This window comes from Schistocerca piceifrons, chromosome 8 (assembly GCF_021461385.2).
Source record: "Schistocerca piceifrons isolate TAMUIC-IGC-003096 chromosome 8, iqSchPice1.1, whole genome shotgun sequence".
Classification (NCBI taxonomy): Eukaryota; Metazoa; Arthropoda; class Insecta; order Orthoptera; family Acrididae; genus Schistocerca; species Schistocerca piceifrons.
The window spans coordinates 132,000,149-132,122,044 of NC_060145.1; the positions used below are offsets into that span (position 1 = coordinate 132,000,149).

The 121,896-nt window shown below is 39.7% G+C and overlaps 2 protein-coding genes across 3 annotated transcripts; both read right to left on the minus strand.

The window, feature by feature from the left end:
* Positions 1 to 17,739: 17,739 nt before the first annotated feature.
* LOC124711421 lies at positions 17,740 to 27,373 on the minus strand. Of its 2 annotated transcripts, none has more exons than XM_047241486.1 (3): positions 25,208 to 27,373; positions 21,312 to 21,442; positions 17,740 to 18,296 (listed from the first exon to the last, which is right to left on the minus strand). In XM_047241486.1, exons 1-3 carry the CDS (start codon positions 26,907 to 26,909, stop codon positions 18,069 to 18,071), a joined length of 2,061 nt encoding a protein of 686 aa, XP_047097442.1. In that variant the 5' UTR covers positions 26,910 to 27,373; the 3' UTR covers positions 17,740 to 18,068. The 2 variants fall into 2 exon arrangements, with proteins under 2 accessions (XP_047097442.1, XP_047097441.1); XM_047241485.1 differs by having other exon boundaries at positions 21,312 to 21,440; positions 25,194 to 27,372.
* Positions 27,374 to 71,316: 43,943 nt separating this feature from the next.
* LOC124711423 (prenylated Rab acceptor protein 1) lies at positions 71,317 to 120,181 on the minus strand. The gene is made up of 4 exons (XM_047241489.1): positions 119,992 to 120,181; positions 119,530 to 119,751; positions 94,887 to 95,089; positions 71,317 to 74,201 (listed from the first exon to the last, which is right to left on the minus strand). The coding sequence occupies exons 1-4, from the start codon at positions 120,057 to 120,059 to the stop codon at positions 74,098 to 74,100; spliced, it is 597 nt and encodes a 198-aa protein (XP_047097445.1). The 5' UTR covers positions 120,060 to 120,181; the 3' UTR covers positions 71,317 to 74,097.
* Between the last annotated feature and the right edge of the window lie 1,715 nt (positions 120,182 to 121,896).

A 121,896-nucleotide genomic window follows, 5' to 3' on the forward strand; every position in this document is an offset into this window, starting at 1 on the left:
GTTATTTTCGACTGTTTAAGCGTTGTGAGCATGTTTGCAGAGGCTTTTCCATGTATTGTTGTTTGCGTGTCTGTACATCAGTGTACTGCATTATTTCGATGATTTACGGGTAGTTTGCAGGTATGTAGGCTGTGTACTGCATTATTTCGACAGTTTACAAGTAGCAAGTGTGTCTGCAGAGCGTTTTACATACATTATTTTGACAATTTCCCAGTTGTTTTCATGTCTGTAGACTGGTTAATGCATTATTTCCGCAGTGAGCATGTCTGCAGAGCGTTTTACACGCATTATTTCGGTGATCTACGAGTAGTTTGCAGCTCTGTAGGGTGTACAATGCATTATTTCGGTAATTTACGAGTAAAATGGCTCAAATGGCTCTGAGCACTATGGGACTTAACATCTATGGTCATCAGTCCCCTATAACTTAGAACTACTTAAACCTAACTAACCTAAGGACAGCACACAACACCCAGCCATCACGAGGCAGAGAAAATCCCTGACCCCGCCGGGATTCGAACCCGGGAGCCCGGGCGTGGGTAGCGAGAACTCTACCGCACGACCACGAGATGCGGGCAATTTACGACTAGTTTGCAGGTCTGTAGACTATGTAGCATGACCCCAAGCATGTCAGAGTGAGTGTTTTGTATCAGTGTAATAAATAAACTACATGAAATCCATCCCTAAATAAATTGTTCCAAAATATATAAGGTACACTCCCTTTGTCCAGCAGCCCAGAACAGGCTGAGTCCTTTTCCCGCCATTTTTCACACAGACGGCCATCTTGGATTACGTCACATAAGGGACGACAGCACTGTGCACTAGGTTTGTCGGACTCCAGACCTCATGGTGAACACACTGGATGGAGCTACTGTGTCAAATTGTTTAAATAAAGACTGCCTGCAAAATAAAGACTTATGTCCATCCTATCCAGCAGCCCAGCACAGGCTGAGTCCTTTTTCCGCCAATTCCTAGGAAGAGGTGGCAGTCAGATGACTTAGGTTAGTGGAGGTAGCCCAAGTGACTTGTTTTTCCCGCCATTTTCTTAGGTTAGTAGAGGTAGCCGAAGTAAACTTTTTTCCACCAAATTTTGAACTTCCTGGCATTTTCTGGGGGAGGGATGGGGGAGGAGAGGGGGTTTACCAGAGGGGAGAGGTTAATTATTTTATCAATTTAATTAAATAGTTAATCAATATCAAAAGTGTACCTTCAGCAGTGAGGGGGAGGAGGTGGGTTGGATTTTTCCTGGGGGAGGGGAGTGGCAGGGGGATGGGGGAACAATAGGTCAATCAAAAGGAAGGTTCCTTTCAGCAGAACAATATATTAAGCACCTCTCAATTAAAGGAGAGCAATAGGTTAAGTACCTGTCAATCAAAGAACAATAGGTTTGCCCCTGAATGCGTACCTGCCCCTGATGTAGGCAACCCACACTAACAAAACGTGCTGGTATGAAGTTTGCCCTGCTACTAAGGGGACCCAAAACCCAGGGGCAAGGTGATGCTGTGGATCCCCTAGCTCCCAGGGAAGGAAAAAAAAATAGTGTAATCAGGTATTTTTCTTTCAATAAAATGATTTAAAAGTCTGTATTATACACCTTTTTAGCAGATTCAGAACTGGAACTTTTTCACGGCTACTTACTAGCCGCCATTTGTCTTCCAAAATATTAAAATACACCATACTCCCAGGGTCTAAGCCCCATCTCCCCAACGTGCTGTCATATTGGCGCCCCTGCTGCCAGGCTTTCTATCTCCTGTTCCACTCACAAATGGAGCGAGGGAAATCCGACTGTCATGTATCTGTACGAGCACTGATTTCTCATATCTCACTTTCGCTGTCCTGGCGCGAGATGCGTGTTCGTGGCCATAGGATTGGTGAGCCGTCTGACGCAAATGCCAGTGCACTAAACTTTCTCAATAGTATTTTGTGACCAGGATGCCTTTTCCTCTACAGGAAATCCCATTTGAGGTCGCGGTGCATTTCCTTATTGATCGAGCCTGCAGCTAACAAATCTAGCAGCATGCCTCTGGAGGGCTTTGACGTCTTTCTTTAATCCGATCTGGTGGGGATTTCAAACATTCAAGTAGTATTTAAGACTGCGTCGCATGTAGTCTCCTTTAGGGCTGAGGTACACGTTCTTAGAATTCTTCCAATAAATCGAAGTTGACCATTCACTTTCTTTACAACTGAAGTGCTCGTTCCATTTCATGTTGCTTTGCATTGTGTTACGTCCAGATATTTTGACCAGCCTGACTGTGTTGGGTAGCGGATAGTTTCAGTGGCTTGACTAGTGTTTATTATATTGGTCAGATAGCAGTTCAACAATCGAAATACACAGCATTTGTTAGTCTTTCAATTAGTTAAATACAATTTTATTTAAAGGTTTTGATGGTGCTGAGCCACAGTCATACTGCCATTTGACTGTATATAAATATTTTTTTTCTGTACGATCTAGATTTTTAGTTTTTACGCCATTTTTAAGTACAATGCTAAAAAATTTTACACCATTAATATGTCATATTTGGTAGAGTCTGTCCAAAGTCTTGTTTATCTGCTTTGGGCTTGCCTTAACAGATGTGACGTGTTAATGGTTTAAGAACTTGTAGCATTGTACTCCATACCAGTATAAATGCCGAAATCCAGAAAAATGCAGTAACATACAGACCAATGGTGGTGTATTCTTACTCAAGTAAAATGATATATTAACTAAAGTATTAATACCTGGAGTACTCGCAGAATTTTAATTATCACTCTGCAAAATTAAGTTACATAATTAATTTCCTGTTTCTTTGTAGGTGTATGTCTGCAATCGAACAGATTGAAATCCCTGCACCACAGTACTGTAGCACGTCACAAGTTCCAAAGGAAAATGGCGCTGAACAGCGATGAAATGCATTATAATGCAATAATTCGTCTTCGGTAATGGTGGAACAGCTGCAGCTGGGTCAGGCCAATCTATAAAGCCAATTAAGTCATTTGAATTGGCGTGTCAGAGTTGCAACGTTCCTGCTGCTTGTGAAAACCAATTACTCCACAATACTCTGCCACATGTTAATTTGGCTCCTCTGGCGGCGTGCTGAGGTTCTGTGGTGGAAGGATTTAATTTCAGATGGAAGTAAATCATAATTCCATACAAGGCTCTCGTTAACTAGATTGATCAATATCATAGATATTCAATTAAATCGTGAGAATGCATGCTACAGCAGTGCTCTTTTATAGTGAAGTTTCTCAGAAAGTTGCCAGACCTAAGTGTGATCAAACTCTATCCTTCAAAATGTCATGAAATACTGTACTCTTCATTGTTTTCTATACATCTCCCATGTCTCTGGTAATATTCATGTTCATCAATTCTTCATTGTTTTCTATACATCTCCCATGTCTCTGATAATATTCATGTTCATCAATTTTTTATACGACAGAATGGCATCTTCCAGACAGGGAAATACTCTGCTCTACTCTAAACTACATGGAACAAGAAGAAATGAAATGATGCGAATGAATAAAGGAAGATTAGGGATAGAGCATAAGTTTGGATGGCACAAGAATGCAGAAGGAAATAGGCTGCAGCATTTCCAAAAGAACTACCGGGCCAGGCACTGTAATTTATTTAGGAAAATCACAGAAAATCTATATCTGGATGGCCAAATGGGAAGTCCAAGACTTGTCAAACAGATAAGCAGGATGCCCCCTTCCGAAGTCCATAGTAGCAGCAGCAGTTTTACATTAAGGCGTAATCCTCATGCACAAGAACAGCATAACTGACATTCTTTTGGTATCTTAATACAACTGAATGTTTGCTAAATTTTTGCAGTGGTCCCTTATCCAATGCTGAACGAGCATTCCCTCAGTTTCTATCTAAGGCATTAATGGAGCTGTCCACATTATTTTCTTTGCTGCATTACCCTTTGGCTAGTGTTGCATACAGCTTTTGTTTCAGCTTTGAATTGCATTGTGACCTGCTTAAATTCTTTAAACCAACTGAAATGTATAACACAATAAAGAATGAAATGTCAAACAGGCTTTACCAATTTTGCGATGTACAACTAACATTGTTTTTAAGCTGCAATAATACATGGCGTGAAATTCTTATTTATTCAGATCCATACTGCAGATAACACTGTTCGCACAACCATAACCAAAGACTGAACAACTTTCTTTGAGTAGAAACCATATGTTTTCATATAGAGTGTGGTCAGAAACAATCTGTAAAGTTTGTGAAGGTGGTGCAGTGTAGGTTGTGCTGAGAATTAATTGTTAAGAAAAAAAATTTGATACGTTGTGCCATTTCAGAGTTGATTAGCATTGATGTTGTTAGCCAATCAGGCTATTGCTCATGCAAAATCAAGCGGCCCGCCAGAGATGGGATTACCAAATGTGTTCTTTGTTTGGTTTCCTAAAACCAAATGAGACAGCGATACAAAAATTAGATATGGTATGGTAGTAAGGATCGAACCAGAGCCAAAGACTGAGCAGTCTCGTGCACTACGATATGTATCGAATTGTTTTCTTAACAATTATCCCTTAGTAGATCTATCATGCAACAACCTTACAAGCCTTTTAGACTGTTTCTGACAACGTGTACAAGATTGAATGTATAAATGGATCTCACAACCAAGACATCAACTTTTGTTTGAATGACACAGTACAGTATCAGGGACCCCAGTAAGCTGTGAAATATTTCACGGGCGTACTCACTGTCTGTTTCATAATGCAGATCTTGGTTCGGTAGGATAAATAATGGCAGACTGTTACTCAAAATACCCGCCTCATATTTGGATTGTATGTTCACATAATATGCGAAAATGAAACTATGTGCCAGCATAGAGAAGTTTACTAACCATCTACAATGGACCCTGTATGCACATTACTGTCTTCCATACACTGAAGACACTTTTTGTGTATTGCGTTGTGCCCTGATTGATTTTCACAAAGGATTTTTTCGAATCCAGTTGATTAGCCAATTGTAAAACAAAAATTATTTTCCTGTCTCAGGATATGCTGGAAGATGCAGTTTTCCCATTTAGATGTAGCCCATTTGTAAATCTGGAGAGAAATGGCTTATTTTACCAGTCACTATTTCTACATTCTTGTTGAAACTACCAGACAACTCATCACTGGAGGTTCCTCACTCAGTCTGTCTTGAGCAATACGTAATTAAAAGGTTATAATTTTTCTGTTATGCTAGTCTGGCATGTCCCATAATTAAACATTCACAAAGCCAACTTTCTTATATACATCAACACTATAGGTAATAATGATTGGAATACAATCTTGCACCAAGTGAACAAAAAGCAAAAATTAGAAACTGAAATAAAATTTTAGATATCTAACACATACATAACGAAAGGAAGGGATTTTTGGCTGTAATAACCCATCAGCTTAAAAGGCAGAGGACAAGCTACAATTTGATGAGACAAGAAAATGTCTGTAGTCATGATGGTATACACCTGTTGTGATTTAGGAGTACCATCAGAAATCTAAATACAACTAGTTAGACCCAAATTTCGCCTCTCAAAGGTGAGTATACCTTCTGAAGTACTACATTTGACACACATAATTCAGTAAATTTACAGTGAAATTCTTATTGCGTACAGATGTACTGGTAGTACACAGGATGGATAAAGAGCAGTGACAGATTTTATCAACAGACATTCACCGTATTACATACCGCCAATATAATCACCCCACATCTCAATCACCTTCCCCTTCACAGACGCAAAACATCACAAACCATTAGCACATCCATCTCTCTCTCTCTCGATGTCTCACAAGGACTGCCCTATGGCACAGATGATGTGTCTCTTGTGTTGTAGTACACGCCATGAAGAGTTTCCTTAATTTTGGCTAACAGGTCATAACCGCATGGACTTGTATCGGATGAATGCGGAGGATCTTCCAGTAGCTCTGACCCCCATGTACACCACATCTCCTGCATGGGGTTCACCATGTGGCATAGTGCATTATCACAAAGAATGATTGGGGGCAGTCCAACAGGGATCCCCATACAGCAGGGAGCTCTACTGTCATGTTGTCCATGGTGAGATGTCCCAAACAAGACAGATCTTGAATGACATCCTTGCCATCCCAAAACACTTTCACCCATATGTAATATGACAATGCTGCACCATCACACAGTCCCTGAAAACGTTGGGCTCTCTGATCCTGGCAGGTTGTCTGTGTTTTGTAAGTGTACTGTTAGGAGCGCTTCACCTGGTCTCCCGCACTTCCAGACAGTACACACTGCAACTGACTCGAACACAGCCATTGCTGCTCACTGCACTACAATTGACCTACTGTGAGCTACAGAAAGTGCGCATGCCATTTGATGCACATCCTTCATGTTATAATAGTGATCTCACTACTTTTTATCCAATCCTAGTATATTAATTCCAAAGCACAGGAAAGGAACTGAAACTGAACATCCAAAGCAATACAAAAACTTATCAATGAGTTGTGTTTAAAAATGTTGAAATATTGATCTAATACTGTATTAATACAGAGATAGCTTGTCAAAGTTTAACAGAAACCATGGACTAGAAAAAGTCTGCTTCTTGCAGCAACAAGGCTTAATTCACAGAGCACGGTAGTCATAGATTAAAATATAATTTCTAAAGAAAGTGAGACTGAGTTAAGCATTACAGGAGCTACATTAAACCTACACAGCACACACTTAAAGGCAATCTCCAGGTAGCATATCAATATACAGCAGCAGCAGGAGGAATAGTAGCATGAACAATAGGAGCAGGGGCAGCAGCATACTATTGCCCCCCCCCCCACACACACACACACACACACACACAAATTCAAGCTTTCGCAACCCACAGTTGCTTCATCAGGAAAGAGGGAAGGAGAGGGAAAGAAAAAAGGATGTGGGTTTTAAGGGAGAGGGTAAGGAGTCATTCCAATCCCGGGAGCGGAAAGACTTACCTTAGGGGGAAAAAAAGGACAGGTATACACTCGCGTGCGTGCGCGCACACACACACACACACACACACACACACACACACACACACACACACACACACACACACATCCAAATCGCACATATACAGACACAAGCAGACATATCAACAGCAAAAATAAAAAGTTACCACGCAGTATTCAAAAGTGTGTGCCAACCACTGAATTATAATTTAATTAAGAGGCAGGAGTTACAAGGGAAATTTCAGCTCCAACAGAATAAACCTGTAAACTAAAAAGCAATGAGGAAATATATTTAAAAAACAGAAAAAATAACAAACAATAAGGAAATTAAGACCGAAATTTTCTGGACATTTGTAACCAATGAAATTGATTTTCATGTATCTCTGGTACAAGTCATTAATAACAAATTGTTCGTAGCAACCACAGCTCACAGGTGACTTCACACCTATTTGTTGGAAATGTCAGGAATGACCAATGCTGGGAGACTGCACTTACCAGCAGTCAGTATGCCTCTACCTGTAGCAGCAGTGCATGCACATGCGTGTTTGGCACGCTGTACCAGAACCAATGTTTTTGTCATCGTCGTTTCAGTGACAGGACACGTAGGTGCAGATTACTGTATTCTCACGTCAGAAACGGGAACAGCAGCCTACAATGCCCAACGAGCAAGTCTACTGGGAGCGCCAGCCTAGGCAAATATTATGACATTTAGTTGAAATGGAGAGGGCCACAAGCCACATTTTCTTGTGGATACCTGCTCAGAGGTTTGTTTCCAAAGCAGCTGCAACTGGTTCACTCATAGGTACATATTGGTTTATGAAGATCATTTGAGTGATGTTTTATTATCGCAGACATAAATAGTGCTATAATCGGCTGTATTTCCCGTCCTATGATCTCTTTCTGGATGTAAGAAAAGCTTCCATTTTGGATTGGGTTATGTTACTGAACAATGCATGCCAGCCCACATAGTGCAGTAACCTCTCAGTACACTTCCTCTTGGCATGGTCGCCACTGGCACAACTGCTGAATGAGTTCTCCCCAGTCACACCATCCACCTGAGTGCCATCATCCTCTCACCACTCAACAGTGCATCACGTCAGGACCACAACCAGTCCTCCCATTTTCTAAAGGCCCAGATGGCTGGCCCCTGATAAACTGCATATCGCAAAAGCAGAATTCGATGTAATGGTCTGCGCAGGCACTGCGTGGTTGCCAGGAAGCAACTAGGCCTCTTCCCTTCACCAGGTACCAAAAAAACTAGACATCTAGCACCCCTGGGATGACTATAGAGGACTCAGTGCCCAGACAATAGTTGACCAGTAATCTGTGTGTTACACGAGAGATCTGGCTTGCCAACTGACGGGATGCACCATTTCCTCGACATTGGACTTGCTGAAAGCCTACCACCAAATATCCATGGCAACAGCGGACACTCATAAAACTGCAATAACTATGTCCTTTGGACTATTTGAATATATCTAAAAACAAAGATGATGTGACTTACCAAATGAAAGTGCTGGCAGGTCGACAGACACACAAACAAACACAAACATACACACAAAATTCAAGCTTTCGCAACAAACTGTTGCCTCATCAGGAAAGAGGGAAGGAGAGGGAAAGACGAAAGGAAGTGGGTTTTAAGGGAGAGGGTAAGGAGTCATTCCAATCCCGGGAGTGGAAAGACTTACCTTAGGGGGAAAAAAGGACGGGTATACACTCGCGCGCACACACACACACATCCATCCACACATATACAGACACAAGCAGACATATTTAAAGACAAAGAGTTTGGGCAGAGATGTCAGTCGAGGCAGAAGTGCAGAGGCAAAGATGTTGTTGAATGACAGGTGAGGTATGAGTGGCGGCAACTTGAAATTAGCGGAGATTGAGGCCTGGTGGATAACGGGAAGAGAGGATATATTGAAGAGCAAGTTCCCATCTCCAGAGTTCGGATAGGTTGGTGTTAGTGGGAAGTATCCAGATAACCCGGACGGTGTAACACTGTGCCAAGATGTGCTGGCCGTGCACCAAGGCATGTTTAGCCACAGGGTGATCCTCATTACCAACAAACACTGTCTGCCTGTGTCCATTCATGCGAATGGACAGTTTGTTGCTGGTCATTCCCACATAGAATGCGTCACAGTGTAGGCAGGTCAGTTGGTAGATCACGTGGGTGCTTTCACACGTGGCTCTGCCTTTGATCGTGTACACCTTCCGGGTTACAGGACTGGAGTAGGTGGTGGTGGGAGGATGCATGGGACAGGTTTTACACCGGGGGCGGTTACAAGGGTAGGAGCCAGAGGGTAGGGAAGGTGGTTTGGGGATTTCATAGGGATGAACTAAGAGGTTACGAAGGTTAGGTGGACGGCGGAAAGACACTCTTGGTGGAGTGGGGAGGATTTCATGAAGGATGGATCTCATTTCTGGGCAGGATTTTAGGAAGTCGTATCCCTGCTGGAAAGCCACATTCAGAATCTGATCCAGTCCCGGAAAGTATCCTGTCACAAGTGGGGCACTTTTGTGGTTCTTCTGTGGGAGGTTCTGGGTTTGAGAGGATGAGGAAGTTACTCTGGTTATTTGCTTCTGTACCAGGTCGGGAGGGTAGTTGCGGGATGCGAAAGCTGTTGTCAGGTTGTTGGTGTAATGATTCAGGGATTCCGGACTGGAGCAGATTCGTTTGCCACGAAGACCTAGGCTGTAGGGAAGGGACCGTTTGATGTGGAATGGGTGGCAGCTGTCGTAATGGAGGTACTGTTGCTTGTTGGTGGGTTTGATGTGGACGGATGTGTGAAGCTGGCCATTGGACAGGTGGAGGTCAACATCAAGGAAAGTGGCATGGGATTTGGAGTAGGACCAGGTGAATCTGATGGAACCAAAGGAGTTGAGGTTGGAGAGGAAATTCTGGAGTTCTTCTTCACTGTGAGTCCAGATCATGAAGATGTCATCAATAAATCTGTACCAAACTTTGGGTTGGCAGGCCTGGGTAACCAAGAAGGCTTCCTCTAAGCGACCCATGAATAGGTTGGCGTACGAAGGGGCCATCCTGGCAGAGCCACGTGTGAAAGCACCCACGTGATCTACCAACTGACCTGCCTACACTGTGACGCATTCTATGTGGGAATGACCAGCAACAAACTGTCCATTCGCATGAATGGACACAGGCAGACAGTGTTTGTTGGTAATGAGGATCACCCTGTGGCTAAACATGCCTTGGTGCACGGCCAGCACATCTTGGCACAGTGTTACACCGTCCGGGTTATCTGGATACTTCCCACTAACACCAACCTATCCGAACTCCGGAGATGGGAACTTGCTCTTCAATATATCCTCTCTTCCCGTTATCCACCAGGCCTCAATCTCCGCTAATTTCAAGTTGCCGCCACTCATACCTCACCTGTCATTCAACAACATCTTTGCCTCTGCACTTCTGCCTTGACTGACATCTCTGCCCAAACTCTGTCTTTAAATATGTCTGCTTGTGTCTGTATATGTGTGGATGGATATGTGTGTGTGTGCGCGCGCGCGAGTGTATACCCGTCCTTTTTTCCCCCCTAAGGTAAGTCTTTCCGCTCCCGGGATTGGAATGACTCCTTACCCTCTCCCTTAAAACCCACTTCCTTTCGTCTTTCCCTCTCCTTCCCTCTTTCCTGATGAGGCAACAGTTTGTTGCGAAAGCTTGAATTTTGTGTGTGTGTTTGTGTTTGTTTGTGTGTCTGTCGACCTGCCAGCACTTTCATTTGGTAAGTCACATCATCTTTGTTTTTAGATATATATTTCCTACGTGGAATGTTTCCCTCTATTAGGACTATTTGAATACCCATACATGTCCTACAGCTTGCAGACTGCAGCACAGACTTTTCAGCACTATCGAAGTTTTGCAGGGCTTGGACTTCTGTTTTGTATACATTGATGATGTTTCAGTGGCATCATCACCCTCGGGACAATGTGAAAAACATGTATGCATTTTTCCCCAAATGTTTGAGGACTGAAAAATCTCCACAAATCCAGCTAAATCAGTACTCAGGAAGTGATGTTCCTTGGATTTCGAGTTTCTGCTACTGCTTACCCAGCCCCCAAAACAATGCACAAAGTGCGTTGCAGGTGATAATCACCTTTTACCAAAATGTTTCACACCGAGCTGCTGAAGCCCAGGTGCCACCACTCCATGTCATCCTCACTGCCCCCCAAGTGTGTGGTTCCACACTGGTCACTTGGACTGACTAAATGCATGCGGTATTTGAAGCCTGCCAGATGAGCCACAAGTAAGCTATCCTTACGCATACAATCCCTGATGCCCCTTTAGCAGTCATCTCAGATGCCTCATCCTACCCTATTGGTGCTGCTCTACAACAGAATGTAAACAGGCAATGGTAGCCTTTGGGTTTCTCCTCCAGGATTACAAGAAGCAGTGCCCTTGGCCACCATTTTACTCAGAGCTGTTAGCAGCCTATGAAGCAGTTAGATCCTCCAGATTCATGGTGGAAGGGCACAACTTAGCTACATATCCAGGCCATCAGACACAGATTTCCACGTTTTTGCAGCTATAAAATAATTTACAACACAAATTCTGCATATAAGTGGTTTGCAGAATGTCACTGTTGACACCATGTCTAAAGCAGAAAGTATTTCACCTGTGAATTTCATCAGACTGGCAGCAGCAGGAAACGGCGATGAGGAGTTGAAAGACCTGTTGAAAGCAAGACAGCTCTGCACTTGTGTCACATGCCATTGCCAGATACTGAGGGACTGATATACTGTGATGAGTCAAGCAGGCCTACAGCTGCTGTATGTACCCACTCTTCTATGACAACGGGTTTTCAATTCTCTATACAGGTTCAGCCATCTAGGAATGTGGGTATTAGTAATGAGGGTATTAGTAACACAGTGTTTCATGTAGCCCAGTATACAGAAGGACTGCCGTACATAGATTCTGACCTGCATTGCCTGCCAAAAGTGCAAAGTAACACGTCACGTATGAGCTCCACTTGCAAGCCACTGATATACAGGACACCATAGGATGCAGAACAACCACTACGATGCAGCAACACAAGCTGACACACCATCCAGTCCCAACAGAATCGTGTTACGGAAGGAAAGTTCAGTTCCATTTCAACCCAGCAGAATTCATAGTTCAGATCAGTAAAAACATTTTTTTTTTTTTTTCTTCCTTTTCTTGGGAGGGGGTGTGGCAATACACCTCTACCTATCGCAGTGTGAACATTGGTATGTGTGCGGTTACCAAATGCACAATACATGGCAATAACAAGAGAGACTGCAATAATACATGTGACATCAGTTTTGTATCTCATTGTAGTGTTGATCAATAAAACGTTATCATCTTAAAGTGAAGTGTGTCGATCAGTAACTACCTACATGTTAAGTAAGTTAAAAAATTACAGATACACATTATAAGAGGAGAGGACGAGGAAGCAGCAGACAAAACATATTTAAGTTGTGAAGTATTAAAATTAGACGAATGACTACATAGAAATAGAACAAGAACAGATATTAAAGTGGTCTGAATAAAGAAAAAAATGACACAGTAAAACAGATGACACTACTGGAGGAAAAGAAAAACACCAAATAAGAAGGAAGTGAAATTGGCACACAATTCAGAAAAAAATATATGGGTCTGAGTACACACAACAAGGGCAAGCTATTCACTATGAGTGAATAGTTTAGTTGTATTCCTTGATGTTTCCGTGAGACTAAAATTGGCAATCTTCCCCTGTGATGTGGTGCAAGATACTTTAAGAGACCTTATTGCAGTTGAGATTTAAGTTTCCTTTGCCTGCTTCCACAATCACTCTATGGTGGTGGAATAGTGTATGCTGAACATCTAATCGCAACTGCAACTATAACTGGATACTTACAACCTCTCCCTAAAGTTTTCCTGATGGGTACATGAGCAGCAGTAGTTCTAATGGAAAACTGCAAGTTATGTAATTTTTTAAGTAACATCTTCTTGTTACTATTAATATATATTGACATTGTCTCATTCCTAATGCTTCCATACTTATAGTATGTACAAAAACACACTGCAGAATCCACAGAAGCTGTGTGTACATGCCAGCTGATAGAGGATGCCATACAAAATAACAGATGTGCTGTTTCCACAGAGACAATGGTAAAATAAGAGGACCTGTTTTACAGTGAGGAATAGTAAATAGTCTATGTTTTAACAGTTTTGCAAACAATTTTAATACTGGGAATCTTCTCATATGTTTATACATAATATTAAGGGTTACTTTCTTTCAAAATGTGTTGAATTAAATGCAATTTTTTTGCTTGTTCTGAGGCTGAGCCAAATTCTATTGTTTCATTAATCAATCCCAACCATAGCACTTCCAAATGAAATATAAGTCAGGAAATTGATTTAGTTACTTTTATCTGCTTATGGAAAAGATTCAGCTATCTATGTCCACTAGCTTCCTTGAGAACTTGGAAACCTTCACAGCAAGTATACAGGGCTATTACAAATGATTGAAGCGATTTCATAAATTCACTGTAGCTCCATTCATTGACATATGGTCACGACACACTACAGATACGTAGAAAAACTCATAAAGTTTTGTGCGGCTGAAGCCGCACTTCAGGTTTCTGCCGCCAGAGCGCTCGAGAGAGCAGTGAGACAACATGGCGACAGGAGCCGAGAAAGCGTATGTCGTTCTTGAAATGCACTCACATCAGTCAGTCATAACAGTGCAACGACACTTCAGGACGAAGTTCAACAAAGATCCACCAACTGCTAACTCCATTCGGCGATGGTATGCGCAGTTTAAAGCTTCTGGATGCCTCTGTAAGGGGAAATCAATGGGTCGGCCTGCAGTGAGCGAAGAAACGGTTGAACGCGTGCGGGCAAGTTTCACGCGTAGCCGCGGAAGTCGACGAATAAAGCAAGCAGGGAGCTAAACGTACCACAGCCGACGGTTTGGAAAATCTTACGGAAAAGGCTAAAGCAGAAGCATTTCTTAAACAGGAGATTGGGAAACCGATGGACCGGTCGTGGTGGAGATCATGATCAACAATTCGTGTCATGGCCTCCACGCTCTCCCGACTTAATCCCATGCGATTTCTTTCTGTGGGGTTACGTGAAAGATTCAGTGGTTAAACCTCCTCTACCAAGAAACGTGCCAGAACTGCGAGCTCGCATTAACGATGCTTTCGAACTCATTGATGGGGACATGCTGCGCCGCGCCGAGTGTGGGAGGAACTTGATTATCGGCTTGATGTCTGCCGAATCACTAAAGGGGCACATATCGAACATTTGTGAATGCCTAAAAAAGCTTTGAGTTTTTGTATGTGTGTGCAAAGCATTGTGAAAATATCTCAAATAATTAAGTTATTGTAGAGCTGTGAAATCGCTTCAATCATTTGTAATAACCCTGTACTTTTGCAATTGCACTTATACTACCACTACTAGTCACATCTGCTGAGCCGTCATCTTTCAGTTGTTTCTTAAAGAACTGAACCAAGTTATACCACAATTGGTGGATGTACAGCGTTGTCTAAAGGACATTCTTTTCTTCAGTATATGAAATCAACCATATAACTTTGACTCCATGAATCTTTCTTTCCCCAAGGCACTCCCCCAGATTAGGCAATTAAGAGAATAATAAAAGCAAATGTGTCACTGGCTGTGATCCTGACATTTAAAAAAAGCACGCACCACTCAACAGATCAGATGAATATGCTATAACGTATTCTGAGACCACTAGAGCATTAAATGTCCAAAGTAATCTATATGGTGTATTTGCAAAATATCATCTGTCAAGTAACATACAACTCTATGACAAATAAATATTCCTAAAGCAAATTCAATCTAAAGTCTGGTGGCTTATCTCTGTTTATAATAATTCCTTCTATAAGCTCTTGACAAGAGGAACATGGGGGAACATATCAATATTTCCTTATTTTCATTTTTCAATAAGAAACACATTCCAACAAGATATTCCAATAGGCTTGGATGTGTTGCAGATTTGATGGAGAGAGATAATACGACACTGTTAAAGGAGATAACATTCCCCACATATCATCTAACACTGAAGGAGAATGTGACACAGCCGCTTACTTGTATACACCATGAATAAAATATCATAAATAAAAATAACTAATCAAATTTCATAAACTACCATTTGGCAGTAAACACAGATGCAAAGCATAGGACCTTTTGTAGGAGAAAAAAGAACCAGTTGGAAAAAAGCATGACCATTCAGACATCGCTTCGAAGATCATTAAGTCTCTAAGAGCCAACAGAGAAACTGTGGAATACAAAAGGTTATCACAGTCAAAGGCTGGAAAAGATCAGGATAAAAAAATACGTAAATTTAGAAGTAGCAGAGGTCAGAGTTAGCTGAAAACAAAGCCGGGACTGATCAGAATGCACACAGATAATATACAGAGTACCCCAAAGGCAAGCAGAAAACGAGTAGAACTATATAAGCAACTCGTCATACAAAATACAAGAAATTCTACAGCACACAAAACTATACCAAATGAAGAGGATAGGCTGTTATAAAACAAGGAGTTATTAGTGTAATTAGATGTCACACAAGTGGCATGGAGTAGATGCAAGAGGATGTTTACAACTGCAAAGTTGTGAGATAGGGCTACTAGTATTGGTGGGAAAATTCACCTTCCAAATGTGGTCAGCAGATACTACACTGAAACCTACGGCATGTGCCCTATAACAGGATATTTTGTGTAACAACAGACATTCTATCCTTTCATTCTTACTGACATCTAAGTAGCTATACACATTGCAAAGTATTCAGTTTAGGATACTCTACTCAGCTACATAATTTTGATCTTCCAGGTTTCAGTGGTGGTGGTGGTGGTGGTGGTGGTGGTGGTGGTGGTGGTTTGTCTTCAGTCCAAGCCTGGTTTGATGCAACTCTCCTCGCCAGTCTATTCTGTGCAGCCCTCTTTATCTCTGCATACCTACATCTACTTGAATTTAGTTGCCATAGCCAAATCTTGTTCTTTCTCTTCAATTTTTAACCCACGTTTCCCTCCATTACCAAACTGATTATTCCTTGATGCCTCAGGTTGTGTCTTATTAACTGACCATCACATCTTTCAGTCAAGTTGTGCCATACATTTATTTTCTTTGTGATCTGGTTCAGCAACTTTTCATTAGCTACCTGAATTATCCATCTTATGATCAACACTTTGTAAGTCACCCCAGCCTTTTCATTCACCTACTTATTCTTTCCTTTGCTTTTCCCTTAAAGATTTCTACATAAATAATTTCTACCCAATATCACTGTAAAATATATGTGGATGATTAACTACTATTGGGCAGTTGAAATAGTCAATTATGTGTAAGCGAAACAGTTGGACCAAGAGTATCAATGTGCAACTAAAGTATTCGTGTGTGCAAAATAAATCATTTTACTGTGAACAATATTTGACAACAAAATCACTACATATCATGTTTTTGGTGAAACAAATTGTACTGCATCTACTCTGACAAAAATCTGTCCTTTAAATTAATCTGTTTGAAGCAGAAACTCTAACCATCCAATGGACAACACAGAAAATTTCTTGTATCTATATTGCTTCTCACTGTAGAATAGAACACACTGGCAAGCAGCAGAATCAAATAATTAACAGCACACAGTTAACTGTAACCAATGCTGTATCAGTCCTTAGTGTAAGCTTCAGTGCACAGCCCACTTGTGCACACACATGTAACACTGTAGACACTATAACAGTGATTTCAGAATTAGGTACAGTATACACAGCACTGCCACCAGTCTAATTAGGATTAAGGTAGACTTAAAATTAGCTGCCATATTATATTCACTGCAGAATTATGCACTCAGAAAGACCTCAACAAACAATTACAAATGAGGTTTTCAACATTAACTTTCAGTGGAATTTAAAGCTTGTTTCAATTTTGTTTTAAATAGTTCCATCTTTAATATTTCTTTCAGAAAATAAAACATTTAACAGCACCATTTAGTAACTACAGAATGATTTAAATTACATTTACTTGCCTAAAAATGGATGCTTCTCACATTCTTCTAAGAACTTAAATGACTAGCAGTAATATTCAGCTCTCAAAGTATTTGTATGATCAAATATACATAGATACAAATACCCCAACATTTTTCGTGTAGTTAAACCTATCACCACTGTCCACATAAAAAGTCTTGTGGTTCCTTGTTTAATAAAGTAAACCACCCCCTCTGACTGCCTCTACACCCTCCTCCCCCAACACTACAAAAGAAACTGAACACAATACCACCACTTGTGCATTCAATTTCCCTATCATTTCAGTCATGCTTACAATTTTCATAATCATTTTGGTCTCAATACTAAAGCTACAGGTGATACACACAAACAAGCAAATAGCTTTGTACAGTAGCAAATTTCTCAAGACACAAACTTCACAAAGCAAGTAGCACAATCAAAGGGTGAGAAATGGCAAATCTTTACTAAAATATTATTTAACAGTTTTACAGAAATTGCCTGCTGTCTTTATGCATTAATCATGTGCTCCTCTGACAAAGAAAACAAAAAAGAAGCAAAAGAACAAACAGCAAACTTTTGGAAACATGTTTGTTTGTCTGTCTGTATGCATGAAAACCTTTTTCCATTTCTTACCCAGAATGCCAGAGAGTGTGTGTGTGTGTGTGTGTGTGTGTGTGTGTGTGTGTGTGTGTGTGTTTTAAATTTTTTGGGGAAACAGTCTCAGATAATGTATTCTTATTCATAATATTAACTTACACTTATAATATCACTTCTTACACCGTCCACAAGTCTGCCTACGATAATTTAAATTTGGGTTACATCAATAGAGAACAGCAATAAATGTAAGAGATTGAAGTATTTAATGTAAATAGGTGTTACGGAACCCAACACATCTCACAGAACAAATAAGTATTATATGCACTTGCATTTGCCCACCTTGGTGTTCACTCTAAATAAGAAAACAAAAAAATGCTAAATATAATAACTTGTATTTATGTAACCCAATTTCTTGCTTTTTGGTCACAATAAGCTACAGCCATTGGCTTCATGTCATTACACAACAGATTCAACAGTTACAGTTTCAAGGGCATGAGTATGCTTTCTGGTATAAAAGTCAAATCCGTTAATGTGAGTGTCTCCTCATTAAATCACAAAACAGCTGTGTGAATGCTTCACGGGACATCTAATGTGTCTTTATGAAACTTCTCCCATATGTTCCTTCTGTGCTGATTTTGCAGTACAGGGCTCAGAATTCTGCTCATGTGTTCAATCCGTCTATGGAAACGAATACGGTCACGCGCTATTAGTTCCCATGGTCCAACGCGCGCTGCACGGTAGGCAAAATCCCATGCAATTATTTTGTGAACTGTCTTCAATTCTGGTGTTTTTGCAAATTGGACCTGTACAAAAATAAAATAATCCATACAGTAAAGAGTAATACAAATACAAAACTCACTGCAGAGAGAGAACAGTCAACTATTCAACTTTCAAAAAACCATAGGAGGAAAAAAAAGGTGTTTTCAGAAATATAAGTTCCTCCATTCTGAAAATGAAACAAAATCGGACTCTTCAAAGTTTAAGACAGAAAATCACTAATAAATATCAAGTGGAGATCACAAGTATAGACAGACATAAAACCCCAAAGAATCAAACTACAATGTATAAAACAGCGTCAAACTTCTGATTACTTTACAAATGAGTTAACGTGTTAAATATTTGGCATTGAGCAAATAACCCAAAAGTTTAAAAAAGGTTTGAAATTATGTTTAAAGTTTGTTGGAAGTTGCCAAGCACTCTCATTATGAAACACTGGATGATAGTCTAGTAAATTTGTGCTATGTTTTAAGCAAAACCTAGTTTTTCATGCATCTCAATGTTTATGGCATCATATCTCCTGAACTACGAGTCATACTATGATATAATTTTGCGAGTATATTCAATAGTGTATGTGTATACTGTCTGCAAAATGTGTGGCAAATAGAGTTAGTTGTAAAGAAGTAATGAATTAAAATGTCATGCTTGATGTTGAAGTTGTGCTACATGAATAGTGGTATGTATAAGCAATAAACTTCCTCCCTTCCATATTGTTTTGTGGTTGGCATCAGCGGCAAAAAGTTTTGTAAAGGTTTGAAATTATGTATAAAGTTTGTTCCAAGTTTCTAAGTACTCTCATTCTCAAAGACAGGATGAATACAGTCCGCATAATTTGCATGTCATAAGCTATACCACCTCAAGACATATACATAGTTCATAGCTGTGATACCTGTCTTACTGTGTTAAATCGTTGAAGTGGGATAAGATCTCTTAATGACTACATTATGAGAGCATTTCAAATGTTTAAATTTAGTCAACAATTACAGGAAATATTGAAAATCAAACTTTTTGCCCATGGAAGCCGTTGGAAACTACTAACTCCAAAGGCTAAGAATGTTCTTTTGATGTAAGTTACAAGTGAGACAAACATAGTAGTCAATACAGAGAACATGCAGAGACTGGGATGAGCATGAGCAAAGAAAAAAAGTTTACCACTTCTTTTTTTCCATCACTTTATCGCTATGTTCCTTGTCTCCCACTTTTCTTTCAAATTTATCATTACGTCTCCATTTTGTTGCACTTTTATAATATGGTAACTCTTAATTACTCCCTTTTTTATATTCAATGTTTTACTTGTTTTCTGGTTTTCTCATTTGTTTCCTGTTGGTATTTTCTAAAATTCCTTTTCCGGTTTTTCTCAGGGAGCCATTAACATTACGGCACTGGCCAAAACTGCAACTCATATTGAACATTCCTCTTGACCAAACTATTGTCAGTGTTCTGATTTCTTTCTGTTTGCACATGTACAAAGTCACATGCCACAATACAATTACATCACAAGACAAAACCAAGATCAAATATCAGTGGATGCAGAGCCCGGTAAGACGAAAAATTGTCACATTATTAACTATATTAATTCACAGCACACCATTAAAACATTTTTCAATCTTTTCGTAGATACATACTCCTGTGTAACTCCATACATATGAAAGACATTATTCTCTGCATCAACTAATGCAAGAGGTACTTGAGTCTAAGCAGCTGGGCTTGCTGCCATAAAGCGGATCACTTGCAGCAGCATGCTGACCCAGCATTGTGCCACTGCGTTCAACGTGCATTAATGTCCACCCACTGGTCAGTGCCCAAACAATGCAGCATACATAACTTCAACAGCCCAAAACCCCAACAAACTAGTTTTGATGTAGATAAATGTATGCTGTCCAGCCAGGAAAGTCGTCAGGCCCATAACCCACTGAAGCAGCAAATCACTGCATCATTAACAGCCATGGTGTTGGCCTCCACCAAGGGGTCAACATCAATCTACAATCATCCCGATGGAACAACCTCACAGGGGTGTCCAGCCACTAACAGACGGGCTAAAGGTCCAAATGAGAACCACCTAGTCACCCCCCTCGGATGGGCAGTTCTCAGCTGCCTCGTTACCCATACAAAGCACCAGTTGGCCACACCAGGATTTGATACAGCATTGTTGCCGAATATTTGCTATGCCAGGTCACTATGCACTCAGGCTTTGCTGAGCGTAGCAGCTACTGCCATTTACACATCAACACTTCTCCACTGAAGGCTGCAAGATTGACACCTGGCCACACCATGTAATATGGATGCTGTGGACTGACACCCAGCTGTGTCACATGATAAGCGTTCCTACCCGTAGCTGTTCTCAGCTTGTTGGGACAACAGAGAATTTACAAGCACGCCATCTGTCTTGTTGCAAGCACCTTACACCTCTGACAGTCTGCTGCAGCCCTCGGCAACCCAGTGGAGTCACAATGCGCAGCTAAACACCATCTTGGTAACGGAAAAAATGACCCTTCCACCCCTCAATAGTGCTCACAGCTCACAAGGCCACTACAATAAAAACATCCCACATCTGTTTTAACAAATTTAATATAATGCTTTGCAAGAAACTCTAGCCTACCATCTCTCAAATATCTCAACTACTGACTGACAAATGGTCTCTGCACATGCTACCTAAATACACAACCTAATGTTAAATCTATAATTACTACCAAATTTATGTAAAAAAAAAATCAATTAATAAACAGTTTTTGGTGTTGCTGAGAAACAGCCATACAATAATTTTTAAATGAACACACACCATTTGGCTGTTGTTTGTTTCATTATGACCTAGGTTTTGGCCTTTATGCGATTTTCAAGTGATTGGGTTTGTGTCCTGCAATATATGTTAATGACAAACACAATCACTTGAAAATGACACAAATGGCTGAAACTTGGGTCATAATTACACAAACAACAATACAGTCAAATGGCAGAGTGTTCATTTAAAAACTATAAATTAGTTTTAATAACAGCCAGTGAACAAATAAATACATATCCATGTATATGGAAACCAGAAATACCTTTTCAGATTCCTTTTCTGCAGATGGTATATCTTCATATGCGCTCTTCCACCGTTCATTTGCCTCTTTCAGTTCAGTTTTTGATACACAAATTAGACCTTCAATTTCTGCATCATCATTAAAATCAATCTATATGAAACAGAAAACAAACAAGAAAAGTGAATCAGTTGTTTCTGCACATTTTAACTCACTTAAGAGCTACAGCCTCATTTATTGCAGACACTCAAGATTTCAGGATAAAGCTGAATTTTATATGGATTGTTTGGTGGTAGTCATAGAATGTCACTTTAAATAGGTCAATATTTATTTTGAAACTGGCCAGTTAGTACAGATTTCAGGAAGGAAAAAACTAGTAATGCACAAAACATTAACGAACTGAGGGTTGTTCAGCAAGCAATGGAGAGTGGGCAAGACAGAATTTACTAAGAGTGTAATTAGGCCATGCTAATGAACTGGAGAACACGGAGTGATACGAAATTGTGAATAAAATGAAAACTAAATGGAAAGTATCCAGGCAAATGGATGGTAGAAGCATCAAGAAAATTTGTTGGATTCCAAGAGATGAGAAAGACAAATGAAAACCACACAGAATGACATTAGCAAACAATTCAAAGCTATAAGAATTTGTAATGCACGGGAAAGTTCAGAGCACATCTTCATCCAACAATGGGTGTCAAATGACTGGTGAATATCCTGAGCTAATGATTGTACACCTTTAATATCTTTCCAGTACACTTTTTAGTCATGCTTTTAAATATTTTTGAAAATATAGCACAAAGTGCAAAATGTGCTTATAGCACTATAATTGAAAAATAATTTCTACAAAGCTTTCAGGGTTTTGATATTAGGTCAGCAAGGAGTCTATGAGTATGTTTTCAATGACTTGCTAAAGCATATTAAATATAGTGTAGTAAATATAGGGGACTTCAAGAATTAACTAAAGAACTTTCTGCTAACAAACACCTCTATAACAGAGTGCCTTTACAGCAATTATCAAATCTGATATGATATTAATGAACTTTTCCATCTAGATTGTTTTCATTATAACTACAATAATTTCTTAACCATAAGTAATTTGTAATACACTTTCTTGAAGAGTAGCAAACGTCTGACATCTTTCCACAATCTGTATAATGTATGCCGTGGTAACGGCAAAAGAAGGGGACCATCAGAAGAGGACAGTTAAGACGAAAGTGCACAGTGTGCATGCGCAGGACAAATAGTTACAACCCAATAGTAAATGTCAACCATCTCATTGTTAGTGTCTGGTTCTATCCACTGCGGTACAAATCTTCGCTTAACCCATGAACAAGCTCACAATTTTTCGTAACAAGCAGGTGAGCGGCACATTTGGCACACATGTAAAGAATAACTGTCTTTATGTTAGGCTACCAAGGCAAATATGTATGAGCAAAATCAAAGTTTTATCTTAGTTTAATTACAATGTGATATAATAACCTTACATTAAATGACCTAAATCACTGTTTACTTAAACAATAATAAAATAAATATTTATTAGATAACTCCATTTCCATGCACAAGTGTTAACGCACAATAATAACCCAGTCAAAGCATTAAACAGGTGCTGTGGCAAGAGATCCAAGCCAACCGCTTTTTCGTTTGCTAATTATCTCGTAGACAACTGCCTCATTGGGCGATTATGCCGTTAGCTCAGAACCTGGGTAATTTTCTTGTACAGATTTTAAATTTTTTTCGCTGTTCATTTCATATTACTGCTGATCGCTTGGACATATAGCACAACTTATCATTGTGTTACCTGAAGCAATAATTAAGGAACAGGTACTGGCTTACAACTGTGAAACAACAATGGAATGGTAAAAGGCAATGTTATTGGTCGTTAGCTCACTTTATATATACGCATGCCAACTCAAGGATTTAGTATTTCAATGGCAGGAAGTGGAACTACATTGATATGTGCTTCTGTTTTAGCGCTTCTCCTTTTTGGAAACAATCAACATGAAGGTTAATATCAACTAGTGTTAAAAAGAGCCTTCTCTAGCAGCTCCATATGTAACATAACAATTTTGTTTTCCTAGATCTGAATTAACACTACAATTCCATGCTAAAAGAATGCAGTTTGTTGATATCTAAAGGTGTCAAATACTAATTTCATCTGGTTCTACAGGGACGAGCAAAGTGTAACTGTTTTACTGGCATCAAAGAGTTTTACTTCACCCTGTAAAAATATTTCCCCATTCAAAAGCCTTGATGACAGATGGGGAGAAAACTGTAGGAATTTATTGCTGGAGGTGGTAAAATAAGGACGGAACAGCTCCACAAGAGATAATGAAACTGAAGTGCAATAATGTAATATGAACACGTCTGTAGAATAAAATCCATGATATAAACAAGCAAACACTAACTAGAAAGGTATACTCATTATGTTGTACTAATCAATCATACACAGATTAGCAGTATAAAATGAAAATATTTACCGATATGATTCAGCGGACTACTAGAATTTGTAGAAACCAAAACAACATGGGCACACACATAACCGAAACAGTGATATTATGCATAGTAAGAAGTGGAACGGTGTACAAGTATTATTGAACATTTTTATTCAAGAACAGCTTCCTACATTTCATGGTACTGGAACTGACATTTTTGGCTTTTAAAGCACACCTGGGAATTTCTACTAGTTATCAAATGAAGGCAATCTACCGACTGTACAACAACACATGGTTGTATTACACACTTCACCACATGTAGAAGAATAACACATCCATGTTTTGATAAATGTGAATATATCTTACATGATGAGTGCATGGAAAGGTTATTCTATTACTGGTTCTTTCAGATAAACACATGTACAAAAACAGTCTGTGAAATGTATCCATGACTAAAAACCTTAAAAGAAAAAAATTAGATCACCAAAGGAATGATTTTCCAACTTATTCTTATCCATTCACTTTACAACACTAAGCACTTTTTATAGGCTACAGTAATTCTAATACTATTAAGTAAAAATATCAATTCCATAAACTATGATGTACAACACAGATCCAAAAGCACTCTCCAGCCTTGTTGAGCACTACTTATTCTAGCTGTTTTTCAACTAATTGGAACTAATTTCTAAAGCATTTTTGTAAGCAGTTATTAGCCAAACAAGGCCAGTTTCCTTGATTGTCATCACAATGAAAATGTTTCAATACAAGTAACATTTCAGCTCCAATTTGGTGGCTGTCAATTTCCATTTCAGTGAAAAACATCTAGATATGAGTTTTTGAGCACTTGACAGCCATAAGAAATAACCAATACAATATGAAAAAATAAAGGAACAAAAAGGAGCACGACAACCACTAATTTCTTTTTATTGTTTTTTAACTGTTTCTACAACTTCACATTTATGATCTGCAGAACAGAGAAGGCCTAGTGGGATGAACACTAGGCATGCACAAGAAATATAAACAATTATATACACAAGCACTTCTACAGGCAGTCTCATTCACCGTGCTCATCCGTCAATTTTGTTCTCAATTAATAATGCCATATTTAATACAGAATAAAAACAGAAAAGTAAACACTGAAATAGTAAACATGTGCACTGTAAATTCATCTTCATTAAAGAAGCAATAGCTCTTAAAAAGCATAGATTCTGGCAAAAAACACTGGTTATTCAGTGTTAATAAACCATTAAAAAAATATAAAACCACTGAGTCACAAAGTTCATAAAATTATCCATGTAATACAAGAGAGATATACTTAGCAAATTTGCATTTATACTGCATGTTGAATGAAAAGCTCTGGTGGTGTCACTAGATAGCACAGAGACATATTATTGGCATTAACATGAAAATCTGTGTGTACATAAATTTTAACTTTTACAAAAACAAAAGTATCAAATAAAAGCCTACATACCTCGTCATCATCATCATCATCATCATCATAGCAGTAATCGTCATTGTCGTCATTAGGATCAATGTGTTCTTCAGAGGTTAAGCACTGACTGTTTATGCTTGAAACTTCATCATCCTCACTCTCACTGCTGTCACTATCACTGCATACAGAAGCTGTTTCAGAAGAAGTCTCTTCACATGAATCATCACCACCTGCATCAAACATAATGACGAAACTATCCTCACTATCGATTGAACATTCTGAAGAAATTCTCGTCCTTAGCATTGGGCACCTTGTGGATACAAATATTTCATATTCAGTTAGAGAAGAATCAGAACAAGCAACAGGCTTTGCTGAAGCGTTATCAGACTTCCCTTCTGTGAGGGATGTTACTGGTCTTTCAGGAACACTGTTTTCTTTGTCATTTTCCTTCTGTTCAGTTTCAAAAGTAACAGTCTCTCGTTGAGTATGTGACCCATAGCAGTCAGGGACATCATTACCATAAGAATCTTTCATCTTGCAAGGATCACATAAACTGTAAGGACGGCAACGCCAATTTGCACACTGATCTGAAGGAGATCCCTGATAAGTAGGTGGTGTCATTTTTTTATTTGGAGAACATCTCAATTTGTGGTTAAATGATCCTTTCTTTTCACAAGCCATCAAGTCGCTGTCAAGATCAAGGCAATCTTCTTTTATATCATTTAATAAATCTGAATTTAGTCTTCTTTTACCTGAGAATTTACTATTACTTGCTGTATGCTGTGCACGCCTTGTTTTCAAGTGATTCATTTTCTGATTTTGTGGTGTATGGGGAGTACCTGTACCGTTGGTTGAGTCTGTTACAGTGATGGACTTATGCTGATTGTCACGAGAGAGTATGCAGTGCTTTCTGTGATGTTCTCTGCTATAATCTGCCCTGTCCCTGTATTTATCAAAATCATTATGGTGATCTCTGTACCTCCAATTATTATTTGGCAAGATGCTTAAGCTCTGTTTCTTCTGACGAAGTTTCACTGGGTCCCTCCGAGCAGACCGCAATATTTTACTACCTGTGCTGCATCTGGCCAGGTCTCCAGTTCCTGGTATCTTGCTTGCTACTTGTGATTTCGTGACTTCTGCATAAGACTGCTTTGGCTCAGCAGTTACTTTTTCTTGTATCTGTTTTTCTACAGGTGATGTTGGGGAATCTTCAGGTGACATATTTTTTGTAGTATCCATTGTCTGCTCTTGATAAATTAAATTATTTGTATTCATCAGATGAAAGCTTTGCGAAAGCAAGAAAGCAGCATCAACTGCTCCTGCTTTGATATATTCCTTTGTACTTTCCTTGGAATTCATTGCAGACATTGATATATATAGGTTATTGTTAGTCCCAATTATGTTGTTGTACTGCTCCAAAACTCTTCCCCAGAAATTGTTCTCCCTATCTGTAGATGAACCTATCAAACATTTACTGCCTATAAAACCACCAATCAGTTTAGAAAAGCTGTTACCTACTGGTAAACGACATCCAAATGGGTTAATGAAGTTATTCTTCATGTTTACAACTTCAGAACCTGGGTCCTTACATTTGAAAAGCGAGAAATTATTATCCACTGTATGAGTATTAACACTGACATCTACAAAACCTTGCTGCATTGATTTTGGGTGTATAGCAGACAACCCAAGCATATGCAATGGGCTAAATCCAATCTGTCCATTGTTTGGCATAAAATAATTTCCCCCACGCTCCATTTTTACAGACTCTTCCCTGCCAGATAGCTGATTAAATGAACCTATTTAAAATTTACACCAACAAGGGCAAGTGCAGTCATGACCAAATAAATAACATTTTTAACTCCTCAATTGCCACTTTTTAAGTATGTCATCGTCACTGTTCCTCTTCAAATTAGAGTTTAAATTCTGATGCACACAACTGTCACTGACTCTGCGACACCAAACAAGCCAACGAGATGTGTGCCTCTTCCTTAATCGTCCAGGTTGCTTGATACCGTAACAAATCGTCTTACAACAGCAAAATTTACACCTGTAAGTTTGATTCTTCTGTAAAACAACCGTTGTGATACTTGATATAACACTTGAATTCGATTTATTAGCACTTATCTGCGCCATTGTGGCAAATATTAGAACACTGCTACATCACACAAGTTAATACCGCCATCTTGGTAGAGAACTGAATGAATCGGACGTCAGCAAAGTCTATTGCGTTATACCAGGAAACCAATGGTAGCCCGTTGCTAGGTTTTCCCCTTTGGTTGGTAGCCCTGTATGTGGAGACAAATGAAACTTGTTGCAGTCGCAATGTATGACTATGAAATCACGGAGAAAATGTGAAGGTGCTGTAATTCTCCGCTACGTGACAGTTAATTCACATCTTTGAAAAAATAAAAAAATGGAGATTGGCAAGAAGTATACTAATGAAATCACAGCATGGACTCCTTAGATGGGAAAGGATATAAGGATTATTATGGAAAAATGATAGCAGTTTCAATATTTACCTCAAAAGGTAATGAATTCACAATGCTCCCATTGAATGACTCAATAGGATGTTGAAGGAGGGCTGTGAGGGAGTTGTGAAGGGAAAAATAAACATTAAAATGTTGCAGAATGTGTTTCTGCTGAGTCGTTTACAAGTTATACGGAAATACTATATACTCCATTTGGCGACATAGGGGGTTTGGTATGTAACGGTAGATCTGTGAAATACTGCTGCTGTGAATGCCACAGTTATTGCCAAATTAGGCAGTTTAAAAACAAAAAAATGCAGATAAGAAATGTGCTGTGATGCAATTATATATTGTACAAACATGCAAAGCAGGACGTAATGTGACAGCCTTTGTAGGCCCCGTGGAAGATACACAAGACTTGAAGATGTTCGTTTTTTGAGGGAACAACACTTGCCTGTGTGAAAATGTACCAATTCTATGAATTATAGCGCAATTAAATGAAAACGCACAAAACATTTCTTTACTCAAAACTTAGCAATTATTTTTTAAAGATAACCACAGTTTACATTTTCATATCAGAAACGCAAGAATATACTATCTTGTTTTTGCTGCAGGTATTTTCCCAAGTATTTTCCCAAAATATCTGTGTCTTTCCAATTTCTTACCAAGCCCACAAGAACGAAACCAGTTCCAGTAGCTAACACAAAGTTAACACCAATTTGTATTCCCATATTTACTCTTTCAGACACAAATTAATAATACCTCTTGCTCTGGATAGAATCTGTGGAAATAACAGAGCCTATGCAGTCAAGCCATTTGGAAGGCTCGTCTTGTAATATCTAATCATAGTGAGTTGAAATGGCTTTCCTCTTATCTTAATCCAACAAGAAATTAAATTTAATCATTTTCATCCCTAGTATTGCGTATTACCAGAAAAGCACCACACACTTCGACTACCCGAGCGAAATAAGGTCACAAGACCTCTCTCAAATCCCCAGCACATTTTCTATGTAAAGATTATCAGTGACACAGAAATTAATCTCCACACAACAGTTGGTAACATGGTAGACAATAGCAAAACAAAAGTCAAAATATTGAATACTGTACTGTCTTCTTCAAATTTTCCCTAATTTATTTATTTATTTATTTGTCCACATTAGTTACAGACACGAGATATTAAGACTAAAAACTTTACACCTGTTGGTTTTACAACTTGCAGATATATGTCATTTTAATTTTTATAACAGATTTGATCCATATAATGAATAGTTATAAAATTTGACTATATGCAGTACATTTACAACTTATTTCTACAATTAAAAATATGAATTATGGTAAATGTATTCATCCATGAGATGCTGAGGCATTGAATAAAAGCAGTTTTGTAGTTGGTAGGATGTTCCAGAGTTTTTGAATTACGTAGTTTAGAAAAAGATTTTATATGTCTGGGTAATCTTTTGTACAGCATGCATTACATAGCTACACCATTTTGGCACAATCTGCTGTTGCAACAACTAACAATTATGTCACCGTTTGACCTCTTACTGTAATCATGGACAATTTTGTTCTGAGTGAAAAAGTTTCTTACCTTGGTATATATACATTTTTAACATGTATAACCCCCTAAAGTATATAAGTATAGTGGAAAGATAAGATTTTTAGCTCTTACAGTGCTTGCTTTATTTATTATTCTTAGGACTACCTTTTGCTTCCTGAAAACTAGTTTACTCTGTGTACTTCTCCTCAGAACATGACATCATTCTTCTGTAGTGAATGTACACAAGCAAAGTACACATTTCATCATTAGTGTTGTTGCTTAGAATTCTGATAATAAAACCCATTTTTGCTAATTTTGAATTTAGGGATGTGATATGATGAGCACCCTACTAAAGATTTCACTGAATATGAATCCCAAGAAAATTAGTTTCAGCAACAGCCCTAATGTTTTGTCATCCATACATATTACAGGTTGTGCTGCATTTTTATTTTGATCTGTACTGGTATGGAAATTTACGTATACTGTTTTCTGGTATTTTCCATTAGTCTTTACTGATAAACCACTCAAACCTTCTTTTGTTGCCGTAGCACTATCACTGTAAACATGAATCACATTGTTATCTGTACTAGAGATGTTGAAAAGAAGAAATACAATGTCCAGTTGCAGAGTCAAGTGGTGGGTGGTGTGGAGCATAGGGGTAGTGACACACACTTTCCCCTTATATTTTTTGTACCCATTAATTTCCAAAATTTTCAGCTAACTTTTAGAGAACATAATTGTGTTAAGAAAGTTCTGGTAGAATGAAAATACTTCAGAGAAAAGGAGACCACTCACAGAAACGCAAAGCATTGAGTCATCGACAGGGACATACAAAAAAGAGAGAAAGCTTGCCAACTCACAGAGTAAATCCTTTCTCATGCTAGAGTACAAATACAAATACACCCCTCTCCCTACTGATACACTTGCCTGTGCCCCTACATAGTACTTGCACAAAGCCAGGATTGCCATTTGGCAGGTGTAATAGGCTGGGGTGGGGGTTGTGATGTTGTGATGGGTGAGATTGTTAGAGTTTGAGGGAGGCAGCAAATTTGTTTACTAGGAATGCAGGAAAGGGAGGGGGGGGGGGGGTCGCAGATGCATGGTCTGGGCCTGGGCATATGATTCCATGTGTTAGAGCTGAGGGAAGTGGCACACAATTAATGTGACATGGAGACATGAATTTGGAGGCAGAGGAAAGGGATGGGCCAGGATATGCCTGTGACAGGCCTGGTGTAGGAAATGCTGGCTGAATGAGTTTGGTCTTGCACAGGGATATGAACGCTGTGGCAAGGGGTTTGGAGTGGGAGTGGCATAGGAATGGGTTAGAATTTTGTGTAGGTTGATGGGCAATGGAACATCATTTTATGAGTGGTGGGAAAGATTTTGGGTAGCATGTCCCTCATTCCATGGCACTATTATAGAGAAGCAAAACCCGGGTGAACGACGATATGGTTCAGTTGTTCCAGTCCAGTCCACATTTGATGATTTCGGGGGAGGGAGCAGGGAACTCCTTTGTATCTGATTCTTGGGAAGGGGGAGGGGGTGAAGCATAGGGGTGTTTGAAGATATGACACAGGAAATTTGTTTGTTGACTAGGTTTGGATGGAGGGGGGGAGGAAGGGAGGGAGTAATGTCTGTCTGTGTAGGTCCTCATGAGATCAGCATACTGGGCAAGCGGGTTCTCATCACTGCAGATGTGCCGTCCATGGGTGACTAGTCTGTATGGGAGGGATTTCTTGCCATAGAAGGGATGACAGCTGTTGAAATGAGGGTAATGTAATGGTTAGTCGGTCTGATATGGACAGAGCAGTGGATGGAACCATCAGAGAGGCAAAGGTCAACATCCAGGAGGGTGACACATTGGGCTGAGGAGGACGAGGTGAAGTAAATGGGAGGGAAGAAGTTCAGGTTATGAAGGAATGATGATAGGGTGTCCTGGCTCTGAGTCCAGATCATGAAGATTACATTAACAAGCCTGAACCATACTAGGAGGTTTGGGACCCTGGGAGTCTAGGAAGATTTTCTTTATAAGGCCCATAAAAATGTTGGTATAAGAGGGTGCCACGCAGGTGCCCATGGTTGCGCTGCAGATTTTTTTATACATCTTCCCCTCAAAGCAGAAGTAGTTGTGTGTCAGGATATAGTCAGCAAGGTATGTGAGGAGTGAATTAGCAGATTTGGAGTCCTAATGATGTCGGGAGAGATAGTGTTCAATAGCAGCAAGGCCATAGGCATGAGTGATGTTAGTGTACAGGGAGTTGGTATCAGCAGTGTAGAGTAGGGATCTAGGAGGTAAAGGATTGGGGAAGGTGGATAGTTGGTGAAGGAAGTGATGAGAATTTTTGATCTTACAGGCTAGATTTTGGGCAATGTGTTGGAGATGTCAACGAGTGTTGAAATTCCTTCAGTGGCATCACAATAACAAGTTAAAATGGGATATCCATAACTGTTGGGTTTATAGATTTCAGTGGGGATTCCTTCAATAACAGCACAGTAACAAGCTGAAATATGGTGTCTAGAATTGTTGGGTTAATGAATTTTGGAGAGCATGTAGAAGGTGGGCGTGGAGGGTGTCATTGGAGGGGAGGAGGGAGATAGAGTGGAGTGGGCTTAAGGATTTCAGTAGGAGTTGGAATTATGTCGAACTTCTGGGATGGCATCACTATGGCAGAGTTTATAGGTAGAGGACTCGGACAACAGATGGTACAAGAGTGCTGGTATCAATGGCGGTTTACTGATTGGGCCACCAGATGCACATGATGTGCATAATCAAATGACATCAGCAACTTATACTAGGCATAGCAGGTCGGAAAATTGTGCAAAAACAACAAGTAACAAGTGACAGCACAGTGTTCAAGATTGACCCAGTAATTAATGACAGCTCGATCAACAGCCAGAGAACTGATCATGCTTGCTCACATTATCACACCAATTATTTGTAAGAGACAAAAAGCAAGACATTGCTACCTGATCATCTCAGGTTCTCATGCTAGTCAACCAGAATGAGAATGCAGTGGTAGCTATTCCTGTCCACCTTACAGCAGCCAACAATTTGCCCATAGCAACATACAACACTGTTGATGTGGAAGTGGACCTGAGTTTCAGCAGGAACTTCAAATAGAAGTTCATGCTAGCAAATGTGATAGAACTGATATTAGGAGTGGACTTAATTGGTCAACAAAGGCTGGAGATTAACCTCAGTGCACCACAGATGATGATGGATGGTGAAGTCATTACAGGTACTATAGGCAAAGGGGCTACAAATACCATTCCCTCACCATGTTGCTCGATTTTTCAGGAGGCTAGACAAGAAGCTGATGACCAAACAGATGAAGTGTGGCATACCACTTCACACCATAGCAAAATGACACCTCTCAACAACCGAGAAGATTAGCACCTGATCATTCTGCTTTGCTGCAGCAAGGGCAGAATTTGAAGATATGCTGGAAGCTGGCATTATACACAGATCAGATAGTCTGTTGGCATCACCACTGCATTTGATAAGAAAGAAGACCCATGGAGATTACCACTGATTAACAACACATAACATTCCCGACCACTATCCAGTCCCTGATGTAACAGATTTTCCCCCTTGCAGGTCCGGATGTTAGAATGGGCCCGCAGTATTCCTGCCTGTCATAAGAGGTGACTAAAAGGAGTCTCACATGTCTCAGCCCTTATGTAATGGTCCCCTCTCAGATTTGACCTACATATATCAAAATTATTCCGAAGAGCGAGCCAATTGGGGAAGGGTGCCTTACTTGGTGCATTGTCCATCATGCATTGAGATCTTTATCCCCTTTCTTGTTGTCACATTGCAGCCCATTCTCCATCTCTTGGGTGAGGATAAGCTGTTCACTATGCAGTGTCACTTTCTGCGCCGACAATGACCATGGACTCCTTTGTGCCTGATATCCAGCACGGTAGCCAGTCCATTGTGGTGGGGGCCACCATGTACCCTGTTGGTTGTAGCCTCCCTGACAACACAGGGATCTCTCTGCTGATGCCTGTGCTGTTAACTCCCACATGTATGCCAAGGTGTAGATGCCTATCTCCCTGGGGCATTGAGACTCCTGGAAATTTCCATCCTGCCACGTTGCCCTTGCTGCAGCTGGGTGGCGCCCGTGGTCGGAGTGGGTGCCATCAGGGCGGATGACGCACAATGAAGCGTGGTACATCATCTCTTGCTGGTGGCCAGCCACCAGCAGTCTCTTAAGTGTTTGAGGGCTCAATTTAATGCAAATACGCATGACCTCAAATTGTTCCCCTCGCTGGCCACACCATGGGAGGAACAAAAGGCTAAGGTTGGCAGTGAAGCTTATTCGCCCTGGTACCTAGTATGGACGAGAGCTGACTGGGAGTCTTTCATGACGATGGAGTCTCAGTTCTTTGTCGAGCATTTAGAGGACAAGTTCGGGGAGGTGGAGGGCTTGCCCAAAATGCCCTCTGGGTCAGTCTTAATAAAAACAGCATCCTCTGCCCACTCACAGGCATTACTCACCTGTGACAAGTTGGGGGATTTTTCTGTTACCATCACGCCCCATAAGAGTTTAAATATGGTCCAGGGTATTATATTCCACAGGTACCTTCTTTTGCAGTCTGATGACGAGCTGCGCACCAATTTGGAGTGGCAAAGCATTCATTTCGTCCGGCGCATTCATCGGGGTCCGAGGAATAGTCAGGTTGCCACCGGTGCCTTTATCTTGGTCTTCAAGGGTGATACATAGCCAGCTAGCTTGTTAAAGCTAGAGGAGGTTCTTGGTTCACTTTATAGGAAATACAAAAAGTTAGTTATATGTGGTGACTTCAATATTAATTGTATAAGTGATTGTGCAAGGAAGAGGATGCTGGTAGACCTCTTTAATTCATATAATCTTACGCAAACCGTATTCTTTCCAACGAGAGTGCAAGGGAACAGTAGAACAACCATAGACAACATTTTTGTTCATTCCTCATTACTAGAAGGGCATTCTGTTAGCAAAAAGGTGAATGGCCTTTGAGATCATGATGCACAAATTTTAACTTTAAAAGATTTTTGTGCTGCAACACGTGTTAAATATAGTCATCAGCTGTTCAGGAAAGCTGATTCAGTTGCTGTAGAGACCTTTGTAAACCTTATAAAGGAACAAGAGTGGCAAGATGTTTATAGCGCTGATACAGTAGAAGATAAATATAATGCTTTTCTCAAGACTTTTCTCATGCTCTTTGAAAGTTGCTTTCCGTTAGAATGTTTAAAACAGGGTACTAACACAAACAGGCAGCCTGGGTGGCTGACTAGAGGGATAAGAATATCTTGTAGAACAAAGTGGCACTTGTATCAAAACGTTAGGAACAGTCAAAATCTAAATGCAGCAGCCCATTACAAACAGTATTGTAAGGTGCTTAAAAATGTTATTAGGAAGGCAAAAAGTATGTGGTATGCAGATAGAATAGCTAAGTCTCAGGATAAAATTAAAACCATATGGTCAGTCGTAAAGGAAGTTGCTAGTCTGCAGAGACAGGTCGAGGATATAGAATCAGTGCGTAGTGGGAATGTCCGTGTTACTGATAAGTCGCATATATGTACTGTATTTAATAACCACTTTCTGAATATAGCAGGTGAACTAAATAGAAACCTAGTCCAAACAGGGAATCATATAGCGCTCTTAGAAAAAAGTGTTCCGAGACTGTTACCTTTAATGCTCCTCCATGATACTGACAAGAGGGAGATTGAGTTAATAATTAAATCACTAAAGACCAAGAACTCTCATGGATATGACGGGGTATCTAGCAGAATACTGAAGTATTGTTCTATGTATGTTAGCCCAGTTCTCAGCCATATCTGTAACTTTTCCTTTAGGAGTGGTCGGTTTCCTGACCGATTAAAGTACTCGGTAGTGAAGCCACTTTATAAAAAGGGAGACATTGATAATGTTGACAATTTTAGACCTATTTCTATGCCATCGGTGTTTGCTAAAGTTATCGAGAAGGTTGTATATACAAGGTTACTGGAGCATTTAAATTCACATAATTTGCTGTCAAATGTTCAGTTTGGTTTTAGAAATGGCTTAACAACTGAAAATGCTATATTCTCTTTTCTCTGTGAGGTTTTGGACGGATTAAATAAAAGGTTGCGAACGCTAGGTGTTTTCTTTGGTTTAACGAAGGCTTTTGACTGTGTTGACCACAAAATATTACTGCAGAAGTTGGACCATTATGGAGTAAGGGGTGTAGCTTACAATTGGTTCGCCTCTTACTTTAAGAACAGAAAGCAGAGGGTAATTCTCCGCAATATTTAGAGTGGTAGTGGTGTTCAGTCCCAATGGGGCACTGTTAAGTGGGGCGTTCCCCAAGGGTCGGTGCTGGGGCCACTGCTGTTTCTTATTTATATAAATGATATGCCTTCTAGTATTACAGGTGATTCAAAAATATTTCTGTTTGCTGATGACACCAGCTTGATAGTGAAGGATCTTGTGTGTAATATTGAAACAGTAACAAATAATGTAGTTCATGAAATAAGTTCGTGGCTTGTGGAAAATAATTTGATGCTAAATCACAGTAAGACTCAGTTTTTACAGTTTCTAACTCACAATTCAACAAGAACCGATATTTTGATCAGACAGAATAGGCATATTATAAGCGAGACGGAACAGTTCAAGTTCCTAGGCGTTCGGATAGATAGTAAGCTGTTGTGGAAAGCCCATGTCCAGGATCTTGTTCAGAAGCTAAATGCTGCTTTATTTACCATTAGAACAGTATCTGAAATAAGTGACACTTCAACACGAAAAGTAGTCTACTTCCATTTTTTCATACGCTTATGTCATATGGTATTATTTTTTGGGGTAATTCTTCTGATTCAAAAAGGGTATTTTTGGCTCAAAAACGGGCTGTTTGAGCTATATGTGGTGTAAGTTCGAGAACGTCTTGTCGACCCCTATTCAAAAATCTGGGAATTCTGACATTGCCCTCACAGTATATATTTTCTTTAATGTCGTTTGTTGTTAGCGATATTAGCCTATTCCCAAGAGTTAGCAGCTTTCATTCAGCTAATACTAGGCAGAAATCAAATCTGCATGTAGAATGCACTCCCTTGACTCTTGTGCAGAAAGGAGTGCAGTATTCTGCTGCATCCATTTTCAATAAGCTACCACAAGAACTCAAAAATCTTAGCTGTAGCCCAAACTAAACTGAAGAGTTTCCTCAAGGCTCACTCCTTCTATTCTGTCGAGGAGCTCCTGGAAGAGCTAAAAAATTAAGCAAATTCCAGTGTTACATTGTTGATTTTCTTCATTTAAACTTACGACTTGTCACCTGAATATGTTTTTTTATATTTCATTTTATCTGTTTCTAATATCGTGTTATAATTTCATGTATTGACTCATTCCATGACCATGGAGACTTCTCCTTAATTTGGTCCCACGGAACAATAAATAAATAAAATAAATAAATAAGAATTCAAGGTGATGGTGTACCGCTTTGACGTTAAGCCCTATATCCCTCCCCCAATGCAGTGCTATAAGTGCTGGAAGTTTGTCCATATGTCTTCCTGCTGTACTTCCATCCCCACATGTCGAGATTTCAGATGCCCATCACATCCCAATACTCCATGTGCCCTGCCTCCCATCTGTGTCAACTGCGGAGAACATCATTCACCTTGCTCGCCAGACTGCAGGATTTTACAGAAAGAGTGGAAAATCATGGAATATAAGAACCTGGACCGACTGACCTACACTGAGGCTAAGCAGAAGTTTTCACGCCTCCATCCTGTTCATATGACCTCCTCTTACGCTGCCGTTACCACTGTTCTAGCCCCATCAGCTCCACCTACAACAGTTACCTCTCAGAGCCGGAAGACTACACCTGCCCCCTTGCTCGTGGGGGGCACTACCCTTCCTGTTGCTCCTGCACCACCTACTTCAGGAGCAACACCCCCCCCCCCCCCCCCCCCCCCCGCCCATAATTGGGGACATCCGTCACCACTTCTAAGCCAGAGAAGTGTCCAACTTCTTCAGCTCCTCTCACTCGTAAGGTGTCCCTTGGATCACTCCCTTCCCAGGTCTCCACCAGTGGGAAAGGTGGCGCCCACCAGTGGCTGAAGTGCCCACAAGCAGCTGGTCATAGGGCTTCACGATTTTCCTCCATCCTGGAGACTGAATCAATGAAGCCCTCCCAGCCAGTGAAACCCAAGGAGCAGCGAGAAAAGTTCAAGAAGGAGACCTCTAAGACCAAGGAACTTGCGGTGGCACCCACCCAGCCGCTCCCTACAGGCTCTGCGTCTGAGGATGAGATGAAGATTCTTGCGTCTGCTGAGGGCCTAGATTTCGCCGGACTCAAAGACACAATGGATGTTGATCGTACATCTCCTCAATCAGTGGCAGCAGGTGATCCAGTGGTGTAATCTGCCTCCTTGGTCCCTTCAAACCTTTTTTGGCCCTGGACAATGTCATTTTCCAGTGGAATTGCAGCAGATTTTTCCGCCACGTTGCTGAGCTCCGACTACTTCTTCGCCTTCACCCTTCCTACTGCATTTCTCTCCAGGAAACTTGGTTACCAGCGATGCGAAGCCCCACCCTCTGTGGCTATCAGGGTTATTATAAGAATCAGGCAGCTTATGAGAGGGTATCTGGTGGTGTCTGCATCTTTTATGCCCTTAACACTCTTTACAGTGAGTGTGTACCTCTTCAAACACCTTTAGAGGCTGTCGCTGTTCAGGTGTGGATGCCTCAGGCTACTGTCTGTAGTATCTATCTTCCACCGGATGGTGATGTCACACAGCATATATTGGCTGCACTGATAGCCCAACTGCCACCACCTTTTCTGTTACTCGGCGAGTTTAATGCCCATAACCCTTTGTGGGGTGGTTTGGTGGAACAGGCTGAGGCACTGTCATTGAGCAGGTGTTGGCACAGCTTGACATTTCTCTCTTAAACAATGGTGCTCCCACACATTTCAGTGTGGCACAAGGCACATACTCAGACATCGACCTTTCGGTCTGCAGCCCTGGCCTTCTGCCATTTGTCCAATTGTGTATGCACGATGACTTGTGCGGTAATGACCACTTCCTGATCTGCCACTGCCACAGTGTCAATGTTCTGGGCGCCCCTCCAGATGGGCTATGAATAAGGCTGACTGGGACTTGTTTGCCTCCATTGCCACTATTAAGCCTCTTTCTAATGACGCCATTGATGTGGTGGTTCACACGATCACCACCGGCATCATTTCTGCCACGGAATCTGCAATTCCCTGTTCTTCCGGGTCCCCTCAACAGAGGACTGTGCCTTGGTGGTCACATGTGATCACTGAAGCGATTAGAGATCACAAGCAGGCCCTCTTACATCCTAAGTGGCACCCATCATTGGAACACCTCATCGCCTTTAAACGGCTCCATGCCTGAGCCCGTTGCCTTATTCACCGATGCAAGCAGGAGTACTGGGAAAGGTATGTCTCCACCATCGGCCTCTGTACCTCTCCATCGCAGGTTTGGACCAAGATTAGGCGACTCTATGGCTATTGGACCCCCATCAGCGTACCTGGGCTTTCCCTGAATGGAGCAGTCTGTTCCGACTCTGACACAATTGCAAAATTCTTAGCTTCTACAAATTACCCACTCGCCTTCCACTCCCTGAAAGAGCAGTTGGAACGTCAAAGCCTATCATTCCATACGCACCACCCTGAATCGTACAGTGCTCGGTTCAGTGAGTGGGAATTCCAAAGTCCCCTAGCCGCTTGTCCTGATATGGCTCCCGGGCTGGATTGCATCCACTATCAGATGCTCAAACAGATCTCGGTGAACTGCCAGCGAAGCCTCCAAGACATCTTCAACTGTATCTGGGTTGAGTATGAGTTCCAATCTCAGTTGCGGGAAAGCATAATCATACAGTGCTGAAGCCTGGCAAGAACCCACTGGAGGTGGACGGCTACCACCGCATTAGCCTCACCAGCGTTCTGTGCAAGTTGCTCGAATGCGTGGTGAGCTGGAGGTTGAGCTGGCTACTTGAGTCTCGGGGCCTTCTGGCTCCATCTCAGGGTGGATTCCGTAAGGGCCGCTCTGCCACTGATAATGTGGTCTGCCTGGAGTCTGCCATCCGTATGGCATTTTCCCACCGTCAACATCTGGTTGCCGTCTTTTTTAGCATGTGGAAGGCATACGACACCACATGGCGACATCACATCCTCACCATGCTTCATGGGTGGGGTCTTAGGGGCCTGCTCCCCATTTTTATTCAAAATTTTCTGTCGCTTCTTTCCTTCCGCGTCCGAGTTGGTTCCTCCCACAGTTCCTTCCAAGTCCAGGAGAATAGGGTCCCACAAGGCTCTGTCTTGAGTGTCTGCCTCTTTTTAGTTGCTGTCAATGGACTAGCTGCAGCCGTGGGAATGTCCGTATCGGCTTCTTTGTATGCTGACGACTTTTGCCTGTACTATAGCTCCACTAGCATTGCAGTTGCTGAATGGCAGCTACAGGGTGCTATCCACAGGGTGCAGTCTTGGGCTGTCATGCGCGGCTTCCAGTTCTTGGCCGTCAAGGTCTGCATCATGCATTTCTGCTGGCATTGCACTGTTCACCCTGAGCCACAGCTTTATCTTGACAGCGAACCTCTTGCTGTGGTGGAGATGCACCATTTTTTGATACCGGTTGACGTGGCTCCCTCATATTCGGCAGCTTAAACAAATGTGCTGGCGCCATCTTAACACTCTTTGTTGCTTGACTCACAGCAGCTGGGGTGCCAATCAGTCTACCCTTCTACGACTGTATCAGATGTGGATTCAGTCCAGTTTTGATTATGGGAACCTGGCTTATGGTTCAGCATCGCATTCTGCATTGCGTTTGCTTGACCCCATACTTCACTGCGGGATACGACTCGCAACTGGAACTTTCTGCACAAGCCCTGTAAACAGCATACTTGTGGAGGCTGGTGTCCCTCCACTGCGGATCTGGCACCTACGTCTCCTGGCCGCTTATGCTGCACATGTTTGTAGCTTGTGCAGGCAACCATCTTACCATCTCCTGTTCCCCAACTTGGTCATCCATCTTGCAGAATGGCAGCTCCGGTCAGGGTGTATGATCGTGCTACGCATCTGGGCTCTTCTCTCTGGGTTTGAGTTTTTCCCTCTCCCACCTCTTTTTCTGCCCATGCCTTCACATGGATTTGGCACAGAGCCCGAAGGACTCAGTCCCTCCTGAGGCCCTCTGCCACTGCTTTCTTTCCATCCTTGCCGCGTTTCACGGCTCTGACGTGGCCTATACCAATGGTTTGATGGTTGCTGGTTGAGTTGGTTATGCTATTACTCTTGGGGATCATTGCTGACTGGCTGCAGTGTTTTCACTGCAGAGCTTGTCACCATTTTTCGCACCCTAGAGTAGATCCGCTTCTGCTCAGGTGAGTCCTTCATTATCTGTAGTGACTCCCTGAGTGGTTTACGAGCTATCAACCAATGTTTCCCTTGCTCTCGTCTGGCGATGGCTATCCAGGAGTCCTTCCATACTCTTTCCCGCTGTGGCTGCTCCGTGGTCTTTGTGTGGACCCCGGGTCATGTCGACACGCTGGCCAAACAGGCTGTCAGTGCACTGGCACCTGGGGTGATAAATGGCGCACCCTGCCTTCACCAAACAAACTTTGGGTCGTCAAGGAGACTACAGGTGTGTGGCATTGGCCATACCTGGTTGGCGCACAGTCATCTCTTGCGCCATGAGGACCCACCTCTCTGTCACTGTGGATCAGTGTTGACAGCGGTCTGCATCTTGTTGACCTGTCCGCTTTTAACTGCGCTCAGGCAGACATTTGTGCTGCCTGATACGCTCCCTGCACTTTTAACGGACGATGCTGCAATGGCAGACGTACTTTTGAGTTTTATTCATGCAGGGGGCTTTTATCGCTCGATCTAAGGGTTTGTCTTTTTTTGGGTTGAATCTGGCCTTTGGCCTACGGTTTTAGATTGGGGTTTTTAGTGTGTCTCTTGGTGGTTGGCTTTTCCTTTTTTGTTTTCATGGTCAGCCAACCACTGTCACACTCTGTGTGCTTTTAATTCCTTTTATCTGGTCTTTGTCTGTGTCTTTCTTGTTCTGTGTTCTCTCTTGTCATCTCTGTTGCATGTTTTTTTTTAATCCCTTATCGACACTTCATGGTTGTGGAAATAGGGACTGATGACCTTTGCAGTCTGGTCCCTTCAACACCCACAAACCAACCAACCTATAACAGTTTTTACAAATATGCTAGCCAAAGCTACAGTCTTCAGTGAGGTTGATTGTAAGTAGGGTTACAATCAGGTACTGGTGGCAGAAGAGGACATACCCAAGACAGCAGCAATAATATTGTTGGTATTTTTGATGATCTGCTTATGCCATTTGGTTTAAAAAATGCTGCTCTAATATGCCAGCTCTTCATAGGTGAGGTGTTAAGGGGTTTGGATTTCTGTTTTGTTTATCTTGATGATATCCTAATATTTTCTCAAAGGACAGCATCACACAAGGAACACATCAGAGCAGTGTTCAGATTGATAAGCAGATATGGGCTAGTAATAAATGAAGCAACATGTGTTCTACACCAGAAGCAGGTAACATTCTTCATACAGTTTTGGCAGCAGCATATATTGCCCCGGAATATTTTGCTGACATTGGTAGTGGATGGGCTCTTAGAATCGCAACAGTCACTCCATCGGGTTGTGTATTACATTAACACTGCATTCCCTTGCAGGGCAGTTCTCTTTCTCCACACATGACGAGAACGTCACATGTTAGTGGTCAATTCACCATTGACTCAAAATATCTTTGGGCTCAATGGTTTTTTTTGTTTTTGGCTTCCAGGTCAATATTGAAGTGCATATGGTGCCCCAGTCTATTTCTGAATATCTAGGGCTAGGCAGAAAATTTCGAGGCATATGTTTCTCTTAAGCCATCAGTGGTACCTAAATCTTGTTGCTTGCGCCCCATTCCTTTAGCCACACATGGCAAGGTAAAGGCAGAGTTGCAGTGTTGGCCGGATCAAAGCATCATTTCTCCATTTCGTCAAGTCATTGGGACATATGTTTGGTGGTGATTCAGAAGCCCAGTGGTGCTGTACGCCTTGGCAGCAAGTTTAAACTGATGGACAACAAGCAATATGTCATGGAATCATATCATGTTCCATGGGAGGCAGAGTTGTTAGAAAAGTTCTACATATGGATCTACAGAAATACTCCACAAGCCACCATATGGTGTGTGGCAGAGGATATCCTGTACCTCTGGTAGTCATTTCCTTTTCTGTTCTACTCACAAATAGAGCAAGGGAAAAATGACTGTCTGTATGCCTCCATGTGAGACCTAATTTCTCTTATCTTATCTTTGTAGACATTACACAAGATGTATGATGGCGCAGTAGCATTGTTTTGAAATCAGCTTCTTTCTCTACCTTTCCTCTATAGTGTTCCTCGAAAACAACACCACCTTCCATTCATGGATTCTCATTTGAATTCCTGAAGCATGTCCATAATACCTGTGTGTTGTTTGAAGCTGTCAGTAACAAATCTAGCAGCCTGCCTCTGAATTTCTTCAATGTCCTCCTTTAATCTGACGTAGTGTGGATCCCAAACACTCGAGCAGTACTCAAGAATTGCTTGCACTAGTGTCCTATGTGTGGTCTCCTTTACAGATGAACCACACTTTCCTAAAATTTTCACAATAAACTGTAGTCAACCATCCACTGTATTACAATACTTACGTGCTTGTTCCATTTCAAATTGCTTTGCAATGTTATGCCTCGATATTTAATCAATATGACAGTGTCAAGCAGTACACCACTAATGCTGTATTTGAACGTTATGGGTTTGCTTTTCCTACTCATCTGAATTAACTTACACATTTCTACATTTAGAGCTAGATGCCATTCATCACATCAGCTACAAATTTTGACTAAGTTGTTAGGGGCAAGTATGATTTACACATTAGTTTGCGCGATGATTACCTGTAGCTACCACTGCAAGTGGTTTCTCAGACTTTCCTGGTCTTCATTATCCCCTTTAGTCTTTACCAGTTTAATTGCTTGCCTTTTGGAATCTTATCTGCGGCAGATTTTACCAACAGTGTTTGGAGCAGTTGATTTGGGACATCCCCATTGTGTCAAATACCTTAACGACTTCTGATTGTGGGCCTTACTTGGAAAGAGCAATTACAAAACCTTCAGTTGTTTTACAACCCCTCCTGGAGAGCTGCCTTCATTGCAAGCTGTAAAGGTGCACTTTTTTCGTCCCAGAGGTGCATTTCTTGGGTCATGTGCTTAGTAAGGATCATCCCATCACTACGGATGATCACATCAAAGCCATCGACATCTGCACCTACATCTATACTCTGCAAATCACTGTGAAGTGCATGGCAGGGGGTTGTCCCACTGTACCAGTTATTAGGGCTGCTTCCTGTTCCATTCACAGACGGAGTGCAGCATAAATGTATGTTTAAAAATGCCTCTGTGCATGCTGTAATTAATCTGACTGTTTGCTCATGATCCCTATGTGGTTGATATGTAGGGGGTTGTAGTTTATTTGTTGATTCATCATTTAAAGCTGATCCTGAAACTTTGTAAGTAGGCTTTCTTGGGACACTTTTTGTCTACCTTCAGGAGTCTGCCAGTTCAGTTTCTTCAGTATCTTTGTGACACTCTCCCATGGGCCAAGCAAACTTGTGGCCACTCTTAGTGCCATTCTCTGTATATGTCCAGTATCCCTTGTTAATCCTATTTGGTATAGGTCCCACATATTTGAGGAGTATTCCAGAATTGGTTGCACGAGTGATTTGTAAACAATCTCCTTTGTAGACTGATTCCATTTTTCCCAGTATTCTACCAATTAACTGAAGTCTGCAATCTGCTTTACTCATGACTGAGCCTGTGTGATCATTTCATTTAATATGCCTGCAAAGTGTTACACTCAGTTGGCTGATTCTAGCTGTGACTAATTGATATTATGCTATATTTTACAGACTATAAAATGCTGTGGATTATAGGTGCACCTTAATTTTTACGCAATTTTAAAAAAATGACATTTTTACCATTTTTATTATTAAATTGCAAAAGCCACACTAGAAAAAATTGTAGTTATTGAAAAACCAAACTGACCTTTAAAATCTCTAAAAATTGTCATCTGAACTTTCTTCATCTTTTTCTTCCTCTTCATCATCATTGTGGTCCTTTTCAAATATAAGATTGTCTTGCCATCAAAATAGTTACTTATGCCACACTTCTTGAAAGATTTAACAATAACGCCTTCTCTCACTCTACAATGACTGTTATATCCACTGACGCACTTGTTTGATTGTAGGTTGTTTTAAAGCTTCCTTCAGCATCAATTCATGTTGGGTTTCATCCATCATCCACTTATTCCACCCCAATATGTCATCTTCTAGTTTTGGCCATCTTGCATTCAGTCCTATTTTTGACATTCAGTCCTCCTCTTTTTTTTTCAGTTCTCCTTTGCTAGCCTGCCAATCGCAAATGGTTTTCTCTGTTGCTGAAAGGCTGAAATGCCGCTCAGCTGCTCAGTTTCCATGTTCTTCTGCTTAAGCTATTACATTCAATTTATAGCTCGGATCATATGAATACCTTTTATTTTTTACCGTTACGAACCTAACTAATAACAAAAATATTGTACTGTTACTGATAACACAAATCACTTTCAGTTCAAGTTCACTTGCTTTGTAGACAGCAATGATGCATCATAGGCTAGATAGTGTTACTGGTTTGTGATGGCAGAGTGACAGGGAGACAGCATTAGCAAGCTTGTGAATCCCCACAACTCATATTTCTCACATCAGTGCACCGACCTGTGAGTTGAATCCAATGTTTCCAGGTAGAGATCGATTTCCCATGGCATTGAATGTATAGCCATGTTTAAGACTGGCAGGAATTTTAAATCAAACTCTGGACATTTTTATGTTAATTTCAAGTATAAGATGCACATGAATTTTGGAGGCAATTTTTTGAAGGAAAAAGTGCATCTTATAGTCTGTCACAGAATACTACATTTTTCATTTTATGAAATGCACTGTTTTACATTTCTGTACAGGTAAAGCAAGTTTCCAATCTTTGCATCACCTTGAAATCTTACCAAGATCTGATTGAATATTTCTGCAGCTTCTTTCAGACAGTACTTCATTATAGATAAATGCATCACATGCAAAAAGTTTGAGGTTACTATTATATCATCATAATGATCCAACACACTTCCATGGGGCACATCCAATGTTACTTCAACATTAGATGATGGATCTCCATACAAGATGACATGGTGCATCCTCCCTATCAAAAAATCATCAATGCAGTCATAAATTTCACTTGATACCCCATATGGTTATACTTTTGAGGATAAGCATAGATATGGTATTGAGTGAAATGCTTTTTGGATTCAAGAAATATTGCATCTACCTGACTACTTTGATCCAAAGCTTTTAATATGTCATGTGAGAAAAGTGTAAGTAGGGTTTTGCATTAGTGATGTTTTTGGAATCCATGCCAGCTGGCATGGAGGAGGTCACTCTCTTCAAGTTATGTCATTATGTTTGAGCTCAGAATATGTTCTAAGATTCTACAACATATTGATGTCAATAATATTGAATGGTAGTTTTGTGGATCACTCCCACTATTCTTTTTGTGGATGCGAGTGACATTTGCTTTCTTCCAACTACTGGGCATGATTTGTGTTAAGAGGGATCTATGATAGATTACAGTTAACAGAGAGGCTTACTCAGCTGTAAATTGAGTACAGAATCTGATAAGGATCGCGTCAGGCCCTGAAGCTGTGTTCATTTTTTAATGCTTTGAGCTGTTTCTCAACACTGCTGACACTAACACTTATTTCACTCATCTTTTCAATTGTATGAGGATTAAATAGGAGCTTTTCTCCTGGGTTTTCCTTTGTAAAGGAACATTTGAAAACAGACTTCAGCATTTCAGCTTTTGCTTTGCTGCCCTTAGGTTCAGTCCCTATGTCATTCATGAGTGTCTGGACATTAACTTTGAAGCCACTATCAGCTTATACATACGACTGGAATTTCTTTGGAGTTTATGGAAGATAATTTGACAATGTTCTGCTATGGTAGTCAGTGAAGAGTTCACGCATTGTACTCTTGAGACTCAAATATGTTTCCTTAGTATCTCTCTATCTGTAGTCTGTGCTTTGTTTTACTCCTATTATGCAGTAGTCTCTGTTCCTTTAGAAGTTTCTTTACAATGTGTATATGCCACAGAGCGTGACTCCCATTATGAACTGTTCTGCTGAGTATGTATCTATGCAAAGGATGGTCAACTATTTTTTTAAACTTGAGCCATACTTCCTCTACATGCTCCTGCCCTATGCTGATAGTTTCAAGCTCTTCATGGAGGTATGATACTACTGATATTTTATCTAGTTTACTGAACATATATAACTTTCTACTTGTTTTAGTTGTCCTTAGGTAATGAGTGTTGCCACAACTGTAGTGTGGCAGATCTATTTAGTGTGGCAAATCTATTTAACAAGTACTTTATATCCGTTACTGATAGAATGGGATTGTCAGGATCAGTAAATAATGCCCTCGAATATCTGAAACTAGCCTTTACAAATAGCTTCAGCTACATGAATATGTCACTCACTCCACCAAAAGAAATAACTTCCATAGTAAAATCTTTGAAAACAAAGCATTCTAGTGGTTACGATGAAATATCAACAAAGTTAATTAAGGCATGTTCTTGTGAGTTTAGTACAATTCTAAGTTACTTGTGTAACCAGTCAATTATAACTGGGACATTTCCTGACTGGCTAAAATATGCAGATGTTAAGCCTCTATTCAAGAAAGGGGATAAAGAGATACCATCAAACTACAAACCGATTTCACTTTTGCCAGCATTCTCAAAAATTTTAGAAAAAGTAATGTACAGGCAGCTTCTCAACCATCTGACCACAAATAACATATTATCAAGAACACAGTTTGGATTTCTGAAGGGTTCTGATATCGAGAAGGCTATTTACACCTACAGTGAAAATGTACTTAATTCATTAAATAACAAATTACAAGCAGCAGGTATTTTCTGTGATTTGTCAAAGGCATTTGATTGTGTGAACCACAACATCCTTTTAAATAAATTAGAATTCTATGGTGTCACGGGCAGTGCTGCAAAATGGTTCAAGTCATACCTAGCTAACAGGAAACAAAGGGTGTCAGTACAAGGGACTAGTGAATTAAGTCATCAGACATCATCAGAATGGGAAGAAATTACATGTGGTGTCCCACAAGGATCCATCTTAGGGCCATTGCTTTTTCTTGTGTACATTAATGATCTCTCATCAGTTACACTGCCAGAAGCAGAGTTCGTTTTGTTTGCAGATGACACAAGTATTGCAATAAATAGTATGTTGAGTGTAGTTCTAGAAATATCTGCTAATGATATTTTCATGGATATTAATAAATGGTTTAAAGCCAACTCATTAACATTAAACTTTGAAAAGACTCACTACATGCAATTCAGAACCTGCAAGAGGTTTCCACTCAGCATATGCATAAAGTATGAAGAAGAGCAGATAGAAGAGGTTGACAGTCTTAAATTCCTGGGGTTACAACTTGATAATAAATTCAGTTGGGAGGTGCACACCACAGAACTGCAGAAACGCCTTAACAAATCTGTATTTGCAATTCGAGTGTTAGCAGACATAGGCGACATAAAAATGAAAAAGCTTGCATACTTTGCCTACTTTCATTCCATAATGTCATATGGTATAATATTTTGGGGTAACTGTTCAAGTCAAACAAAAGTTTTCAGAGTCCAAAAGCGTGTAATATGTATTATTTGTGGAGTAAATTCACAGACATCATGTAGAAACCTCTTCAAAGAACTGGGTATACTAACCACTGCCTCTCAGTATATTTACTCCTTAATGAAATTTGTCCTAAATAATATATCTCTTTTTCCAACAAACAGCTCAGTTCATACATACAATACCAGGAACAAAAATGATCTGCACAAAGATTAAAAGCACTTACTTTAGTTCAAAAAGGGGTCCACTACTCAGGAACACTCATCTTCAATAATTTGCCAGCAAACATAAAAAAATTTAGTTACAAATAAAGATCAATTTAAAAGGAGCCTGAAAGACTTACTAGTGGCCAACTCCTTATACTCGATTGACGAATTTTTTAATAGAAACAAAACTGTATAACAAACTACCTAAAGAAATTAAGGCAATAACTGGCATGCATAAATTCAAAACTGCAGTGAGTGGCTACTTGCTACAGAATTGTTACTATAGTGCTAATGAATTTTTATCCACAATGTAAATATGTGAAAAATTTAAATAGTTTATACAATTAAGGCCAAAATAAGAAATGTGTACATTAGATTTATCTGTGTATTATATGTGGTCTATTACGTATGTGTGTGTGTCTGTATAATCAAGGCCAAAAGTATGAAATGTGTGCGTGTAAAATTTACTTGTGAAATGTCATTCCCATGTGTTAAGAGTTATATTGCTATATACTGAAAACCATACAACAGCTTTTTTCTGTTAAACTTTATTGCAAATTATTTGACTCGTCCTATATCATTATGTACCCCTGTACAGTGTATGATTCACAGGACCAATAAATATACAATACAATACAATATATTCATACTATTAGTATAGCTAAAAAAAAGTTGACATGTTCCACATCCACGAGGATCTCCTCAGCTTGGATCTATGGAACGAAAAACTAATCTAATCTAATCCCTGATACCAGTTTCAATGTGGACACCCTCAAAGAGGTCAGGTTTATTCATTGCCATTAGATCCAATATATTTCCATCATGTGGGGTTCTGAGCTATCTATTCTAAGTAGTTTTCAGAGAAGGCCTTTAGTAATCCTTCACAAGATGTTTTACCATGCCCACCATTAACAAAACTGTAATTTTCCAATTGATTGTTGGATGTATAAAGTCTCCACTGAAAATTACCTTATGTTAGGTGAATTTATGTACCAATTAACTATGGTTTTCTTTGCAGTTTTCAGTTACATCATTATCAAACTGCCAGCACCCAAGAACCTGAAGGAGCTCCAGTCTTCTTTTGTATTCTGCTATGCAAATGTGCCAACCTCTCAATTGGCTTGACCAGAAGGGCACAAAGTTTGCCCGGCAGGCTTTTCAGTCTCTCAAGCAGTGCTCGTGCTCAGCTCCCTGTCTGGCTTCCTTTACACTGGATAAACTTTTAACACTGTCTTGTGGTGTGGAAGAGAACAAGCTGGCCGCATTCCTTCCATACTGTGGAACAACAATTAGCAAGACAGGATTTGTGCTGAAGAGACATAGACTGAGACTGGTGTTCTGGCCTGCCTCCAAGAGATTTGTTACACACTATTAAAGACAACATAAGTCTTTGAGTTCCTGGCACGTAGGGTGCCCCTGTAAATGGAGGAATGTTTACATACGACAGACTATTTGCACTTTTGTTGAGTGTTATGCAGAGCACTCATGACATTATTAAATAAAAGGAATTTGATAAGTCAGTTTTGGCTGAATGCTGGCTATAAAATGGAGATAAAATACAATTTGAAAAGATGAAAGTTTTTACTCAGATATCTATGGAGATTCTGATATTAAAGAAGTGGTCAAAATTAGAATAAACAGCAACAGTTTCGACAGAGACCAGGATTAAACACGTAGTAGGGCATGGGGGCAGGCACGGGACATCAACTGAAAGCAAAGATAGAGGATTGATGCTTGTAGGGAAGTAGGAGCAACAGTTTCAAACATAATGCTTGCCTCTCATGCCACCTGATGGCACTTGGGCATCTTTATAAGCAGAACAACTTGCCAATCAGTGATTTTTAACTCATGATGACAATTGGCAGAGACAGCTGTCAAAAGTGTAAGTATTTTATTCATATTGATATGGATTGTAAATGAAGAAGATTTTATTGAAGCATGTCACTGAAAGACTTCAAGGACAAATAGGTTAGCTTTGATTGGGGGATTGGTGACAAAGAAGTAGGCATCAGGAGAAGGAGAATAGGTTTTTGGCAAGTCCAAGATGGTTAAACATGGTTGTGGGGCTGAAGGTGAGGCCTTTGGATAAATCTGAAACTTCTGTGGGATTCAGGTTGTTGGTGGAAAGGTTAAAACATTGTTTTCATTTTGTCTGGGTTCTGGATTTCGTGGAGTGCTGGGAGGAAGTTTGGGAGGCTGTGGCAAATTGAAAAGTTCTGTTCATTGGGCAGGGACTGTGTGGTGGGTTGATAATGGGTTTCACTGGCGGCAGTGGGGGGGGGGGGGGGGGGGAGGTGGTTCAGTGGTGCTCCAAGTCAGGAATGAGATTTCAACATGTTGGTCACTTTATGGTGTGTGTGTGTGTGTGTGTGTGTGTGTGTGTGTGTGTGTGTGTGTCCTCCAGATCCAGAAAGGACTTACTCTGAAAGCTAGCAAGTTTTTTTTTCCTTTTTTGTATGTCCCTCAATGCTCCTGGTTTTCAATGAGTGGTCTCCTTTGCTCCTAAAGTATTTTCATAGACCATAGCATCTTGAAAACAAAGAATGTCAAAACTGCCTAGAAATTATAAGGAAATACAAGCTTCATTCTACAAAGGATACTTTTCAGTTGCTCTTCTGAGACCTACCACACATGGATTTTTTCGTGGCCTTGCTGGCTGTGAGAAACATTCGTCAGGTGGAGGTACACATTCACAGCTGATCCTACCTGCTACCAACAATAAGTGTGACATGGTTCTTGAGTTCACTTTTGGAACTAGCAAACCAAAGGAAGTTGAGAAAGGCAAAACCAGATGGAAAAGACACTCCATTAAGAACACAAAACAGAAAGTCTGACTTATTGCTAGTGCAATTCTTAAATTATCATACAACCAAGTACTTCATAAATTTTTGGACAAATGGTTTCTAAGGATGTATGTTCCTGAGTTCCATTTTCTTGGAAATCAAGCAGAAGCAATGTGTTATTCACTGACTTAAGCAATTTAATGTTATTATGTTGAAACATTTCCTATATTTTATTGTTTTTAAGAACTTTGGCATATGTAGCTCATTAAAAGTGAGGGGTGACAGGGAAGGTTTTATTTGGGGTAGGGGCGGGGGATAGTAACCAACTAAGATGCACCCCTGAACTGTACCCTGGATCTCTACCTAACAACAACTCAGGGACCAATAGAATATCTGTCAGTATTCCATACAGAAATTGGACTGAATTACTTCATCTGTTAATAATAATTTGCTGTAGACCATTGGATGAGGAAACAGATGACACTTATCTAGAACAGAGACCACAGCTAATCATAATCATAACAGGAACTGAAATTGAGGGTAGCAAAGCAAAAGCTGAAATGCTTAACTCTTGTTTCCATATGCTCCTTTACAAAGGGAATCCCAGGAGAACTGCCCCAGTTTAATCCTTGCACCACTGAAAAGATGAATGAAATAAGTATTAGTGTCAGCAGTGTTGAGAAACAACTAAAGTCATTCAAATTGAACAAATCTCCAGGCCCCAATGGAATCTCTGTCAGAGTCTATATTGAATTTGTGGCTGAGTTAGCCCCCCTTCTAGCTATAGTCTATCGTAGATCCCTCAGACGAAAAACCATGCTCAGTTGTTGGAAAACACACAGGTCACACCTGAATGAGATTTTCACTCTGCAGCGGAGTGTGCGCTGATATGAAACTTCCTGGCAGATTAAAACTGTGTGCCCGACCGAGACTCGAACTCGGGACCTTTGCCTTTCGCGGGCAAATGCTCTAACATCTGAGCTACCGAAGCACGACTCACGCCCAGTACTCACAGCTTTACTTCTGCCCGTATCTCGTCTCCTACCTTCCAAACTTTACAGAAGCTCTCCTGCGAACCTTGCAGAACTAGCACTCCTGAAAGAAAGGATATAGCAGAGACATGGCTTAGCCACAGCCTGGGGGATGTTTCCAGAATGAGATTTTCACTCTGCAGCGGAGTATGCGCTGATATGAAACTTCCTGGCAGATTAAAACTGTGTGCCCGACCGAGACTCGAACTCGGGACCTTTGCCTTTCGCGGGCAGTGGTAGAGCATTTGCCCGCGAAAGGCAAAGGTCTGCTTGTGTCTGTATATGTGTGGATGGATATGTGTGTGTGTGTGTGCGAGTGTATACCCGTCCCTTTTTCCCCCTAAGGTAAGTCTTTCCGCTCCCGGGATTGGAATGACTCCTTACCCTCTCCCTTAAAACCCACATCCTTTCGTCTTTCCCTCTCCTTCCCTCTTTCCTGATGAGGCAACAGTTTGTTGCGAAAGCTTGAATTTTGTGTGTATGTTTGTGTGTCTGTCGACCTGCCAGCACTTTCATTTGGTAAGTCACATCATCTTTGTTTTTATATATATATATATATATATATATATATATATATATATATATATATATATATAAAAAAATAGAGGGAAACATTCCACATAGGAAAAATATATCTAAAAACAAAGATGATGTGACTTACCAAATGAAAGTGCTGGCAGGTCGACAGATACACAAACAAACACAAACATACACACAAAATTCAAGCTTTCGCAACAAACTGTTGCCTCATCAGGAAAGAGGGAAGGAGAGGGAAAGACGAAAGGATGTGGGTTTTAAGGGAGAGGGTAAGGAGTCATTCCAATCCCGGGAGCGGAAAGACTTACCTTAGGGGGAAAAAAGGACGGGTACACACTCACACACACACACACACACACACACATATCCATCCACACATATACAGACACAAGCAGACATATTTAAAGACAAAGAGTTTGGGCAGAGATGTCAGTCGAGGCAGAAGTGCAGAGGCAAAGATGTTGTTGAAAGACAGGTGAGGTATGAGTGGCGGCAACTTGAAATTAGCGGAGATTGAGGCCTGGTGGATAACGGGAAGAGAGGATATATTGAAGAGCAAGTTCCCATCTCCGGAGTTCGGATAGGTTGGTGTTAGTGGGAATTATCCAGATAACCCGGACGGTGTAACACTGTGCCAAGATGTGCTGGCCATGCACCAAGGCATGTTTAGCCACAGGGTGATCCTCATTACCACGCCCCCACAGAACGTATCTCTGCCTACGTAGATCAACACCTTCAACCCATTACATGCAGTCTCCCATCCTTCATCAAAGACACCAACCACTTTCTCGAACGCCTGGAATCCTTACCCAATCTGTTACCCCCGGAAACCATCCTTGTAACCATTGATGCCACTTCCTTATACACAAATATTCCACACGTCCAGGGCCTCGCTGCGATGGAGCACTTCCTGTCACGCCGATCATCTGCCACCCTACCTAAAACCTCTTTCCTCATCACCTTAGCCAGCTTCATCCTGACCCACAACTTCTTCACTTTTGAAGGCCAGACATACCAACAATTAAAGGGAACAGCCATGGGTACCAGGATGGCCCCCTCGTACGCCAACCTATTCATGGGTCGCTTAGAGGAAGCCTTCTTGGTTACCCAGGCCTGCCAACCCAAAGTTTGGTATAGATTTATTGATGACATCTTCATGATCTGGACTCACAGTGAAGAAGAACTTCAGAATTTCCTCTCCAACCTCAACTCCTTTGGTTCCATCAGATTCACCTGGTCCTACTCCAAATCCCATGCCACTTTCCTTGACGTTGACCTCCACCTGTCCAATGGCCAGCTTCACACGTCCGTCCACATCAAACCCACCAACAAGCAACAGTACCTCCATTACGACAGCTGCCACCCATTCCACATCAAACGGTCCCTTCCCTACAGCCTAGGTCTTCGTGGCAAACGAATCTGCTCCAGTCCGGAATCCCTGAATCATTACACCAACAACCTGACAACAGCTTTCGCATCCCGCAACTACCCTCCCGACCTGGTACAGAAGCAAATAACCAGAGCCACTTCCTCATCCCCTCAAACCCAGAATCCCCCACAGAAGAACCACAAAAGTGCCCCACTTGTGACAGGATACTTTCCGGGACTGGACCAGACTCTGAATGTGGCTCTCCAGCAGGGATACGATTTCCTCAAATCCTGCCCGGAAATGAGATCCATCCTTCATGAAATCCTCCCCACTCCGCGAAGAGTGTCTTTCCGCCGTCCACCTAACCTTTGTAACCTGTTAGTTCATCCCTATGAAATCCCCAAACCACCTTCCCTACCCTCTGGCTCCTATCCTTGTAACCGCCCCCGATGCAAAACCTGTCCCATGCACCCTCCCACCACCACCTACTCCAGTCCTGTAACCCGGAAGGTGTACACGATCAAAGGCAGAGCCACGTGTGAAAGCACCCATGTGATTTACCAACTGACCTGCCTACACTGTGATGCATTCTATGTGGGAATGACCAGCAACAAACTGTCCATTCGCATGAATGGACACAGGCAGACAGTGTTTGTTGGTAATGGGATCACCCTGTGGCTAAACATGCCTTGGTGCACAGCCAGCACATCTTGGCACAGTGTTACACCGTCCGGGTTATCTGGATACTTCCCACTAACACCAACCTATCCGAACTCCGGAGATGGGAACTTGCCCTTCAGTATATCCTCTCTTCTCGTTATCCTCCAGGCCTCAATCTCCGCTAATTTCAAGTTGCCGCCACTCATACCTCACCTGTCTTTCAACAACTTCTTTGCCTCTACACTTCTGCCTCGACTGACATCTCTACCCAAACTCTTTGTCTTTAAATATGTCTGCTTGTGTCTGTATGTGTGGATGGATATGTGTGTGTGTGCGAGTGTATACCTGTCCTTTTTTCCCCCTAAGGTAAGTCTTTCCGCTCCCGGGATTGGAATGACTCCTTACCCTCACCCTTAAAACCCACTTCCTTCCGTCTTTCCCTCTCCTTCCCTCTTTCCTGATGAGGCAACAGATTGTTGCGAAAGCTTGAATTTTGCGTGTATGTTTGTGTTTGTTTGTGTGTCTATCGACCTGCCAGCACTTTCGTTCGTTAAGTCACATCATCTGTGTTTTTAGATATATTTTTCCCACGTGGAATTTTTCCCTCTATTACCACCAATAGCTTTATTATGTTTCATGTGAGTTTACAAGGGTTGAAAAGAACACTTTTATTTGCCCAGAATTCCTCCAGGCTACAAACTACTATAAATAATGATACTAGTGTGTACTAAGGAAAAAATAGTACAAGGAATTAGAATAAAGTACTCTAGTGTCATGAACACCTGGAATTTACAATTGGATAAAGAGCAGAAAAAAGAAAAAAAATGGTCCTCACAATTTTTTAGACATTGAAAGTGCTAACTCCAACATTGATTGAAATATTCACGTTTTATTTAAAAAAGGGGGAATAGCTAAATAATAAGAAAAAGGGTAGTAAAAAAAAAAAAAAAAGGAATAGCTAAATAATAAGAAAAAGGGTATTCCCAGTTATTAAAAGAACAAGGTATACTGCTGAAACATGAATTGTTATCATATATGATATAAATGTACATAATGATGGTATATAAAATATTGGATGTTCAAACTGAGGGGGGTGGGGGGGGGTGGGGGGGGGGATATGTAGTGCTTCAAGAATTTCTGTGTAAATTCTAGAACCACTTGGCCTTCCTCCATCACGGATCCACGATATTTTAAATAGAAGTGTGAGAGAGATGAGTCCAGCCTACTGCACAGTGCATGTTTGTGTGTGCAGGTCTAAAAACAGTCACGAGCAAAAATGTGGACATGGCGGCCGACAAGTACCTGCTGTATGATCCATAGAGTTTCAGTGTATGTTTAGAGAAGAGCCTGTGCTATTCTATGCTGGTTTAGTGACTGTGATGATCGTTAAGAACAAATGAAGAAATGGGATTAGACTTTTAAGTATTTCATGTGTTGGAATTGCTAGAAGCAAGACATGTTCATATTTTCTGGTGGTTATTAAACCAACCCTGTTGTAAATGTATCATAATAGAGTCTAATGTTTGACAACTTGGTTAACTTGCACGAGTTTGAATATTTATATGAGAAGTGGTGAATTTGTTTTTTGTGGAAGTTGAAATATACCATGACTGAACTAAAAGTATTCTTTGAGTACCAAATTATTTTAAGAGTAGAGAGAGAGTCTGATAAATTCCCTTAACCAGCATTATTCTTCAGAGAAGAAGTTTTTGAGATCGATGTGGCCAGCTATCCAGAGAGGAAGATTGACTGTGTGTACCAATTAAGTCAACCTATGGGAGAGAGGTGGGAAGTTTGAAAATCAGCTCTAAGGCTGTAGACAACTACCTCAGTCCTCATTTCCCCTCTCTTACCAAAAATTTTGGCTTGTGAACATACGCACATCAAAAAAAGTTTTGCATCACCCCTGTTCCCAGAACTCCTGAAGATAGATGTTGACTGTGGATATTGTATCACAGATACAGTACCTTTGACTGTTCAGAGATGTCACTAAACCCACCCAAAGATGTAAACAACCATGCATGAGCAGTGCCTATTAGACGGAAGGGGTCTGGCAGCCGATTTCCAGTCATTCCACCAGCAAGTAGGTACATGGATCATGTTGTCTGTAGTTCAACCATGCCTAGACAGTCAACACTGCGGTTCGATGATGTCCACATTGTGCCAGGAAGGGCTCTCAACAAGGGAGGTGTCCAGGCGTCTCGGAGTGAACCAAAGCAATGTTGTTTGAACGTGGAGGAGATACAAAGAGACAGGAACTGTCGATGACGTGCCTCTCTCAGGTCACCCAAAGGCGACTACTGCAGTGGATGACCGCTACCTATGGCTTATGGCTCGTAGGAACCCTGACAGTAACACCACCATGCTGAATAATGCTTTTCTTGCAGCCACAGGGCATCCTGTTATGATCCAAACTGTGCACAATAAGCTACATGATGCGCAACTTCACTCCTGACGTCCATGGCGCAGTCCATCTGTGCAACAACACCAAACAGCACAGTACAGATGGCCCGAACGACATGCCAAATTGACCACTCAGGGGCATCATGTTCTTTTCACCAATGAGTGCTGCATATGCCTTCAACCAGACAATTGTCAGAGACGTGTTTGGAGGCAACCCTGTCAGGCTGAATGCTTTATACACACTGTCCAGTGACTGCAGCAAGATGGGTTTTTTTGAGGTGGCATTATGTGGGGCCGACGTACACTACTGGTGGTCATCGAAGGCGCCATAATGGCTGTATGATACGTAAATGCCCTCCTCCGACTGATAGTGCAACCATATTGGCGAGGTATTTGTCTTCAGAGATGACAATTTGCACCCCCATCATGCACATCTTGTGAATGACTTCCTTCAGGATAATGACATCACTCGATTAGAGTGGCCAGCGTGTTCTCCAGGGTTGAACCCTATTGAACATGCTTAGGATAGACTGAAAAGGGCTGTTTAACGGACGACATGACCCACCAACCACTCTGAGGGATCTACACTGAATCGCCATTGAGAAGTGAGACAATCTGGACCAACAATGCCTTGATGAACTTGTGAATAGTATGCCATGATGAATACAGGCATGCATCAATGCAAGAGGACATGATACTGGTTATTAGAAATACCAGTGTGTACAGCAATCTGGACCACCAGCTCTGAAGGTCTCACTGTATGATGGTAGAACATGCAATGTGTGGTTTTCACGAGCAATGAAAAGGGCAGAAATGATGTTTATGTTGATCTCTACTTGAATTTTCTATACAGGTCCTGGAACTCTCAGAACCCAGGTGATGCAAAACTTTTTTTGCTGTGAGTATTTGCATTCTTTTAACACAGAAGATTCTAAATCTTTATACCAAATCCTGCTTTCTAATGAAGCCTTTGTACTCAGCATCTTCCTCTCAATGCCACTGTCTATATATGTCTCTCTTCCACTGTCTCTTTTTTTGCTGGCACTTTCCCCTGTCTGTCTCTCCTCCAGTCACTGTCTTCATCCCTTTCTCTTGTCATTCCTTACTACTGTCTCCTCTGCCACTTTCATTCTCTCTCTGTCCCACTGCCATTGCCTTTGTGCCATTCTTTTTCTCCCCCATTGGCACTGTCTCTTTCTTTCTTGCTTGCAGTCCACTGTCTTTCTCTTCAACTACCATTGTGTCTCCACCACACATGTTCTTGTCCTTGAGGATGGTTTGCTTGGGGGGTTTTCCCCTAGACCAGGAAACTTTAACATATGAGTATAGGAAATGGGGAAAAGCTGGCAAATTTTTTTCATATTTAAGTTGACCAGACAGGGAAGGGGATGATTCCAGATGCCTGCCCCCCTTCCCCCCTCCCAACCATATGATGGTCTCCGTTCATCTCTCTCTTCCACTTCCACTGTCTCCTTTCTCTCTTTTGCTCCCACTGCTACTATGTCCAACCATTTTTCTTTCTATTTCCTTCTCCCACCATCACTATCTCCTCTCTCTTTTTCTCCCACTGGCAGTGTCTCTCTGCTACTCTCTTTCAGCACAAAAAAGCACAATACATTTACATGCCAAAATCTTTGATGAAGAAGGTGAAATATGGGTTGAGGCAGCTGATTCCCAATTTCTCTGTTAGAGTCTTTTAAGGAGGAGCATATTTGCCTGTTTTGTGCTCTGACAGGAGCATTTTTCAGCTGGTTCATTTATCTTCACTTTTAAAGAAGGATGTGTTGTTTATATAGATCGAATTCTTCAGGTCAGTAAAGTTTTGACAGTTTATTTATATATATAAGCCCATTTACAAACTTTGACACATCTAAACAATTAATAAGTATGCATAATATAAGGTTAACAAAAAAATTTGCCTCCTATCCAATGCAAGTTCACTTTACACTATCTTACGTAACACTGCACACCATTTTTAGGCTACACTTACAGTATAGCAAAAAAAATGCAGTGTTTGATTGGAAAGTACAAAGAATATCATAAAACAAAATAATTTTTGTAAGAATGCTTACACTGGCAGTTGGCACCATCTAACAATTTCAATGTCAGGACAGCCTGTACAGGCACAAAGTGCCCATTATGCAGAGACAACACTTTATTGCTGAAAAAATGGCGACTAAAAACATAGTTTGGTGACCTCAAAACCTTTGGGATGACCCAGAACCTTTGTCATGTGTTCATTCACTATATGTCAGTTAAAACTACATTTGTGCCTCAGACTAGCTATTAGATGCATAACTATAGTAACTTTGAACCTCTGGATCATGGTAACAGATAATGATATCGAAAAAGTTTCATGGTTCGCTGAGAACACCATCTTAAGAATACACAGTAAAAATTTTGACAGTTTGCTATTAACAGAAATTATAAAAGTGACCTTCCCCACAGTTGATACTTTTGATGCCCAAAAGTTTTTTTTTTCTTCCAGGAACCACCCATGAACAATTGGTGCTTCTATAAGCCATCTAAGGCCCACACTGAACCACACATAATGCAATTGAACCAACCAATTCGCTCAATTTGCCTGGGCTGGAGGAAGTGTGTAATGTTTAAATTTTGACCCTTCACTGCAGGATATGTCCATTCTACCAATAGGTATACAAATGGTTGCTAGGCTAAGTGCTATCCAAAACAGTTGACTACTTTTCTCTGCCATCAGTGGATGCCAAGTGATGACCGCCTGAAAAATCACAAGTTTGTGTGTGACTTTGGAAATTTTGTGGTGCACATATAGATATGCTCCTTCATGTCTTCTAATAATATGTCTGGTATTTGACTTTATCATTTGCAAGCATTCCTAGCTATTTGGTTGTTTTAACAGTTGGGAAATTGTTTTGAGCTAATTGCAGTGTTTGATTACTTGAAATTCTGTACCTAATGATTTATTTATTTTTATTTATTTATTTCTTGTTCCGTAGATCCAGTTAGTGAGTCAATCACAAGGATATGGAACGTGTCAAATTGTACAGGTTTCAATTTAAACTTACAATAAATACAAGGGCATTTCAATGGCAAATTGTACATAGTTTAAGTAAGACATACTATAAATACAGTAACAGATACAATGTCAGCTGGATAACATAACTACCATTTGACAGAAAAAGGAGTTTCAAATAAAGGTTAAAGATAAGAGCACAAAGTTAAATCAGATATTAGGCCTACAAGAGTAAATACATGTACAGCCAATCTGTTGTTACAAAAAGTGTGTTAATGCCCAAATGCACAATAAAATCAATTGAACCACTTCTAGACATAATACGTTTAGTGATGGTATACATTTTCTTTCAGGTATTCATCCACAGTATAATAAGATTTCTCTGTCAGGTAATCTTTGAGAACTTGTTTAAATTTTGGCAGTTCTGTATGAACACATTTGATATGTAGTGGTAGAGCATTGAACACCTTAATGCTGGAGTAGTAAACTCCTTTTTGTACCAGAGTGAGACGTTTCATTTCTAAATGTAGATTGTTTTTGTTTCTGGTGTTATAACCATGAAAATGATCACAGTGAATTTATTAGCAGATGTTTTGAGGCCACTGTCTATGAACCAGTCATAGAAACAACTAACAGCTACATCAATTTTTTGTTGGCAACAATTAAATTTTTTAGCTTCAGCATATATAGATATGAGTTTCAGTAACTGGATAGTGTTGTAAAAACATTCATGAAGAGTAGAAAACCAAGACCAATCCCTGTGGAAAAACTTTGCTAGTTTCTCTTGGTCATAGTGTATTTCCATTTTGTAAAATGATTACTTTCCTATTGCTCAGGACTGACAAATGGTTTTGGAGATTTAATTTTTTTCCATATTTTGCTCCAAGATCAATATGACAACATTACTGTATGCTAGCTTTAAGTCTATGTATGAGGGCAGGAACTTTAATTGTGACAACTATTTATTTACAGTTTGTACAAAATAGTTATTTGTTTCAAAGTTTTACTGACCTTCAAAATAGTCACCAATTGCCAGCGATGTGGAAGTATTAGGATACTCTTAGCAGTGCCAGTTGTGTTGACAGTTCGAGCAGCGTGGTCTATTGCCTGATGAATTTGTAGCAGTTCTGAAGCGAATGCCATGAAGTGTTTCACTCAGTTTAGAAACTGAGTTGAATTCATGAGGGCTTACGTCAGGGGAATGCAGTAGGTGGTATAGCACTTAGCAGCCCAATCAGTCAAGCAAATCACTAACAGCTTGCACTGTACGTGCTTGAGCATTGTCCTGCAAAATGACGGACAGATCCTGCAGAAAGTGTCATCACGTCTGTCTCTAAGCTGGTTGTAGATTGTGTTCCTATTTTGTTAAAAGGGATGGTACAGGTCAATTTTGAGTCTTTGTGTCCAGGTCTTATTATAGATTTTTAGCAACAACATTTTCCTGGTAGTACGGTATGTCTCTCCATTTGGTAGTCAATATAATTGGGGCCAGATGCAATATTTTACAATTGGGATAATGCAATCTGGAGTTCCTTCAGTGGCAAGGGTTATATAAGTTTGCTGTTGTCCTCTTCATATTCAGTTTCATCTTTATCTGGTACATCAAGTGGAGCAGTCATAAACAGGAATAATTCTGACAGTACATTAGATAGTGCATTTTTCTAGGTGTTTGCCATCATGCTATTTTATGTTATTTATTTCATTCAAAATCTGGGTTAATCGTGTTTCTTTGCTGACTTTAGCATAGATTTTTTAAATTAAATATCACTTCTTCTTTGGCTTATGTTATCTTATAGTTAACAAAATCAATGTCATTAGGGACTCATGTTTTCGTGAAATTTCCCTTCCCAGATGGGACGAGAGTCATCATTGACACACACAATTACAGTTACAGCAGTAAGTAAAAATCCATGTGAAAACTGGAAGAGTAAGGACCAATTGCAAATGCCCTTGTCCCATATTCTTCTTTAAACAAAGCAAATGTGGAGGCCTATGTCCTGAAGTTTTTTACTACAAAACAGGTTGTCATAAGCTTGTCAAGAGTAATACGGTTCAGCCTATCTAAGTTATTGTCTTTGCTGTCAAATAATAAAACAAAAGAACCTTTGTTATTAGTTGTATACAAGTTGGCACTGAGAACTGCTGTGGTATCTTCTTGGTTGGTGTCATTGCATAGGAGTTTCTCCATTTTACCTTGTTGGCTGCCGAGTCCTTCCTCTACCATGCTGTCTCATTAATTGCTTCTGGTAATTCATGGCTGGGGCTGTCATTGTCTCGAAATGCTGAATTTTTTGTGGTAGCACTCCCTCATTGACACAATGATTACATTACCAATCACTTCCATAACAGCCTGATGTGGCATTTCTGTCTCCATTTATGTGCTACATTGTTTCCTTCCAAAGTATGTGTAGCATTCCTGCTACAATCACCACCATACATAGTGGTGACTGCAGTGTAACAATATGAAAACCACTTCATGAGCAGTGACCAGGCAAATTTATCACTTTATTGCTTAAACTGAAGTCAAAGAAAAGCCTGAGAATACCATTGCTTTATGTGGGCATTTTCTGCATTATCATGAATAGACAGTAAGAAAAGGAGTAAGTACTTCTGTAGTAGTACATAAAATGCAAGTGGAAAAACTAGAGAACTTCAGATGGTCATTTACTGAATGCTCTATGTCTCCACGACTTGTGTCTATATTCAGTGGTTAAAGTGTTCTGACAGCCAGGAAGAATATTCAGTAGAAGACAAAAATATATACATATTATTCTGCATGTGGGTCTTTTTACAATTCTTCTTTGTACATAATGTCTCTTTACTGTTTTAAATATGCAACTTATTTTTATCTGTTTACTTTCTAGGTCTGAAGAGGAGTTGGAGCAAATGACCAGAGCACTAAAGGAGGCTGCCAGCAAATTTGGGCTAAACATAAACGAAGCCAAGACAGAGTACTTCGTTGTGACGCATGGTCAAAGTGAGACTGCAGAACCCTCATTAACAGTAAGTTCTCCAAGGCACAGTCTGTTGAATGGAATTTTCAATATATATTTCATATGCAGTATGATAGATACAGATTACAGGAAATTTATAGAGACTTTTGGGGAAAAAAAGCACCTGTGTGAATATTAAGAGGTCCCACGGCAAGCCCGTACTAAGAATGGAATTTTGAAAGCTAGAAGACATAGATAGAAAGTCTGTATAAAGGAAATGATCTTGAAGACAATATTACGGAAAGTGAAGAGGAAGAAAAGGAAGATGAGATGGAGATATGATAATAGGAGAAGAATTTGACAGAGCTCTGAAAGACCTAAGTTGAAACAAGTCAGCTAGAGTAGAGGAGATCCTCAGGAGAATCAGCGATGAAAAAACTATTACGAGATGATCCTCGGATGAATAAAGATAAAAACAATAACTGCTCTTGCAAGTTCTTTGCCATCTCTGGCAAGGACCGTGACAAAATATAAGAGGATCACAGTTGCAAAAATCACTACAGAACTGAATGTTGAACTTGTATCCAAGGATCATCTCACAATGAAATAGGAACTGTCAGTGTAATATAATACAAATCAATTCTTAGAATATACAACACACAGAATGCACACCATGCTTTATGAGAACAGAGCAGACAGTCTATCAGGACAGGACAGGTGGTCAGGCATGGCCTTGATTAAGGAACCATCCATGTATCTACCACAGTGATTTAGGAAAACCATGGAAAATCCAAATCAGGATGGCCAGAGAGAGCAACTCCATCCTCCAAAATATGAGCTCAGTCAGTGTCTTAACGGCTGCATTGCCACATTCTGTTGGTCCCTAGTGTACAATGATTCTACGTTTACACACAATCTGTTTGACACAAATCAATATTTAAAATATACAACACATAAAATACACAACATGCTATAGTTCTGTTCTTTATTGCAAAACAGACTGATGACACCTGCAAGAGACTCCTGAACTGTGAAGATACTGCTGCGCCCCTTGGACCAACTCCATTCTGTTCAAAAATCAGATTCCATGCCCACACACATTCAGCTACGCTCCTCAGTCCACCTGAAAAACTGAGTCAGCATCCCTCCATGATGAATGAGATGTTGAACTCAGGAGAAGACATTAGAATCATGCATTTTACACTTTGGCACACAATTTCCTTGTAAAAGCAATAAACCATGATTACATATTGAAATGTAACAGTTTGTTTTATTTATACCGTTTCATTACTACCCACTACTCTGCATATTCTAAGTAATCTTTAATAATTTCATATACTTTGCTTATGAAGAATGTTGTAACTGTCCTTTTTAACAGATACATTTTAGTAATCTTTTTCATTTGCTTTGGCAGTGTATTATACAATTTATTCCCTGTTAGAAAATGCTGTGTGGGTTTTTGTTTGTTTTTCTTTGGTAAATGTCAGTCCAAAATTCTCATGTTCCATGATTATGTATAGAACTATAAGTGGAATACTTGATAAAGTTTTATGCACCTCAGATTGGAGATTTACCAAACAAAAGTGCTGGCAGGTCGATAGACACACAAACAAACACAAACATACACACAAAATTCTAGCTTTCGCAACCAACGGCTGCTTCGTCAGAAAGAGGGAAGGAGAGGGAAAGACGAAAGGATGTGGGTTTTAAGGGAGAGGGTAAGGAGTCATTCCAATCCCGGGAGCGGAAAGACTTACCTTAGGGGGAAAAAAAGGACAGATATACACTCGCGCACACACACATATCCATCCACACATATACAGACACAAGCAGACATATTAAAAGGCCTACGTGGAATGTTTCCCTCTATTATATTCAGGTTGGAGATTGGTAGATGTACTCACTCTGTGCTGCAAGGATGCCCAATTTTTTAAATAGCTCTTTACAATGAACCTGATTAGTACTTCTAGCCATTATTCTTATGACACTTTTCTGCAGTTTAAAAACTGTGTCCATGTTTTGTTTCTTTGAACCTCAGAAAAGAATTCCATAGCTAAGAATTAAATGCATATAGGCATAGTACAGACCACAAACTGATACTAAAACCCTAAGGGCATCCTACGCCAATGATATTCTTTTTGCCAGTATCTTTATGTGCTCATTCTATGTTAGCTGACAATCAATGTTCATTCCTAAAAACTTTGTGTTTGGCATGCAATCTATAGATTAATAATCTATGCTTAATTTGATAGAATTGTCCTCCCTTCTTTATAATGAAATATCTTCTGTTCTTTTTTTTACGTTCAACATTAATTACGTACTGTCCATCATAAAGATTGTTGAGGTTTCATTTGCTTTCTGCAGTGGCCGCTCCGGTGTTTTATCCGTGACATAGATGTTGCTTTCACCTGAAACTAGAATTCTTTCTCCATCTCTTATACTGTCTGGAAAGTCATCAATATATATTGAGAACAGAATTTGACCCAGCAAACTATACCGAGGAACACCTATGTTTATATGTTTCTTGTCTGACAATTGTTTTAACACAAATTTGTCATCATCTGTGAATTAACTCTACCTTTTGCACTCTGTTTTCCAGTTAAGACTGTAACCACCAATTCACTATTCTTCTTATACCTACTGCTTCTAGCTTTCTTAGTAGTATTTTATGGGCAACAGTGTCAAAAGACTTGGACAAGTCTAAGAATAAGCTTGTAACACAGACACCCTTCTCGAAAGCTTCAGGTACCACTTTTCTGAACTCTAATGTCCAATATTGTACTTCTCCTACTTTGGAAACCAAACCGAGCCTCTCTAAAAAGGATGTATTTATTCATGTAACTCATTAGCCTCTCTTTCATGATCGATTCAATTATTTTTAAGAATGAAGACAGTAGTGAGACTGGTAGTTGAACTGAATTGATAGTGTCTTTAAAAGTTGTTAGAAGGTGAATATCAGTAAAAGTAAAGCAAGAGTAATGGAATGTAGGTGAATTAAATAACAGAAATGTGACACTAAAGGAAGGCAATGAGTTTTGCTGCTTGAGAGAAAGAATAACTGATGACGGCCAAATTAGAGAGGATATAAAATGCATATTGGTAACAGCAAGAAAAGAGTTTCTGAAAAAGAAAAAATTGTTAACAATAAATATGAATTCAGGCCTTAAGAAGTTTTTTTCTGTATGGAGTGTAACCTCTTACGGAAATGAAACATTGGTGATAAGCAGTTCAGACAAGGTGAGAACAGAAATTTCTTACCTATAGTGCTGCAGAGGAATGTTCAGAATTAGATGGATAGATAGAATAACTAACGAGGATATAAACTTTCACTCATTCCCCAAGATGATGTTACCAAGGTACACAGAAGGGTATAGTGCAACAGCGGACAAGTTGTGCTTAGATTCATCTGTCCTGGATTATGTATTGAGGATACCAGAACTCTTCTACAGTATTTGTAAAGACCCCGCCACACATCAGGACGGGCAAGAGAAATGGTGAAGAAGGGAACAGATTAGGCCAGGGTGAGCAGTTAGCCTTATACAACACAACAGTCTCAGGACGGCACTGTGTGCACGCATCACAGCCGATTCCTGAATACATTGAGTCCAGCATCCAAATGCTACAGTTTTGTGAGAGAAGTGATTACTGGGTAATTCTCCAGACCCAAATGTTGTGTTTTAGTGCCTAGTAGTAGGATTGCGTATTTTGGTCATTATGTATGGGCAATGATACTTGGCAAATCTTCAATTCAGCAGTATTGGCTCCGGCAAACAACGTGTGCAGTGTGTGTCACTGTTTATGTTTGATTCAATATTTCTTCTCAGTTGTTAAGAGTTAATTTGTATGTGCTGGATATATCGTGTTTAAAGTTACATTTGTGAAGCCACATGAACCCATGGGCCTACCACTGTTTAAGGGTGACAGTATATCTGATAATCTAGTACCAGTAAAGTGTTAGTTTTGCAGTCTTACAGGACACTGATTGCTGTGCGCTAGGACTGTAGCAGCCGCCGTTTTACACGGTGGAAGGGTTGATCATTTGTCTCACAATTGTTCAGTGTGTAGATGGGTGAGGACACAGCAGACAAATTAATTTATAAGTTTTTTATGAATACTGAGTGCACTAGTTAGTTATTTGTGTTTCTGGTATTGACAGAAAGTATGCAAAATGGTAGAAACACATACGTCTGCTGCTGCTACTAATGAAAATTCCCATGAGGAGCAGGAGCATTAGCATGAGGAACTCTTTCATACATTTGAGGCTTTGGAAGCCAGTTAGGTTCAACCAGAGTCAGGGAAAAATAAGGCAGAGTTGTGGATGGATTCTACTTCTTTTGTCCGCAGCTCGTGGTCATGCGGTAGCATTCTCGCTTCCCATGCCCGGGTTCCCAGGTTCGATTCTCGGCGGGGTCAGGGATTTTCTCTGCCTCGTGATGACTGGGTGTTGTGTGATGTCCTTGGGTTAGTTAGGTTTAAGTAGTTCTAAGTTCTAGGGGACTGATGACCATAGATGTTCAGTCCCATAATGCTCAGAGCCATTTGAACCATTTTTTCTACGTCTTTTGATCTGTCTGTATAACTGCACTTATTGGTCCTGTTTTGGGTAAAATAACAGAAGATGTGTCAATATTCATTAACGACATTACAGCTGTTCCTGCAATAAGCAGTTGGTCGCATGAAGTAACCCTTCGTGTGGCTACCTTGGGTTTAATAGGTAAAGCCAGGATATAAGTGCTGTATCATGATCCTCAGTAAAGCATATTCGTTTCAGCAGTTGGGTCGGTGGACTATGCCAGCATTACCAAAAACCAAATAGCCCCTGAATTTTTCATGAGAAGCTCAGTACTTTGTCTTTGAAATATAACAAGTCAACAGCAGTTTTTTTCAGACGGGCAATGCGCAGATGTATGTGCCTACCAAGAATGCAGAGGTCAATGAAGAAGTCCTGCAGGAAGCAGAAAATGGAGCAACAGATTTTTCTTGCACTGAATACACACAGAAAAATCTAATGCTCACAGAAATGTCACAAAGACTTTGCATTGAGAATCCTAAAGATTTAACAGTAGCTCTTAGAATTGCAGCACAATTGGAGGCGATACATTTTGCCCTAAAGCTTTGGATGTCAAAGGTTATAGGTGTGCTCATAAGGGCCCCATGCAGGAACTGTGGGCAACCAGTGTGTTACTCATGTGTGGATGTGGGCCACTGAGCAGGAAATTGTCAAAAGAGGGAATGTGGGAAGCACCGTTGGTTATGCATCCGTCAAATTCAAATCGGAATCTTTGACTATTGGAAAGCAACCCCAACAGATCATAACACTGCACAGGATAGAGCACACACAGAATGCTACTTAGTGAGTGGTGTACAAAGAGGTTTCTTGTAGACACCAGGGTGCAATGTCTGTTATGTGTCTGGACCTGCTGAGCAGAAGCATACTTAGGCCATCACATTAGAAGTTACATGGTGTTGGCAATAATGGTGTGGAGTTGTTTGGTATGATGATACTGGAGTTTACTCTTGGGACAACTAAGTTTATGGAACAAATGGAAGTTTTACCATATGTGGGTGAAGGATAGTCAGTGATTTTCAGGCTAGATTTTCTTTACAAACATCATGCTAGGATTTATCTTTGGTGACGTATGATTGAACTTAGTGAAACTTTGTTTCACTTCGTGATACAGATGCAAATGAGGCCATAGCGCAAGGCTCATCTGTCATGAAGGTGATGCCAACTAAACTGCAGACAAGTTTGTTAAAGGGTTGACCAAAAGAAATGGGGAAAATAGTGTGGATTTCAGTGGGTACTGATCTGCCTTGTGGGGCTTTGTATGTGGTTGAATCACTCTCAAGCAGTGAAGTATTAGATGGTTCACACAGTTCTGTGCATAGAAGCTTAGTGCACAAGAGTAATGTTGATGGGGAATATATGGTTCCAGTTAGTGTAGATAATTTTGGCAGAGGTGGCATTGGTCCATCAAAAGGTATAATTCCAGCCACTAAAGAAGTATTAAAGGAAGAAGAATTTGATAGGTTGAGTCTGGATGTAAACCATAAGCAAACCTTCGATGCAGCGAGAACGTGGAGTGATCACACAGCTATGGAAGAAATAGCAACTTGTTTTGTATAGATGCGTGGTTAGCAGCAACTCCAGTAACTCAGCACTTTATACCAACAGGGGATAGTACAATGATTTATAGAAAAATGTATCATGTACTGAGACATTTACAGCTGTTAATACAGGAGTTCACTGAACAACTACTATGAGATGGGATCACAGAACCTAGTGACAGTCCCTGGAGCACAAATAAAATTACAGGGTGATTCAAAAAGAATACCACAACTTTAGGAATTTAAAACTCTGCAACGACAAAAGGCAGAGCTAAGCACTACCTGTCGGCGAATTAAGGGAGCTATAAAGTTTCATTTAGTTGTACATTTTTTCGCCATTTCAGCCAATAAAGTTTTTGGTCACTTTTTCTTCGAAGGTGCTACTGTAACTGGACTACAGTATCTGGAGATGTTAGAGAATTGGCTGTTCCCTCAGCTCGAACAAGAAGCACAACAATTCATATTTCAGCAGGATGGAGCCCCACCACATTGGTACTTATCTGTCCGTAACTACCTGAACGTCAACTACCCGAGGTGATGGATCGGCCGCCAGACAGCCCGTGACAGAGCACTTCATCACTGGCCTTCAAGAAGCCCTGATCTTACCCCCTGCAATTTTTTCTTATGGGGGTATGTTAAGGATATGGTGTTTCGGCCACCTCTCCCAGCCACCATTGACGATTTGAAATGAGAAATAACAGCAGCTATGCAAACTGTTACGCCTGATATGCTACAGAGAGTGTGGAACGAGTTGGAGTATCAGGTTGATATTGCTCGTGTGTCTGGAGGGGGCCATATTGAACATCTCTGAACTTGTTTTTGAGTGAAAAAAAAACCTTTTTAAATACTCTTTGTAATGATGTATAACAGAAGGTTATATTATGTTTCTTTCATTAAATACACATTTTTAAAGTTGTGGTATTCTTTTTGAATCACCCTGTATTGTCCCTAAGAAATTATTGGATGGAATGAGAAAATATAGGTTTTACTGTGATTGTAGGTTTCTGACTGCACAGACTGTTACAGAAGCTAATCCAGTCCTTAATATTACAGAAACCTTTGGATAATTTGGGTCAGTGTCATTATTTTACTATAGTGGAATTCAAAAGTGACTATCGTCAGTTAGAAGTAGCATTTGAGGATAGACCAAAGACAGCATTTACAGCACCATGCAGACATTATCAGTATAAACAGATCCCATTTGATTTAAAAAAAATGCATCTGACACCTTTCAGCAGTTACTGGATGGAATTTTAAGAGGGTTAAAGCATAGAACTGTATCGTGCATTTGGATGACATAATAGATTACACAAAAGGATATATTGGAGTATGTGAGATAGTTGGAGGATGTATTTAACAGATTATGGTCAGAATGTTTGATGCTGAACACGGATAGGTGCCATTTTGCTCAAACTCAAGCTACCTATCTGGGACACTTTGGTAGTGAATATGATGCACAGACTGATATTTGTCTTACAGATATAATTTAAAATTTTCCAATACCACACACAACCCAGAGGATACAGTTGTTTGTTGATTTGTGTAACTATCACCATAAATTTGTAAAGGACCTTGTAAAAATAGCTGCCTGTCCAGAGTGTCTTGATGTAATCTCAACAAAACTGCCCAGTTACTTACTTGATTAGCACATCTGTGACAGTCGCTTCTACTGCTTGGTTGTGGCTGGAAAAAAACTTAAAAAATTTACAGTTTGCGCACCGAACTTTTTTGGGATGCAGCATATTTTTGGCGAATAGATCTTCGAACAGGTGGCCCCCAAACAAATGGAGGGCATCTGAAAATCCAGAAATTGAAAATAAACTGAAAATAAATTAAGAATAAAATAATTATTCTGAATTAGACTGTAAGGAAATTCTGAAGTAAGCCTTCATTCTTATGGCATGTACATATGTATGTATGTTGTGCAAGGTTCCAAGAGTATGTTAAACTGTAGGCTGCCCTGTAAATGGCTAGGTAAGTCATTTCAAAGGTCAGAGAAAAGCGAGGTCATGCCACCGCCAATAGGACTAGGTATAACAAAACAGCGCAATATTCAAGCCAACCTTCAGGTTGGTGACAACTTTATCTTATTATGTTATTCAAAAGCATACGCTGCAGAATAACACAAGTATAGTAGCATTGATAGTCATTAGTGTACATTTTACATCCTCATTCAATACTTATCATGAAAGTTAGCCTATAAAATGAGGCAACATGTACATCAGCATAAAAGAATCAATGCAAGGCATGAAGAAGAGTGAGAAAAACACAGTAGGAGAAGCAAGCACAACAGGAATAGTGTGCAAGAACCTGAAGTAATTTGGTAACACTCATTGAAAAGTAAAGAAAGATAAGGAAGTCCAGAGGCAACAACTGACACAGGAAGTTAGTATGGTACTTTATTTTAAAATATTTATATGAAAGAATACACAGCACACAAATAAAATTTATATACAAAATCTTCATAAATAGACATGGTTTGAATTGTATTTGGGCAACCTATTTACATTTTACGCACTCCGATTTATAAAATAAATTAGCACAGGTAAAAAAAAAAATGTATTTGTCTTTTCACATTGAGATTTTGTAAATAGCTTTAGGATTCTGAGGGAAATGACTGGCCACATGATATGTCATTGTATGTCTAATCTCATCTTCATTAACTAATATAAATTTATACAGAGAACTGCAGGAGGTATGACTGGGTCAGGATTTTATTAAACCAATTTCAACAATATCACAGGTATTGACTGTCTATCCAAGTTTTTAGTTGAGTGATTTTAGAAGTTTCACATAAACCAATGTTTCATCAATCATGATTATCAGAAACACACGTTAAAAAAGCTTGATAAACTTATTTTAATAATAGCATGGACTTCTTAAAAGGAAAATAGAATTCTGAAATAAAATTTCTGGACACATGACAATTTATATCACATCACAGAGAAAATGAATTTCCAAAAGTATTGACTTATGAAAATGTAAAATAGTAATGTATAGCTTTTTAAAGTTTATATATTTTATTCATCCACCTTCATAATATTTATCTGTTGATTTGATATGCAAGCCACTGTGCACATTTGAATTTTTTGCTATCTTTGTATGATATGGTGCAAGAATAGAAAACAGATTTTAATATTTCCATTTTGTGTTCCCCATTACTGCCATAAAATGGCATTGAAAATGATGTGAAAATAATGATATTTCACAAGAAGACTGACTACCACTTCCTACAAAATTGTATGTTTTAGTGTTGCTACAGCAAGCCCAGCCATATCAACCTCATACTATTGTTTTCTTAATGCCTTTAATGTTCAGTTCTAACACTGAAATGTGTACATCATTCACAATAATATACACATGTGTCTCTTCTGCATGATTATGTTTATTATTGTTAATAAAATACTGTGCAGTCCTCTATTCTTCCACTCTCACTGATTGATTGTTTTATTTTACTGCATTCATCATGACTTATCTTTGCTGATCTCATTACCATGAATTAATCTCCTCCACATTGCTATGTTTATCTTCCTTGCTCAATGCTCTAGTATAAGATTCACAATTACTGCGTGCCTCAGCTAGTCAACCTCGTATGTTCTTTATGCAGCCTGAATGTTCAATACAGTTTCTTCCATCTCCCCTTTTATTTCTTTTTACAAATTAAAATAATTTCTTCAGTATTCCACTGCAGCACAACATTTTGAATAACTTATATTTCAATATGTTTACCACACAAGGTGATCTTCTGGGACCACAATCAGTGGCCTCTATAGAAAATTTTCTTATTTGTGGAACTTCGATGTCTTGTAGTATAATACTGTTCATTTTAGTTGCATTCAGTAATTTCTTTTCTTTAATCAAACATTTTATCTGTCATCCATAAAATCTGAATACACAGTTCAACAATATGGAAAAAATATATTGTTACTCACACATAGCAGAAGCAGTGAGTCAATGAAAAAGAAAGCTAGAAATATTTCAGCTTTTGGCCAAAAACTCAACCCACTTATACAGCAAAAACACACACACACACACACACACACACACACAGAGCCACTACTTCTGAAGGAGGACGTTGTCCAAAAACTAAATATTTCTAGCGTTCATTTTCTTGTGCCTGTCTACAGTCTTTTTCTTTGTGTCTGTCTGCAACTCAACACATCTTCTATGTAGTGAGTATCACTCTATCCTTTCTAAACTGTTTTTATTTCTTCCTGGACTTTCCACTGTTTGAACACACAGTTCATTATTCTACGTTCCCTAAAATTCATATTTTGCATTTATTAACCAGATATAGTGGGAGATTATCTGTTCTGCTCATTCTGTGATCATATTTCTTTTGTTGTCACCCTACAAAAATCCATCTCATGTTTCAGAACAGGTATTATGACATTCATTGTAATAAACACAAATCAGGAGCTCTTCTCATGTTTTTCTAACTTTTTAAACCTTTGATAATCACAGTATGATAGTTATTTTATTATATTTTGTTATTCTGAGTGAAGTTTGTATGCACGAGAAATCAAGTTAAATGTACAACCTTTATATTTTTTTATCTATTGAATCAAATTTTCTAATTAGTTCCAATACTATTTTTTCTATTCTCAGGGCTTGTTTGAGAATAATATGTCACTATTGGTACAGATTTATTCCAACATAAAATCAGATTTCTATGGTAATGCAAAGATCTTTCTTTGAGCAGTGTGCAGCACTGGAAAATTAAGACTGACTCACTGTCACATTATCATTGTCACAAATTTGCAGTTCTGCAGAATTCCCTATACTACTTCTTCTCCCCCATCCCCAACCCTATTTTTGAGATGTGAGTGATATATCTATCTAGCTAGATCTAGATAGTCCATGAAGATGTGATGATCACTGTGCACTGCTTTGCATAAGCTATTCATCCACTGCTGTCAGAATTAGCATCTGCATAACATGTTTTTTTACAGTCCAGTTCTATATGAATACACATCCTCCTCCTATATCAATATAACTCTGGAAATCCTGTTACGATATTAGTAGAAAATTCTTTGTATTGACACTGAAATGTATATATAAAATAAAATCAGATGCTCAAAAAATATTACATTTTTCTGTAACCAGAAATAGTATCCATAAATTATATTATGTTCAATGTACATAAACAGTGTGTATGAACATACTGTGCTACATATTTGATCAGACCTCTTCCATTACAAGGTCAAATCTGCTCTCATCCTGACTCAACACAGCATCAATATTGTAACAAGCTGCATGTAGAGTAATTATTACCAAGGAAGCACCTGAAAAAGAAGAAACAAATGCAAATAAAATGTTGTGTTGAAAATAATTTAGCACTGAGAGATGAGGCTATTATAAAGTGGTATATGCAACACGTCACACTATATCAAAATCACAATTTGCGTATTCAGGGCAGGAAATGATTTTTAAACATTTTACACTGATGCATTATCTAATCTTCATTTTCTCATTGTGGGATGTCCTGTCTTCACAGTTCTGTATTCTCTTGATAAAAATCACATTTTAACTAACTGGAATACTTCAATCTGTAGCAGTCAATTTAGCACATTGCCTGAACTTGGAGATGAGTACCATAATTAATGAAAATTAATTATTTCTTGCGATTTCAGATATCACTGCATAATCAAATATTTGTTTGGCATCGTGTTTTCTTCAAGTAGAAAGAAGCCAACATGTAATCTGAAAGTAAACTTAATTTTAAATGGTGCACTAGGAGAGACGTACTGGACATGATCTAGGGGTTTGTGTCTTTTATTGCCAATCCAAAACTGCAATGTCCCAGGTCTGATTCCATACACTACTAAGATTATGAATAAAAATGTCAATTATGGTGACTGAAGGCTTCCGGTATATAGAGTCACTCATTCTACATATGACTTCCAAAAAGAGGGAAAAGGCTCAGGCCACTCTTTTGCCTTTGGGGTAGGAAACAATCCAAACAGGTGAAACAAGTCAATGGAAACTGCTGCATTAAAAACTAAAAAGTGTATCCACAGAACATGCAGTCTTGTACAATAATCTCTTAGTTATTATTCCTTTCACATTTTAAATTAAATATAAGCTCTGGAGGTATACTAGTCACATGTTTGGATCTTCAGGTGAGGCTGTGCAGAATGTTAGACACTTCAATGTCATAAGGAAAGTGGTTCTAGGGATCAGTGAGGTGCAATGGGAATCTGGTTGGATGAGTAAAAAGTAATAATAGCAGCATTAGTAAATAGTGTAATGGGTGTTGATATTCTTATGAATATAAGTGTAGCTATAAAGATGAGCAACCCAAAGTATGAATGATTTTTATGAGGGCTGAATCAAAGTTGACAGCAACCACATTTGTAGAGGTTTACGTGCCCACTTCACAGCTGACACTGAGGAAATAGAGAGAATATATTAGGAAATGTAGAAACTGATGAACAACATGATTGGCAATGAATATTTGATAATTCTATGTGACAGGACTGCTATAGAATGTGTAAGAATGGAAGGGACAATTACTGGAGAATATGAGTTGAAAATGAAAGAAGAGGAAGTGAGACTTATAGACCTCTGTAATAGGTTTCAGAACTGATTTCCCATGGTGTCTGTTCTTTGGGACATGTCTGAAAGAACAGACACCAAGCATTCATTCATACAATTGATTTGCCTTGGTGGACAATGAATCCACAACCTTCAGTGTGGCTGCATATTTATGTTCAACCTCCAGCGGGAATCTAAAATTTGCGAACATGGACGACATGCAATGAGACTTCGGACAGGTATTCCTATATGGGAATATGAGTTAAATGGGGAGTGTGCCAAAATTGTCTGTGCATTTGAGATGAACACTGTGTCTGGACGGCACAATGATTAACACAACTGCCTTGTAAGCGGTAGGTCCTGGGTTTGGGTCCCAGTCTGGCAGACATTTTCACTCGTTGCCGCCGATTCCATAAACTCCCAATGCAGCTGATATTAGTTCTTCCCTTTCCTTGCTTCCCTATTCACCTTCAATTTACATAATAGGTTTCAAAAGGTTGTAGCAAATAGTCTCTTCCAAAATCACGAGGGAAAGGGAAAATGTATACATGAGAAAGACAAGAAAGTGCAGGAAGATATCAACTAGACAATATCATGATTACAAAAAGATCTAGAAATCAAATTATGGGCTGAAAAGCATGCTCAAGAGTGGACATAAATTTAAATCACAAATCCACAGTGATGGTGAAGAGGCTGAATTTCAGGGGGATGATTAAAAAGGAGTACACAATGAAGTGGAGTACTGAAAATTTGATGCAGATTGAAGTACAGTGCAAATTCTCGAATGCAACGATGAATGGTCTAAGTAAATGACCCAGAATAAATCAGTATAAGCCAAGTGGAATATAATACAAAACAAAATAATTAAGGCAAGACAGGACACCATGGGCATAGCAAAAGAAGAGGGAAAAAATAAAGTGGGGGTGGGGGGCGATGCTGTGAATAACTCAGGAAAGACTTGAGCTTACAGATGAAAGAAGAAAAATCTAGAGTGCTCAGAATGACATAATAATCTGGCAGTAAAGGCTGCTTAAGAATGAAATGAACAGGAAGTATGAACTAGCTGAATCAAAATGGATGATAGAAACATGTAAAATACGTTGAGAAAGAAATGATGGTAGGAAAACTTAGCTTCACCTACAGGAAGCTTAAAGTCAAAGAAGTAAAATGTAAATGTGTTCATTATGAAGTGTAGATGGGAAACCTTTCTTAATTGCAGAAGAAAAAGCAGACACGTAGCAGGAGTAGACTGATGGTCTATATTATGGAGAAGCTGGCAACAGTCAATGTGTACCTTTGGTGTTATTGAAACCTTTGGAGAGTGGAGGAACTATCTGCTTAACAAGTTTGTTAGCATGGCCATCCTCCGCAGCAAGCACAGAAATACTCGTTTTTTAAATAAAACTGCTTTTTTGTCCTGCAACTTAATTCATTTTTCCCAGATGTGTTTCACCTTTTTCTTGCTCTAAGGCATATTCAGTGGGATTTATAACAATAAAGTTTGGTTATTTTTAGATTATCAAACAGTTCATGTCAGATTTTTTTATGTAAATAAGTAATTACTTACAGTTTTTTGTGATCTGTGTTTCCTCTCATCTGGTCTGAAGGTCGCATTACCATTTTATTTCCAAAACATAAGCACAATTCTGTATTCTGTACTTTTTCATACTGTTCATTATGTTTCTCCTTTTTTGTGGTGTACTATTATTCAGTCGTGTGCTGGCAGATATAGCTATTTGTTCAAACACTGTGCTTTTAACTACGTAAAGATTTTTAACTTTATTGTGTGTTTCCTTCTCTTTGGTTTGTTACCTACATGTTGCCAGCCTACCGATATGTATGTTCAAAACCAACTTCTATTCATGATATTTATCTCTCTCTCTCTCTCTCTCTCTCCCTCTGTGTGTGTGTGTGTGTGTGTGTGTGTGTGTGTGTGGAAAGGGGAGTGAAAGGGGGGGGGGGGGAGGGCGTTGGTGGTTTGAGTTGTAGAGTGTTGAATATGAATGTAATAACTGTTAGAGAGTGTTGAAAGCTTTGGTGACAGCTGATTTTACTTGTGGTTTCAGTGTTATGTGGAGGGGTTCATGGATAAGTGAGTGAAAAGGTGTTGGGTGTTGTTGTTGTTATACTGGATGGTATTATTATTATTACTATATCCATCCTCTTTGGGAGTGTTATTCCATTATTTTATCTATTAGTGTAAACAATGAATTGTTTGGCATGTGTACTTGATCATTCAACAGGGTTTTCCTTTCTGCTTTCCTTTACTGCGTGTGGTAATTTTCTTCCAGCACTAGTTGGTGCTCTGCAAATTTGAAGTGGTTTGTCCCATACTTCCAGGTTCTGATGTGTTCTTTGTATCGGACATCAAATGTTTTACCTATTTGTCTTATGTTTCTGCCTTCTCAAGTGTTACACTGTAGTTGATATATACCTGCTTTCTGGTATGTGTCTGTTTTTTGTCAGTTTTGGGGTGTATTTTTGGAAAGAACTGTCTGTTGTGTATGCCATCTTTATTCCCTGTCTTTTGAAAATGTTGGTGATTTTATATTTGTATTTGTATAGCATTGTGTACCATACTGTGTTTTCTTTAATCTTTTTCTGATTATTCTATGTAGTTGTTATGGTACTGCATGTTTCTGTCTGGCTCTGCTGCTTTTATTTTACTTTTAATTTTGTTGTTTAGCTTTGTGACAATGTTACTATCGTAACCATTGTTTTGTGCTATCTGCATTATTACGACCAGTTCTTTTTTGTGGTTTTCTTTAGTGAGTGGCCTGTGTTGGGTCTATGGAGCATGTGTTGAAGTGCTGCTTGCTTTTGTGAGTGTGGGTTGTTCTGGGATTGGGGAATGACTATGTTGCTGTTGGTTTACGGTAAATTTCAAACATATGCTTGTGGTATTGTTTTTTTATTTTTATATCCAGAAAGTTAATTTGGTTATTCTGTTCTCTTTCAATAATGAATTTTATATTTTTATGTACCTTGCTGATGTCAGTATGTAGTTTTTCAATTTTTGTTTGTGGTTCATCTATTAAGCAAAGGATGTCATCCATGTACCTGAACCAATATAATATGTTGTATTCTTTTGCTACTATTTTTGTGAAAATGGTCTGTTCAATGTAGTTTATAAAAATATTTGCTAAGACTCCTGAAATTGGGGACACCATTGGTAATCAATTTTCTTGTAAATAAAATTCGTTATTGAACTGGAAATAATTTTGTTCTCTTACGAGCTTTATTAATGCGTGTATTTCCTTAATCTGTTCATCATGGAGTTAACTATAAGTTTTCAGGTGCTTATCTATGATTTCTATCATTTCTGGTACTAGTATGTTGGAATACATGCTTTCTAAATCAAATGAGAGGAGTGTTATTGTGCCTGGGATATTTATATCTTTTATTTGTTATATTAGCTGTGTAGTGTTTTTAATGGTTCTGTCTACTTGTACTTTGAAATTTTCAGACAGTAATTTTAAGATGTCTCCTGAAAGCTTGTAGGTGGGGAATTTTCTGAAATCCAGTATTGGTCTCACAGGAAGATTCAGTTTGTGGATCTTTGGTTGACTTCAGAGGACAGGTGGGGTGGGATTAATTTGTGTCAACTCTCTTTTCTCTATGTTATCCAGTATGATCCTTTACAAATATCAAGAGCTCAGATGGATAACCAGTCCTAAGCAAAGAAGAGAGTATATAGAGGAGCTATACAAGGGTGATGTAGCTGAGGGCAATATTATGGAACTGGAAGAGGATGTAGATGAAGATGAAATGGGAGATATGATACTGTGTGAAGAATTTGACAGAGCACTGAAAAACCTAAGTCAAAAAAGGCCCTGGAAGTAGACAACATTCCATTAGAACTACTGATAGCCTTGGGAGAGTCAGCCATGAGAAAACTCTTCCATCTGGTGAGCAAGATGTACGAGACAGGCGAAATACCCTCCGACTTCAAGAAGAATATAATAATTCAAATCCCAAAGAAAAGGATGTTGAAAGGTGTGAAAATTATCGAACTATCAGTTTAATGTCACAGGTGCAAAATACTAACATGAATTCTTTACTGACAATTGGAAAAACTGCTAGAAGCCAACCTTGGGGAAGATCAGTTTGGATTCCATAGAAATGTTGGAACACGCAAGGCAATACTGACCCTACGACTTATCTTAGAAGACAGATTAAGGAAAGGCAAACCTAGTTTCTAGCATTTGTAGACTTAGAGAAAGCTTTTGACAATGTTGACTGGAATACTCTCTTTCAAATTCTGAAGGTGGCAGTGGTAAAATACAGGGAGCAAAAGGCTATTTACAATTTGTACAGAAACCAGATGGCAGTTGTAAGAGTCGAGGGACGTGAAAGGGAAGCAGTGGTTGAGAAGGGAGTGAGTTTTGCTATATGGGGAGCAAAATAACTAGTGATGGTTGTAATGGTACTTGAATTATTCAACCATTACGGCACCTCACCTGAACCTCTCGACACCAGTAATATTCTTCTGGGTTTCTGCAAAGTAGTTGACATATTTCTGAGACAACATTCAGATTTTATTTCATTTGTGATACATCAATATGTTTATATTGCAATGATATTATTCTTATGTATATTCTTTTTTTTTTTGTCACTACGACCTTTGACATACTTGTAACTTTGATTTTTGGGCGCGTAAGCGATTATTAGTTAGATAGTTGTTAACTTGTTAGAGAGTCGGAGCTTGAGAAAGTCAAGTGTTGGACGTCATGTTGGAAAGACGCATAACGTAGTCAGCTTATAAAATGTGAACTTTAACAGTGACTGTGAGGAAGAGGTTTTCAAGTATGCTTTGTATTGTGCAGCGATGCTTTGTGTTTACATGATATTGCAATTAAAAGGAAGTGTAACTTAAATTCGGAGTGCTGATTGCTTTTTTAACATCACCATTGTCCTGCAAAAGTGTAATCTTCAAGAATGATTTGAGAAGCGCATCTACAAAACTTTTGAATATAGCAGAATAAAACCTAGGCCTCTTTGCATCTTAGCTTGGAATCATAACCACCTCGATTTTCAACGATTGAGCCATGATTTTACGACAAGACCAGCGTGGGAAACACAAAAAGATGAGTGCCTAGTTTTTTCATTCTTACATGAAATGACTATTAACTGTGCTCTAATGACACCTGCCACATAATATGACTGTTGTTGCCCGAAAATGCAGTATTTAGCAGCGTGAGCAAAGCAACACCACAATCGTTATAAAATTTTGACCTTTGTTGTGGTAGGGTTGTTAGATGGTGGAAGTAGGGAGGATATAAAATGTAGACTGGCTATGGCAAGGAAAGAGTTTCTGAAGAAGAGAAATTTGTTAACATCGAGTATAGATTTAAATGTCACGAAGTCTTTTCTGAAACTATTTGTATGGAATGTAGCCATGTATGAAAGTGAAACATGGATGATAAATAGTTTGGACAAGAAGAGAATAGAAGATTTTGAAATATGGTGTTACAGAAGAATGCTGAAGATTAGATGGGTAGATCACAAACTAATGAGGAGGTAGTGGAGAGTACTGGGGAGAAGAGGAATTTGTGAGACAACCCGACTAAAAGAAGGGATCGATTGGTGGGACACGTTCTGAGGCATTAAGGAATCACCAATTTAGTATTGGACAGAAGTGGGGAGGGTAAAAATCGCAAGAGATGAATACACTAAGCAGATTCAGAAGGATGTCGGTTGCAGTAGATACTCTGAGATGAAGAAACTTGCACAGGATATAGCAGCATGGAGACCTGCATCAAACCCGTCTCTGGACTGAAGACCACAAAATCCAGTATGATCTCTGTATTTTTCAGACTGTTTTTTTAGTTTTGTCTGGAATCTGCTTGTTGGGACTGATTTGAATTTCATAATGTTATTTGGTATAATGAATTCTTGCGTTTTTTTTTTTTTTCAATATATTGTTCTTTGTTTATTAGTACCATTTTGTTCCCCTTGTCTGCTTTTGAAATGATAACATTTTCATTTTGAAGTTTTCTCCTAAGTTTCCTGGGTGTTTAAGATTCTGTTTTTTGTTGTTTTGTGGTGGTGTGTTTTTATACTGGTTATTATATTAAGGATTTCTTTTTTTACTAGTTCTCTAGTTAGTCCAATATATTGTTTTCATTCCTATCTTCCCTTGTCAAAAAACTTTCTGCTTCTATAATTAGATTTTCTATGTAATCTTCATCTATTTCTGAATTTACATTGTATTTTAATCATTTCCCCAACATCTGTCTTTCTTTACTGTTTAATTGTGTGTCTGTAAGGTTCACTGATCTTGGGTAGAATTTGTGTGTATATTTTTCTTGGTTGTGTGTAAAGGTACTGTGTTGTGACTGGAGTTTTTTTAATTGGTTGACACCAAAGATGAGGAATACACAATGAAGTTAAAAATCTTTACGTTGTTAAAAGCACAGTGTTTGGACAAATAGTTATATCTAGTGGCAAAAGAATAATAGTACACCACAAAAAAGAAGGAGAAACATGGTGAACAATACGAAAAAGTTAAGAATACAAAATTGTGCTTATGATTCAGAAATGAAATGGTAGTGTAATCTCCATATCAGTGAGAGGAAACACAGATCACAGACAACAAAGTAATTACTTATTTACATAAAAAATGCAATGTAAACTGATAATCTAAAAAATAACAAATGTATCATTGTAGGCAAAAATAAAGCTGTAGCAAGAAAAGGTGGCTTTATTTACAAAACCAGTGGAACTATGTGCTTATTTCAGTTGGTGTCAAAATTCCATTAAACAGGTGACATACCTGTAAGCATAGGTTTCAGGTGGCCATTGTCACTGTCACTAAAATTCTTTTGGGCTGTTTACCGTGTTGTCAATACATAACAGCCTTCCTCAGAGCTTTGTGCTTAGTGGCTCAAGGCCCTTAAGAAGGCCATTTGCAACAGTGGCCAAAACACTGGACAATTTTATACATGGACAATGTGGTCAATAGCCCAGAAGAATTTTTTTGACAAATGACTGTGCATTTCCAGAAAAGTGTTAGTGTCACATACCAAAGAAGGCACAACCAGGTAAATGTGAAACTACTGGACGGTCAGTTTGACAAGCAACACTTGTAAACTGCTGACCTGAATAATATGAATAATATTGAAGACTTACTGAATGAAGATCAGTTTGTTTTCAGAAATGGCAAAGGTACGAGAGATGCAACTCTGACCTTGCACTTAGTATGGAAGGAAAATCAACACGTATTCCTGCAATCTGTGGACCCAAGGAAAGTTTTGAAAATGTGATGTGGACGAAGATGTTCGCAGTTCTAAGATGAATGGATCTAATGTATAGAGACAGATGAATAATCTACAATAGCCACACATGAGTATTAAAAGTGAAAGACCAGGGAAGACAAGTTAACATTAATAAGGTCTAATGGCAGGGATAGAGCTTGTCACAATTATTGTTCAATATCTATGTCAAAGAAGCAATAAAGGAGTTGGATACAATTTTTGTAAGAGCAATGAAAGTCCAAGGGAAAGGGATAGTAATGCTGTGACTCCTGCATATAAGAAGGCTAAAGAACAGGCCAACAAAATTACAGATCAATATCTTTAACATCAATTTGCTGCAGAATTCTTGAACATATTCTGAGTTCATACATAACAAATTTCCTTGAGACAGGAAAGCTCCAAACCACATATCAGCATGGATTTAAAAAGCATCACTTGTGCAAAATTCAGTTGCCCTACTCTCACATGATATACTGTTAACCATGGATGAAGGGCAACAAGCACATTCCGTATTCCTAAAGGAGATCACGTACAGAATACTAGTGCAACTCATTCTTGAGTGATGCTCAAGTGTTTGCGATCCCCACCAGGTTGGATTTAAGGGCGACATTGAAGCAATTCAGAGACATGCTGCTAGTTTTGTTAACTGCAGGTTCGATCAACACATGAATATTATGAGGATGTTTCGTAAACTCAAATTAGAATCCCTGGAGGGAAGACTAAGTTCTTTTCCTGAAACACTATTGAGAAAATTTAGATAACTAGCATTTGACAGTGAACGATACTACTGCTGCCAACATACATTTTATATAAGGACCATGAAGATAAGAGAAACTGGGGCTCATACAGAGGCACATAGACAGTAATTTTTCCCTCATCCCATTTGTGAGTGGAACAAGAAAGGATATGACAAACAGTGGTACAAGGTACACTCCACTGTACACCATATGACAGCTTGCAGAGTATACGTATAACTGGATAGATAAAAAGTCTACTCACAAAGCAGTGGGAGAAAAACATATATGAAACTTAAATAAATGTGCAAGTTTTCGGAGTCAGTGACACCTTCTTCTGTCAGAAGAGTTGAGGGGAAAGAAGAGGGATAAAGAAAAAGGACTGGTGAGGGTCTGGAAAGGGGAGAGTTCAGGAAAGTTGCCCAGAACATGGGTCAGGGGAGACTTACTGGACAGGCTGAGAAGGAAAGAGTCTTTCCTTCTCAACCCATCCACGAAGTCTCCTGTGACCTGGGCTTACCATGATGCAAGGGCAGAAGCACAAGTTGACGGGCATCTGCCCTGTGTTTTAGCTAATGATGAGACGTGTGCGTCTAGGGTTTTAAAGTTTTGTGATTTGTCTGGACTCTGGTCTAAACTTTTAGGCTGGAGGTTTTAGTGTATTGCACAGTGGCTGGCTCCTCCCTTTTTCCTTGCGTCAGCCAGCCACTTCCATCTACTATATTGTTTTAGCTCCCTCTACCACTTTCTTCCTGTGTTGTCCGTGTTTTACTGCTGGTGGCATGCTTCGTCCCACACTTCGGTGTGGGTAGGCCCATATTTTTCCAACCTTGTTACCTGTGTTTTACATTCTGTTTTATCTTACTGTTCTGAGTCTTTTCTTGACACTCGTCTGAATCAGTTACTGAGCGGGCGCTGCAACCTCGTCGTCGTGTGCCCATACAACCCTCTCCATCCATTCATCCATCTGGGCTTCTAGGTAACTTTTCCAAACTCTCCTCATTTCCTAAAACTCATCAGTCCTTTTTCTTCATCCCTCTTCCTTTCCCTTCAACCCTTCTGCCAGAAGAAGAAGCCACTGGCTCCAAAAGTTTGCACATTTACTTATGCTGTATGTATATCTTCTCCTGTCGCCACTTGCTGAGTACATTTTTTATCTAGCCAACTACATTTTATTTTCAAAAATTGGTTATTTTCATTGGATTATGTATACAGATGTAGATGTTTAATATTTTCAGATGAAATATCCCTTCTAGTCAAAAGTAAGGAAGTCCTAAAAGATGATGATGATGCTGATTATTCGGGTTGAGGAGGCACTTGACATCATGTTCATCAGTGCCCTGATGAAAAGTCAACATGAAATCTCATGGTGGGGACGAAGGCTGTCCCCACATGCGAAGCAGTTTGTAATGTACTAAAGTCTGCCACCCTTCCCCACCAGTTCAGGGATGAGGCCTGACAGTGCTTCCTTAATATCAGTATACAGGACACAAATAACCACAATATGCTGAACTGAAAGCAGCATACCACAAACTTCACAGAAAGGTGGATCCTCCTGCTGGACGAGGAAGCCATGTGTGGAAGGGCTATGCCCGACGCGCAGTCTGGTAGGCAAAACCTCCTTCCAGAGGCGAGGCTGACACGAAGTCTGCCAAGTTCGCTGTCTGACACCTGCAACCATTCAGTCTCCCACTGACAGATGATGCATCTGTCAGAAAATGAGATAATGGCGTGCAACGGGATGGGACATTGATGGACAGCACCATCCAAACATGCTTCCTTGGTAGCTTTGTCAGCCATGTCGTTACCCTGTATCCCAATGTGCCCAGGTACCCAGCAAAAGATCACCTCCTTGCCAAGGCATTGGAGCTGCTGTAAGGGGTCATGGATGAGCTGAATCAGCAGGTCTACCAGATACATTTGGTGAAGTGCTTGCAGTGCACTAAGAGAGCCTGAACGGACAAGAAAACTCATATGGTGATGTCTGTGAACCCTCTCCAGTGCTATCAGAATGCCGTATAACTCCGCATCATAAGTTGTAAATTGTTCTGGAAGATGCACTTTAAAAACCCTATCAGGTAAAACCACAGAACAACCGAGAGCATTCTCCGTCTGTATAAATAACAATAAAACTATGGTACATACTTAAAATACACAAAAACAGAGTTGTAAAAACCAGATCTGGAGTACAAGTTTTTGTGTACTGTATCAAGCTTAAAATCACTTTGGGCCTCTGAAGACAGCAAGGCGGCAGTGCATTCCATCCCTGGGTGTGTATTTTCATGCCCGAGAGCTCCAAGTCCATGAGACAGTCCATTGCATGTATACCAAATGACTGGGTCGCTTGGAGCCGATTCCTGAACAGTCATTCGAAGGGGAGTTGGATCACTGAACTAAGTTCCAAAGACTGAGATGATGACGAGATTTTCAGTGCCTGTCAAGCCTAAAGGATATGTCGCCGAATCTGGAGTGGTGGCTCATCAGCCTGTGCACACAGACTCTGAACTGGGCTGGAAGCCCTTTGTTATTAGGTCTTTCAGGTGTGGGAGCCATGTTAATTTCGAGTCAAATAATAAACCCAAAAAGTGCACAGTGTCTGAAAATGTAAAATACCCCCCCCCCCCCCCCCAATTGTAAGCTCTGGTTGGTTAAAACTCTGATGGGCACGATTAAAATTGACACACACAGTCCTCTCAGGGGAGAACCGAAAATCAGTTGTCTGGGCCCAGGTTTCCAGCCTCCTAATGGTCAGCCGTAGCTGACATCTTGTTGTCGTAAGGTCAGAGGAAGAGTAGAAGACTGCAAAATCACCCACAAACAAAGAGCATTTGACAGGGCTCCTGACTGCGGAGGAAATGCCATTGATAGCGATGGCAAACAATGTGTCACTGAGGACACTGCCCTGGGGCACACTATTCTCCTGAACAAAGCAATCAGACATGGCATTACCAATGCGATAATGAAAACGCTGGTCCTCGAGAAAGGATTGGCTCAGAAGCGGCAGGTGTCCACTTAGTTCCCATTCATGAATTTGGCGAAGGATGTTGTACCCCCAAGTAGTGTCATATGCTTTTTCAAGGACAAAAAACACACGAACTAAATAGTTTCAACGTAAGAAGGACGGCTGTATCGCTGTCTCCAGTAGAATTAAGCTGTCAAGAGTGGAACAATAGTGCCTGAAACCGCACTGGGAGCGGCTCAGGTGATCTCGGGACTCGAGCAGCCAGACAAGGCGGCAGTTGAGCATGCGTTCAAGAGTATTTTCCATACAACTGATTAGGGCGATACTCCAATAACTGTTAGGGGTGCAGTCCTTGCCTGGTTTCCAGAATAGAATTAATATCGCCTCCTTCCAAGTCATGGAGTACTGTCTATCAAACCAGATCTGATTGAAACAAGAGAGGAGCTGACCTTTCGCTTCAGGGCACAGATGACGAAGCACGGTATAATGGATCTCATCAGGCCCTGGAGCAGTGTCTCTGGCTGCAGATAAAGCTGATTCCAGTTCCCACATGAAGAATGTAGAATTCTTCATTACATGAGAAGAAATTGAGCTTCCTCCCCCCTGCAGTCCGACGGAATACCTGAACAGCAGGAGCTTGTCTACATCTACATCTACATTGATACTCCGCAAGCCACCCAACGGTGTGTGGCGGAGGGCACTTTACGTGCTACTGTCATTACCTCCCTTTCCTGTTCCAGTCGCGTATGGTTCGCGGGAAGAACGACTGTCTGAAAGCCTCCGTGCGCGCTCTAATCTCTCTAATTTTACATTCGTGATCTCCTCGGGAAGTATAAGTAGGGGGAAGCAATATATTCGATACCTCATCCAGAAACGCACCCTCTCGAAACCTGGCGAGCAAGCTACACCGCGATGCAGAGCGCCTCTCTTGCAGAGTCTGCCACTTGAGTTTATTAAACATCTCCGTAACGCTATCACGGTTACCAAATAACCCAGTGACGAAACGCGCCGCTCTTCTTTGGATCTTCTCTATCTCCTCCGTCAACCCGACCTGGTACGGATCCCACACTGATGAGCAATACTCAAGTATAGGTCGAACGAGTGTTTTGTAAGCCACCTCCTTTGTTGATGGACTACATTTTCTAAGGACTCTCCCAATGAATCTCAACCTGGTACCCGCCTTACCAACAATTAATTTTATATGATCATTCCACTTCAAGTCGTTCCGTACGCATACTCCCAGATATTTTACAGAAGTAACTGCTACCAGTGTTTGTTCCGCTATCATATAATCATACAATAAAGGATCCTTGTTTCTATGTATTCGCAATACATTACATTTGTCTATGTTAAGGGTCAATTGCCACTCCCTGCACCAAGTGCCTATCCGCTGCAGATCTTCCTGTATTTCGCTACAATTTTCTAATGCAGCAACTTCTCTGTATACTACAGCATCATCCGCGAAAAGCCGCATGGAACTTCCGACACTATCTACTAAGTCATTTATATATATTGTGAAAAGCAATGGTCCCATAACACTCCCCTGTGGCACGCCAGAGGTTACTTTAACGTCTGTAGACGTCTCTCCATTGATAACAACATGCTGTGTTCTGTTTGCTAAAAACTCTTCAATCCAGCCACACAGCTGGTCTGATATTCCGTAGGCTCTTACTTTGTTTATCAGGCGACAGTGCGGAACTGTATCGAACGCCTTCCGGAAGTCAAGAAAAATAGCATCTACCTGGGAGCCTGTATCTAATATTTTCTGGGTCTCATGAACAAATAAGGCGAGTTGGGTCTCACACGATCGCTGTTTCCGGAATCCATGTTGATTCCTACATAGTAGATTCTGGGTTTCCAGAAATGACATGATACGCGAGCAAAAAAACATGTTCTAAAATTCTACAAGAGATCGACGTAAGAGATATAGGTCTATAGTTTTGCGCATCTCCTCGACGACCCTTCTTGAAGACTGGGACTATCTGTGCTCTTTTCCAATCATTTGGAACCCTCCGTTCCTCTAGAGACTTGCGGTACACGGCTGTTAGAAGGGGGGCAAGTTCTTTCGCGTACTCTGTGTAGAATCGAATTGGTATCCCGTCAGGTCCAGTGGATGACTTAGCAACAGTAAAGAAGTGTTCAGCTAAAACATGAGCCATGTCGTCTGGCGTGTCCACCAAGACCCCATTATTTGACAAGGCTGTAAGGGGATGTGGACTACCCTTGCCTGAAATCAGTCTTATTGATTCCCAAACATGTGCAGTGGAAGTGGACCGATTCATGCAAGTCGTGAATTCTCTCCAGGAAGCCCTTTTCTGTTCTTTGATCACTTGTCTAGCATGTGCTCTTGCACACCTAAATGCATGAAGATTGTCTTTAGTTGGACACTGTTTGAAGTTCCGCAGAGCTGTCGGTCTGGCCCTGATTGTCAATTGACAGTCGTCATTCCACCAAGGTACAGGATGTCGTCTGAGGTGGTTACTAGACTTGGGGATGGACTCTGTGGAAGCCTTTTGCATCTCATGAGTGATACGGGCCTCTCCCTCCTGTGCACAGTCCTTTAGTTCAAAAATAGCCTGTTGACTGTACTGTAACCAATTTGCCCTTTGTATCAGCCACCTGTGTGGTCTCCTGCTGGCCACTGTCCTAGATGGCAGACGAATCCACACTTGGAAGTGGTGACTAGAATGTAAATCTGGAGCCACTTCCCACTGAACTGAGTCTGCAATAGCTGGGGAACAAAAACAAAGGTCAACAGCTGAAAAAGATCCTGTAGCTGTGGAAAAGTGAGTCATATGACCTGCGTTCAGAAGGCAGATATTCTCAGAATGGACAACCGCTCGATCATCTGACCCCTGGAGCAAGTAGTAGCTGAGCCCCACAGCAAATTGTGGGCACTGAAGTCCTCCACAAGGAGGAATGGGCATGGAAGTGCCTGGAGAGGTCTGCCAGCGCATTCGCATCCAAAGCGTCAGGAGGGGGGGGGGGGGGGGGGGGGGGGGTTGTAGGTACAACGAACACACTGTGATAGTAAAGGCTGCGAGAACTTTCACAGGAATTGTTGCATGGTCATGGTAAGAGGGACAGGAGAGGAGTGGAATCTGTCATCAATGAAAATAGCCACTCCACCTTTAGCCCTGTCTCCAGTAGTATCGTCCTTCCTGTGTATGTGGTAACCCTGTAATGCAGATATGTCTGTGAGTCTGTGACTTTAAGATGCGTCTCTTGTAAGCAGATACAACAAGGTTTGTCCTGTACCAGCAGCTGCAATTCTTGCAAAATTGAGCGATATTCATTCAAATTCCACTGCAACACAGAAGTCCCTATGGAAGCCATTGGTTAGTGATGGTGGTTCTTTTCTTTCTCCCTAGGAAGCGGTGATTTACTGGGGAGGTCAGGGGGAACATTAGCCAGTTCCATGCTCTCTGGTTCCTCCGATTGGAAGTCCATATCCTCAAGAGCATAGCTGCTATCAGAAAGTGAGAGAGATCGTCGATCCGAAGGTTTACCTACCACTTTCTTGGACTTAAAACTACCTTCAAAGGACGTTTGTCTTTACTGACAGGAGGAGGCGGCTGCCTGGGTTGCGGGGATGGCTTAGTTGGTTTCTGATTTTGGGGAGTGGTATGTGGCTTAGGTGGTAAGCCTACTGCTGATGGCTTCCGATCAGTTGCAAGTGGAGCGTTTCCCCCACAGGTACATCGACAAGTGCACGTGCTCGTACTCGAATCTGTGATCTGAGTTTGTGTGGCGGCATCACACTTAGCAATTGATGTCTTAAGGGCCGATGCAAAAGAAGTAGCAAAAACCAGTGGTTGCATGGCTTTGTAAGCCTTTTTATCTTCACCATAGGGTATGTGTCTCTTTACTTTCAACTCTTGTATTTTCTTTTCCTCATTGTAAACCCCACACTTTCTGCTCCACACGGGGTGACCCCAGAGGAGTTTACACATTCAGGGGGAAGTTTACACGAAGTCCCTGACTATTGAGTGGAGCCTCCTCAATTGACATAGGTAGCCTTCCCGTTACATCCCATAATGGTATGGCCAAATCTGTGACATTTGTAGCATTTCATGGGGTTAGGAACAAATGGGTGAACATTAAGGTGGATATAGCCTGCAAGGATATGTTCTGGTAGTTCAGGAATACTAAACATTAGAATACACGTTGCCGACTTTTCCAATTTGCCGTTGACTCTCCTCATATAATTCTGCACCTCCGTGATGCCCACATTCTTCCATTCTTCACGTAACTCCGCAGGGTCCACTTCCATTATATCGGAGCAGGTAACCACGCCCTTACTATAGTTAAGGGTGTTATGCAATTCAGCCTCGACTGGGTAGTCACCTAAGGTCTTACATCCCAGAAGCTTAGATATTTGTTTGGAATTAGAAATTTCAACACAAAGCGTTCATTTGCGAAGTCATTTGTCACTTTTCAGAGACCCAGCAATACCTTCCAATGCCTTGTGAATATAGAAAGGGGATATCGTCTCAAAGCTTCCCCCGTTTCGCTTGATTACAACGAAAGTGTTATGACACACTAATGCCCTGTTACTGTTACTCTGAGGCTTCTTTTTGGGAGGACTGACCAACCGAGTTCTCACTGAAGAGTGGGTGTAGGTGCTACCTGACGGTACACCCATCCCATCAAGAGTAGTAGTTTCATGAGACAGTTCCATACGGATCCCACAAGACACTTGGGAAACAACCGTCGACCCAGGCAGAGCCCTGCACGCCTGAGCAACCCTGATACAACTGAGGGGCAGAAGGTGCCCCCAGAGGTTGCCCACTAAAGACTGTTTTACCTCAACAGCCATTCACCTCCTCAGCCCGTAACACACCTTGAGGGTTGTTGTTGTTGTTTTTTTTTTTTTTTTTTTTTTGGGAGAGGTTTGTACCTTCCTTGCGGTCCAGGTGGTGAAGCCAAGACCCTCATTCTCTGAAACATACAACATTCCACTGCTGTGTCACATGGTGGTCGTTCAAGTATGACCAGAGCTTACGGTGACAGAGAACTGGTGGCACTTACCAGTCCCCAGCTCAGGAACCCCGGGGTCGCGAAGCCCGTATTCAGCAAATGAATGCTGAACCCCTGAGGGGGAAGTCCTAAAAGACTTATTGTGATTGAGAGAAATGAAAAGCACACTTAGTGCAGAATACACCTTAAGGGTAAACAAAGCAAAGAAGAGTAGTAGACAGGACAACAGTGACTTGCATAACTTCAATGACACGGTAACACAAGAAGTAAAGGAATTCTCCTAATAGGAAGCATGGCTACACAGGATGACAAAAACAAGGAAAGCTGCTTGCAGTGAAACAACATTAAATGCTGAGCGAGCGGAGAGAACTATGGAAAACCCTTACAATAAAAATGGACAAGTTACTGGGACATCTATCCTTGCATCCAAATATAGTTAACTTAACAATGGAAGGAGCAACGGATGAGAATAACTGAAGGGATAGAAAGTCTAGAATACATAAAACAGATTAATAAGCTACTTATGTTTTTAATTCTGCATTCCTAACATATCAAATACACAATTCGAAGTTTAACCAACCAATGTTTTCTAGTTCTGTTCCAAGTGTAGGGCATATTTAATGACACCACATGAATAATCTCAATTAACAACTCAAAAATAGCAGAAGTGTAGTGACACACACACACACACACACACACACACACACACACACACTTCTCTAGGGGGTGAAGGGTTATGCTGGCTGCGTGGAGAAGGCAAGGGGAGAAGGGAGGTAGGAAGCTGGAGGGAGAATTGGGGAAGAGTGGCTGACTGTTCAATGGGATGTAGCAGGTTTACAGGATAAGAATGCAACACACAGGTACCAGCACCTTTGAGTTCATGCAGCACATGTTGAAAATGAAGAGGAAGGTTGGACTGTGTTGGGTGACAGAACCAAGGAGGGGAGACAGTAGAGAAAAGGGATGAGACGTGGTAAGGTCCTAGGGTAGGGAGAATGTATGTAGAGGGCAGGGGGTTGGTGGAGACTGATTATAGGTATGAAGGATAAGCTACAAGGACAACTCCCATCTATGTAATTCAGCAAAAATGGTGCAGGAGGGGGGAAGGATCTAGATGACAAGGGTTTTGGAGCAGCTAATAAAATCAAGCATGTTGTATTCAGCAGCATGTCCTGCCACTGGATGGCCAACTCTGCTCTTGGTCAAAGATAAGCAGTGGCCATTCATTCAAGTGGACGGCTAGTGGTAGTTATGCCCACACAAAATGCTGTGCAGAAACTGCAGCAGAACTGGTATAGACAGCAGAACTGGTATACGACATGGCTGCTTTTACAGGTGACCCTGCCTCGGATGTAATACGAGCCTATGATGTGTTAAAATCTTATCCAGAGAGCAGAAACAATTTGTGGAGAGGAGGGTGCAGATCTGGAAAGCTGTAGCTTTGAGATTTATGAAACAGGGAAAGATTTTTTTAAATTATAGTATCTATACTGCTTCCACTTTTATTCGTCTCCCAAAGTCTTCTCTGATTTCTTACAGGGCTTCCTTCTTCAACATAAAAGTTAAATAGCAGTGGTGAAAAACCAGAACTCTGTCATACATTCCAAATTTTTCTTTCTGCTGCTCCTGCTGATTATGACTTTGAAGAGAATAAACATCTAAGGTAATCAGCCTCTTATTCACCCCTCCACGACACAATCTATATACCTCATTGGCCTGTGCCTAGCGTTAATCCTATGCGCAAATGTGAAAACATGTTCTAAATGTTTGTGTAACCTGTATTTGATGTGGGATATGAGTACCACCCCAGTAGTCGCCACGCTGTTAAATATGCAATAAATAAAATAATTCTCAACAGTTGGAAGGACAAACAAAATTTAAAGTCCCTATAACTGTCTCTTTATTCAGTGTCACATTTTCAAACAGGGCAATATGACACTACTATGCAATTTGATATTGCAACAATGTATAACTTTTAGAACTGCTTTTAAGGCCTCCACTTGATATTGGTAACTAAAGTTAAAACTGTCATCAACCATAAGGATGGTTTGAAAACCGCAGTACTTCACTGAGCTTGATCCTGCTGGAGGTGGTATGCAATTTCAACCCTCCAAACTTTCAACTGACTTACTCAGCCAGTTGTGGGGAGACCTACAGTTTAATATGGTCTCCGAACCACTCGTCATTTTTCATATTAACAAACATTATCAGAGATGGCACATAAAAATCAGAAAACTCATTGGGAATCAAACCCAAGGCCTCTGAAGCTTTAGTGTGGCACTTTACTACGTAGCCACTATGAAAATAAAAGGAAGCTTTTGTGCATTTTATTTATTTTTTCAATGTCAATGGGAATTTGCATGGAAATACTGACTAGGAATTGCTTTCGGTGATTTTTGTCCTTCAATGGCAATGATCTTTCCTTGTTTACAAGAATTCACAGTCAAAAGAAAGTATTGAATGCAAAATGTTTGTTTCTGTGTTGACATACAGCAAATGCTGGATAAAATGCATTTTGCTTTTATAAATTATGAAAAAGTTGTTGCACTCACCAACACATTTAGTGTACTCTCAAAATTAGATTGGTCACACTTTCAAAGATTTTGCAGACAAAGTTCAAGCAGGCAAGTTTGTTGTCAGTGAGTAAAACAATGTTTAACACAACCACAAAAGACTTGGTGCTAGGAAATCTATCAGCCTCAATCTTCCTTCTACCAACAGATGTTACACAGGATTAATTCCAATAAGTCAATATCATTATTCAGCATCCTGATCAGAAATAAAAAATGGATTTACCAACTGAACCTTGAGATAAAGTGCTACTCATTCACCTAAATCTTTAAACCTTCCTTGATCTCTCTCTCTCTCTCTCTCTCTCTCTCTCTCTCTCTCTCTCTCTATACCTACCTTCATTGGGAGTAAACAGCAATCACAGTTAGGTAAGACAGATAGTGATCATGGATTGGTATGACTGAGTATGTTATCCTAAGTTCTGTTTCTACAAGACTCCAGGAGAAGTACTCAAAGAAGAGCTATATGACACTGTACTTCAATATGACAAGCATCTCTTGAAAAGTCCACCAATACATTATTGTATCCTTCTTCCAGTCCACACCTCATCTCACAAAATTTACTTCTCATCACAAACATGAAAGAAACCGTCCACAAACACTATTCGATACTATACAGTTAACACTGTCTGGTTACAGCATTCTTCAACAACTTACTCAAGCTTTTCAGTAAATGCACTTATGTATATAATTTTAAGGAGAGTGTTTGAAAGTATGTGAGGTAAGATTTTAAAAATGCTGATATCTGTTTCACTCACTTTAAAAAAGGTCTTTCAATAAGTAAACTCACTCAATTTTCACTCATAATTAAAATTACAGACTACAGCATAATCATATTTGCTCAGTGTACAACTACATTAATGGATACTGGTTGAAAATAATTTCAAAATATTTTGCTACAACACTATGCCGATGCAATACAATAACTTACCCAGCACCCAAAAAAGGGCAGCGCCAGCTCCTGCCAAGTAGAAAACAGGCAGGGAACAAATGGCAACAACACCATACTGTTGTGCCAGTGGTATCTCATGTGACAACAATGTAAGCTTCTTCCCTTCAGCATGTCGTAGATGAAGGATATAACCAGCTCCAAGGCTGGCTGCCACAGCAAACAACAACAATGGTGATGTAATGCTGTCAACGGAAAAAAAAGACTGATCTCTCTATTTGGTCTGCTACAAACTTTACATTATCCTAACATGACTTTCTGGCCTGGCACATTGCAAATGTGACAAAGAACTTACGCAGCATCACAATTTGTTAGTTTCCTATTCCATGGATCATGTTTTAGTGTAAGGAACCTATCTTCCAAGCATGCAAAGAGTATTTAGTTTCACCCTACATGGCAGGTTTTTGCAATTTTGTTTCTGCAATGTGCAGCTGGAATCAGCTCAGACAAAATATACTGTTCATTACGTCTTTCATGCAAGAGCCACTATTTATGGAAAGCATCGATTTGTTTCCTGTTACAAACAAAATGATTTTGACAGCAGAACTTTATGAGCTCATTTAACAGACTGGTCTCAAATTAGAATAACATAATACTTGTCTTAACTATGTGTATTTTCGCAAGTACAATAAAACACCAAGAATAGCCGGTATTCCAGCAGTGACTGAGCAGTGCTAGGGCATGGCAGCAGCAGTCAGTGCAGGCCAGGGTGGTGCTGAGCCTGCTGGAGTACTCCCCATTCTTCACGTTTTACTGTCCCTGTTAATACCATATTTTACAGAACATAAGACACTACAGACTATAAGATGATCCTTAATTTTTAAGCAATATTTTTTTTAAAAAAATAGCATTTTTATTGTTAGACTGCAAAGCCATACAAAAAAAAAATTCTGAATTTACAAAAACGAACTGACCTTTAAAGTACGTAAAAATTGTCACCTGAACTTTCTTCTTCGTCCTCTTATGGTCTTAACTGCCACCAAGAGCATTACTCATGCTGCACTTCTTGAAAGGTTTAACAGTAATGTCTTCTCTCACTCTAGAGCACAACTGTTTTATCCACTGACACACTTGTTTGATTGTTGGTTGTTTTAAAGCTTCTTTCGGCATGAATTCATGTTGGGTTTCACCCTTTTGTTCCCTTACTCTCTCAAACACACTTTAAATGGTTTATTTATCGAGACATCAAGAGGTTGCAATTGTGAAGCAAGTCCTCCCAGAATAACAGCAAACTCTGTATTTCCCTGTCTCAATATCTCTTTTACAGAATTCTTCAAATGACTACTAAACTGATCTAGCACAAGAAGAGAACTCTTATCCAATAAAGCACCTTTTCTTCTCTCCCACAATCAGTCCATAATTTCATACAAGGCTCATCCATAGAACCCTTGCCATGTACGTGAACAATGACAGCTGGCAGTGTTTCAGAAGGTTTTGGCTTTGTTTTGCACTTGACAATGAGCATTGGATTAAGTTTAGCACCGTCAGCACAACATGCAAAGACAACAGTGTAGTGCATTTTTTCATGTCCAATTGCTTTTATAATTACAGTTTTAGCACCTATTATGGCAACAGTTCTGTTACTCGGCACATCAAATGTCAGAGGCGTTTTGTCCATATTCGCTATATGGCTTAGTTCCACACTGGTTTTCTTTCAGTGTTGAATAATAGAGCAATGGAAAAATAATATTCTCTCTTCATACTCTTGTGGTATTTTCTGAGATATTCTGACTTTGGTTCGCACGGTAAGTCCACAATACTTCATGAACTTGTAGCACCAACCAACTCCACCTTTAAAGTCTGTTAAGTTCCACTGTAGCACTAGCTTACAAGCATGTATTTGAATCATTTTTGTATTCATTCCAATGCCATTTTGACAGTATCCTTGAATCCATTTCAATACATCACCATCTAGTTTTTGCTATTTTGCATTCAGTCCTCTATTTGCACATTAAGTCTTCCTCATTTTTTTCAGTTCTTCTTTACTAGCCCACCAATCGCGAGTAGTTTCTTCTGTTGATGGAGGTCTGAAATGCCGCTCAGCTGCTCTGTTTCCATGTTCTTCTTATGCTATTACTTTCAATTTATAGCCTGTATCAAACGAATACCTTTTATTTTTTCCATTTGAAACCAGCTACTAACAAAAATATTGTACTGTTACCAATAACACAAGTCCACTGGCACCACAGATTGCAATGATGCATCATAGGCTAGACAGTGTTCTGAGTTTATGAGGGCAGGGTGGGAGGAAGGTAGTGTTAGCAAGCTTGTGAATCACCACAACTCATGTTCATTGCATCAGTGCACAGCTGCTGCCAGTTGAACCCATTGTTGCCAGACAGAGATAGGATTCTCGTGACATCAAATATTTGGCCATATTTAAGACTGCTGGGAATTTTAAATCAAACATTGGACATTTTATATTAATTTCGAGAATAAGATGCACCTGAATTTTGGAGGCAATTTTTCGAAGAAAAAAAGAGTGTCTTCAGTCCATACCATACGGTACTTATCAATAAAACAAACTTTGCACTACACTAATTTGGGACCACTCTATCAAATGAACCTGTAAAACACTGCTTTAAAAATAATTTTGTTTGTAATGGGAAACAAACTGACACCTTCCATTGACACTGGGTGTCGTATGAAAGAAGTGATGAGCAGTGTTTGTTTGGTCTGACCCCAGCTACACATCACAGAAATAAAATTGCCAAGATACTAGAGATTAAACGCCTGACAACCCTTATGAGAGAGACCCTGTATATATACAATAAAATTGTGTTGACTACTAAAAGATATCTGTGCCTCCCAACATCCAGTCCCCTCCATTGCTCAGCCTATTGCTGCTGCAAAATATTATCATATCATCCTGCTACATCTTTAAGACTTTAGTAGTTTCTCTAAAAGAATACTGTGAAAGGCATGCTCAATTGTTTACACAAAGTCTCATAAAATGCCAAGAATGACATTTTATTGTTTAAATATTGTATTATCTGGTAACTGTATTGAGACCTATATTTTCTGTGGATATATCTTTACAGAATTAAAACAGAGATTGACTAAATATATTACTCTAGCTGCCCTTATGTCTTAGAAAGGAATATAAACAGCATAATATGCGAGTAGTTATGAGCATATCTCTCGATAGCATTCTTCACTTGCCTTATACTTAACAGCAAAGGGTTCAAGTCTGAGCTGAGCTATCCAGATGCAGATTTACCAGGTTCACTTGGAGGGACTACCACACCAGTGTCACATTTCTAGCAACTTTGATACTGACAAAACATTGTAGTCTATAATTCCTGTATTAGAAAAACACACTGTGGCAATGAAACATTCAATACATGACAGTACAGTGCATGAATCAGCAAAACAAAATTTAATGAATTTAGTTGAAATAATGTCTATTCTTGTAAGTTTTTACTTTTGAATGGATGTTCTAGATTTCTCTGGAGGAGGACAGATTAGCAGTTTTTGACTGTTTATGGCACTACTTTGTGTATATATCCAAACTGCTTTATCTCTTGACATCTTTATACGAATCTTATGTGCTGACTGTAAGGTGTGATCATTTCTAATGAATTAATTTTTGGTGGGTGTTCTGGTATAACGACAAGTGACAGCACAAAGATGAAAAATGCAAGAGCAGAGAAGGCTGTGAGATGACGTCAGCCAATAGTTCACTTACTAGGACTGCACCACAGCAGGAGCTGTCTCTAGCTGAAGAGAATATAAGCACAGCTCCTGCCAGCCTCGGCCGGACAGTAGATGCCAGACAGTAGAAGATGGACACTAGAAACCATGGACTAGAAGAGAGCACTACGATAGCCGTGTCTTGTGACCCATATCCATTACTTGCATGGACAATGTATATAGCGAAAGACATTGATTGTTTGCATGTCACTAATCACTTGCGGCACTTTCTTGTAGACCAAAGTTCAGTGTTGTCAATATACTTTATTGTAATAAAAAGAAGCATTAAAGTGATTTGCTGGCATTGTTGTATAGCTATCTGAGAAAGCAGAATCCGTTAGGCACCCTATAAGAGATGAGTGTGGGCAGGACCCCACAGTGGGACATTACAGTCAAACCTGGCTATTTTTTTCTTTTTAAAAATGATGCGATCTGCCCGACACTGTGTTAAATAACATCACAAAATTATACAGCAGTGTTGCTTCTTTGTTTCTGGTATGAATTAATATTTTTGCCAATCTATTACAGCAGTGCAAGGCCTGCTCTCTTCGAGTAAAGGCAATAAATTGGACACTCTTCACACACGTACATGCACACGCACAGCTGCGCACATACTACTACAGTATGATGAGTTATTACCTTTATTCTTTTTGATTATTTAAATTACCACTTTGGACTTTCAATTATCAAAATATATCATACAAGTAGAAATCAACTGAGATAAGGTGGTTTCAAATGCTAGAAGTTAGAATTAACTCTTTATGTCAGAATTGAGAGAACCAATGACTGAGGCGTACAGTGTCAAAACCGACCAAACAACTGAAAATGTATTTTCCAATATGGATGAAGAACCTCCAGAGACAAAACAATGATGGTCACATACTTTTTTCTTTCATAGTAACATCCTTAATGGTTTAATATTTAATATCTATTGTTTTGTGAAATCTGATTCAAAAGGAACCTTTTCTTTTCTTTTCTTATTTTAATTTTAAGTTTTGGCTTGACCAGGATGGATGAACTACAAAAATTAAGTTTGTATGGAACCCTCGGTGAGTGAGTCATACTCACACTTATTCTGATTTTTTTTTTTAAATTATAAAGCTGCACTCTTTTAAAATTACAAAATCTTGTGAAAAAGTTACTAAAGGAAAATAAAGTGACATTGTAACTACTACTCTTTATAGTAAAAAAAGGGGGGGGGGGTGTATTTCAATGTAACTTATAAAATAACATACCAAGGACAACATCAAAAGACTGAGCTGAATACGAAATAGGATGCCTCTAATTAAACGTTTGTAGATCACTTATATCTTGAACAAAATAAAAAGAAAATGATCTGCAAACATTCAAGCATGTTAATAGAATCATTATTATGATTTATGATAGTCACTGTTCTCACACAATGAGTAATATTGTTTTAAGTCTTTCATTTGCTCTCATTTACATTACAATATCAGGCATTTCATGTGAACCACTGGTGCAAAATACACATCCCCAGAGGAATGGTCACCACTGCGAGATACAACAGGAATGATCATTTGAAACAAAAACGCCTAGTAACATGGCCTCTAAAATGAGTACCTTCAGAGCTATGAGCACAATTTCATCTTCAATACTGTAAGCCTAGTAACATGGCATCTAAAATGAGTACCTTCAGAGCTATGAGCACAACTTCATCTTCAATACTGTAAAGCAAATCTCTTCTACTGTAAGCTCTTTGCTTTCCATATTTTGAGAGGTGGTAGTATGGACCAAAACATGAAAAACGTCCAGTAAACATGGGCTCTAAAATGCATACTTTAAGAGATATGAGCAGTTATTCACCTTTACTCCTGTGAAACTCATAGCTCTTAAGGCATGCATTTTAGAGACCATGTTTACTAGACTTTTTTACTTGAATGATTGTTTTTGTCATATCCCTGAATAAAGACACAAAAAAAGACACACCACAAATAAATTATACGAACAGGACCAAAATCAGTAGATGTGATGTATATGTACAGACAAACAAATGACTACAATTTCAGAAAAATTGAACAATGTATTCATGAGAAAGAGCTTCACAAATTGGTCAAGTCAATAAGGTACTGATACACCTCTGGCCCTTATGCAAACAGTTATCTGGCTTAGCACTGGTTGACAGAGTTTCTGGATGTCCTCCTGAGGGATATCATGCCAAATTCTGACCAATTGCCACATTAGATCATCAAATCCTCATGATGATTGGAGGACCTTGCCCAATAATGCTCCAAACACTGTCATGGGGAAAGATCCTATGACTTTGCTGGCCAAGGTAGGGTTTGGCAAGTAGGAAGACAAGCAATAGAAACTCTTGCCATGTGCAGGCGGGCATGTTTGGAGCATTATGGGCAGGGCCCTCCAACCATCTCTGGATTTTGATGAGCTAACATGCCAACTGGGCAGAATGTGGCATGATATTCCTCAGGAAGACAACGAAAAACTTTGTTAATCAATACCAAGCCAAATAACTGTTTACGAAAGGGTCAGAGGTGGACCAATGCAATAATGACTTGCTCAGTTTGTGAGGCTCTTTCTCTTGAATAAATCATCCAATTTTTTCTGAAATTGTCATAATTTGTTTTTGTATACATGTACATCACATATCACGTCTAGCAATTTCCATTCAGATAATTCGCTTATGATGAGGGTGGTTGTTGTTGTTGTTGTTGTTCCCCCCCCCCCCCCCCCCTTACAGTATATGTTGGAGGAGGGGCCGGGGGTGATAAGTCCTAGAGCGGAACCAAGCAGCTTCTGATGGATGTAGGCTGCAGTACTTTTGCAGAGATGAAGAGGCTTGCACAGATACACTACTGTGCACAGCTGTGTCAAATCAGCCTTCCAACTGAAGACCACAACAACAACAACAACAACAACAACATGGTTACAACCATATTCAGAAATTCTGGATTTGTAAAGCAAACAAACTGGAGACAGGAAAGTATAATGGGATTGTTGATAAGTCCTGCTAATACCTAGGATTGTAATAAACAGAAAACACAACTGATACTGAGGTTATAAATGATCAGCCATGCACATCCAACTAACATATAAGACACAAACATAGACATATGGGCAATCATTAGTCGCATATATAAATGCAGTTAACAGATGCACTGTATGTCCTGTGGAACAGAGAGAATGAACTCCACACAAATAATAATAGTATGCCATTTCTGTGGCTTACATTCACTCTACAGCAAGATTAACATGATTAGGACTGAGTATATGGCAATGTGAGCATTAGCATCCAAGCACTAAGTATCATATAAAGTAAATTAATCAAAAAGAAGTGCTAAAAATAAATGCAAAAAATGTATAAAAAAACTCAAAAATGGTAATTATTTATGGGCTGCCTGTTAGAATTAAACTGATAAAGGTAGTATGCTTTCCCAATATTCTGGGTAGGAACTAGGAAGTAAAAGAAGAGTTTACAAGGAGCTTAATACATTGCATTTTATCATACAAAATAGGAGATAAGTATCCAGCCAAATCACGGGCTTACCTCTCATGTGCAAAGATCTTACATTCCATCAGTTAGTCATGTAAAAATGTTCACATGAAACAAGAAACTCAAACTGGTGGGTTCTCTTTCTAGAGAAGGAATCTGTGTATCAGAAGGCAGTCTCCAATACAGATAGATGTCCAGGTATATCAACAGGCTCACCTCAGTGGCAGCTGACCAAGTCAGCTTCACAAACACATGACCAACAGACAAGATGTCTGTTTGCAATAACTAAATATTACTCAAAAATATTTCAACTGGAAATACTGAAACTGAATCCAACTGACTTAATAGTGGATGAAGATATCAAATAATGCATTTGAATATCACAATTTCAATACACCATTGCATAACACTGTGTAAACTTTATATTTTAATTGACATTAATTTTTATCAGCACTGATTATATAACTACCTTAAAATTGTACTACTGATAAACCAAAAGTGATACAATCATAAACAATATGTCTGACAGTAGGTGAGCTGTACAGTGAATATGAAATGTTGAGTAAGGTTGGAAAGTGACCAGTGTGGGGAAGAACTCATTTCAATAAGCATATTATTAATATGTCAATGTGATCTATAGGTAGCGCCTTTCATTAGTAATCAAAAAATCCTGGGTTCTATCCCTGTCACTGCTTAAATTTTGAATATTAATCACAGTCAATGGCAGCCAAGGACTTTTGCCATGAGGAAACTCCACTGCACTGCCAACAGCCTTGTCAAAAGTGTGGGAGGAGCAAAGGTTCAGGACAATCTCATGCTCCTGGGATGGGAAAAGAAGTGATATGGGGATGTAGGAGACAATGGAAACCACTAGGATGAAGACAATGTGTATCCACAGAAATTGTGAACTGGAATTGGGGAGAGGTGGAGGGGCATGGGAGGCTAGAAAATAAGAAAAAGGAAATACAAAGGCTCAGTCTAGATATAGTTGGTATCAGTGAAGCATAACGAAAAGAAGATAAGGGCATATTGTCAGACGAATATAGGGTAATATCAACAGCAGCGGAAAATGGTATAACAGGAGTAAATGTAAGTAAACATAAACTCCATCCACAGGCCCTGACAGGCCCATCAATACCAACTGACTGCTAAATCATCTTCTGCTAACAGCTTCAATGGACGCAGTATGGAGGGGCTGGTGTCAGCTCTCAGCCATTGTCAATTTCTGTGACTTCTCAATCAAGCTGCTCCTTAATTGGGCTCATGAGGCTGAGTGAACCTTATTCCTGTTCCCCTGCCAAGATAAAAACGTCCGTGGCAGTAACAGGAATCAAAACCAGGTCCTCCACGTGCCAGTCAGCTGTGCTGACCCCTCAACTACAGAGGTGGACATAACAGGAATCAGGTATGTTACGAATAGAAAGATATGTCAGAGAGTGAGTTACTTTAAACAATTTAATGATAGTATTATTGTCATCAGAATTAGCAGCAAACCAATGTTAATGACAATAGTTCAGGTACACATACCAAACCAAAAGATGAAGATGTAGACAAAGTATATGAGAGCATTGAACAACTACTCAGTATGTAAAAGGAGATGATAATCCAATACTTACGGGGGACTGGAACGCTGTTAGAGAGGAAGGAACTGAAGTCAGTGTTATGTGAGAATATGGACTTGGTAGTAGGAATAAGGGAGAAGGAAAACAAATTGAGTTCTGCAATAAATTTCCTAGTAATAGCAACTACACTATTCACAAATCAGAAGAGCAGTAGGTATACTTGGAAAAGGCCTAGAGACACAGAAAGATAACTGTCAGTTCACGTCATAGTCAAACAGAGAAATAAGGTATTGGATTGGAATGTGCACCCGGGGGCAGATGTAGACTCAGACCAGAATTTAGTGGTGATGACAAGTAGGCTGAAGTTTATAAGAATCATCAGGAAAAATCAAATTGGAAAATGTGGAACACTTAAGTACTTAAGAATTGTGATGTGTATTTGAAGTTCTCAGTGGTGGTAGATACTGCAATAAGAATACCACAATAGGCAGTCCAGTTGAAGAGGAAGGACATCTCTAAAAAGGGCTGTCACAGATTAAGATTGTACACAACCACCAAGATATAGAAGAAATTGACTCAGTCAAATTCTTAGGTTTGAATGCAGATAAAAGTTTGAGCTGGCAGACACACATTGAATACCTGGCAAAACTGAGCAGCTTTGCATTTGCAATGCAAATATTATCAACTGCAACTGACATGGATACACGAAAAGTTGCATATACAAGCTATTTTTGAATCCATTATTAGGTATGGTATTGTTTTTTGGGGTAACTCAACAAACATAGTGCGGATACTAAAAATACGGAAAAAATCATTTAAAATAAGTGCACTGCAAATCACAAAGAACCATGTACCCCATTATTTAGAAAACTTAAAATATTAACTCTGCCATCCTTATACATATATGAGATTATCATATTTTTGTACACCAGACAAGAATTATTTGAGGGAAACCATTTTGTCCATTCACATGATACTAGAAACAAATAAAATTTTATGCTTCCCACCCACTGCCTCAGACTATGTGCCCAGGGACCTCAATATATGGGAATGAAAATTTGTAATAAATTGGAAGGGAACAAGTTGATACAGATGAATTTAGGTTCACTTAAAAGAAAGCTATATGAGGTACTGACACTGAAGTGTTATTACTCAGTGGATGAATTCATGCAGGACAAACTGGAAATTTGAGCTGGATACAATGTGCTACACATTCCAAGAAATATCCTTATAGTTTAATTATTTATTGTAATGCTATTATTTATTAATGTAAAAAGCATTGTAACTGTATTATACATTTTTGCATGTCTCCTATATGCACACCAAATGGAATGCAAATGTTCGCCATGAGATGAATAAAACACAATTCACAGAAGTTGGACAGACATATATAGATACAAGGAAAGGTGCTGTAAGGTGAAATGCCTGAGGAAAAAATGTGAAGAAATCAAAAACCAAATGGTTGTTGGGAGGACAAATTGAGGTTATAGAAAAGTAAAAACAACCCCAGGTGAAATTAAAAGCAAACATGCTAACGTTAAGAATGCAATAGTATTTCCACTGTTGAATGCAGAGAAGTGAGAGGATAAATGAAAAGAGTGGACTTAAGGTCTTTACAAAGGAGACAAGGTTTCTGATGACATAATAGAAGAAGACTTGGATGTCAGTCTGGCAGATATAGGGGATCGAGTGTTACAGTCAGAAGCTGGCAGAATTTTGGAAGACTTGCAATCAAATACAGAAAAAGGCATATATAAGATTCCTTAGAAACTTCAAAGGTCATCAGGGAAAATTGCAAGCTGGTGTGTAGAATATATGAGACAGATGACAAGCTATCAGACTTTTGGAAAAATACCAGCCACACAATTCCAATGATAGCAAGGGCAGATGAGAGTGAGAATTATCGCACAATCAACTTAACATCCCATGCATCCAAATTGCTGATGAGAATAATACACAAAAAATGGAAAAAAATTATAAATCTCTTAAGTGATGATAATTTTGGCTTTAAAAAAAAGGTAAAGGCACCAGAGAGGCAATTCTGACATTTTGCTTGATACAGGAAACAAGATTTAAGAAAAATCAAGAAACCTTCATCAGATTTGTTGAACTAAAAAAAGCTTTTGATAATGTAAAATGGTGCAAGAGGTTCACAATTTTCAGAAAAACAGATGTAAGCAAAATGGAAAGATGGTAATATATATACAATATGTATAAGGATCAAGAATGAACTTTAAGAATGGAAAACCATGAACAAAGTACCCAAATTAAAAAGGGTCTAAGATAGGAATCCAATTTTTCACCCTCACTGCTCAGTCATCAAAGGAGCAATGATAAAAATAAAACATAAGCTCAAGAGTGGAATTAAAAATTCAGAGTGAAAGAGTATCAGTGATCAGATCCATTGATGTCATTGCCATCTTCAGTGAAAGTGAGGAACAATTTTGGGACATACTGAATGGAATGAAAAGTCTGCCAAGTACAGAATATGGACTGAGAGTAAATTAAGAAAAGAAGTAGTAATGAGCAGTAGCATAAACAAGGTCAATGGTAAACTTACTATGAAAATTACGGACCATGAAGTAGACTGAGTGAAGGAATTCTGATAGCATGGAAGCTTAGTAGTGTATGTTGGACGAAGCAAGGAGGAAATAAAAAGCACACCAGGACTGGTAAAGAGTGTATTCTTGGCCAAAATAAGTCTATTACTATCAAATATTGGCCTTAATTTGAGGAAGCAATTTCTGATAATGTATGTTTGAAGCACAGCACTGGACTTTGGAAAAATAGAACAGAAGGGACATGAAGAATTTGAGATGTGGCACTACATAAGAATGTTGAAAATTAGGTGGACTGATAAGGTAAAAAATAATTTGTGAGGAAATAAATATATGGAAAACACTGACAGGAAAAAGGGACATGATGGTAGGGCATCAGGGAGTAACTTCTATGGTACTAAGAGAAGCTGTAAGGGGTAAAAGCTGTAGGGGAAGACAGAGATTGGACACAAGAGGGGAATTCTTCCAATCCATATATGGCATACAGCAAACCAGTGCTTAACAGTATTGGTTAAAAACAGTCTTTGTTGCAATTTTATTTTTTTATTTTTCAACAACGCGTTTCGCCTTATTTAGGCATCTTCGGGTTATTTTTTCTAGATGGACACAAGAGGCACCAAGATCTGCATAACGCGTTCCTGTTCGCTCCTGTGAACGGGAACGCGTTATGCAGATCTTGGTGCCTCTCGCATCCATCTAGAAAAGATAACCTGAAGATGCCTAAATAAGGCGAAACGCGCTGTTGAAAAATAGAAAACTAAAATTGCAACCAAGACTGTTTTTAACCAATACTACAAGAGGGGAAATTGTTGCAGGCTTCATCGAACAAGAGGACTGACTGCTTCCTACCTCTGCCACCGCTTCCCCCCAAAATAACAATTATGGTTAAGAAAAACTATGTAATTTTAATAATAGCTGTTCTAAGGTAAAATTTTAAGAAGTTGTGAAGCAGTCATTTGGAGCAGTTGGTGCTGAATTGATAAAGCTTTTAGCAAGAGATTATTTTAGTTTGTGTGTGGCAAGTCAGGTGCACTGTTTCACTTTAAAAATTCGTCTAGTGATTAAATTTAGAGTGGTGTGTAGGGACTTGGACATTTCTCGCTGGTTTTAAGTTTTCATGGCTGGAAGACTCTTGACTGTATGTGAGTGGTAGTTCCATTCTGTGATGCACTTCTGTGGATGATCAAGCAACATTTCTACTGAACTTTAACATTAAAAGCATAGGCAAGATTTGGATACTGGTTCTGCTTTCAGGGTAGCTTATTTGACGGAGTAATCTGCCAAAGCTTGCTCTTTATTCATGCAATTTTAACTGCACATAGCTGAAATTCTATTTCTTTTACTTCAGTGAGGAAATTCATGGTGTAGGCTTTTAATTACTTGATGTAAGACCATCATATTTTCGTGAGTTTTGAGTTAACGATGTACAGAATTCAAACTTAACAATTGTGTTCACTATGTTTATTTCTTTGTTTCCATTGTATTTCCTTTTACTTTCCTAAACTTATTTCCTCATTTATTTTTGCAATATATGCCCAACTTTGGACATGTATTTGCTGCTCATCCGATAAATTCTAGTTTTAGACAGCTGGTGCAGTCACACAGTTAATAGTGCAGACACATAGCAGTAGATGATCCTCCCCAAAGACTATAGGGCCACACTTCATCACCAGGGTCATTCATTAGCCATAGCCACAATACATTCCCTATAACCAATTTGAGATCACTGACATCATATGTCGTGAGTTATTTTTTCAAAGATGGAGTCAGCTTGCAATGTCACAGCTGATAACTGCTTTACCAATGCAACCTGATATCCCTTACTTTCAACCAACCCAAGATCCAGTGCCTCAATAGTAAGGTCATTGCATTTACGTGGAAGATACAATGTGCTCTGGTATGAATGAGGCTGCCTTGGGTGTGGTATCCCCCAATTCATGACCTTAGATTTCTACAACATATGTTACCCTGCAGAGTAGCATTTCCTTTCCTTTTTCTGTGCCAAAGATGGAATCCTGAATGGTCTTTGCTGCTTTTTGTACTTGATTCAGACAAGAGATAATAGACAGTTGGAGAAAATGAGGAATTTCATAGTTTAAATATAAATCATTAACTCCAAAGCCTTATAATGTGTTATAATTGGGGAATTCACCAGGTGAGCAGATTTCAAGGATGCTGCAAAGTGAAAATGGAAAAGCAGCATCAGATACTTCAATGTACATTGGCATATAACTGTAATGTTAATATAATAAGTTAAAAAACAATAATTTAACGATATCCTAATAAGTGCAGAAGTAAGGCTTCCAAAGTATCAAGAGTGACAGTAAGTTCCATTCCTCACTGAGTACTGAGATTTGATGCAAACTAAGTGCCATTAGATCTTGACTTGTATGAAAATCAGATGTTTATGTGGATATTGACTTAATGAGAAAATTTTTTCCACAGGAGGTTTTACAAGACAAAACAAGTGACTGCAAATCAGACAGAACTTATATTACAGAGGCAGCTGAGGCTGCTTGGCTAAGCAGGGACCGACAGTGTGGTTACTCCTGTAAGCAACTACGTTCAGCCTAATACATCCCCAGTGAATAGAATTGATTATCTTATGTCATGTAAGTGTTACCATTTTATACACCTGATACCCACTGTCTAGCCAGCACTGCATGAAGGCTTTGTGAACCAAGAGCAGTTGTGTTGTCTGCTCAACACACCAGAAGATAAGACACTACTGGAAGTTTCAAGTTAAAGTACCTTAGATGTGATGGTGACATCAGCTTATAAGCAAATAAGCAGCTCAGAAATCTCTCAAAATTTAACATACTCAGAATAGTGTCCACAATTTTCAAAACATATGAATTATAGATTAGCCACACACCAAGAAAAGAAGGAAGATTAGAGTTTAATGTCAGTTCAACATTGCAGTCATTATAGATGGAGAACAAGCAGAACCAGGTCAGGGAAAAGTAAGGCCATCAACAGTGTCCTTTTCAAAGGAACTATCCTGGCATTCACTTTAAGTGATTTAGGGATACCTTAAAATAAATAAATCTGGGTGGATGGTCTTGAATGTGAGCCCCACTCCTTCAGAATGTGAGATGTGTGTGGTAACAGCTGCATCACCATAAGCTGCGCACAGTCAGTGTGCATGGGAAAGCATATCAAGATACTGATGATGGTAAATAAATTTAGAAATTTGTGGTAAGGACTATGGGACCAAACTGCTGAGGCCATCGGTCCCTAGGCTTACACACTACTTAATCTAAATTAAACTAACTTACGCTAAGGACAACACACACACCCACGCCTGAGGGAGGACTCGAACCTCCGATGGGAGGAGCTGCATGAACCGTGACAAGATGCCCGAGACTGCTCAGCTACCCCGCACTGCGATGATGATAAATAACAATGTGCTAAAGCTGAAGTGTAAGCTCCAGCGCATGCTAGAACAACATTGTTGTTCTTCCTACATGCCTACACAATCTGTTGAATATTAGAATCCACTGTGTACTGATATTCTTTCAACCAGCAGAGGGACAGCAGCAGTAGAGGTCTGTCAGACATAACTTCTAAATCTGAAGGAATAAAGCAACAGGAAGAGTACAAAGCTAGTGAGAAAGCAAAGGCATGGATTATATAAGAGTGAAGAAGGAAATGTACCATGTCCTTTTCAAAGCAATGATCTCAGCACTTACTTTTTAGGGACACTATTGAGAATCTAAATCTGGATGGGGATTTGCTCCTCCTACACGCAAGTTCAGGGTCTTAACATTTGCACCACACTGCTCAGTCCATACGTTAGTTACATAGTAACTTGGCCCATAGATCGTATTCATGATAAACTTTTATGGTATAGAATGTGGCAACAGAACAATATATAAGATCTGTCTCAATTCAAGAATTTACTGAGGTCAGGCAGTTCATAACCCAGTATGATTTCTTTCCTCTGCAGCTAGTGAGGGCAGTCTTACAATAACCATTGAGGTATAGAGGTCAATCCAACATTTTAAAAGTACTAGTATTGCTCTCATCCATGAATGAAGAAATTCTTCTGTCTGCCAGATTTGGGTTAAGGGAATAAGTAAGATCTCTTAAGATCTTGAAAGGTATGAAACCTGGTGTGTTCAAGTGTTGGAGTCAAAGACTACGGAAAATCCAGTTGCTGGTCTGGTCTGAACTACTCTTTCCAACAACACATCTATAGTGACAAAATCCTGGATCCCAATTGGTGGCGTCTGTGCCTTTCACTAAATTTCCAGTTGCTTTGCTATTATGGGTGCTCTGGATATTTCCATTTCATATTAAACATCACACATATATACTCACCATTAGCTCTCATACCATTGTTGATGTAGTGGAATAATTGCTCTCATTAATGATTAAATAGTGTTTAGCCCTTGCTACCAAAAATGTTACTAGGCTGTCTGTAATTAGTCCACATATAAATCTGCATACAACTGCAAGCCTGTACCAGCTTATAAATGAACAAATAAATAAATTGCAGAACTGCAAAATTTCACTTCAAAATGTAATTGATGGCCTTCACAACAGGCCTACAGATTGAGAAATGTGTTCATCTGTGGTACTTTGTATCAATGAGACCACCCATTTCTGAGTGCTGTGTCAGAGAAGAAACATAGTCAGTTAAATGTAAGCGTAGGCTTCCGCGGCCGTTGTCTTCTTCAAAATAGCCAAAAGACCTGCCAACATGAATAGAGAGGACGGGTACAAGCTTCCGAGGTCTTGGCTGCCTGCAATAGCAGGGCTACGGAGCGGCGGCAGAGCCGTGGCGGCCCATGCAGACACGCGGAGAGCTGCAGTAGTGGTCGCGAGCACACAAAGCAATGGCACGCCGCAGCCGGCTTCTGGACAGCATGGAAACAGTGTGACATCACAGCCATCACCTGTTCGCTATTCGTCCGTCTCCTCCAATGGGGTGGATTAATATAAAGACCAATAGAAAACAGCTATTTCAGCCAATGACAGATAATAACACCAATAAAGCATACCTTTCACCCCTCCTCCTCCTCCTTTTACAGCCAATCAAGTAATGACACGGTTTTCTCGTGCAGCTATTTAAGGAACCAAGTGTGTTCATTTAGCAGTTAACGTAAGGCCCTGATGAAGGCTAGCTGCAACGCTGACCGAAACGTTGGCGCATTTTGAAATTATGACGATGCGGGCTGATACCCTGAAGAATTTTATTGAAGATAGTCAGTTAATTTACAACATCTCATTTGCATTTCCGAGTGCCCATCTTGGCAGCTTCTTTTCAATCATTGTTGGATATAATGGGTGTAAACGGATAGAGAAATAGTTACTTAAGTGTAATTCAACAACTTCCCATTAGCATCTGTGAGAATGGGAGGGAACACATTCTTCCTGTGTATCATACATTAATGGAATTTCACAGTGGTTTAGACAGGATGGATATAGATGTAGATCTACCATAAGGTACCAACTGACATACATGATAAAAATACAGTATTACATGTATCAACATAGGAAGTGCCTAATTCCTTAGTGGAACCCATTGCACTTTTCCTGTTTATGTATGATATATCTGTGCAACATACACCGAAACACTTGTTGGAGACTTGTCCGGGATCTAATTTACAGTTGTTTTTTTTTAAATTAATTTGCAGTTTTAGGCTTTTATAACAAAAAGTGTTATATACAGCAAAATGTGTTAAATATGGCATGAATGTAAACATTACGAAATGCTACTGACTGCACACTTTCACTTGTCCTCTTTAAAATTGGTGCAAGTTGGCTGACTTCGTGACACTTGGGAATGTTTACACTCAGCGTCAACCATAGCTATGCAACAGTATGATGCCCCATAACAATAAGTAGCTGTTGTGGATATCGAGTATCCCATATATGCTGTTTTGTGTAGTGACTGTTAATAATATTTACAACAATGAGTGAATAGGCTGTAACTGATCCTTCTAGCAACTCATAAAAACTTCTACGACGCATTAATCCATTACATGTTCATTTCTTTTATATACTATAAACTAGTTGCTCAAGGTGGTGGCACTTGTCTCATCAGCCAATGTGCTATGAGCCAGTTGCAAGCTTCTGCTCCCAGCATCCTCTGTTCAGTGGCCAAGTATAAGTGTGAAATCAGTACAGATCAATTTGTTACCACAACCTGAATTTCGCATTTACATTCATTGACTTCATCAACTCACAACTAAATTATCACTTTCCAATTTAACCTAGACCTTAGGCTATGCATGCCACAGATACACTATTGCCACAACCTAGATTTATTTGGGGTTGGGATTCTCTATCATATTCCTCTCATAAGTAGGCCCTATTTCCTGTAAACGTACATAGGGAAGAACATGGCTAGTGTAAACATGGAGTGAGAGTGGACAAGTGTAAACATGGAGTGAGAGTGGACACAGAATAAGTCTGAAATAATCTTTGAAATAATTGTATAATCCTGTTGATAGTTCCTCAGGTTGTAGTACACAATTAGACACAATGTTGCACCAGTCCAGTTATGGTTGCAAACATGAGAAGTTAAAATACAATTTCAGTCCTTTTGTCTATGAGTTTTTTGGCAAATAAATTTCAAGATTATTTCAAAAGATTAGTACAGAAAATATTTTAAGTTGTGGTTTATGAATCTATAAACAGTACCCTATTGGTTTCTTGTGTAACATTTCATCTAAATATACATAATTAAAGTTAAACTTTCAAAATGCAGTAGAAATAACACCACTGGCCAGAATAATGTCAAATTGCAATGGAACATTATTGGAGAAGGGGGGAAAACGTATGGCAGGAGAAAAAATAGAGCAAAAATTGATCAATAGATGGTGCTGAATGTGTCAGAATACATAAATAAAACACTTGTCACGCGCACGACCCATTGAAGTTGATATAAACACGCCGGGTACATGGCTTTTCCTCTTTTCACATCTGCGGTGTTCGCCATGACTGTCTCAATGCAGAATCGTGCTCTGCTTGTAAATCTGTATTGCAAGAATGATGACTGTGCACATGTCACTCTGCAGAAGTTCGGGACACTTAAGGGTTTGAAAAAGGCATTGGTTCGATGACTGCCATGGGGCTAGAGAAAATGATTCGGAAATTTGAAGAGACGGGTTCTTTTGGTGTGCAACCTGGTAGAGGGAGGAAACAAATTGATTCGTTGTCAGTGGAAGCAGTGGCCACAGCAGCGTGGGAGGAGTGAGTCGTGGTGTGCAAACATGTAGTGCACGGAGAATTGCCCGAACATTAGACCTACCCGTGAGCATGATGCGTAAAATCCTAAGCAACATCCTTCTTTGCTATCCATTCAAAATTACCCATGTGCACGGATTGCTTCCTGTTGACCTGCCAGCAAGAGAGACCTTTGCTTTAGAATTTCTTGCTCACACGGAAGTGGACACTGATTGGCCATAGAAGATCTTGTGGACAGACAAAGTCCACTTCCATCTGACAGGATATGTCAATACACAGAATTGTTAAATATGGGCAACGGAAAGTCCACATGCAAATCAACCAGTATCACTTCATCCTGAAAAGGTCACTGTGTGGTGTGGATTTACGGCATCATTTATCATAGGGCCATATTTTTTCGAAGAGACAGGTGCTTCCAGTCCTGTTACTTGTATCGTCACAGGTAAGTGCTATGAGTGTCTTTTGCACAACCATGTCATTCCAACTCTCCAACAGCAAACCATGCCATTCCAACTCTCCAACAGCATGGATGTGTGAATGGGATCATTTTTATGCAAGATGGCACACTTCCGCACATTGAAAATCCAGTTAAGCAGCTGCTGAAGTGGCATTTCGGTAATGCTAGAATTATTAGCTGCCATTTCCCTACAGCCTGGCTGTCCCAATCACCTGATCTTAATCTGCGTGACTTCTGGCTGTGGGGAATCTGAAAGATGTTGTGTTCAGTGTTCTGATTGCAAACTTAGCTGCATTGAAGGCACACACTGCGCAACACATTCTGCACATGACCCCAGAAACACTGATCAGTTGTGGAACATGTTGTTTCTCGATTTCAACATGTTGCAGAAAATGGTGGACAGCATATTTAACATGTTTTGTACCAGCACACGGAAATTAATAATCTGATATGATTTTGATTGATACTTTTTATCCAGTTTTTGGCCTCAGGGCAATTGAAAACCGATTTCTCCCATCTGATGTGATATGACCTTGCTGTGGTTGGTTGTTTTGGGGAAGGAGACCAGACAGCGTGGTCATCGGTCTCATCGGATTAGGGAAGGATGGGGAAGGAAGTCGGCCGTGCCCTTTCAGAGGAACCATCCCGGCATTTGCCTGGAGTGATTTAGGGAAATCACGGAAAACCTAAATCAGGATGGCCGGACGCGGGATTGAACCATCGTCCTCCCGAATGCGAGTCTAGTGTCTAACCACAGCGCCACCTCGCTCGGTGTCTTGCTGTGGTGGATGGGCTTATGTAACTAATAGTATCACACCTGTGCACCCTTGTACACTGAGTAGTACAGTTTGTTTAATGTCAAACATACACCTTAGGCATGTTGTACGATTCATTTGTCATTTGTAGTCAACCACTATTAAATTATGATGCTTACAGTGCCACCTATTGCTACATTTTGTAACTATTTGTTTTTCTTCTGCCATATATTTTCCTGCCCCTCCTCCTCCAATAATAGTCTGTTGCAATTTGACATCATTCTCACCAGTGGCATTATTTCTACAACGGTTTGAAAGTTTAACTTTAATTATAATCACCCTGTAATACATTCCAACTGTCTGTATTATTCTTGAAGAATCAACTTTGCCAAGATCGCTAGTAATTCTCTTTATTACTATTACTGGTTTTGACAGGTCCATGCTTCATCATAGGATCTTATAACGTTATTAGATGTTTTTTACAACACTGGAAATCATATGGCAATGTTGTGTCAAACTTTTAAATAAAAAGCGGCAGAGATCAGCAGCATGTTACAAATAAAATACAGTGTATGCTGGGGCATCAGCATAACATGTACGTTTTAATTTTGTAGTATTTTATTTATGACGTTCTGATTACCCCTGTCATTTTTATTGCAATGTAATGCAACATCACTTCGTGACTTTCAGTGTCGTTAAATGAAGGAACACCTAATAATGTTACAAGATCTGATGATGAAAGTGTAATATGTCAAAACTGGTAATAGTAATAAAAAGAATTACTATGAAACTTGGCAACTTGATTCTTCAAGAGTATTATAGCCTTTAGATCGCTCCCAATGCAATGTCAAACATATATAACACTACAATTTCGTTTCATATCCAAAATGACCCTCGGGGCAAGTGTGGACAGTTGAAGAGGCGTAAGTGGGAACAGTGTCCACTGTTACCCCAATTCCAATTAAGAACAGAGGCCAACATTCAGTTACATAAACATACTTTTATAAATGAGTTCGAGTAAAATATGTATATTGTAGATGGTGAGGACATATATCAATGAAGCTGGCAATGCTAATATTGACGTAGAAAAGGTTCAAAAAGTGGTAAAAGAAGTTTACTTCAAAAAGATGAGTAGGGCCTAGCTAAGTGAAAACAGAAAAAAGACAATTGTTGAATAGTATCCATTATTATACAAAAACTTTTCCAGATCTGTCAGTCAGCGAATCTGAACTATTGACAATACTTTGCAGGATTAATATTTATTACAGTAATCACTGACAAAATATATGGGAGAAACAGGCAGTCAATAACAGAGCCGAAAGCAAAAGGATTAAAAAAAAATTGCTATAATTTCGGAGATCCCAGGAATTACGGGAGAGCTGGTCACCCTACCTACTGCGGAACCTGCAACTTTGTGTGATGCTTCACCTTCCACTTCAGGTGCAAGCAAAACTGAAATTCCAACTCTTGAAGGCTGAAGACCTTTCCCAAAAGCTATGAGGCAATAAACACCAAGGCAAAAGAAATCTTGCAGTTTACACTAGTACTCTAGTCGAAGACAAGTTGGAAGCAGCAGTGGTGGGTAAAATAGCAACATCACTAAAGAAGACTTAATTCCAAAGCAAGAAGGAATTGATCATTTCTGCAAAAAATAAAATTGGTAATGATACAGACAGTGAACCAGAAACCCTTTCATCCATTGTGCCAGAATCTGAGGATGAGGGATGCTGTGAAAGAGATGATGAAGCCCAACCTTACAAAAGTTGACAGATGGTGAAGTGAGGTCTGATGATTTTGTTTTGGATCATTTGAACACCAAGAAGACTTTTTATATTATGTTGGCCATCTTAGCAATACAGCTGGGTTAGGGCAAGTGTATGTTACCTATCTGCAGAAAAAAGGCTCAGAATTTGTGTTCCCTGTTGTCCCAGATGAGTCAGTAGTGAAGAGGTCTGATATTATCTGTCACCTACCCTTCACAAAAATGACTGGGATACAAAGGCAAGGGAGGATGCTGCAGTTTAATATTGATTTTGAAATGTTCATTATTCGTTAAAAATATCCCACAGGTTAATTTTGATGTTTATGACACTTATAAAGGAATAAATAAAACTTGTTGGGAGAAATTTGGGCTCATTTGTATCAAAAACATGCTGTCTGCTTTTACCTCATGCAGTTTAGCCAGTGATCACACTTATCCTGCGATTAGGTAAATTTGGGCAGGTAGTCAAAATGTTGAACATGCAAAGAATTACTTTACTCCTCTTACTGTGCAAACTGGTTAACCCAAAGATGTCAAACTCCAAAAATCTGCCTCAAATAGATTTCAGATTCATGAAACAAAGTGTCTACATTTACATCTACACCCATAATCTGCAAACCACTACCCCACATGCGTGGCAGAGGTATGTCCCACTGTACCCATTATTAGGCATTCTTCCCATTCCATTCATGATCAGAGTGCAGGAAGAATGATTATCTGAATGCCTCTGTGTGTGCTGTAATTATTCTATCTTATCCTCACAATTGCCATGTGAGTGATACATAGATGGTTGTAGCATATTCCTTGAGTAATCATTTAAAGTTGGTTTTTGAAATTTTGTTAGTAGACATTCTTGAGATAATTTATGATTATCTCTAACTGCCTGCCACTTCAATTTCTTGAGCATCAGTGTAAAACTCTTCCATGGGTCAAACAAACATGTGACCATTCTTGCTGCTCTTCTCTGTATACATTCAATGTCCCTTGTTAGCCCTATCTGCAAAGGTGCCACATATTTTAGCAATAGTCTAGAAGGGATTGTATGAGTGATTTGTAAGCAATCTCCTTTGTAGACTGATTGCACTTCCCCAGTATTCCACCAATAAACACAAGTCTACCGCCAGCTTTACTCACAACTGAGCCTATGTCATCATTCCATTTCATATGCCTACAAAGTGTTACACTCGGATATTTGTATGAGTTGGCCAAATCCCAACTGTGACTCATTGAATTATAGTCATAGGATACTACACTTTTTTTAGTTTTGTGAAGTGCACAATTTTAAATTTCTGAACACTTAAAATGCATTGTCAGTCTTTGCACCACTTTGAAATCTTAGCAAGACCTAACTCAATATTTACAAAGCTTATTTCAGACAATACTTAAATACAGATGACTGCATCACCTGTAAAAAGTCTGAGGTTATTATTAATGTTGTCCACAAGGTTATTAATATACAACACAAACAGCAAGTGTTGAAATGCGCTTCCTTTGGACACACCTGAAGTTACTTCTGCATCTGTTAATGACTCTCCATTCAAGATAACATGCTGCCCCTCTCCCTGCCAAAAACTCCTCAATGTAATCACGAGTTTCACTTGATAACAAATGTGATCATACTTTTGATAGGTATGGTACTGAGGCAAATGCTTTTCGGAAATCAAGAAATACTGCATCTACCCGACTGTATGGATACAAGACTTTCAGTATGTCATGTGAGAAAAGTTACTAACCAACTAGTGCAAGTTGGGTTTCACATGACCAATGTTTTCAGAATCCAAGCCGTTTGGCATACAGGAGGCCATTCTGTTCAAGACGCCTCATTATGTTTGAGCTCAGAATATGTCCTAAGACTCAAATTGATGTCAAAGATATTGGACAGTAGTTTTATGGATCACTTCTACTACCCGCCATGCAGAGGGGTGTGACCAGTGCTTTCTTCCAACTAAAGGGCACGGTTTTTTGGTTTGAGGAATCAGTGACAGGTTGTAATTAGAAAAGGGGCTAACTTGGCCGCAAATTCAGAATATAATCTGAAAGAGATTCCACTGGGCCCTGGACCTTTGGTCAGTTACAATGATTTCAGCTATTTCTCAACACTATTGACCTTACTACTGATTTCATTCATCTCTTCAGTGGCACTAGGATTCAAGTGGGGCATTTTATTTGGATTTTCCTTTGTAAAGGGACATTTGAAATCAGAGATAAGCATTTCAGCTTCTGTTTTGCTACACTCAATTTCAGTTCCTGTCTCCTTTGCTACAGACTGGACACTAACTTTGATGCCACTAATAACCTTTACATACACCAGAATTTCTTGTGAAAGATCATTTGATAATATTCTGCTACAATACTCACTGATATCATCTTGACAACCGAACACGTTTTTTCCACCATATCTCTATCTAAAGCTCTGTGCTTTGTTTTACACCTATTATGCAGTAGTCTCTGTTCCTTTAGAAGTTTCTTAACAGTGACTGTATACTGTGGAGGGTCCCTCCCATTACAAACTATTCTTCTGGGTAAATATCTATCCATAACATGGTCAAATATTCTTTTAAACTTGAGCCATAGTTCCTCTACATGCTCCTGGCCTGCGCTGGAGGTTTCAAGTTCATTATTGAGATATGACACTATTCATTTTAGACCCAGTTTACTGAACACATATATCTTTCTGCTTGCTTTCGTTGCCCTTTGTACTTTCGTAATCATTGTTGCCACAACAACTTCATGATCACTGATACCAGTTTTTATGTGGGCCTTGTCAAATAGGGCAGGTCTATTTGTTGCCATTAGATCCAATATACTTCCATCATGAATGGGTTTCCAAGCTATGTATTCCAGGTAGCTTTCAGAGCTGTTTTAGGTGACCACTCAAGCCTCACCCTCCTGTACATATAACAGGTGTATTCTAAGTAGCCCTGCTTTAATGGCTTCTAAGTAGGCCTTTTTTAATGGCATCTGTGCTAAGCTACCCCCCACCCCCACCCCCACCCTACACACACACACACACACACACACACACACACACACACACACACACACACACAAAAAAAACTGTTAAAAATGTGCTATCTTCGGTACACACTAGGGCAAGATTAACATTGTACAGTACAAAAGCTATGTATTATTAAAAGGTCTGTAGCTAAAACGAATATCTCGATTTACTTACAGGCAGTATAACACAACACCAACGAATACAAACAGATAATTGCTTTGAAAATACTCGATGTTCTTCACAATTCTCCTTGTCAGTCTGGGCAAGCTCCGTGGGGCCTGGAAGTTTGATGTGTTGATGAAAACCATCCATGGTCTAACAGTTTCCTTACGCTTCCCGAACCATTCACGGGCAGCGGGTGGGGATAACAAAATGTTGGCTGGCAACTGGAACATACTGATTGCATAGTCTTGTCAATAATTTTTTGACGTGAAACGGAAAGAAAATATATTTCTCGTGATTGCTCTGTTGTTATAACCCGTCACTGAATTCTGTATTTTACACTCATAGCCTTATTATACCGTCAGCATTTTACATTTCCTCAAGAACTTGCACTTCTTAACTAAAATATTATTTTGTCACCTGTCTGATTATAATTTTAACATACTTTTTATTAATAAATTGTCTTTCACGTACTTATTCCCCGTCTGTTTCTCCTCTTGAGTAGTAATTAAACCGCTGACCTCAATATCCATCTCGTTCATACTGCTGACAGAAGCTAAACAAAACGTATGCGGTATTTACGTACAAAAGCCTTTAATAGTGTTGATTTATGTGGCAGACTGTCTCGGGCTTATATTATTTGTACTGTTGTAATGTTTGTACCATTGTTTATACAAGAGTTAAGACAAATGCGAATCAGTTTTTTATGGCGGCTGGGCAAAACTGCAAATGCTTAAGTGACAAGAGATTTATTTAGAAAATAAGAAAAAAAAAACTCGAACTATTCTGCAACGAAAAGCTGTGTTTCGATGGGATGTAATAGAAGGGCGAGTCAAATACTTTAGTCAATCTACTCTTCGGCTAGATGACACCCAAGTAAATGCTTAAAAGCGGATATCATCCAAAGGGAAGTATAATACCATGAAACCAACGCGTTGAGTTACTAAAATTGTACCGTGTAGTAGGATTACTGTATGCATATTCTTCACGTGATGGGGAGGTAAGTCATAACTAAAGAGAAACTGAGAAAGTGAGCACAAATGATAATTGTATTTTTATTTTATATTGACCGGCTATATACTATTTGATACAAAGAAGTTTAGCGCGATTCAGATCATGTTGGCAAATACATTCAGAAACCGAAATCATTAAAAACTTAAGCAGTCTAATCGGTAGGAGTGCAGTATAACAACATGCTGTCTGCTTGAGGTCTGTTAGGTGTGCGTTTGAACTTCCTCACAAGTTACTGAACATTTCAGATCATAATATAATGTAATAATATCGTTCTTATGCATAAGGAGAATTAGCTTAAAATAAAATAAGCAATCGGAGTTTGTAAAATGACGTTCTGTAATTATACCATTCTGTCTCGTTTTGGCCTCAGTGACAATTAGTATATTGTGATAGTGTAAATGACATGTATAATGAAGTTCACAGCGAGTGGGCCTTGTGCCAGAAAGGGACCCATTCAAGTAAAAGGGGTCGATGGAAGCGTACGATTCCACCCGTCTGCTTTGACCCATAACGTAAGGGTGTTATGGTGTGTGACGTCATTAAGGCGCGGAGTTTATGAGTTGGTTGTGTTTGTGGATATCATCTTGCTGTGTTTGATTAGATGTCCCTCCCACCCCCAACTCTCTCTCTCTCTCTCTCTCTCTCTCTCTCTCTCTCTCTCTCTGTGTGTGTGTGTGTGTGTGTGTGTGTGTGTGTGTGTGTGTGTGTTTTGTGGTTTTGTTTTTCGTAGTGGTAGGTGTTGATTTTTTCATATCAGTAGCTATGGTTGACCTATATAGATCAAGGGGAATGACCAATTCTAATTTTCATAGTTTTTTGTGTAGGTATTGGTTTTTTGGTATCAGCTATGGTCAAGGGAAATGTCTTATTCCAATTTCCGTATTGTTTGCTGTAGTTGTTGGTGTTTTGGTATCGTCAGTTGAGGTTGACCTATATAGGACAAGGGAGGTGTCCAATTCCTGTAGATTTCGTTAATAATTTTTTTTTTTTTTTTTTTTTTTTTTTTTTTTTTTTTTTTTTTTTTTTTGTGTGTGTGTGTGTGTTTTGGGATCATGGGGTGTGTGTGTGTGTGTGTGTGTGTGTGTGTGTGTGCGCGTTTTTTTTTTCTGTTATATTTAGCTTGTCCCCTCCCTAAAACCCTCAGTTTCTCGCGGTTGTCCCGTTAGTTTGATTGTATTCTAGGAGGGAGATGTTATTGTCTTATTTATATGTATTTTCATGTTTGCTGCCGTGTGTATGTAGCGACATCATTGGCGCCATATTGCAGACACTTAGAGTAGCCATTTCCACCATACTGATGACGTCATGGGTCAAAGCAGATGGGTGGAATCGGACACCTCCGTAATCCCACCTGATGGAATGCCG

Bases quoted from the DNA above. Each gene is read 5' to 3' on its own strand.
- LOC124711423 (XM_047241489.1), bottom strand. From the start codon at position 120,059: ATGAACGAGATGGATATTGAGGTCAGCGGTTTAATTACTACTCAAGAG. The intron at 119,752-119,991 runs GTACGTGAAAGA...CTATGCAATCAG, and splicing joins GAGAAACAGACGGGGAATAA to TATGTTCCAGTTGCCAGCCA. The intron at 74,202-94,886 runs GTAAGTTATTGT...CTTCTTTTTCAG, and splicing joins TGCCCTTTTTTGGGTGCTGG to GTGCTTCCTTGGTAATAATT.
- LOC124711421 (XM_047241485.1), bottom strand. From the start codon at position 26,909: ATGGAGCGTGGGGGAAATTATTTTATGCCAAACAATGGACAGATTGGA. The intron at 21,441-25,193 runs GTATGTAGGCTT...TGTTTCATATAG, and splicing joins ATGATGATGATGATGACGAG to ATTGATTTTAATGATGATGC. The intron at 18,297-21,311 runs GTATTTCTGGTT...ATTTTTGTACAG, and splicing joins CAGAAAAGGAATCTGAAAAG to GTCCAATTTGCAAAAACACC.